This window comes from Halichoeres trimaculatus, unplaced genomic scaffold (genome assembly GCF_033239565.1).
Source record: "Halichoeres trimaculatus isolate MK-OKI-2021-1 unplaced genomic scaffold, fHalTri1.1 fHalTri1_scaffold_20, whole genome shotgun sequence".
In the NCBI taxonomy this organism is placed as follows: Eukaryota; Metazoa; Chordata; class Actinopteri; order Labriformes; family Labridae; genus Halichoeres; species Halichoeres trimaculatus.
The window spans coordinates 21,411,306-21,534,845 of NW_027437198.1; the positions used below are offsets into that span (position 1 = coordinate 21,411,306).

The 123,540-nt window shown below is 42.6% G+C and overlaps 15 protein-coding genes and 1 long non-coding RNA gene across 29 annotated transcripts; 9 read left to right on the forward strand and 7 right to left on the reverse strand.

Annotated features, from left to right (window-relative positions):
* The first annotated feature begins 2,239 nt into the window (after positions 1 to 2,239).
* On the forward strand, positions 2,240 to 3,644 carry rln3a (relaxin 3a). Of its 2 annotated transcripts, none has more exons than XM_074696484.1 (2): positions 2,240 to 2,490; positions 3,157 to 3,644. In XM_074696484.1, exons 1-2 carry the CDS (start codon positions 2,331 to 2,333, stop codon positions 3,441 to 3,443), a joined length of 447 nt encoding a protein of 148 aa, XP_074552585.1. In that variant the 5' UTR covers positions 2,240 to 2,330; the 3' UTR covers positions 3,444 to 3,644. The 2 variants fall into 2 exon arrangements, with proteins under 2 accessions (XP_074552585.1, XP_074552586.1); XM_074696485.1 differs by having other exon boundaries at positions 3,160 to 3,644.
* A 1,663-nt stretch (positions 3,645 to 5,307) lies between these two features.
* il12rb2l (interleukin 12 receptor, beta 2a, like) lies at positions 5,308 to 15,482 on the forward strand. Its single transcript, XM_074696856.1, has 15 exons — positions 5,308 to 5,853; positions 6,327 to 6,425; positions 8,109 to 8,253; positions 8,363 to 8,514; positions 9,161 to 9,303; positions 9,418 to 9,556; positions 11,004 to 11,074; positions 11,412 to 11,643; positions 11,770 to 11,970; positions 12,307 to 12,429; positions 12,648 to 12,782; positions 12,929 to 13,075; positions 13,585 to 13,654; positions 13,868 to 13,967; positions 14,753 to 15,482. Exons 2-15 carry the CDS (start codon positions 6,353 to 6,355, stop codon positions 15,119 to 15,121), a joined length of 2,100 nt encoding a protein of 699 aa, XP_074552957.1. The 5' UTR covers positions 5,308 to 5,853; positions 6,327 to 6,352; the 3' UTR covers positions 15,122 to 15,482.
* Positions 15,483 to 16,179: 697 nt separating this feature from the next.
* LOC141809835 (uncharacterized) lies at positions 16,180 to 18,734 on the reverse strand. 2 transcript variants are annotated; one of them, XR_012600016.1, is made up of 5 exons: positions 18,461 to 18,734; positions 17,123 to 17,334; positions 16,892 to 16,981; positions 16,705 to 16,813; positions 16,180 to 16,599 (listed from the first exon to the last, which is right to left on the reverse strand). It is a non-coding gene; the product is annotated as an uncharacterized LOC141809835 (long non-coding RNA). The 2 variants fall into 2 exon arrangements; XR_012600015.1 differs by having other exon boundaries at positions 16,705 to 16,810; positions 18,461 to 18,733.
* LOC141809831 (transportin-2-like) lies at positions 18,069 to 29,765 on the forward strand. 2 transcript variants are annotated; one of them, XM_074697031.1, is made up of 25 exons: positions 18,069 to 18,189; positions 20,036 to 20,135; positions 20,319 to 20,394; positions 20,664 to 20,813; positions 21,033 to 21,139; positions 21,461 to 21,594; positions 21,807 to 21,888; positions 21,971 to 22,093; positions 22,660 to 22,778; positions 22,874 to 22,934; positions 23,020 to 23,194; positions 23,280 to 23,432; positions 23,531 to 23,756; positions 23,944 to 24,115; positions 24,299 to 24,385; positions 24,475 to 24,582; positions 24,665 to 24,823; positions 24,916 to 25,003; positions 25,867 to 25,965; positions 26,259 to 26,354; positions 26,504 to 26,579; positions 26,684 to 26,783; positions 26,868 to 26,942; positions 27,391 to 27,534; positions 27,739 to 29,765. In XM_074697031.1, exons 2-24 carry the CDS (start codon positions 20,037 to 20,039, stop codon positions 27,496 to 27,498), a joined length of 2,673 nt encoding a protein of 890 aa, XP_074553132.1. In that variant the 5' UTR covers positions 18,069 to 18,189; position 20,036; the 3' UTR covers positions 27,499 to 27,534; positions 27,739 to 29,765. The 2 variants fall into 2 exon arrangements, with proteins under 2 accessions (XP_074553132.1, XP_074553133.1); XM_074697032.1 differs by lacking the exon at positions 18,069 to 18,189 and adding an exon at positions 18,749 to 19,165.
* Positions 29,766 to 31,008: 1,243 nt separating this feature from the next.
* Positions 31,009 to 36,052, forward strand: fbxw9 (F-box and WD repeat domain containing 9). The gene is made up of 8 exons (XM_074696558.1): positions 31,009 to 31,445; positions 31,665 to 31,750; positions 32,155 to 32,302; positions 32,567 to 33,296; positions 33,532 to 33,680; positions 33,865 to 34,068; positions 34,140 to 34,205; positions 34,358 to 36,052. Exons 2-8 carry the CDS (start codon positions 31,689 to 31,691, stop codon positions 34,430 to 34,432), a joined length of 1,434 nt encoding a protein of 477 aa, XP_074552659.1. The 5' UTR covers positions 31,009 to 31,445; positions 31,665 to 31,688; the 3' UTR covers positions 34,433 to 36,052.
* On the reverse strand, positions 34,969 to 35,367 carry LOC141809503 (guanine nucleotide-binding protein G(I)/G(S)/G(O) subunit gamma-7-like). The gene is made up of 2 exons (XM_074696560.1): positions 35,235 to 35,367; positions 34,969 to 35,107 (listed from the first exon to the last, which is right to left on the reverse strand). Exons 1-2 carry the CDS (start codon positions 35,337 to 35,339, stop codon positions 34,982 to 34,984), a joined length of 231 nt encoding a protein of 76 aa, XP_074552661.1. The 5' UTR covers positions 35,340 to 35,367; the 3' UTR covers positions 34,969 to 34,981.
* dhps (deoxyhypusine synthase) lies at positions 35,894 to 41,369 on the forward strand. The gene is made up of 10 exons (XM_074696559.1): positions 35,894 to 36,051; positions 37,047 to 37,246; positions 37,554 to 37,709; positions 37,798 to 37,919; positions 38,396 to 38,492; positions 38,611 to 38,697; positions 38,862 to 38,967; positions 39,040 to 39,143; positions 39,272 to 39,397; positions 40,566 to 41,369. Exons 2-10 carry the CDS (start codon positions 37,052 to 37,054, stop codon positions 40,659 to 40,661), a joined length of 1,089 nt encoding a protein of 362 aa, XP_074552660.1. The 5' UTR covers positions 35,894 to 36,051; positions 37,047 to 37,051; the 3' UTR covers positions 40,662 to 41,369.
* A 4,966-nt stretch (positions 41,370 to 46,335) lies between these two features.
* On the reverse strand, positions 46,336 to 49,351 carry LOC141809833 (heat shock 70 kDa protein 1-like). 3 transcript variants are annotated; one of them, XM_074697034.1, is made up of 4 exons: positions 49,297 to 49,351; positions 48,974 to 49,058; positions 48,708 to 48,849; positions 46,336 to 48,428 (listed from the first exon to the last, which is right to left on the reverse strand). In XM_074697034.1, exon 4 carries the CDS (start codon positions 48,407 to 48,409, stop codon positions 46,490 to 46,492), a length of 1,920 nt encoding a protein of 639 aa, XP_074553135.1. In that variant the 5' UTR covers positions 48,410 to 48,428; positions 48,708 to 48,849; positions 48,974 to 49,058; positions 49,297 to 49,351; the 3' UTR covers positions 46,336 to 46,489. The 3 variants fall into 3 exon arrangements, with proteins under 3 accessions (XP_074553135.1, XP_074553136.1, XP_074553134.1); XM_074697035.1 differs by lacking the exon at positions 48,974 to 49,058 and having other exon boundaries at positions 49,297 to 49,317; XM_074697033.1 differs by lacking the exon at positions 49,297 to 49,351 and having other exon boundaries at positions 48,708 to 49,274.
* A 298-nt stretch (positions 49,352 to 49,649) lies between these two features.
* On the forward strand, positions 49,650 to 51,971 carry LOC141809834 (heat shock 70 kDa protein 1-like). Its single transcript, XM_074697037.1, has 2 exons — positions 49,650 to 49,724; positions 49,994 to 51,971. Exon 2 carries the CDS (start codon positions 50,013 to 50,015, stop codon positions 51,930 to 51,932), a length of 1,920 nt encoding a protein of 639 aa, XP_074553138.1. The 5' UTR covers positions 49,650 to 49,724; positions 49,994 to 50,012; the 3' UTR covers positions 51,933 to 51,971.
* Positions 51,972 to 53,151: 1,180 nt separating this feature from the next.
* On the forward strand, positions 53,152 to 62,261 carry sh2b1 (SH2B adaptor protein 1). 3 transcript variants are annotated; one of them, XM_074696613.1, is made up of 10 exons: positions 53,156 to 53,416; positions 54,474 to 56,577; positions 56,657 to 56,758; positions 57,003 to 57,094; positions 57,196 to 57,278; positions 57,389 to 57,544; positions 58,517 to 58,728; positions 58,841 to 59,015; positions 59,437 to 59,527; positions 60,141 to 60,301. In XM_074696613.1, the coding sequence occupies exons 2-10, from the start codon at positions 54,874 to 54,876 to the stop codon at positions 60,160 to 60,162; spliced, it is 2,637 nt and encodes an 878-aa protein (XP_074552714.1). In that variant the 5' UTR covers positions 53,156 to 53,416; positions 54,474 to 54,873; the 3' UTR covers positions 60,163 to 60,301. The 3 variants fall into 3 exon arrangements, with proteins under 3 accessions (XP_074552713.1, XP_074552714.1, XP_074552712.1); XM_074696612.1 differs by lacking the exon at positions 59,437 to 59,527 and having other exon boundaries at positions 53,152 to 53,273; positions 60,141 to 62,261; XM_074696611.1 differs by lacking the exon at positions 59,437 to 59,527 and having other exon boundaries at positions 53,158 to 53,416; positions 60,141 to 62,261.
* A 1,925-nt stretch (positions 62,262 to 64,186) lies between these two features.
* Positions 64,187 to 73,146, forward strand: atxn2l (ataxin 2-like). Of its 4 annotated transcripts, XM_074697138.1 has the most exons (24): positions 64,187 to 64,288; positions 64,670 to 64,727; positions 65,551 to 65,607; positions 65,698 to 65,769; positions 65,982 to 66,183; positions 66,288 to 66,406; positions 66,503 to 66,594; positions 66,706 to 66,912; positions 67,196 to 67,283; positions 67,374 to 67,506; positions 67,712 to 67,795; positions 67,894 to 68,037; positions 68,149 to 68,226; positions 68,350 to 68,411; positions 69,256 to 69,578; positions 69,680 to 69,749; positions 69,874 to 70,035; positions 70,672 to 70,735; positions 71,280 to 71,446; positions 71,568 to 71,700; positions 71,962 to 72,074; positions 72,269 to 72,451; positions 72,536 to 72,686; positions 72,780 to 73,146. In XM_074697138.1, the coding sequence occupies exons 1-24, from the start codon at positions 64,272 to 64,274 to the stop codon at positions 72,836 to 72,838; spliced, it is 2,838 nt and encodes a 945-aa protein (XP_074553239.1). In that variant the 5' UTR covers positions 64,187 to 64,271; the 3' UTR covers positions 72,839 to 73,146. The 4 variants fall into 4 exon arrangements, with proteins under 4 accessions (XP_074553239.1, XP_074553235.1, XP_074553237.1 ...); XM_074697134.1 differs by having other exon boundaries at positions 67,196 to 67,506; XM_074697136.1 differs by having other exon boundaries at positions 64,670 to 64,715; positions 67,196 to 67,506.
* A 1,704-nt stretch (positions 73,147 to 74,850) lies between these two features.
* LOC141809969 (uncharacterized) lies at positions 74,851 to 82,670 on the reverse strand. Its single transcript, XM_074697254.1, has 12 exons — positions 82,325 to 82,670; positions 77,867 to 77,976; positions 77,630 to 77,669; positions 77,503 to 77,525; positions 76,631 to 76,676; positions 76,483 to 76,532; positions 76,353 to 76,385; positions 76,208 to 76,256; positions 76,064 to 76,128; positions 75,885 to 75,989; positions 75,687 to 75,787; positions 74,851 to 75,606 (listed from the first exon to the last, which is right to left on the reverse strand). The coding sequence occupies exons 2-12, from the start codon at positions 77,967 to 77,969 to the stop codon at positions 75,589 to 75,591; spliced, it is 633 nt and encodes a 210-aa protein (XP_074553355.1). The 5' UTR covers positions 77,970 to 77,976; positions 82,325 to 82,670; the 3' UTR covers positions 74,851 to 75,588.
* A 1,616-nt stretch (positions 82,671 to 84,286) lies between these two features.
* Positions 84,287 to 91,809, reverse strand: spns1 (SPNS lysolipid transporter 1, lysophospholipid). Of its 3 annotated transcripts, XM_074697517.1 has the most exons (14): positions 91,591 to 91,809; positions 89,032 to 89,256; positions 88,857 to 88,922; positions 88,562 to 88,698; positions 88,304 to 88,455; positions 88,147 to 88,213; positions 87,921 to 88,063; positions 86,910 to 87,062; positions 86,365 to 86,554; positions 86,188 to 86,253; positions 85,991 to 86,089; positions 85,732 to 85,900; positions 85,473 to 85,532; positions 84,287 to 85,123 (listed from the first exon to the last, which is right to left on the reverse strand). In XM_074697517.1, the coding sequence occupies exons 2-13, from the start codon at positions 89,246 to 89,248 to the stop codon at positions 85,495 to 85,497; spliced, it is 1,497 nt and encodes a 498-aa protein (XP_074553618.1). In that variant the 5' UTR covers positions 89,249 to 89,256; positions 91,591 to 91,809; the 3' UTR covers positions 84,287 to 85,123; positions 85,473 to 85,494. The 3 variants fall into 3 exon arrangements, with proteins under 3 accessions (XP_074553618.1, XP_074553616.1, XP_074553617.1); XM_074697515.1 differs by lacking the exon at positions 85,473 to 85,532; XM_074697516.1 differs by having other exon boundaries at positions 84,287 to 85,532.
* A 457-nt stretch (positions 91,810 to 92,266) lies between these two features.
* Positions 92,267 to 96,980, reverse strand: nfatc2ip (nuclear factor of activated T cells 2 interacting protein). The gene is made up of 9 exons (XM_074695882.1): positions 96,905 to 96,980; positions 95,139 to 95,237; positions 94,970 to 95,030; positions 94,769 to 94,889; positions 94,593 to 94,673; positions 94,159 to 94,414; positions 93,926 to 94,070; positions 93,285 to 93,403; positions 92,267 to 93,189 (listed from the first exon to the last, which is right to left on the reverse strand). The coding sequence occupies exons 1-9, from the start codon at positions 96,914 to 96,916 to the stop codon at positions 93,028 to 93,030; spliced, it is 1,056 nt and encodes a 351-aa protein (XP_074551983.1). The 5' UTR covers positions 96,917 to 96,980; the 3' UTR covers positions 92,267 to 93,027.
* Positions 96,981 to 97,216: 236 nt separating this feature from the next.
* sgf29 (SAGA complex associated factor 29) lies at positions 97,217 to 100,778 on the reverse strand. 2 transcript variants are annotated; one of them, XM_074695884.1, is made up of 10 exons: positions 100,650 to 100,778; positions 100,221 to 100,299; positions 100,049 to 100,124; positions 99,888 to 99,960; positions 99,625 to 99,689; positions 99,389 to 99,518; positions 99,030 to 99,176; positions 98,891 to 98,926; positions 98,456 to 98,618; positions 97,217 to 98,249 (listed from the first exon to the last, which is right to left on the reverse strand). In XM_074695884.1, exons 2-10 carry the CDS (start codon positions 100,284 to 100,286, stop codon positions 98,133 to 98,135), a joined length of 873 nt encoding a protein of 290 aa, XP_074551985.1. In that variant the 5' UTR covers positions 100,287 to 100,299; positions 100,650 to 100,778; the 3' UTR covers positions 97,217 to 98,132. The 2 variants fall into 2 exon arrangements, with proteins under 2 accessions (XP_074551985.1, XP_074551986.1); XM_074695885.1 differs by lacking the exon at positions 100,650 to 100,778 and adding an exon at positions 100,380 to 100,531.
* A 2,987-nt stretch (positions 100,779 to 103,765) lies between these two features.
* nupr1b (nuclear protein 1b) lies at positions 103,766 to 105,329 on the forward strand. The gene is made up of 3 exons (XM_074697011.1): positions 103,766 to 104,003; positions 104,084 to 104,219; positions 105,012 to 105,329. The coding sequence occupies exons 1-2, from the start codon at positions 103,907 to 103,909 to the stop codon at positions 104,209 to 104,211; spliced, it is 225 nt and encodes a 74-aa protein (XP_074553112.1). The 5' UTR covers positions 103,766 to 103,906; the 3' UTR covers positions 104,212 to 104,219; positions 105,012 to 105,329.
* Positions 105,330 to 123,540: the final 18,211 nt, after the last annotated feature.

The window sequence follows — 123,540 nt, forward strand, 5'->3', positions numbered from 1 at the left end:
TTTAGAAGTGTGGTATTATGAAACTGTGCATACTCTGCATGCACAGGTCCATAAACTAATCATATAAAATGGTATATTGATTGTGTATGCAAACATCTATTGCACTTGTATTCAGTAGTGATACCTCAGGTAAATCTATCTTTTTATTGCCTTTTTTTCCTATCTGTATTAATGCTAAAACATAATCTTAAATGAAATGTGTTATAAAAGTACCCCTTTAATAAGTGATATACTTCATTCAGCATTGTGTAGGTGTTACTCAGAAAGAAATTTTAAAAGTGCAGGATGTTATATTCCCATGTTGGCTCTCTGACCTCAGGAGGTGTGTTACTGGTGTATATGACACCCTCCTAAAATGCCGTTTTGTTTGCTTGTTATCTTCACATTCATTACATATTCATCATCCTCATTGTAGTTTATAAACGGGTGACCTTAGACAGAGCGGATACATAGATAAACCTGTTTTATTTTTGTCTGACTCATTAAAGGATTCCTTTGTTATCAGAAATTTGAAAATGTCACTGAAAGGGTTTCAGCTCTAAATTTGTAAAGGCATGACACAGAGTAAGTGATTTGAGATGTATGCTAGGATTTATGTGGATTACAAAAGGCGGATCTCTTAACCCTTTAAGCTCTGGCCTATTTTAGGGGTCTGGGCCAGAAAATGTCTTACCCAAATTGAAAATAGTAAATCTGCATCTACAGGATCTACTTGACTCAGAGTAATAACTCATATTTACTCAAACAAAATAAAACTATTGAAACTATCTCAAGTGATGAATGCTTTGTTTGTCCCCAAATAGGGGGACCATAGGATTAAAAGGGTTGAATATTCATGAGATAGTAGTCATTTTGATTCCAATATGTGTCAAAAGTACATCCAGAGTACCATTAAATGATATTTCTCCAAAGGTTGTTAGGTTTGTTTTTAGACAGATTAAGCTACCTGATAATGTAATAACTCTTACGTGATATGAGGGCTTCTATTATGAAAAAAAAAGCAAAAACTGGAGACATTTTAAAATGCTTCACATCAAAATATCATGTAGAATATAAAGAGATGTGGTACACTAAGACAAAAGAATACACAAGGAGACGCAAGAAGACACAGGGGTATGCATGGAGACACACAAAGAAATAGGGAGACACATGTAGACACACAAAAAAACAGTAAGACACATGAAACACAGAGACACACTAAGACACATAAAGACAAAGGGGACAAATGAAGACACATGAAAACACGCAACGACACAGGTAGACACATGAAAACACAGAGACACCAGGAGACACATAAAGACACACAGATACACACTGAGAAAAATACATACACAGGGGGACAAAGAAGACACATGAAGCCACACAAAGACATAGGGAGACAAATGAGACACACAAAGACACACTGAGATACATAAGGACACGTGACAGATGGAGACACATAAAGAAACACAAAGACACAAGGAGACAAATTGAGACACACAGAGACACATTGCGACACATAAAGACGGGGGGACACATTAAGGCACATGAACACACAAAGACACTGGGAGACACATGAAGGCACACAAAGACACAGAGACACAATGAGACACATTCAAACACAGGGCGACACATGAAGACACACAAAGACACAGAGACACAATGAGACACATTCAAACACAGGGAGACACATGAAGACACACAAAGACATATGAAGTCACTTGAAGACAGGAAAACACATGGAGACACATAAATTCCCATGAAGACATAAAAAAAGAGAATAGTGACACACTGAGGGACATATAGACATATGAAGACACACTGATAAATAGGAGGACAAATGGAGACATATCAAGACAGGTGGATCCACACAGAGACACACAGAGATATATGGAGACAATGAAGGATAGATGAGACATCTGTAGTTAATGGTGGTGTCCCTGACTGGTTTCAGGGGGTTTTCAGCTGCTCTGACGTCCAGCAGACTGTTATCTCTTGTATTTGTTTGTTTGCATGTTAAATTTTGATAGTGTTAATGGCGCCATGACGTTGGGGGACACTGAAAGTGTCAAAGTGCTTCTTATGCTGAAACACTTCGCTCTCATTGTGTGCTGACATATTGGTTAATTATTCCACCTTTGGACCTCTTTTTGTCTCCATAAAGGTCTCTGTCTCTATCTCCTGTTCTGATCTGCTGCTTTCTCACAGAAGACCTTCCTGCACACTGCTCCATACACCTTTATAAAGCTCACCTGGATCACTGGAGCCACAACTCTCACAGACAGAGTCACACAGACATCTCATCCTAATATTGAATCCACTTCAGTGTCACCTTCTTTTCCTCAGGTACCATGTGGAAAGCTGCAGTGCTGGCTGTGTGTGTGCTGGTGGCTGGAGTTCAGCCCATGGATGACCCTTCGTATGGAGTGAAGCTCTGCGGCCGTGAGTTTATCCGGGCTGTGATCTTCACCTGTGGGGGCTCGCGATGGAAACGATCTCTCAGGAGTGCAGGTGAGAGGCTAAAGGTGTATCTCATGTAGCTGTTGTATATGCACGCCTCCTCTCACTGTCTCCTCTTGTTATTTGATAGGCTTTTGAGGGATTATTATAATCTCTAGTATTATGTTTTTATTGATGGCAGCTTTTTGTCGGAAGCTTCGTTACATTAAATTAAGAAATTTATCATATCTGAAAATTATCTCCAAAATAAAAAGTTTACTTTATGAAGGATGTTTGAAGCGGGCACAACCTCTCTGATAATATTTACCTTAGAATAAATAGAGATTCTTGAGCTGCAGCTACATCTGTTTTTAATCCATTTCTGTACCATGGCACCATGGTAATGGTATTTCTGCTCTTACCTTCTTTTGGTAATCTGAGCAGATGGAAATCTTGCAAAAAATCCTGAAAAACCATACTTTAAAAATGCCTTTATTTTGTGTTAATTATATGCTTACAGCAGCAAAATTCTCATTTAATGACACTGGTTCAGTTTAACAATGATGTCTTTAATCCTTTAATACCAGAGGTCAGTCTTAATGGATTAATCCTATCAGTTCAAGTTAAATGTCCCTGTGACTGCTATCTTAAAACCAGAACCAAACAGGAACAAACTGATACTTTCTGTCAGAGTGTGAAAGAAAAAGTCCACTTAGTCTCCAACTTTTTAATTTTCAGCAGACCCTTTAGAGGACCCGCTCAGCTCCCACCAGGAGGACTCTTCAGAGGGCCTGAGTCCCAACTTCATGGTGGAAGGTCTCCTACAGGGGGTCAGAGATCTGAGCCTGACACCCAGAGACAACCAGGAGAGAGTGTTTCAGAGGCCGGTTCGCTCCTTCATTACTGAGGAGATCCTGGAGGCCCTCCGCAAGGCTGACCGCAAAGGTCGAGACGTGGTTGTGGGTCTGTCCAACGCCTGCTGCAAGTGGGGCTGCAGCAAGAGCGAGATCAGCTCCCTGTGTTGAGATGCCACTGACCCCCAAATATCTGAGCCAAGACACATTCAGACCAACACATGTCCGCATACCTGTTATTTAGCCTCTCTTGTGTGGTTTTCCATCCTGTCTTTCAGTATTTATGAACTGTTGGAGTTCTTGTTTACTTTTTATATGAGTGAAGTGTGTGAATGTGAATGAAGTGTGAAGAAAATGTTGCCATGTGTCCAAAATGTGTCTGTAGGTCTGCTATCATTAAAGATCATTTTGGTTTTGTAATTAGCATTAACTTGTTTTTGTCTTTTCTTTGTTCACTATGAGAACCCAAGAGAACCTGTTTCACGATATTTTTTTATGAATCAATTTTTAAAAAATGAATTATCAAAAAAACAACATGTGATGTATTTAACATGTTACGTCCAATGTTGCCAATTACCTTGAAAAAGTAATCTGATTATTGATTAATCCTTTAAAAAGTAGGTCAGTTACTTTACTGATTACTTGATTTTGAAAGCAAGATAGATAATAAGTTATTTTTTGAGTAACATTCAACAGCAGGTGACAACAACACCTCTGCAGCTTCATAGAGCTGCTCCACTTGGCAAAAATGTGTAATTGTGATAATAATGAATAATAACATGAGTCTACATGTTTTTTTATTATTATTATTATTATCATCATCATCATTATTATTATTATTATTATTATTATTATTATTATTATTATTATTATTATTATTATTATTATTATTATTATTAATAATAATAATAATAATAATAATAATAATATGGAACAAGCGATTTTAGTTGTGACATATTTACTTCCCAATTACAAAAACAAACAAAAATTTTTTTTTATACATTTAAAATTTTGAAACACAACTAAAGAAAGCTTGTACTGTTCTATTTTTGGTGCAATATACAGTACCGTTCAGTTAAATTTTAGCTTTCAGTTTTATATCTATTAACTAAACTCTGTGCTTTAGTAAAATTTGATTTTGTCAGTCTCTTTCTTTTTTTTTTTTTCATTTAAGCAGTAGCCTGTTGATCCTGTTATTTCGGTTATTGCAATACAAATAAGCAAAAAATAAATGATGTTGGAGTGTGGGATCACATAATCCCCAGTGCCTTAGTCGGGGCACCCAAGTCTAAAAAGTCTGGGCACGCCCCTGTTTGTCAGCCTGAGTCTCGTTGCAGGTAGCATGCACGTGATGTTGCTCTGCTCATCAACGGATGTATTTCTGCTGAACAGATGGTTCAGTTCGTGGAGCAAAGGAAGTTACAGTGAAAGAAAGGACTCAACTTTCCCCCAGGTAAAAGTCAAACAACTTTATGCATTTATGTCCAAATGTTTCACACGTGACTTGTCCTCATGCTGGAAACGTGACTTGTCCCATACATCTCCTGTCACTCCCCGAAATGCAAAAAGAAAGCAAATTTACCTTGTTACTGAGGGAAATGGTAAAAAAAAAAAAAAGAAAAGTAACGCACGGTGACTTGGATAAGTAAATTTTATCTGAGTATCCCTCTAGAAAAAGTAACGTACTGGATAACTCGTCACTGAAAAAGTGGTCGTATTACTCTTCCTCTATGTTAACAGCATCACTGTTACGTCTGTACATCACAGGCTGTATATGGAGTCAGACTGCCAGATATATAAAGTCAGTCATAGCTCATCATCCGCATAAAACATAGACAATAAAATATAGAGTCAGAAATGGAATTTTAACTGTGTTATAAAGATAGACATTGATTTTAGACTGTTGATATCTACATCCTGCCTGTGAGAATGTGTGAGACAGAACGTGCGCGTTCTACTCCCTGCCTACGTCATTGGGAATTCCTGAAATAGGCGGGGCTTGACGATCAAGCGAACGGTGTTGTGCCATGAAGTGACTGTCAGCAGAAACTCACTTAACGGCTGCGGGAGCGCGCGCAGCCTGACAAATATTGACCATTTTCGTTTGCCCAAAAGTAATCCAGGTACCTGTTGTCACTTATTGCCTTCTGAAGTAGTCTCATTTTGTTTGAGTGAGTAAAATTAGACAGATTATAGACCAATTGGTGCTTTCCAACCACCATGGTGGCTTTTAAGGTGGAAAAATGACACATATTGACCACATTTGCTTGCCTAGCTTGTCAAATACACGTACTTTATCTGTTAAAATTGACTACTAGCACGTCTATCAGCGTGTTTCATCGGTTTTGAGTCGAGAGGAACTGCTGCAGACCGGAGACACCGAACTTTGGCGATAACTTCCGCAAGCTGCGCGCGCTCCCGCGGTGGTTTAATCAGTTTCTTACAGACAGGCACTTATTGGCACAAGCCAATTCAGTCATTATAATACAGACTGGAGAGAGTGTGAGTGTGCGTTTGTGTGGTCTTTACCGTCTTTGGTGAGAGATCTCAGCAGACAGGGTGCCCCGAGTGTAATAATGAGGTACAAGAACCATTTCAGTACTTTTTGTTTCCGTGAAAGTTGGTGTGTTATTTTGGTTGTGAGTTTGTGCTTTAATTTGTGTGTAAGTTTGTATGGTAGCTTATGCGTAAGTGTTTGTGTTACTTAATGCGTAAGTTTCTAGTTTGTGTGCGTAAGTTTGTATGCAAAAGTGTGTTATCACTTTGTGTTTAAGTTTGTATTCTAGTTTATGTGTGTAAGGTTGCATGCAAGAGTGTTTTATTAGTTTTTATGTTAGAGAGTGTGTGTTAGTTTAGACAGGGCTAAATTTGATGGTAGTCACAGTATGTTTTTTGTGCTTCTTTCAGTTAGTAGTTGACCGGTACCACTTAAAGTAAGTGTGTGTGTGTGTGTGTGTGTGTGTGTGTGTGTGTGTGTGTGTGTGTGTGTGTGTGTGTGTGTGTGTGTGTGTGTGTGTGTGTGTGTGTGTGTGTGTGTGTGTGTGTTCTCCACAGAACCTGGAGTGCTATGTCCAGGTGTGATGTTGAGGATTAACCTCTGGTGTGTTCTGGAGGTCTGGGTGGTCATCTTGCCAGAGATTGTATCTTTTTCAGGTACACACGCAAAAACTGTCTTACCATCTGACTGTACTTCTCCCACTGTTTATGTCTGTATCTTAAATTTCATGTTAATTTTTGATTTAAACTTTTTTGGTAGTGTAATATACATACAGCTGTTACATGGTGTGATGAGATAGTGATAACATGCATACAGTGTGGGCTTTTTCTGTGAGAGCAGTCTGCATCAATCTGATGACAGGAAATGGTTTGACCACAGCAGACTGAGCTCAGTTCTCGTTTCCTGTTAGTATTGGTGAACTTCTCTGAAACGAGCTGCAGGAATAAAGGCATGTATGTCCGCACTGTTGAAGGTATTTCTGAAGAGTGATAAGTCACACGGCAAATAATGAGCTGGTTATTGAAGTGTTACTTATCTCACTAGAATTTGTGAGCTCAGTGCACACACACACATACACATGCATACACATGACATAGCACAAACCCATTTGAGCTTAAAACATACTCTTAACACAACACACACTATTTTAATCAGAGAATATATTATAGTCTGTCAACAAAGGGAAACAGCTCAGTCCACATTCAGTGAGTATTAGGTTAGCTTTTCATAGGGGCTGTGCCAAGGGGGCCAATGTGCATCATGGGAAAAAAATGGAATTTCAGTGAGGAAAGGTAAACTGAAGAATAAATACAGATAAAAATACCTTCAAAGAATAACAGCCACACATTCACATTTTTTAATGAAAGTTTAATCAATTTAATTCACCTAACAGTTCAAGTTTAGGATGACAAAATACTATGTACACACCACAAACCCACAAACAGAAATTACCTCCAGAAAGAGTCAGGACTCACTGGTCTCAGTGGACAAATCAAAGAGCATTTAATGCCTGGTGTCTTTCTGTTATGTTTTGCTTTTTGTTGTTTTGTCTCACGTCATTGTTTTTTATTGTGCAGTGCCGTTTGGTGTCGTACCGTATTGAGATCTGCCATTTGGTTTTATTCTGTGTGCTGTAGTGTCTTGTCATGGGTTGTTTGGTGTTGTTTTGTGTCATTTCTTGATAGCTAAAATATAAGGTTGCAAACAGTTAAAAACTACCGACAATTCAGTAAATCAAAAATAAGCACAAGTCCTCATTCCTTCTCGTTGTCAAACCACCAGATTTAGCAAAGTTGCTGTTGCATCATCTACACCTTGTTGCTGTTGATAAGTAAACAGAATAGAATAGAACAGAATAGAATAGAATATCCTTTATTGTCATTGCACTGTAAATGTACAACAAAATTAGGGTTCTCCCGTCATGCACCATGTGATGAATAAGAGGGTCATAAGACTGTTTCATTGACAAAAGGCTCTGCCTCATGATGCACTCAAATCCTTTTGTCACTAAGAAAGTAAGCACCTCTGGTTGGTTATCGTTCAGTGTTTGTTTCATGTATTGTTTTGGTTAATGTTTGCCTTTTAAGGATGTTTTGCAGGAAACAGATTTAGTGTGCTCACTCTGCAGCAAGTGAAACTGTGGGGTTCCTGTTTCAGCGGTAGAGGTAACCTGAGAAAAGAGGGGACAGATTCAGATATGTTGGTCAGGGAGTCTTTGAGCATGGCGTGTGGTATGGATTAACCTAACCAGCCATGTGGTGAACTGCAATCTGAAAAGGAAGTCTGATTCTTAAATAAGTTTTACTCAGGTTTATTCTTTGATAATTTTGTTATCCCAGGTTCCCCTGCTCCTCCCACTCGTCCTGACTGTTTCATTCCATGTGATGAAGACTGTCGAGGAGATATCCACTGCACCTGGGCACCAGGGCCAGACCCTCAGACTCCCCGTAACTACACCCTACACTGGGAGTCATCATATTCAGAGTAAACACCACCAACTCTTTGCCTTCCTCAATCTGATCAATCTTTAGTCTTATTTGAGGGCTTTTCTGAATAAGTGTCACACCTGTTCCTCATGTTACATGTCCTATAGGAATCAGCATGTGTTTTGTGGGCTCAGTTTGAATGGTTCAATCAAGCGTACCCACATTCCCAGCCATGATGATCTTCGTGTTTGGGTCCAGGCTAAAAACCACCACGGATCTGCCAAATCTCCAGTGCATAAATTTAACACAGAAGAAATCTGTGAGTAAATTAAATCTCTGTCTCCTGTCTGCTCACAACAGGTGAACTCCTTCCAATGAGGCGTTGTTGTCTGGTGTTAGCTCTGTTAGCCATGTCTGTGAATAGCATGATGCTACTCTGCCTTCTGGTATTCCCTCTGTTGCTGGGTTAGCATGGCTAGCTCATCCGTCTTATTCGAGATTTACATTCCCTATGACGATGCATGGAAGGACAGGTCCATGTCGTCACTTCTTAGCTCACACCTCAGTACCAGCACGTCGTCCTCACCTCCTTCTCCTAACTTTGTGGGGAAACATCAGGCCTTGCACCAGTTAGCAATGACATGCTACAGGCTGCTAACAGCTGATTTCACATGTAAACAATGCAGCCATGGTTGCATGTAGGATCTCCAGACAAACACAGGAGCAAAAATAGTAAAAATATCACTGAAGACAAAACCAGTTTGGTGTTTATGACAAACAAATAAACCACCAAGTGTAAAGATGACAAAAAAAAGATGAAAAATTACAAGGAACGGACAAGGAAGAGAAAGTTACCGCAACAGGGCGGCGCCTAGCAACAGTAATAATATGAATAACCTCTGCATCTCTTTTATTCTGAAGCAGTCTCGTTCCGTTTTAAGTTTACTGTGTTGTCTGTTTTTTAGTCAAGCCGCCTCCTCCTAAAGTCACATGGAGCGATCTGGAGCCATTAGGGATTTCCTGGACCTCTAGCTGTGATCAGCTGAAGCTCTCTTTGGGATTCTGTGACATCCGATACCGGACTGAGGCCAGTCAGGACTGGATCAAGGTGTTTTAGATGTTTTTCTGTGGTGTTGCTCTCCTTCATACAGTGTGATAAAAATTTTGAAGACATAAAAATAACTTGTCTGTTTATGATAACTCATTTTCTCTTTCTGTACAGGCAACATCTGACCATGGCAGCTTTACATTTCTGGATCCTGAGCCCTGCTCGGCCCATGAAGTCCAGGTCCGCTGTGCCTGTGACTTAAGCAGTAAGAGTGACTGGAGTGAATCCCTGAGGAAAACCAGCACCGGGACAGGTAAGTGCTGGTGTGTTGCTCCGTACCATTTTCTGTTCAGAGTGCCCCCTGTTTGTCAGATTCATTTACAACTATTGAATTTAAGATTCAGCTAACAAAGTTTAGTAGTGAGAAGAGATAAAACACAGATATCTGTATTTCTTTGCTGAAATCGATTCCTGTGACTAATTTTGTAGTGATGGTGGACACAGGAGCCTAACTGTCAGACAGAGAAAGGACAGAAAAGCAGGAGAAAAATAAATGGAAGAGTGTTAGAGCACAAGCTAAAGGCTAACACAGAGGCTAAACTGTTTGTGATAATGTCCATTCCAACCCACAGTCAGCAGTTATTCTGCAGTGGTCTGTTCAAACTTGAGAGTCTATCAATAAAATGAAGAGTGAGATTACGTTAGCTCTGATTGGTAGATGACTGACAGGACATAGCTAATTCACACACACACACACACACACACACACACACACACACACACACACACACACACACACACACACACACACACACAGTACGGACATGTCATAGAGCACCAGGCTGCCAGCTGTGCTAAATATAGGGGGCTACTAAACTACTTAGAAACTGACAGTGTTTACTTGTTGTTACATTAAGTACATACGTTGGAGCACTGGGCTGACGATGTTGCTACACATAGCCAGGTGCTACAATGTTTGCTTGGTGTCACATTTCTAACTATTACACTACGTAACTGTACTGATAAAAACCTTACCTCGACACATTGTATCTAGTAAAAGTTATCTTGAACAAAGAAGATTTGTTTTTATCCGTTCTTCATTTAATTCCAAAACAAACACACACCTCACTAAAAGTAATTTACAACAGTGTACCTGAGACTCCGGGCCACAAGGTGGCGAGGGAGTGCAACTAAAACAGATCCTCCTCATAGCATCTTTAAGGAACAGATTGTCATTTCTGGAAAATGTGTATCAATAATTCTGCCAGAGTTGGTCAGGATATTTCTACCTTTTTCAACTCAAAATGATGAGTGTGAACCTGGAGCCAGCTAGTGATTAGCTTAGCATTAGCCACAAAGAATCAGATACTCTGTCAGTGAGGAGTTAACAAATTAAGTGTCTTTTGAAGATGTAGATAGACTCATAAAACCCAACGTATGACCACCCCTCATCATTTCAGTAAGTTCCTTTGTTAAATGCAGTAGTTGACTAGCTGTTTGGGCTGTTTAAATTTTGTGTGCTAATTAGCTAATTAGACATAGCTTTGGCTATCCAGGCAAACAAGTTAGGCAACTAGACCTTTTGAAAGGAAACTAACAAAAACAAACACAAAGAGAGGGTCGTGTCATGCTTACCCAGCTGTCCTGTTTGCACTAAGCAATCTCAACTCAACAAAACCTAACCAAACTAAACCAACTACAAGTAAACTAAACTAGGCTAACCCCAGCACTCTTCAGTCTGTCCTCTCCTTGATTTTCAGCTGGAGAGATGGATGTGTGGAGGGACTGCGGGACACCTCCTCAGAGCTCTGACTGTGTGCTCACCTGGAAGGTAAGGATGAGTTAACGACAGGTCAACAGACCATTCATTGGTTTAAGGTCCTGTGTGGTCCTGCCATATTTTTCCACTTGCCCCTGTGCTCCCGATCTGTCCTTTTTCTCCTTAATTTGTCCATCTTTGCTCCATCTTCTGTCCGTTCTTTCAGCTTGTGTTCATTTTATCGTGTGCCACCTGGATTAGCTCTGTGTAGGGCAGCCTAATCTGACCTTGAACCCTCCTTTTAAAAAACTGAAGATGATAATTTAAAACTCTCGAGTGTTTCCGTCTGTTCACCCCATGTCTTTGTTGAAATGATTCGCCTACACACTGATTTCTCTCCTTATTCCAGAAGCTTACTCCCTCCCAGGCTTGTGGCCGCATCCTGGGGTATGAAATGAGACTGACTTACCTGAACGGCTCTGACGATAAAACCTCCATAGCTGAGGACAGCGGCCGGTTGGTGTGTGAGGAGATGAAATGCTACTTGAACTCCACTCTGAAGAATGTGTCATCAGTCAGTGTGTTGGCCTTTAACGCTCATGGAGCTGGTGTCCCTTCTTACCTGTCTATGCCTGTGCCAGGTACCAGTTACCCTGTTAAAGTTGTGCTCTGTCATAGACTGTGATCATAATTTCTTTCTGAAAATAGTCTATTTGCATGATTCAGTCCCCTGTTTCCTTCACCATTGGTTTCCTTCATTTCCCTAGGTTTTAAAGGTAAAGGTGAGGATAAGAAAGGGTTTGACTGGGAGATGACAGAGGACAATCTCACTGTGTCCTGGGACTTCTCTGCGTTTTCTGATACCCTGAAGGAGTATGTGGTGCAGTACAAACAATTTGGAAGACCCCTGGGCGAAGGACTGGACTGGGTCAGAGTTTCTAACAGACATACAACGACTTCTTTAAACGGTATGTCTGATTTAAACCAACAAATTTCGTAACAACCTTCAGAACAAATTTCAAATCAACAATCAGAACGATATTCATGAAGACAACCATAAAAGCAACAACACGTACAAACCAGGAATGACTAATCATCATGTCAAACACCTCTCAGGATCACTGAGAGTTAAATGAGTTAGGGTAAGTTTTTGTTAAGTTTGTTGACATGAGGTTACTTTGGGTCAGCTTAGTGACTAGACTAGTTCTGGTTAAGTCAGATTGGGTTGGGTTAGTTAGAACTAGGACAAGTCAGGGACTCGTGCAGTCTGTGTTCAGTACTCTGATCTGTGTCCCACTCTGTAGGTCACTTCAAGAGGTACACGCCTTACCAAGTTTCTCTTCTCACGGTGTCACACAGCAACCTGTCATCGAGTCCATCAAGTGTCCAGCACCTGTCATCTGTGACTGGATTTTCCCTCCAGGACAGTCAGTATCTACTTTGTGTTTATTGATTTAAGCTTCTCTAAACGTTCTCAGTCAAACTATGTTGCGTGAAGATAAAAATGAAGTCCGGATGGTCCTCATCTAGCAAACGTGGGTGTTGACTTATGTCCTCACATAGATCCAGATTTACTAATCTGGACATGGGCAGAACGTACAATCAAATCAAATGTGAACCAATGTCCTTTTTCTTCAATTTCTAGCCCCATCCAAAGTACCATCATTTTATAAGGTGTCCAGTAACACCAGCCATGCGACCGTGGCCTGGGAGCCTGTCCCCCTCCATCAGCAGAATGGGATCATCTTATACTACCAAATAGGAGTCAACGGCCAAAACGGTAATGTGTGTCATTTAATGGACAGTGTGCAGCTTTTAAAAGTATAGTTTTTATTATTTAAAGGTGCAGTGTGAAATACTTAAAAATGAATCAGTAAATATTAAAGTATTTGAAGAGCCATAAACTAAGTGACCCTTGTCTTCCAGTTTACAATGTGAGTTCCTCTGATACCACCAAACAGCTGAGCGTCCAACCAGGCCAGAAGCATGACTGTTGGATACGAGCTGTGACGAAAGCTGGGCCCGGAGAAAAGACCACATTGAACTTCACAATCAGTAGTCAGACTGAGATCGGTACTGCCCTCTCTCCCTCTGGGTTTAGTGTGAAAGCTGTGACCAGGACTAGTACACAGCTGTAAATTAGGAATTATTAGTCAGCAGTAACCATTGGCTAGCAGTTAGCAGTTGTTAGTTAGCGGTATTCAGTAGTTTGTATAATTGGGTGGTGAACAGTTCTACTGTTTCATTTAGTAGACGCTTTTGTCTAAAGCGACGTACAACACAAGCAAGAACTTAGACAGAAGGGAATATTATTCAGCACTAAATACTCACTAAGAACTGGGTCTGAGACCTTCTGACTCATTCTACCCCTGAGAACCAAGAGTAAGTCAGTGAGTTAGCAGTTATCAGTAGTTAGCTGTAATCAGTTTACACTTGGGTGGTAATCAGTAGCTGGTGGTTGTAGGATAGGGGGTTTTGGGATGACATCATATAAATTTGAGTATGACTGACATGATTCATCTTTACTTCTAACTCATCTCTTTCTCTGCCCACCCCACATCCCCCCTCACCGTCTCTTTCAGGTTACTCTGGGATGGTCCTGTCCCTGCTCCCTGTCACGTTTCTAGTTGTTGTTACTTTGGTTTTAGTCTGGTGAGTGAGCCTATTAAAACCTGTTATTAGAAAGAGGACCTTCTGATCAGCATGTGTTTGATTTCTGTGTTGGTACTTTGATGCTACTTTATTGTAACCATGCAACCATGCTTCCATCTTCACATCACGCAGTTAACACTTTGACACATCCAAATATTAAGAACCATGAGTTTAAAGGTTGTCTGATGTTTACAATTTGGATGTGTCCATTAGTGTGTGTCCGAAAGCCAAAACAGCATGTCCTCTGATGGCTCAGTGTTTCCAGAAAGTGCCGGATCCTCGAAACAGCCTCATCTTCAGACAGAAGATTCAGGTGAGACCGCTTCTCTTTGTCCTGGACATTTAAATGTGGATCAGGGTTTGAATGATTATTGATCCAGATTTATGCTGTTATCAGGGCTTGACATTAACTTTTTTGCTCACCAGCCACTGTGGCCATTGGTTTCCCAGAGTTACTAGCCACTCAGCATTTTCACTGGCCACAATTTTGTTGTTGGATAATTATGTTTAATATGATTAAAGCGGGTGATGACATGATTAAGTTTTCTTGAAATAGATTTACAACCTTTTTAAATGTAAATGACCCCTGTGCACACTCAAATGTAGACTGCATAAATCAGGTATTTAGCTGGTTGTGCTCCTCAAATATAAAGATATGCAGATTATTAAAACAAAGTAATAAAAGAAAGATTTTAATATTCCATTTAATGAAAGTTGGGAAGGTTAGAGATTAATTGAAAAGATAAAAACCTAACTGAAAAATCTAGATAGAAACACTGTCAGCTTAAATATTTATTTTTAGCAGTAATTTTTCAGTAATAAACTAAGCACCATTCTTTCTGGACTATAAGTCACTCTGGAGTATAGTAATACATTTTTTTGATGTATTTCAGATGCTGTTTCAGAAAACTACAATTAAATAATTCAACCTGCCAAAGTGGCTAGTAGGAGTGACAGTGCTACCTGCCACAGCCGAAATTCACCAGCATTTGGCGGGTTGGCGGTTGTCAATGTCAAGCCCTGGCTGTTATTCTAAAGAGAACTATTAAAGTATTACTTTGAGATGAATTAAAACCAGTATCTGTTTGCTCTCTGCAGGTTCATGAGCTTTCCGATTGGCTTCCTTTCTATGAGTCACATCCAGAGATCTCTCTGCTGGAGGTTGTGGACATCCAATCCTGGGCATTGAAGAAAACTCCCGACCCTGAAGAACCAACCAAGCCATCAGACAGACACAGATCCTCACAGATGGACTGCACAGATGAGGAACGGGAGGACACAGTCACAGGGGACAGTCAAAGGATAAACAATAAATACAGAACAGAGGCATACAGCAAAATCGTTGACTCAGAGGAGGAGGGGGAGGAGGCAGAGGACTGTTGGGGCTCCTCAGAAGAAGAACTGGTAGAGTCGGGTTATGAAAAACACTTCATGCCCACTGCTGAGGAAATACAGTGTGATGCGTAACACACGGCTCCTGGATCAGATGTTTTACTTTCCAGCACGCAGGAAGATGTTTTTTAGGGTGTGGATGACTTTAGATGACACCCTGTGGAGAGCTAGCTGTTTTCTCTCTGCAGGATTTCTTCTATCAGGTTTGGATATTTCCATCTCCACACTCAGGCCTCCACTGTTTACATGTGTTTGTTGTCATATTTGTCTTTTATGTTTGTCTATTTAGCTGTCAGGTGTTTATGTCTCTTTTCACCTGTTTTTCAGTTTTTGTGGCGATGCTCCAGATTTTCCTTGTTACAAACTTCCAAACCACAGAAACAAGATTCACTCCAGGAATCAAACTTGAACAAATTATTTTGATATGATCTGATTTTTTTTTAAGATGTACTAAGTCATGATTTTTTATAAAGATGATTAAAATATATTAACTGAAAATTTCTGAACTCCTCTATTTAGTTTCTTCAGCAGGCCTGTTCATTCTATTTCTCTGTTACGCGAGTTTTTTTTCCCCTAGGATGAAATCGGGAAATCCATGCCCCCAACCCATGTGACTGGTTCCTGCAAAGTCTCTCACTTCCACACGCTTCTACCTCGAATGCGCCCCTCCTGGTTTTTAAATTTTCCCTGCTATTACATCGCCGCTCTCACAACGCTGTGTTGAAAGTGTTTAGTTCTTTGACGCTTTTTTAGTTTCATGCTTTTACTTTTCATTCTTTTTAAAAATCAGCTTGGTTAGTCATTTCTTTTTTCTGTTAAACTCTGAAGCACTTTGAGCTGCACTAAATATGTACAGGTCATCATCATGATTATCACCACCATAACTACTAACCCAAATTGCATAACTAGATAATAACAATGCATAGATCTTCAGTTAATAGGATACTATATGGCTTCCTTGGAGTTGGACTACCCACATCAACCCACCACAAAATAAAATCCATAGTTACCTACATCACCATCATCACCACAATACCGTAAAAGGAAAGCATAACATTGCAGTTTTCACAATACAAAAATTTATTACAATTTTATTCATATATTTCATTTGGCTCCAACATAAACACCAGGGCCATTATGGTAGGACTGATGATGACCACCGAGGCATGTGCTGTCCTCTACACATTTAGCCAACAAATGAGGGGCACTTTTCTTGCTTTTTTCTTTGGAATAATGATGCTCCTTTCTGGAACTCTTTGGGGGATGTCCTGGTATCAAAGCACGTCTCCCCCCAAGTGCTGACTTTCTCCTGGCAGTTGCTGTTGGTTGTACACCAATCCTTTTTGAGGACTGCAGATATTTGGCTTTGACCTGCGATGCCTTCCTAAAACTATGCAGAGCTGAAATGATAGCACTAGCATTCATTTTACTGAAGGCTGCAAGAGAGGAGTGACACGGTGCTGTGAAGGTTTGGGGGTCATCTCTGAGCTTCTTTATCATTCTGCTGCAGAACAACTGCAAACTCGCCTCCAAGTCTTCTTCAGATGATGAGCCTTTAAGAAAAACCCAAACACCAATTAAATCTAATCAAATAATTTGGGTTATCGTTTTTCTTAAAGAAATCGTCAACGTTACATACTGGCGTATTTGTCACCAACCTGAGATGTTAGGTCTGCTCATTGAAGGGACCTTGTCCATGTCACCGCCCTGACAACCACCCTCCTGATCAGTGCCAAAACCTCGACATGCAGTATATTTGAATACCTACTATAGAATATAAGATTTATTATCTGCTCACATAGCAAATAAACTACTATGTGTCAAATACTCTTTAGAACCACTCACATGGGATTGGTGCAGAATCAGATGCAGTGTCATTTGATGATAAAGAGTCAAGTTCCAATGTCTGGAACCAGTCATCTTCAATATCCATCCCTGAAAATTCAGTGTCATTTGAATTCAAATCTTAACCAATAGCTGAAACAAACAACATCTTAACAATCGTTGCTCATGTCGGTCATTCTGCCTTGTTCTCATTAACGAGAATACAATAAAAGAAGAGAATAGAAGACTCACCAGTCTCCAATCTCATGGTAAAGCTTTCTCATCTGAGGTGTGGTGACATGTGGGACGCTCTCATGATCACTGAACTTGTTCCAAACTGCGCACTGATGTTTACATAGTCCACCCGTGACCCCAACTGGGCAGGTGCAGCATCCAATCTCCATGTTAACATTGTACTGCAGCTCTGCTGTTGTGCTGTGAACCACATAGTGGCTCTGGTCTACCTGTTAAGATTATAACAATAATTTTATTTTTCTATTTCATTATACTTCAAAACTGGCAATACTAACTTAACTAATCATTCATATCATGCTCTTCTCAGCATTAGTGCACAGTGCACACTTGACAAGAGTTAGAAGGTAGAAATAGACAAATCAGGGCAAAAAACGCAGTCAGGGTGTAAAAATAGGACCTGCAGAAATAAATTAATGAATAGATAGAGAATAGACAGAACTGGGTTGAATAGATAGGAATGGATAGCTTAAGAGCTGAAACAATTCCTCGAATGATTTGAGGTACTGGATTACAAAAAAATACTTGAGTAATTTTCTCCGCCTCGAGGAATCGTTCAATTTTTAAAAAGATCAAAGAGTGGTATTTCAGATAGAGCTGAGGCCATATTAAGAGAGTTTTCAGACCCCTCAAGCTACCTCTTATACAAAATAGCAACTAGCAACAAATCTAGCTTCTTTTCTGGAGTTTGGAAACTAATGGGTCATTCTACGAAACGGGTGCCATTTGGGCCCGCAACATCTGATGAGATGTACAAGGCACAAAAAATGTGTCAAAGTGTGTTTACAAATTTTGGAGCTACCAAAGCAAATGCTCTTATCTTAAAGTGAAACCAGGATTAGCCAGAGGGTGGCAGCAAAGTGCCACAAAGTTCCCCGCCTGCAGGAAATCTCACGAAAGAAGAAAATAAAGCGGGAGTCTCCTGTAGTCTCGCGTGGTTTGCGAAATGTGTACCGAACGGAAGCCTCCGAAGGACAATTCAAGTCAGCGTGCTCATCTGAACAAACCGCTACGAAGGCTGGGAGCGGAGCGGCCTACCACCAAGAACTCAACTTTAAGGTTTTATTGTACGTAAAGCTTTGATCCTTTAAATGAAACGTTTGAGATGTAATTCTTACTCATTGGTTAAATTGCTCTGATCAAGTAAAGATCAATATGAGTGTATTCTATTCTATTTTATGCAAAGCGAAGGTCCGTCTCTCAACATGAGCCAGGCTAGCAGCATTACTACTAAAGGCGCTGTGCTCGCAGGGCTTAGCGGCTAACATTAGCAAAACGTGCTCGTCGAGTCTGTGGTCATCGTTGGTAGTTTCTGTAGTCGTAACTGTTACCCTTTACCTGCATACAGGCGTTCCCCTTTTGTACCTTTGGTACCAGCGAGCGGCAATGCTACGTCTAGTGCTGGTGTACCGTCGTGATTTGCTTCTTTGCCGGAAATAGTACCGCAGCGCGATAAACTTTATCCATTCTTCTATCTTGTCTTCTAAAGTACAGTCTGTTGTATTCATCCCTCCTAGGAAAAAAGACATCTTACGTCGGAGGTGATATAAACAGGACGAGCATGATTGCACAGATTATACACTCAGGACTTGGCCTCTTATAACGGTTGGACTGTGGCTTTGCGCATGATCAAAGCCGCTTAGTATCACATCTTGATATGAAGCCGTATTCGTCAGAACACCTGGCACATTGAAACCACCCAGTCCCGTTCTCTAGGCCCGAACAAGGAGAGCAGTTAATTTAACATCAACTTTTACATTACATTCATCGGCTTTAGTTTAGACACCCGGACAGATAGGTTAGAGGTAACCCTTACCGAACAGTTTTAAGAGTAAATCGACCTGCGAGGCCCAACGTTAATGGTATACTCATCCGGGTTTATCGCTAGCATGGTCGGCCCTGGTAGCCTCATGGCTAATACAGTCTTTTTGAGTCATGCCGACATTACCTGAACACGAGCCTCTTATATATCACAGGTTTAAGTGGAATATAATTAAGGTTTGAAACTGACCGGGATGTTTTGGACACCACGCGATTTTGGAGGTAAGATGCGTTCACGTGGTTTCGGGAAAATGAATTTCGAGTTTTCGACACTCAAAGGCCGTTACGTTTGAACTATTACGAGAGTCGGGCCAATGGGTCTGAAGAGTTCCAGTGAGATTCTTACCGCCTGATGTTTCATGTCAGTTAAATGCCCTGAAAGGACTCTTTTTGGTCAAATTGTTCAACTGAATGGTGCTGCTCATATGAAGTTACAAAAACTACTAAAGAAAGGATTAAAATAGACCCTTTATGTGGCCTCCATGCTTTTCTCTACGTCTTAAAGCTTAAACCTACTGGTCCACGGAGGAAACGGCACTATCAGGGGAGCACGTGCACACAGCATCACGCTGTGGACCGGGTGGCGTGGGGGTGGGGAGGATTAACGTGAAGCGCTAAGCAGGGTCACAGAGATTTTAACTGGACATGTTGTCTAATGTTCCTGTTTTAAGACTGTCTGATTCTAAATCCAAGCAATTTCAGGTAAAGGTGTCTAAATCACAGGTAACAGTGTTTAAATTCCATGTGATTTGTAACTTGATCTCCTTAATGGCTCCTCAATTGTTAAAGGGTGTGCTGACAGGTCAATGGGTCAAAGATTTAAAACCCCTTGGAGTAATAACACAGTCTGAATTAAAAATAAAAATGTGGGGCAGACATCCTGCTGCTCTTCCAATTTTGCATCTGGCAGATCTATGGATAATCACACTTGTTGACTTTGGAGATGATGCAGTCAAAACATCTGACTCTTATGATGGTGTTTGTATTCATACTGTCTGATCCAAAGACCCCTGACCGTCTCCTTCATTGTTAGTCTGTGCTACTATTAAAATTATGTGTTTAATCATATATATATGTGTGTGTGTTCATTAGGATGGAGTGGCAGCCAGATGAGCAGGGACTCCAGCAGGTCCTCCAGCTGCTCAAAGATTCTCAGTCTCCAAACACAGTGACTCAGAGGGCCGTCCAACAAGTATCCTCTTTCAGTGAGAGCAGGGACATGTTTTGTGGATATTAATTTTTGTTTTTAGCTGTATCTGTGCACAAAGTTCTTTAAACTATAAATTGCCTTTGCCATGACATCTTTAGAAACCCTCTCCCAGACGCACTGAATCAAATCTACATTCTGTAAAATCATACTTAACCCTTGTGTCAGAAACTCGAACAACTGAACCAGTTCCCAGACTTCAACAACTATCTCATCTTTGTCCTCACACGGCTCAAAACTGAAGGTGAGAAGCAACAGGTGTCTGTAGTTTATGTTGTTGTTCTGAATGTTTTTAGTTGTTGATGGTGTTTCAAACATTCTATATTCAACGATGCTGTTAGACAGTTTGAGGAAAGGAAAGCTGAATATTTAGTGAAAGGAATCAGGTCAGGAGAAGGTGGTGATTGGTTTATTCCAGCCACTAAGACAAGTCTAAAACTCCAGCCTCTAGCTCAGTTATATGTGTGAGATTGATGCTGATTATGAAGACCACCTCTCTCATCCTGCTGATAGATGAGCCAACTCGGTCTCTAAGCGGCCTGATCCTGAAGAACAATGTGAAGGCTCACTACCAGAACTTTCCCTCCACTGTGGCTGACTTCATCAAGCAGGAGTGTCTCAACAACATCGGAGACCCCTCTCCACTCATCAGAGCCACTATTGGTGAGTTTGTGTGATGTGGGTCATTCGTCATCATTGGTTTGATGCTGTTTGTGTTCATGGACAACCTCCCCTGGAGATGATTATACCTGAAAACCACCTGAGTGTCTGTGAAGGTTTTTGTATTCATACTGTCTGATCCAGAGCTGCTGCTGCTGCAGGTCCTACTTATTAAAGTGATGATGATGATCACTACCTGAAGTTCTTATCGTGTTTCCCCAGGCATCCTGATCACGACCATCGCTTCAAAAGGAGAGCTGCAGACATGGCCCGAGCTGCTGCCTCAGCTCTGCAACCTGCTCAACTCAGAAGACTACAACACCTGCGAGGTCTGCACAAACCCTGACCTTTGTGTATAGGTTATAAAGATTAAAAACAGCGCAGACACACACACACAGTCTTGTTTCTTTTTGCTCTGTATCCAGTGAAAAACATGAGCAATGGTAACATCTTAAGACAAAGATGTGTTAAACCCCTTAACATTTAAATATGGATCTCTGATGAAGGTTCTGTCCTACATCTCTGTTTACAGACTAAGGCTCTGCTGTTCAGTTTTGAGAGCAGCTGTGTGTGTGTGTTTGTTGTTTCTGATGTGTCCCTCTATGTTTGCGTTTTGGATTTGACAGCCTTTCTGTGTGTCTGTGTCTCAGGGCTCCTTTGGAGCGCTGCAGAAGATCTGCGAGGACTCGTCGGAGCTGCTCGACAGCGACGCTCTCAACAGACCGCTCAACATCATGATACCTAAATTCCTTCAGTTTTTCAAGCACTGCAGCCCCAAGATCAGGTAGAGGAGAGGGCAGGGTGGCTGTGCCTATTTATAATTGGGTCTTCCTCATTTTGTACAATGATGAAGGCTCTCTGTGCTGCCTCTAAACCGCTTGCTGGGATCAGTCCATGCATGACTTTGGCAGAGGGTAAAAAGGCAGATTGATACTGTGTGTGTGAAATGTTGCTAACACATGAGCTAATGCTAGTTTGTTGGTTTCGTCCCTGTAGGTCTCATGCTATCGCCTGTGTGAACCAGTTCATCATCGGCAGAGCCCAGGCCCTGATGGACAACATCGACACCTTCATCGAGGTGAGCCGCGTGTTTCTGTCGCTCCCTTCGTCTGAATGTTTCGTTTTGTTGACACCACTCAGTGTTGTCTGCTCCCCTGCAGAGCCTGTTTGCGCTGGCAGCAGACGAGGACTCTGAGGTCAGGAAGAACGTGTGCCGGGCCCTGGTCATGTTGCTGGAGGTCCGCATCGACCGGCTCATCCCTCACATGCACAGCATCATCCAGGTAAGTGCTGGTCAAAGTCTGACATCCTAATGACCACAGAAAGTCTCTAAGGACCCTGCTGACTGAAACATGTTGACTTGATTGGAGGAACATTAAAATCCTGAATGTTAAGACTTTGGTACGTACTCGTTGGCGTCAGATTACTGCACCGTCTGTTCCCTTGAGGACCCGAGGAAGTGTCGCCTGTTCTGCTTCTTTGAGCGTGGAAAAGGACCTGATTTCTCTGCTTTCATGTCACGCTCTTATGCAGATCTTTCTGTATTGGTGGAGCCAAAGTAAGATGTGTCATCATAAAATGCAGGTTACTTTCTTTGACAATTTTCAGTGAAGAGGTCATTTATTCTGAACACAGCAGGTTTCTTGTTATCTAATCAGCTCAACATGTCAGGGTTCCTGAAAGACCAGATTTGACATGAGACTCTTCTGGATGTGATGAAAAACCCAGCTCATTGAAACACAATGATACCTAAAGTTCCTATATTTCTGATCCAGATGTCTCCAGCTATGTTATCCTCTCAGTACTTTATCACTCAGCTTCACTCAGGATCCTGTTTCCTCTCCTTCAGTACATGTTGCAGAGAACCCAGGACCCCGATGAGAACGTGGCTCTGGAGGCCTGCGAGTTCTGGCTCACTTTAGCAGAGCAGCCGATCTGTAAGGAGGTGCTGTCAGGACACCTGGTGCAGTGAGTATCTCACAGAAAGATTCTCTCATCAATCATCAAAGGTGAAAAAAGATGAGCTCTTCAGACTGAGCCCCCCTTTCTCTGCCCCCTCACAGACTGATCCCTATCCTGGTGAATGGGATGAAGTATTCAGAGATCGACATCATCCTACTAAAGGTGAGCTGCAGTAATAATCACACCTGCTCAGACTGGTGTGTCCTTGCAGACTGTAGAGCTAAGGTGAGGTTTGTTTGACGTTCAGGGCGACGTGGAGGAGGACGAGGCCGTACCAGACAGCGATCAGGACATCAAACCCCGTTTCCACAAGTCCCGCACTGTGACTCTACAGCACGAAGGAGGAGAGGGAGAGGAAGGCGAGGATATCGATGATGAGGATGATGACGACGACGATGACACGTTGTCTGACTGGAACCTCCGTGAGTGAAGTGAAATTCAGCAAAAGAAGTTTCCAGCAGATGAGCGTGTGTCTGTGTGGTTTTACCTGGTCTTTTTCTGGTTCAGGTAAATGTTCAGCTGCAGCGCTGGACGTGCTCGCCAACGTGTTCCGTGACGAGCTGCTGCCTCACCTCCTGCCACTTTTGAAGGGCCTGCTCTTCCACCCTGACTGGGTCATCAAGGAGTCCGGCATCTTGGTGTTAGGAGCTATAGCTGAAGGTAAGGTATCGGGGTCACAGCGGACAGGTGTTGTGGTTTCTGTGACTTCTGACCCCCCAGGTTAACCCTCCTCTCCTCTCTCCCCTTGTATATCTCAGGCTGCATGCAGGGCATGGTGCCCTACCTGCCAGAGCTCATCCCTCACCTCATCCAGTGTCTGTGTGACAAAAAGGCTTTGGTTCGCTCCATCGCCTGCTGGACTCTGAGTCGCTATGCACACTGGGTGGTCTCTCAGCCCCCCGACTCCTACCTCAAGCCCCTCATGACTGAGCTTCTCAAACGCATCCTGGATGGAAACAAGAGGGTGCAGGAGGCCGCCTGCAGGTAAGAAACACCACACTGGTGACACTTGTGCGACACTTGTTTGTGGATATGATGACAACCCCAGCTCATTGATTCACACTGATACACTTTGTTCCCATATTGATCTCTGATCCACTCCCGCTCCCACCGTTCAGCCTGTGACAACAGATCAGCTGCTGTTTAAAAATGGCCTCTGTCTTTCTTGCAGTGCGTTTGCCACTCTAGAGGAGGAGGCCTGCACTGAACTGGTGCCATACCTGAGTTTCATCCTGGACACGCTGGTCTTTGCATTTGGGAAGTACCAACACAAGAACCTGCTGATCCTGTACGATGCTATCGGGACTCTGGCAGACTCCGTGGGTCACCATCTAAACCAGCCGGTGAGTGCTCTCTGCTCTCTTCTGTTTGTCACAAAGCTTCAGCCAACAGATGATGTTCAGATCTTTGACAGGTGCTGTCAGTTTATCATCTTTCTGCCAAACCTGGTTTATTTCTAACCAGCTGAGCTTCTTCTCTTTGTGAAATTTAAAGTTTGTCTTCCCCTTTATCACGTCTGGTCTCAGGAGTACATTCAGAAGCTGATGCCTCCTCTCATTGCCAAGTGGAACGAGCTGAAGGATGAAGACAAAGACCTCTTCCCTCTGCTGGAGGTGAGTGTCTTAAATATTAATGTATTCTATTAATAACAGAAGGGAAATTCTCTTTATCACACTCATCTCACCTGTCCTTTGTTTCTTAGTGCCTGTCGTCTGTGGCCACTGCCCTGCAGAGCGGCTTTCTGCCGTACTGTGAGCCCGTCTATCAGCGCTGTGTCACACTCGTCCAGAAGACTTTGGCTCAGGCCATGGTGAGAACACGCACACACAAATTCATAACCACACACACATACTCACACAGAGTTCTCACTGTGAACCTGTGTATCCTCCCAGATGTACAACCAGCATCCAGACCAGTATGAGGCTCCTGATAAGGACTTCATGATTGTGGCCTTGGACCTGCTGAGCGGTCTGGCTGAAGGTCTTGGGGGTCACGTGGAGCAGCTGGTGGCTCGCTCCAACATCATGACTCTGCTTTTCCAGTGCATGCAGGTAGGAAACACAGCTCATGTGCAGGTGAAAAAGAGAGTTCAGATGGAGGTGTGTGTAGTCTTCAGATAAAATGTGTGTTGTGTGTGTTTTAGGACACCATGCCTGAGGTGAGGCAGAGCTCCTTCGCTTTGCTCGGTGACCTGACCAAAGCCTGTTTCCTGCATGTTAAGCCCTGCATAGGTGAGTCAGTCTGCCTCAGGTATGAACTTGGGATGTGACAACTGCACATGCACACATCACAGTGATGATGCTGAAATTATATATCATGCAGCCAATCCAGGTATAAGCGCTAAAAACTTGGTTCAGTTCAGGTGTTGGGGTGCCAGACTAAACTGATCCAGTCCCAGAAGGTAGAGCTACAACACTGCAGTCCATTGATTGGTCAAAAGAATCATCACTTCCTGTACAACAGCGGCTTCATTTCTTCTAGCAGTACACAGTCTTGGAAACAAAACTTTATTGCGTTTTACATCAAAGAGCCACATGGAAATCACAAAGAAGGCGAATTGATGTTTCCCCATTGCTGTTACGTTTTTCATCTTCGTTGGATTTATTAGCTGGGTTCACTGTCGTGCTGCTATAGCTATTATTAAACTGATGCAGCTATTATTAAACTGATGAAGCTATCAGCATCCAGCTTCCACAATGCCTACCACAAGGGGGCACTGTTGACTCTCTAAACGCAAACAGGACCAGGCTTGGCTAAGCTAACTCAAACCAAACCTTGATTCTGACAGGTCTAAACGAGCTACATGCTGCGCGCCTGCTGCAAGAAAGGGACGTCTGTTTAACAAACATAACTGGGTTTTAAAAATTATACAGTTTATTACTACAGCCGACACAAACACGTAATAGATACTAAGATTGTGTTCTTGTGTGATGATTCTGTTAAAGAATAATTAGCATCATTAATAAGAAAATATAACTACTTTGAAAGCGTCGAATGTTTTTCAGATGAATGATAACAAATTTCAGTCATTAAAAGAACGTTGCACTAACTGCTCGTCTTTTAACTCTGTGTCTGTTTCTGTGTGTTTGTGTAGCTGAGTTCATGCCCATCCTGGGGCTAAATCTCAACCCAGAGTTTATATCAGTGTGTAACAACGCCACCTGGGCCATCGGAGAGATCTCCATGCAGATGGGTGAGTGTCTCTCTGTAGTGAAGACTCCTTTTTGAACTGTTTTATATAAATTCGAGTGAAGGATTTGGTATCTGGACATGATGAAAAACCCAGCTCATTGAAACAAAGTGAAAAAATTTGTTCCTAAAGTTTCTGATCCAGAATCCTCCAGTACACCTGAGCTCACCTTACGCTTCTCTGGTGTGAGGTCAGACAGTTAAAGTCTGTTTTAACTTTGTTTCATCTCATCTGTGACCTCAGAGATTGTGTCACCTGATAGTCTAATGTTATTGCTGTGTGTGTTCTGTGTGTAGGTGCTGAGATGCAGCCATATGTGAGCATGGCTCTACCATCTCTGGTGGAGATTATCAATAGACCCAACACACCTAAAACTCTGCTGGAAAACACAGGTACACACACACACACACACACACACACACACACACACACACACACACACACACACACACACACACACACACACACTCTCTCTCACTCTCACTCTGGAGCAGCAGGACAGATTTGGTGACCTCAGGTGTTTTTGTCTCCTCGTGAGCAGCCATCACGATCGGCAGGCTGGGATACGTGTGTCCTCAGGAAGTGGCCCCACAGCTGCAGCAGTTCATCAGACCGTGGTGAGCTTCAAACTCTTGGTCACCTGATTGAGCTGAGAGGAATGTCTGATCAGCTCGGGAAAAGATGAACACCTGACATTAAGAATGAATACCTGTGTCCTCAGGTGCACGTCACTGAGGAACATCCGAGATAACGAGGAGAAAGACTCTGCCTTCAGGGGGATCTGTGTGATGATCGGGGTGAACCCTGCAGGTGTGGTGCAGGTGAGCTGAAGTGGTTTTTACCTGTTGCCGAGCTGTGCCTGCTCTGCCCTCGCTCAGTCTGCAGTAACTCGTCTCTCTGTGCAGGATTTTATTTTCTTCTGTGACGCCGTGGCCTCCTGGGTCAACCCCAAAGACGACCTGAGGGACATGTTTTATAAGGTGAGAGCTCTTTGGGTCACAGCGGCTCCCCCACACACTGTGATGATCTCTCATCAGACATTCGAAATCTGATCAGGATGAGGATGACTTTTGGTTCTGAGTCTGTGGGCGGAGCCTAATGTTTCTTCTTTTCTTCCTCTTCTTAAATTAGAAAAATTAGAAACAAATGGTAAACACTCTCAAATCTGTCTAACTCAACTCACATTCTTTACTTTTTATCCTCTAGTTACAAATCATTTTGTCACCGGGATAAAGTCATCATGTGATGATTGCGTCAATAGCCCAACTCCTGCTTTCAAAACAATTAAACTAATGTTCATCCAACCACTGAGAGACAATGCTGCAGTGATGATGAGGTGTTGACAGATGAAGTTTTAGATGGTTAGAGCTGAGTCTTGTATTAAATATTTGAGTGCTTTGGTTGACCTTGTGATTCTTTTTCCTTCAGATCCTTCACGGCTTTAAGGAGCAGGTCGGCGAGGAGAACTGGCAGCAGTTCTCAGAGCAGTTTCCTCCTCTTTTGAAGGAGCGTCTGTCAGCCTGCTACGGTGTCTAGGCCTAACCCCGTTCACACAGGACACAGACCTGTTAGGTACGACTGAACCGTCCCGGTGTGTGTGTGACCTGCTGCTCAGTTCTGGCGTGATGACACACCCAGCTCATTGATAAACAATGATACACTTTGTTCCCAAATTAATGTTCTGACCCAGAAACTTGAGAGGATTGTCTGGTTGATGTATCTTCAGGAGGTGGTTTTTAATTCTGTGTCTGTCTCTTCTGCTTGTTGTTCCCACAGGTTCTTATAGGGGGAGGGTTTCTGGGGAACTCTTTGCGCTGCCCAGATTGTGGGGAGAAACCAGAACTGGAGGGACATGGCTTAGATCCTCCCCCACAGCGGATGGCCCGCTTTCCCCCCGCACCCTTTGTGTCTCTGTGAGGGAGGGTGGGAGGAGGGTGGTGGGTGTGGGAGGGTTAACTGGGGATATAGAAATACCTCTGGGACTAAACACCTCACTGAATCCAACACGCTCAAAGTGACTTTGCTGACAGCAGCCCCGGGATCCTGAGACGGCGAGGACTAACCCCGGCGGGCTTCCACAGTCCCCACTCTGGACTAGATTATTCTGTTAAAACGGGGAACCTGGGAGTGGGAGGGCAGATAGGTCCATAATAAGGAACAATGATACTGTGCCAGGTCCCAAACCCCACAATGCACACAGCCTGGAGGGTGACTCACACTTCCAGTGTGTTACAGCAGGCTCATGGCTGAACAGCAATGTGCTTTTATTTTGAAACAATGCAGGAAATCAGTGACAGTTTTGCAGCTTTTTTGGCTAAATTGCATAAACGTTTGTCACACACATACATGGGTCTAATTCTCTTTCAGCTGATTCAACTCTGCCTCGTTAGTTTGATTCCTCTGGTCAGTTTTTCCTGCCTATGTTTAAGGCTTCGTGAGATTCAGTTTCACTTCCAGTTTCCTGTCTGTTATATTTCACCTCATTAGTGACACATGTTTGAGTGCTTCCTAGAACTGTGGACAGTTTGTGCAAGCTGTCGGCATTTAACCTCCAGCTGCTTGTGCTGTCCTCCTGCTCTTACACGATCTGATTATTGAAGTCTGATACAGGGTTAACATCTGCAGGTAGATTAAATCTGGAGTTGTGAGTGTTTGGAGAATCACTGAGTTAAATACTGTTGTCAGAAGAATCCTTTCTGCTGCTTCGTTTTTAGATAGAGAGTCGGGTGTGATCAGAGCGACCGTAAATCACCAAGGATCAATTCTTGGTTCCGAATGAAATGCACTTTTTTTGAGAAATTAGACTGTAAGACAGAGGAACGTGGGAATGTTGATACATGTCATTGGAAGTGATTTTAAAAAGGGTGGTGAGATATGAATAGAGGCTGCAGGTGTTTGATAACAAAGCTCCTGAGGTGGATGAACAAACAGAAAGTCTAAGAGCAGTATTTCTGTTTCCTGTCCCAGCTCCTGTAGATCACACCTGTCAGTGTTATTACCTGATTCCTTTCTGTGGCATAATGTCTGCTTTTTTTGGCTGTAGGGAACGATGCATGCTCCCTCTGTCATTTTCACATCTTTGATAACGTTTGGAAGCTTTGGCACTGCAGCTCAGCTCCACCAATCAGGCTGTAATTAGGTGATCCTCCAGTGACTTTCACTGGTGACTGGACACCCTAACCCCAACAGTCCACCCAGGGACACCCTGCCCCCTACAGTCTGCCTGGGTACATCCTGACCCTAGTTAACCTGGGGTAGGTCTCAATCCAGTTTAAGAGGACTAGTTCTCAGGGGATGGATATAATGGAGGTCTGTGTAGATGTGACTTTGTACCAGCCCTACGACAAGCTGACATTCAGGGTGAAGTTTTTTTGTTGAGTAAAACATTTTTCCTTTAATGAGAATTCATTAAAATTAATCTGGTAAAAAAAAGATGAAATGCTTCAGGTGTTACAGAACCAATGTGGCTGCCAGTTACTCTGATTCTAAAAGTCCTGATTTCATCTCCTGGAGTGACTGGCAGCTGAGCATGCAGATCAAAGATGGCCACTTGTGTGTTTGTGTGTGTGTGTGTGTGTGTGTGAGAGAGAGAGAAATAGAGTGTGAGTGTGTGGAGGATGCAGAGTATCGGTAAAATTAGTCTTTTTGTTCCCCCCTGAGAAACGATGTGGGAAAAAGAATTTAAAGTTTGTCCAGTTTTTATCTATTTCGATGCTCATGAAACAGTCCTTTTTATTTATTTTGTTTTGTTTTATTTGTGCTTTGTTGCACAAATTTTTTTTAACTTTAAAAGTTTTCTTTTTTTTATTCTTTTAATTTAAAAAGGTTTAGATTTTCGTTGTTTTATAGCGGACTGTTGGAGGAGTAGGTGCTCGGTGCAAACCTTTGGGTGGATGTGAGGATGTGGAGGTGAACATTGGAACATGACGGAGGTCCTTTTTGCTCGACAGCAGGATGTTTTCCCATGTTTCTCATTATTTAATTTTTGTTAGTCGGGGTAAATAAATGTTTTCTATTAAACTCTGAGTCACTGTCTCTGTTTGTGTGAGAATAACCTGTGCTTCAAATTTTATATTTGGAGACTGTTCACACGAGTTTAGCAAGCTCAAAGTTAATAAAAAAAGAAAACTGAACATGAAAAAACAAAAATATACACTGTCTTGAAAGCTATGCAAGAGCTAGGCAGTATTTTAGGAATGATGGAAATTTCAGCAGGTGACAGGAGTAAAGCAGGGTTCTGTTTCTTTTCTGACCTGGCTCTCTTAATTATCACCTGACTGTTGAATACAAATAAAGTGACTTTATGGACAACCTGTTTAGGAAACTAGTGAGGGATGTTAAAACAGACAAGCTGAGAGAAATTTCAGCCAAAAATGATGAAAATGCGCAGATGGAAAACAAACCGCAGCAAGCTTTAACAGTTTCAGGGCTGACTGAGGGAAAGTAAGTTCTAGACCAGTAGAGGAGCTTTTGTTATTGTCAGGCTTAATGCTGATAATAACACTTATGACTTAAAAATTTATTGAGATTTTAGTGGGCTCTGAGGAATACCATTGCCATGAAAGCACTTACATCTGTGGAAATATGACTATTTTTTCTTTAATTTAGAAACTGTAAAATTTTAGACCCACACTTACTCATGGCTGCAGTTGTGCAGGATGATGTTTTGTGAGTGGTTGTTCCTGTAAATTAGAATCCCACAAAGGGAAGCTCATGCAAAAAATTTTCCTTTATATAAATTTTCCGCTCTTTAAAGTTTCACTTAGTAAAGAAAACAAAGATTCATTTGTTGGCAGTTGGTTTAGTAAAAAAATAAATAAATAAATAAAATTTATGTTCAAAACTAAGGGCAGCTTCAAAACCTCATCATTTTAAGAAAAGAGCCACTAAATGAGAATTACGCATAGACTTTATAATTGTTAAATTATTAAAAAATATTCTATATCGTAAAATGTTATATTTATGATATATACTAAAAGTAAAAAAAATTTTTTTTTACAAGAACAAAGTTCTGCGCAGTTTGATTACGACATCATTTGACGTCATCTTGCTGCCCGGAATCAGCTGGCAGACGGCGGTTTGTAGTTCAGTTTGTAGTCCTGCATAGAGGTTTCCTCTCTGTTTTCTGACTTCTTTTACGTATTTAATTAATTTATTCATGTATGTGTAAGTGAGGAGAGCTTAAGTGTTTATGGAGTTCCTGACCGTTTACGGTTTACGGGCTGAGCTTCAGTAACGCCTCGATGCTTTTAAAGATGCTAGGAGCTAAACGGAACCAGGTTCACTGAAATATGAGTTTGAATATTAAATCCATTTAACTGACATCTGATGGGAGGACGGAGAATCTCTGTGAACCGAAAAGAAGCAGGGCCATATTTTACGGACTGCTTCAACCTGAGCTAACATCGGCTAATACTGGCTAACTTCGGCTATCACCGGCTAACTTCGGCTACAACCGTAAATTTGAACCCTGTAAATAGAGGGTATGAAAGTTTGATCTTTCTGTGTTTTTAACATTGGTGTAAATCGAAAAAAAAATCCCTTAATTATCTGATTTGTTTAAATTTATGTATTTAATAGATGCATGTATGTCTCTTTAAGCTAATGTTCACTCTGACTTTGATCTAATATTTTAGGTAAATTCCTATTAATGAAAGTAATAGATGGGTTGAGCTGATGTGGGTTTTCTTTCTGACTTTGAGGTCTTGTGCTGAGAGGAGGTGAAGATGGAACCGTGTGAGCCTGAGGCACACTTTGACCAGGGGAAACCCACACCTGACCTGCCCAGGTGAGATTGCTGCTTCCCAAGTTACCTGGCTGTTTGTGTGTTCACATGTGGTAGACTGTACATCATCACAGATATATAGTTAAGCCTGAAATGCTTCACATCAGATGCTGAGTGAAGTTTTTGGTTCTTGATTTAAAACGCCATTCAGTTCGTGTAAACCAAATGTTCCAAGAAATTGACCAGCCTCACTGTTAAGGAAGCTGCCATCTTTGTTGTTTCTAAGAAGGCAGATGCAGTGGGCACATATTCTGATGATGTCACAGTGGGTGGAGCTATGTTACTCTCACTTTCAGCTTTTAATCTGTGTCAGTGAGAGTCCTGATATCTGAGTGATCCTTCTGATTGGTGTGTTTGAAATGTTTATCCTGCTTTAGCATGTGTCTTTGTCATCCCCTGTCCTCCAGTCTGTGTACGCCTGGTCCCCCGCCTTCAGCACACCCGAGCCCCTCACCTGTTGAAGCTGCTGGTGGTTTGCTGTCTTTACCATGGGAGATGTTAACCAACATCGCCTCGCACCTCCCAGCTCAGTGTGTCCTTGATGTGCTGCCAAAGGTGAGGTCCAGAGGATTTTTAGCAGTCCTTATTTGAGGAGTGACAGGGTCTTTTCCTGCCGCTCTTTCTTCATCCTGTGAGTTCAGACTGTTACATGTGTGCCTCAGATTCAAACACTTTCAGGAAGTAAAAACGTAAATGTCATTTATCTCCTTCAACATTTACTGAGATATTTGGTCTCTGACTGACCGCTTCAGGCTGAGCTTAATAAACTGATAAAGTCCTGCAGGTGGAAGATCTCATACTATGTCCTGCTGTCTTTAGGTCTGCCATACTTTAGAAGATGTGGGTAAGGACAGCACAGCCTGGCAGCTGCGGGCAGGCAGACTCGTAGGATCCAGGGCTACCTTTCCTGTGGGGCCGAGGGAGGACTTTGACTGGCCGTCTGCCTGCGTGGAGATGGAGCAGCTCATTAGCTGCTGGACGGGCCAAGGGCACCTCAGAGCCAGACAGACCCAGCAGGACGAAGGGGAGAGGGAACAGATGAGGCCGCCTCAGGACGACGCTCCTGATCCACAGCAGGAGCCCGGGAATCAGGAAAACGGTGGACCGGTAGAGATGGATGAACACCTACCACCCAGAAGTTCCAGCCCGCCGCCAGCACTGGAGTGCATCCCTCTGCCTTCAGGTCACATTGCTCAGGTGAACTCTGTGCTCCTCATGGGAGGGGGAAGCGTTTTGGCCACAGGTTCCAGGGACTGGAATGTGAAGCTATGGGATCTGCAGGCTGGATGTGGAGCCACACTGCTGCACACATTAGGAGGACAAGGTGATTTTAGCACACATCGAGGCTGGGTCTGGTGTCTGGCGTGTCGGGATCATCAGCTTGCCTCAGGGGGCTTCGATAGCACAGTGAGGCTGTGGGACCTGCAGGCAGGCGGAGCAAAGAGGGGCCTAATCAGGGCGGGGGCAGCTGTCCTATGTCTGTCCTGTCAGAGCGATGTCCTGCTGGCCGGGACATTCGACAAGAGAGTCAACATGTACGACCCTAGAGGTGAGCAAGAACTAATTAACATACAGGGGGAAAGCTAGATTACTGGCATATAAACCAAATGATTTAATGTTTCAATACTTTATCTATAAAAAGGTTTATAATTTAACTGATTAATGAATAAACTGTTCCTCTGACTTTCATTTTTAGCTTTATTTTCTTCATCTTGATAGATTATAGATGCTGAACATAAACATAACAACTACTGTACTCATACAGTTTTGTGTTTTGTCCACAGCTGCTCAGCCTCTGGTGAAAAGCATCCGTATCCATGGTAACGCTGTCATGTGCCTCGCAGCAGACGATAAGTTCATCATCTCTGGTAGTAAAGACTGCACAGTGGCGGTGTATGACCGCAGGGCAGGCAAGGACTTAAAAAGGCTTCAGGTAGATGCATGAACACACACACACACACACACACACACACACACACACACACACACACACACACACACACACACACACACACACACACACACACACACACACACACATTTATCTCAGCCCTCTGTCTGTGTGCATATATCTTCTGCTGCACCTCTGCTGAAAGACTTTCGTCCTCATCTTGTAGCTGAGCTCGTACCTGCAGTCCATGAGCTACAGCGGCTGTGAAGTGTGGGCAGGAGACAACAGTGGGATGATCCACTGCTTCTCCATGCAGGCTGGGACTCTGAGACCTGTCTCCAGGTGTGATGTGGGACACGGAGCTATGATTACTGGCATCAGCAGGTCTGCTGGAAGCCTCTACACTTGTTCATCTGACCGCACTGTTAAGGTAAAGATGGAGAGATTCATACGAGTTACCTCTGACTGATGCAGAGATGTAATTAGATATTTGTTTTGTAGGTTCACATCCCCAGTTCACCTCCACGGACGTTATGCACACAGCATCATGAAGCTGGAGTCAACGGAGTGAGTGCTGGTCTCCTTTACTGCAATGATTTGATGTTTACCTGAAAATAGTATTTGAATACTTTACAACTTGATGTTTCACCTACACTGTTCTCACCTGTCTCTCTCCTCACCTGGCTTCATCCTCATCTATGTCTTTCCCCTCTTGTCAGCTGAGTGTGCAGGCAGGTGTCCTGGCTGTGGCCTCAGGGGACATGTGTGTGGAGGTGTGGAGGCCCAGAAAATGAAGAAAATGAAGAAAAACAATCACTTCCTGTGTTTGGACTTTGATACTTGGAGACGACCACCTCAAGAGGATGACTGACAATTTTGGTTCCAGTTATAGTTCTGCTTCTGGTTTTAGCACTCGGTAGCTTTTTTAACGTCTGGTGGCTTCAGCCACAGGGAAATTATTTGTGCAGAGGAGACGCTCCATCACCTCTTTGTGCAGCTCCGAAAACTCTAAGACCCGGAACACTGAACTGGATCAAAACAGAATCTATAATATTTCACAAGAAGACCGCTTCATATTATAAACATGTTTATTAACCTGGCATTATAAAAACAGTTTAAAGACATGAACAGTTTTCATCTGACATGATTACAAAGAGGTGTGTGTGTGTGTGTGTGTGTGAGTGAGTGCGTGCGTGTGTGTGTTTCCTGTGATATTAAAGCGTTTCAACACTGGACCCTCTTCTTGTGTCTTTGGCCAAACATCCTGTCCATGTTTGAAGCTTTTTCCCTGAGACACAGAGGACTGACGGTTGGTGGTGTGTTGGCCCCCTCACCCTCCAGTGTCAGAGCAGCGTGCAGGTCTTCTTGTCTTTGAACGGGTTGGAGGAGGCAGAGATGCCTGTGAGCAGAGGATCACTGCGTCTGTGCTCTTGACAATACCGAACCAGATCTGCTGCTGTCAGTGAGATCTGGGGACAGAGAAGGACTAGAAGTCAGACTCTGTGATACTTAAGAAAGTACTCTGTATGATGAAAAGAAAACAAGCCTGTTAGTTCATCAAGGTGTGTAAAGAAATAAGTAAGGGTTGTCACAGACCTTAATTCTCTCCATGCCCGCCTCCAGCTGCAGTTGATCCACCAGCTTCTGAGCCTGAACCACGCTCCCACTGCTGCTGCTACCGCTGCACATCTTTCCTGACATCAGCAAAACCTGCCAGAGACCCCTCAACACTCTGACAGTCAGGGAGCACCAGGAGGATGATGACTGGTTTCACCTGATCCAGTGGGTCTTCTCAAAGACTCTCCTGTCCTCTCTGAAGCTGTCGCTGCTTTTTATTCCCTGTCAGAGGTTCAAAGTGTCTGTGAAGTTAAAGGTCAACTGGACAGAGGTGATGGAAATGTCACAAACATCACTCAGCTCCTCTGATGAGAAGATTATGGACCTCTGTGCTTCATGTGTGCTCTCTGCCTGTTGAGATGGAAACATTGAAGAGTTGGGGCTTCAGATAGACTTGTGTCAACGTTCAACGTTTGTCAGATAAGGAGTTAACTCTTGTGCAGAGCGATTAAACCTTTCCTTATGATAATTTTTTTTATATACATTTGGAACATCTGATTACTTTAGAAAGGGACATGTATGTTCTGAATGTTCAATGAAAACGGATCACAACTTCTGGCGCACTGAATAAAAAAAAATTAATTAAAAACCACATCTTAAAGCTGTGTTCGTAGGAACACACTGTTGTCATGTTTGTCCTTCGGTTCTCTCCGTAGTAAGATCTCCCCTGCCGCAGGCGGTCTGTGCGGTGTTTACCCGTGTTCACCGGAATGTTGAGCTTTAGGAGTCTTATTATCTGTGTTTACTGACATTAACTGACGGAAAACCGGCAACAGCCTTCTCACTCTGAGCACAGGTATGTTTTAACCTCTGTCTCTAAAGATTATTCGGGATTAAAACCATGCAGCCACCTACACAGACCACAAGCTAACCAACATTAGCCTCCATGCTAACATGAACCATGTGTACACTCTCTTAAAGACGTGAAATGAAATGTTATGAATTATAATAAACACACGACATGTTTGTAGTCTGATTATAACAGTGTACGAGCACAGTAATACAGTTTTATTTTGAAAAGTTAAGGCTGGGTTGTGCTAGTTAGCCGCAGTTAGTCGCAAAGTTACATAACAGTGAGGTAACCTGAAGGAGGTAACCAGCCAGCTGACAGGTAAGCACAGTCAAACCAGCTCCAAAGTTTTAAACCAGTGTAAGCTGGGGCTGTGGTTTCAGATAAAGAGATCCTTAAAGACCGAGTTCTGGCAGAACCAGTTGATGAAGTGATGTAAAAATAAAAAAATACAATTTTCATTTTTAAAGTCAGCCAGTGTTGAAGTCACAAACTACATGAGACACAGTTGGTGATTGTTTCTTTAGCTTTTAAAGAGCCAGGGGAAGGCTCTGAACACCTCTGTTATTTTATTTGGTTATTTAATTTTGAGAAGTTTAATCTCTAAAGTCTGTAATTTCATCTGCGTGAAAATATGAGTGTAAAATTAAAGATACATATTTAAAAGTTAAGTCTGAACTTGTTTTCTTAAGCAGCAGTTTAAACCTGCAGTAACCACACACACAGTTTCCTTCCAGCTTAAATTAAAATAGATAAACAGACTCAGACAGGTCAGACAGGTGTGTAACACACCTAGAATTGGGCGACGAATCGAAAAATAATCGAAACGACGACAAGAGCTTTCAGGTGAAGTAAATCTGCCATGTTGATTATTTCAGTTATTTCCCCTTTATTTTCTCTCTAAATTTGATTTCTTTACCTACAAAACATTTCCATTCTTGCTGATGTGTATTGCTTCAATAAATAACTCTCAAATTTTCATGCTGCTTTCTGTCTTTCAGGAAAAATGGCAGACAAAGCACCACCTGTGGCCACGGAGGCAGTTCTGAAGCGTAGCTGCAAACTCCCCGACGACACCCCGGTGATCAAAGGCTACGACTTCAACCAAGGTGTTGACCTCAAGGCTCTCCTGAAGACCTACCTGACTACAGGTTTCCAAGCTAGCAGGCTGGGTTTAGCCATCCAGGAGATCAACAACATGGTGAGGGGACGGGCTCTGTACGGTCAGACGACCTATAAGACACACCTGGTTCACCTTCATCCTCTCATCTCTGTAGCACAGTTTTTATTTATTCACAGCCTGAATGAAAATAGCCAGATGTGAACCATGGGTGTGTGTCAAAGGTGCTCTCAGGTACTTAAACCTACCTTAACTGCTGTTATAGCAGTGGATTTCTATATCCTGTGGTTGACCTGTCAAAAACCCCAATTGTACAGTAATATGATCGTCTTGCTTAGACCATATCTGTTTGTGATCATTTGTCTTCGTTGAAAATGTCCGCCCACAGATCGAGAAGCGTCTGGAGCCACAGGTAGCAGGGGATGAGGATTACATCGACGGGGTGGAGACAAAGCTGGGCTGCACCATTTTCCTGGGATACACCTCCAACCTCATCAGCTCGGGGGTCAGAGAGAGCATCTGCTACCTGGCACAGCACAAAATGGTACATGCATGACCTCATCACAGTGACAGGGGTTACAGTTAGGGGGCGGGGCCTGGTGTTAGTGACCGTCTCTGCTCTTCTGTGTCAGGTGGACGTGCTAGTGACCACTGCAGGTGGCATCGAGGAAGACATTATCAAGTGTCTTGCGAGTGCGTACCTGGGAGACTTTAACATGCCGGGTAAAGAGCTTCGTCAGAGAGGCATCAACAGGTGAGTGTCTCTGATCCTCAGAGGGAATCTGAGAGATGGAAAAATCTATACCACTGCTGCATCATCTATTACCCTATGATTAGCATTAGCCTTTAAGGACTACACTCCGTTTGCTTTGACCACAGGTGGCGCTAACACCCACAAATGGAGGGATCTCTTAGGCTGATAAGACTAAAAAGATAAATGTTTGATGAGTGGAGGAAGGATTAGAATGGCCCTAAGCTTGTTCATTCAGAGATTTTAATCAGTTAGTGTGTGTATCACCCAGCATGAACCAGGATCAGGATCGTCCAGATAACTGGATCAAATATGTCTGAACCCTTCTAAAAAGATTAAACACAAACTGGGAGACTACCTGATCTAATCTGATGTATTTTATCTGGACAGATTACAGCTTTTCTATCTGTGTGTGTGTGTTTGAGTGTGTGAGAGAGAGAAACCCCCTGACCTGTCTTTTTTGTCTCTTGTTAATGCAGAATTGGAAATATTTTGGTACCAAATGATAACTACTGTAAATTCGAGGACTGGTTGATGCCGATCCTGGACCAGATGGTTTTGGAGCAGAACACAGAGGTGTGTGTGTGCGTGCGTGCGTGCGTGCAGAGTACAGCCTGTGTTATGCTGATTAATTTGTATTGTGTCATTGGTGTGACATTTGGTTAAATGATTCTTTGAACTTCACTGACTTCAGGGTGTGCGTTGGACTCCATCTAAAATGATTCATCGTCTGGGGAAGGAGATCAACAACCCTGAATCAGTGTATTACTGGGCCTACAAGGTGAGACAGGCTGTGTGTGAAATCACACCATCGTATGAACAGTTGGGTAAACACAGTTGTACAGGTAGAATTACTGTTGCATGCTCAGATAAAGTGATAAAAATGATCATGAACTCTCAGTGAAAGATCCTTTGCCTGTCCTTTAACGTTCGTCTGTGTTTCAGAACGATATCCCCGTGTTCAGCCCGGCTCTTACTGACGGCTCGATTGGAGACATGATCTACTTCCACTCGTACAGGAACCCCGGCCTGGTGCTGGACATCGTGGAAGGTAACTGAAGCGTGATCACAGAGCCGTTATTGTTAGTGGCTGTTACAGAGAGTGAGGATGTTCTTCTGTCAGACATTCGCAGGATTAACGGTCTTGCTGTGTTTGCCAAGAGGACAGGGATGATCATCCTGGGGGGAGGAGTGGTGAAACATCACATCTGCAATGCCAACCTGATGGTAACTTATGTTGATTTTTAATTATAATGACTTTTTATTTGTGATCATATGAGAGCTAATAAGGTTTAAACAGAAACTACCAACACTTCCACGCTGTCTCAAGTCATGCAATTTTCTATCTCTTGTAGAGAAACGGCGCAGACTATGCAGTGTTCGTGAACACAGGGAACGAGTTTGATGGCTCAGACTCTGGAGCAAGACCTGACGAGGCTGTGTCCTGGGGAAAAATCAAACCAGACGCTACACCTGTAAAGGTAAGAATTAGCCTGAAATCAAGAGACAGCCTCAGCATCCGGTGCTTTCTCACAAATGACCTCTACAAATCCTGGGTCAGCTTTTATGCTGGACTCTTTGCCAAGTTCCTATCTGCTGTGATTCCTGGTGACATGGGATCAGTTTGTCCCTGGAGTTACTGTTAACAAAAGTTGATAATGGTCGTCAGGGAGTTTTGAATTGAATAAATACTATAGAAAAAGAAGTCATTTAAGCCTCTGCAGATGATCCACGTCTGGTCTTTAACCAGCCCAAAACAGCACACGTCACCCTGCTGTTAATCTCCATTCACTTACTTCCAGTAGCAGCTCGAATCAAATACAAAGCTCTTCTTCTGCCTTACGAAGCATTGTCAAGAACGGCTCCTGTCTACCTGGGGTCCCTTATCCAGGTCTAAACTCCTTCTCGCCCACTACACTCTGCTTGTGAAAGACGCCTGGTGCTCCCAGCCCAGCGTGGCTCCAAATCTCTAGCCAGACTCTTCTCCTCTGTTGTTCCCAAACAGTGGAATGAATTACCTAACTCTATACGATCAACAGAGTCCCTTTCTACTTTAAGAGATGTCTGAACACTCATCTGTTCAGGGAACACTTAAGCACTTAATATGACCCTTCTCCTCTTTGTCCTCAGGGGCTGATTACTGAATGTTGTTGAAGTATATTGTTGTAGCAGTTGATTAGTTGGTTAGATTATTCTACATTATTAAAAAAAAGTCCTGCACTTAATGGCAGCACCTGCAGCCAAATGACTCATAGCACTTTTGTCACACTAACTTGGTTTTCCTTCTGTCTAATTTCTTGCTTGAGTTGTACGTCGCTTTGGATAAAAGCGTCTGCTAAGAACCAGTTGTGAAATGATGAACAAGAAATGGAGAGAAACTTTTGAAGTGAAAGTGAAGAAGAAGAAAAAATTTAATGTTTTTTTTAGATGTTTGTAACTTCAGAGTTGAGTTCTGTGTTTGTGGTGTGTTAGACGAGCTGTACTTCTTGTTATGGCCTCCAGGGGGCAGTGTCTGCACAGTGTTTCTGGTTGCAGTGAGGCCTTAAAGCAGCTGAAACTAACAACAGGAGTTTAGTGGTGTGTTGGTGTTTGCACGCATGTGTGTGTGTGGCTTCACAGGTCAGTGATTTCCTCTTTCCTGTGTTCCAGGTGTACGCAGATGCCTCCTTGGTGTTTCCTCTGATCGTCGCAGAGACGTTTGCTCGTCAAACTGACAAGCTGAGCGCCATAAAGAAGAAGGATTAGAGGTTCCAGCCTCGATGCAAGAATGGCGAGGAGCTTCTTCCAGCGGCGGCGGCATCTTTCCGAGGATGACTTTGGGTTGATGTTGGTGATGATGACTCTTTCTTTAACAGGCAGCAACACGCCAAAGCTGCTTCTGAAAACCTGATGAACTTTTTAAGTGGTGACAGTTTCTTCACACTTCTTCAAACATGCCATCGTACACACACTGCATACACACCACTGCCCTTGAATGAGGCCCCGCCCCCTCACCAACCTGTCAGCCCACACCTCACTTGTGAGACGGCACGCTGAACCCTGCAGACAGGCTGTACCTGTGTCAGCTGTGTTCGTGCACATGTGTGTGTGTGCTATCCTGCAACATTTTTTATCTCAGCAGGGTTTCGCTCTGCTCAGCTGTGTGTGTGGTGTTACCTGTTACAGGTGAGGAATGTGAGGAGATGGAATGTTTACTGGACAGACAAATGTGAGGCTGCAGTTGAATGAGGTTTGAGTTGTCTGTGATGAAAAGAGGGGACTTGGGTTTTAAGATTTTTATTTATTTTTTTTTATTTCCCATGAATGTAAATCTCTTCACCTTCCTGGAGAGATGAACAGACTTTTTTCTAAAACTCTGGAGTGTGTTTTGTCCGCTGCTGTTCTCTGAACCTGGATGCTCTCCTGCTCAGTGCTCCTTAAACATCAGACGTAATAAAAGTCTAATAAACTTAACTTTAAGCCTACATTCAGCTTGTCCAGATGATCCCAGTCAAACATGATGCACAGTTCACTTCCTGCTTCTGTTAGGCTTTAAAGAGACAGGCCTGGTCCTGTAACGTGTCACCCTTCCTTCATGAATAAAGTCAAATTTCTGCTCGGAGTCATCATTGTGTCTTCTGTGTAATGGGGCTGCTTCTCTGGCCTCAAAATCTAACACACCCCAATCACTGCTGCCCATTCTGTATGCACATTCCCTGTAACATTCACTGACCGTGGGAACTTTGTGCTTTAGATACATCCATCCTGAACTTCTGCCCCTCAGAGAGTTTAAAGAGTCAGACTCTCCATCCATGGATGTGACCTCTTCTTTTTAAAAGCATGGACACACACACAGGAGTAAGCTGGGTGCAAACTATCATTCAGTTTATCATTTCCTGTTGACTGAGCTACAATGTGTGTGTGTACCCTGTGTGTGTAAACACTGATCCTGTTACGTTTTACCTGCTCTTTATCTACAGCGCTGTTTAACTGTTATGTTGCCATGGGAACTCCCTCATAAGTTCCTATTGGCCCGCCTGGAGAGGAAGCAGCAGGTGAGGTGAGCGTGTGGGAGTGAAAACAGCCGTTGAGAGAGAGAAGGGCGGTAGAGACAAAAACAAACATTGAGGTATAAAGATAAAAACAATAAATCCTCAGACACATCAAGTGACTCCTCTTCATCAGAGCTAAAGACAGCATGAGAAAACCTGAGTATACACTAAAACTACACTAAAACTACACTAAAACTTACCCATAGTACGACAGAAATAGTGTGACACGGTGTAATACAGTAGCTGTGTGATGCAGTGAAAGTGTGACACAGTGAAACTGACACTGTGACAGTGTTATGCAGTCGTACTGTGAAACAATGACAGTGATACATTAACATTGTTATTACCAAACAGTAACAGTGTGACACAGTAACATTGTGAATGTATTTTGAATAAACTTGAAATGCTGTTTGTTGTGTGACTACATCAAATGAGACCAGTCCCCTGTTCCTGCTGAACTGAGCCAGCGGATTTCACACACTGAATATCAGCACAGCAGGCACAGGAGGCAGACCCAGTGTTTGTGTGAGTATGAATCTGTGTGTGTCAGTTGTGTCTCAGGTGTGTATCCGTTGTTGTCTCATCTTCAGTCTGCAGGTTGTGACCTCATGGCAGCAGAACTTAACCACTGTGAACATGGCCGACTCTCTGTTCACATGGGCTGAGTCCTGCTGCCCTATGGCCAGGTGGGAGTAGTGCGTGTGTGTGTATGTGTGTTAGGATGTAGCTTTTCTTCATGTCAGCCATTGGAAATCCCTGGCAATGTGATTCAGTTCTATAGTTTTAAAAATCACTCCACCAGGAATTCCCCTGGTCAACAGAGAGAGACGGATCACCTGCTGGCCATCATCATCATCGTTGTCATCACTGTCATCATTAGTAAGAATTCAGTCTAGCCTAGCTCTGGCTAACATCCGTTTTGTCTGAGTCTTTCAAGCACTCTGGAAGGGGACAGACAGAGACAGAGGGACAGACAGGGCCCGGCCACCTGCTGCAGAGCTGCTGGTTCTCTTCTTCTATGGTGGTCCAGATTCAGGGCCTGAACGATGACAGGATTGTTTAGGCCTGACTTTAACACCTCTGGTACTTTCTGAAACCGTGAACCAGTTCAGCCTACATCTGACTGCAACTCAAAGAGACTGACAGAAGGACACACAGGGGGACAGACAGATGGACACATGATGAGAGCTACACATGAACACATGAAGCAAGAGGTCTGTCTGCTTACAGACTACAGAGACAGAAGCAGGAAGACACTCAGACAGGAGAGACGATCCCAAATCAAACACACCCACAGTCAGCACGTCCCATTCTTAGGAACTTACACATCTCACCTTTGAGCCAGTCCACAGACCAGACCAGGACTAATCCCAGTGTTACAGCCCACAGCAAGAAGCAGACCTGAAACCGGACCAGGACTTATTCCAGTGTTAAAGTCCATAACAGGCAGCAGCCCTGAGACCAGACCAGGACTTATTCCAGTGTTACAGTCCACAGCAAGCAGCAGGTCTTCACTACAGTCTGCCCCCCCAGTCCCTCCTGCCTGTCTGTCCCCGTGCAGGCAGTGCAGTGAGTGTGCCTGGGAGTGAGACAGGGTGAGGAGTAGACAGAGTGGGCGGAGAAAGGAGAGCAGGGGATTCCTTCATGACGCTGTGAGAGAGAGGAGCCCTCTGGGACTTCAGGTAACACCTGGTATGAGTCAGCGCCGTACAAACGAGGATTCATTGACTAATTTTAATGATTCAACTTCACATTAAAACAAACAAACAAACAAAAAGGAAATGAACCTTTTTGTTATCTTCAGGTGCATGCAGAAACTTCATTCCCTCTGACCCTCTTCCACACCTGTCCAGGTTATCACCTGTCCTCTATCTATCCGTTAAACATTATCACATGCATAAAAACACACAGACATGGTTAAAAATGTGTGTGTGTTGCTAAGGACGCTGGGCCGAGTGACCTCAGCTGGTGAGTCAGCCGACTGTAATCTAAACCGCTGACACAAAAAAAACCTTTGGTTGTCATGGTAATCCAGTTACACAACCCGTTAAGGTCACATACTGTGAAGAAAATCTCATGCATCCCATAATCTCTGAATGGCTGAGCTATGGTCCTGTTTAAACAGACTGTTCATCCTCTTGATAGCTGATTTTACACCTGCTCCAGCCTGACCCAGACTGCTCAGCTGAAGCATCCAACAACAATTCTCATCTGCCTCCAGAAACTTGTGTTGACACAGCTTCTGATGATGAGGGCTTTCTGATGTTCTTCATCCTTCCTCAAGATAATGAATGAAGTGTCACCCTCTTAAGTCTACCACCCTGCTGAGTAAGGGTGAGGGTTTACAGTCCAGTTAACTACATCCTGTCAGTCATGCCTGTAACTCTGAGTCTGAACAGTAAATCTCACACAAAGACTCCTCTCTGCCTTCCTTCAGTGGTATGAAGCTGAAACCCAAACTGGTTTTCCTGTGATTTTCCTCTGATTAATGGTTTCCTTATGTAACAGCTGACACGACAGAAAGATCTCAGATTAACAACCATGGGAGCCGGGCTGTCAGTGCACTGGGTCGTGTTCCTCCTGCTGCTGCTCTCCATACAAACTGTTTCCCTACATGATTGCTCGATTCTACTCGGACTACAGACAGAAATCATCTTCATCAGACCATCATGATTAACAGACGAAATATCAGATCTGTTTCAAATGTTGTCCCTGACCCTAAAAGCCAGAATCAGGTCAAGCAGACCCGTTAGATACCAATCATCTAGAGTCAGACCAGAACCATTTTGAGCTCCCCTCTCTTGCTTTCTCTCTTTCACTCTCTCTTTCTCTCGCTCCCTCCTCCCTGTGGTTTTTACATGTTGTCAGTTGCCATGGAGACATAATACACAAACAATGTGGTGGCAGACAGGAAGTGCTGCTGAACCACGATGGCGTCACTGAGGCTGCCCCTCCTCCCCCCATCTTCACATGCTGTTACCGTCAGCTCCTCTACAGAGACCACAGAGCTCACTCTCTGTTCTCTCACTATTAGCGTGGCTTTTTCTGGTCTGTGTGTGTGAGAGTGTGTGTAGACGAGTGAGTATGTGTGTGTGTGTAGCTTATTTTGCTGAAAAAGCTGTTTGATTTCTTAAGTTGAAAAAGTTTGACTTGTGCAGGGCGTTCACTTTCCAGAAGCTGCTCCTCTGTTTGATAACTGGGTCAAGAATGTTTGTGTGTGTGTTTGTGTGTGTAAGAGAAAGATAGAGATATAAGAGAATGTGTGTGGTCCTCTTGCAGACTCGGATTTCAGGCATCTCCACCCCACACTCCTCCTACATGTCTCCTACTTTTTCCTACCTGTCTTCTACCTGTCTCTCACCTCTCTTTTTCTCTTTTTTTCTGAGCAGAACTCTCATCCAGCTTTCTCTTACTTCCTCTCAGTGTTACTGTCCTTATTTGGCTCTCCTTTGGCTGTGTGTTGGCCTATGTGTGTGTATGTGTGTGTCTGTCTGTCTGCTTCCTCCTGACTGTGAGTCACTGCTCGTCTGACTCACGAGCAGTAACACAAACACTGGGTTGTCATGGGTACGTTCCTGCTGGCAGGCAGGCAGGGACCGGTGTGCAGGACACTGCTGAAGAGGGAAACTGAAAGAAACTGATAAGGAGAGCGGGCAGAGAGACCGAGAGGAAGAGAGAAGTCACTTCTTTTCTTGTAGAGTTGAGGAAAGCCTCTTTGCCATTGCTGAGCAGAGCCTCTGAGAAGTCTGATGGTTTAACTCTCTTCCCAGCCCTGCACTTAGCGATGCTAACTTTTGACTACTTTTGGTCTCCCAAGTTATTCCATCTTTCCAAACTAGGTGACATGAAAAAATGAAAAATATCAAAGTTCATCATGTCTCCTGGAGCAGCCTACTTTATTCACATGGTCTTCAGTTATTGTGAATTGAAATGATATCTGCAGAACTTTTTCAACTAACTTTCATAGTTTTCTTCCCCAACATTCCTGGTATGTTACACCAAACCAAAACAACAGAGCTAGCCTTACCTTCAAACCATCAGGTACACATCAGTCTTCAGCTGCAATAAGCAATGATCAAATGACCATCCATGCATTTAATGCACTGTCAGGATTAGAAAAAAGACTGCTGACATCAGTGAAGTTTAGTAGTGACATCTAGTGACCAATCTATGTACTGCAATCTATTGTTGCAAAGCTTTTGTTGTCACTTGCACTTCCACTTTTTGGTACTCTGGTTTCTCACATTTTGTTCATATGATTGAGTTGAACTATGTCTAGTGACTCATTGTGCTGCTTGTACATAACTAACTCATGACTTAAGGAATAAATGCAAGTTGAATCACAAGGAGGCAGTAATGTTTATTTACAAACCATTTTTATTGCACCTTTCAGCAATGCAGTTATTATATAAACAAACACCAAGGGAACAAATTCTTAAATTTACTCATCTTTCATATTTACAACATTTTAATAGGAAAAACTTTAAATAAAATTTGTATAGAATTATCAGGTTAGATATCAGAGTCTTTTCAGAGTCCACTTTAGTCCACCTCCTCAATGGTGGGCCCCTGAGAGCCTGCTCTGGACTCCTCCCTGCAGCTATTTGTAGGCGCTCCACCCTGATACAGCTTGCTGATGATGGGGTTACACACTATCTCCAGCTCTTTCTGATGGTGTTGGTACTCCTCTTTCTCAGCCAGCTGGTTGTTCTCCAGCCAGGTGATGGTCTCATCACACTTCTGGATCACCTTCTTCTGGTCCTCCTCGTTAATCTTGCCCTTCAGGTTCTCATCCTGCACGCTGCTCTTTACGTTGAAGCAGTAGGACTCCAGGGAGTTCTTGGCAGAGATTCTCTCCCTCTGCAGGTCATCCTCAGCTTTGTATTTTTCTGCATCCTGCACCATCCTCTCAATGTCTTCTTTGCTCAGGCGCCCCTTATCGTTGGTGATGGTGATCTTGTTCTCTTTGCCCGTGCTTTTGTCCACTGCGGATACGTTCAAAATGCCGTTGGCATCCACATCAAATGTGACCTCAATCTGTGGGACCCCGCGGGGAGCCGGTGGGATTCCTGTCAGATCAAACTTGCCCAGCAGATTGTTGTCCTTGGTCATGGCTCTTTCTCCTTCAAAGACCTGGATGAGGACTCCAGGCTGATTGTCGGCAAAGGTGCTGAACACTTGGGTTTGTTTTGTGGGGATGGTGGTGTTGCGTTTGATCAGGGCTGTCATGACTCCTCCAGCTGTCTCAATACCCAGGGACAGAGGAGCCACGTCCAGCAGCAGCAGGTCCTGAACGTTCCCGGAGGTTTCACCTGAGAGGATGGCGGCCTGGACGGCAGCACCGTAAGCCACCGCCTCATCTGGGTTGATACTTTTGTTCAGCTCCCTGCCGTTGAAGAAATCCTGCAACAGTTTCTGGATCTTGGGGATTCGTGTGGAGCCTCCCACCAGAACGATGTCTTGGATCTGGGCCTTGTCCATTTTGGCATCTCTCAGCGCTTTCTCCACTGGCTCCAAGGTTCCCCTGAACAGGTCAGAGCACAGCTCTTCAAAGCGAGCCCTGGTGATGGAGGTGTAGAAGTCGATGCCCTCAAAAAGAGAATCGATCTCGATGCTGGCCTGGGAGCTGGATGACAGGGTTCTCTTGGCCCTCTCACAAGCTGTGCGCAGCCTCCTCAAAGCTCTCTTGTTCTGACTGATGTCCTTCTTGTGTTTCCTCTTGAACTCCTCCACAAAGTGGTTGACCATGCGGTTGTCAAAGTCCTCTCCACCCAGGTGAGTGTCTCCAGCGGTGGATTTTACCTCAAAGATACCGTCTTCAATGGTCAGGATGGAAACATCGAAGGTGCCTCCACCCAGGTCAAAGATCAGGACGTTACGTTCTCCTGACTTGCCTTTGTCCAGACCGTAGGCGATGGCGGCTGCCGTGGGCTCGTTGATGATCCTCAGGACATTCAGTCCTGCGATGACGCCTGCGTCTTTGGTGGCCTGCCTCTGGGAGTCGTTGAAGTACGCGGGGACTGTGATGACTGCGTTGGACACATTTTGACCCAGGTAGGCCTCAGCAATCTCCTTCATCTTCACCAGGACCATGGAGGAAATCTCCTCAGGGTAGAAGGCTTTGTTCTCCCCTTTGTATTCCACCTGAATTTTGGGCTTCCCTCCATCTCCAATCACCTTGAAGGGCCAGTGCTTCATGTCAGTCTGCACCACTGGATCATCCATCTTCCTTCCAATCAGTCTCTTGGCATCAAACACTGTGTTACTGGGGTTCAGAGCCACCTGGTTCTTGGCCGCGTCCCCAATGAGCCTCTCAGAGTCTGTGAACGCCACATAGCTGGGGGTGGTCCTGTTGCCCTGGTCGTTGGCGATGATTTCTACTTTTCCATGTTGGAAAACCCCCACACAGGAGTAGGTGGTGCCCAGGTCGATGCCGATTGCTACACCTTTAGCTGAAGACATTTTCTCTTTTAATTGTCACCTGTAAATAAAAAGTTGAGTCACCGTTTAAGGAGGTAAACAGAGGTACAAACTGTCATAGCACAAATACTACAGCTACGTTTTCTATAATTAGTCTGAGTAGAAGCTGGAAGTACATTTGGGCAAATATACACCAAGTCATTGAAGATGTGCTCCACTTTAGCATCAATAGAAATAATTCCAGTTAAATGATTCCCAAGTAAAAGTTTGACATGTTTTAACAAATATTACAGTATTTACTTTAAAAGTAAGCTAGACTTCAGATGAAAAGTGTACTTACAGTTGAGAGCTGAATGTTGAGATGAGGATTGGTGTCCTTCGTCCTCTCTGGATCTCACGATGTGGTCTGATGTGTTTCTGGATCTGCCTCTGCTCTCCGACCTGCCGCTTTATATCTGTGGAAGCTGACAGTCTGGCAACTTCTGGACTTTTCACACAGCGAAAAGTCCAGTTAGCATTCGTTTTATGAAGTACATCCTGTTATGGATTTCAAAATAAAACAAATCTCGAAGAACGTATATGGTGGTCAAACAGGAATAAACATACATTCATTTTATTTTGAAAGGCAAAGACGACACAATCAGCAACATTTGATGCAGCTTTCAACGAACTCTTTCAAAACAAATGGAAGCTACTGGAAAGGAGGAGAATATCCCAGGGTGGTCGCCACTTAACCTGTCTGTCCGTTAAAACAACTTTATGTGTGTCTGCTTATGTGTTTATTTAGTAACTCTGATAAAGTATAAATGAGAGCAGTACTTTATTACGGTATTTTACCTGTTTCACGGACAATTCGGTCGCCTCATTAGAAGGTTTAGTTTAGTTTAGTTTAGTTATTTTGTTTAGAGGGATTCGTTCTCGAGACTCACCGGGACATCCTGACAACCGACTGACAGGACGAGCGGCGACCACCCTGGGGTCTTCTCCACCTTTCCAGCAGCTTCCATTTGATTGGAGAGAGTTCGTTGAAAGATAAACCAAGTGTCGTGGTTGTGTCATCTTTAACTTTCAAAATAAAACAAATGTATGTTTATTCCTGTTCGACCACCATACACGTTCCTCGAGATTTGTTTTATTTTGAAATCCACAACAGGATGTACTTCATGAGACGGTTGCTAACTGGACTTTTCGCTGTGTTAAACGTCCAGAAGTTGCCAGACTGTGAGTTTCCACAGATATAAAGCGGCAGGTCGGAGAGCAGAGGCAGATTCAGAAACACGTCAGACCACATCGTGAGATCCAGAGAGGACGAAGAACACCAATCCTCATCACAACACACAACATTAAACTCTAAACTGTAAGTATATTTTTTATCCGAAATCTAGTTCACTTTTAAAGTAAATTCTGTAACATTCATGAAAACATTCCAAACTTTTATTTGGGAATCATTTAACGGAAGTTATTTCAATTGATGCCAAAGTGGAGCACATCGTCAATGATTTAGTGTAATTTTTCCCAAATGTACTTACAGCTACTAATGATAGAAAACGTAGCTGTAGTTTTTGTGTAATGACAGTTTGTGCCTCTGTTTACCTCTTTAAACGGTGACTTTACTTCTTTTTACAGGTGACAATTGAAAGAGAAAATGTCTTCAGCTAAAGGTGTAGCAATCGGCATCGACCTGGGCACCACCTACTCCTGTGTGGGGGTTTTCCAACATGGAAAAGTAGAAATCATCGCCAACGACCAGGGCAACAGGACCACCCCCAGCTATGTGGCGTTCACAGACTCTGAGAGGCTCATTGGGGACGCGGCCAAGAACCAGGTGGCTCTGAACCCCAGTAACACAGTGTTTGATGCCAAGAGACTGATTGGAAGGAAGATGGATGATCCAGTGGTGCAGACTGACATGAAGCACTGGCCCTTCAAGGTGATTGGAGATGGAGGGAAGCCCAAAATTCAGGTGGAATACAAAGGGGAGAACAAAGCCTTCTACCCTGAGGAGATTTCCTCCATGGTCCTGGTGAAGATGAAGGAGATTGCTGAGGCCTACCTGGGTCAAAATGTGTCCAACGCAGTCATCACAGTCCCCGCCTACTTCAACGACTCCCAGAGGCAGGCCACCAAAGACGCAGGCGTCATCGCAGGACTGAATGTCCTGAGGATCATCAACGAGCCCACGGCAGCCGCCATCGCCTACGGTCTGGACAAAGGCAAGTCAGGAGAACGTAACGTCCTGATCTTTGACCTGGGTGGAGGCACCTTCGATGTTTCCATCCTGACCATTGAAGACGGTATCTTTGAGGTGAAATCCACCGCTGGAGACACTCACCTGGGTGGAGAGGACTTTGACAACCGCATGGTCAACCACTTTGTGGAAGAGTTCAAGAGGAAACACAAGAAGGACATCAGTCAGAACAAGAGAGCCTTGAGGAGGCTGCGCACAGCTTGTGAGAGGGCCAAGAGAACCCTGTCATCCAGCTCCCAGGCCAGCATCGAGATCGATTCTCTTTTTGAGGGCATGGACTTCTACACCTCCATCACCAGGGCTCGCTTTGAAGAGCTGTGCTCTGACCTGTTCAGGGGAACCTTGGAGCCAGTGGAGAAAGCTCTGAGAGATGCCAAAATGGACAAGGCCCAGATCCAAGACATCGTTCTGGTGGGAGGCTCCACACGAATCCCCAAGATCCAGAAACTGCTGCAGGATTTCTTCAACGGCAGGGAGCTGAACAAGAGTATCAACCCAGATGAGGCGGTGGCTTACGGTGCTGCCGTCCAGGCCGCCATCCTCTCAGGTGAAACCTCCGGGAACGTTCAGGACCTGCTGCTGCTGGACGTGGCTCCTCTGTCCCTGGGTATTGAGACAGCTGGAGGGGTCATGACAACCCTGATCAAACGCAACACCACCATCCCCACAAAACAAACCCAGGTGTTCAGCACCTTCGCCGACAATCAGCCTGGAGTCCTCATCCAGGTCTTTGAAGGAGAAAGAGCCATGACCAAGGACAACAATCTGCTGGGCAAGTTTGATCTGACAGGAATCCCACCGGCTCCCCGCGGGGTCCCACAGATTGAGGTCACCTTCGATGTGGATGCCAACGGCATTTTGAACGTATCTGCAGTGGACAAAAGCACAGGCAAAGAGAACAAGATCACCATCACCAACGATAAGGGGCGCCTGAGCAAAGAAGACATTGAGAGGATGGTGCAGGACGCAGAAAAATACAAAGCTGAGGATGATCTGCAGAGGGAGAGAATCTCTGCCAAGAACTCCCTGGAGTCCTACTGCTTCAACGTAAAGAGCAGCGTGCAGGATGAGAACCTGAAGGGCAAGATCAGTGAGGAGGACCAGAAGAAGGTGATTCAGAAGTGTGATGAGACCATCACCTGGCTGGAGAACAACCAGCTGGCTGAGAAAGAGGAGTACCAGCACCATCAGAAAGAGCTGGAGAAAGTGTGTAACCCCATCATCAGCAAGCTGTATCAGGGTGGAGCGCCTACAAATAGCTGCAGGGAAGAGTCCAGAGCAGGCTCTCAGGGGCCCACTATTGAGGAGGTGGACTAAAGTGGACTCTTATAAAGACTCTGATATCTAACCTGATAATTCTATACAAATGTTATTTAAAGTTTTTCCTATTTAAATGTTGTTAATTTGAAAGATGAATAATTTTGAGAATTGTTTCCTTGGTGTTTGTTTCTATAAAAACGGCATTGCTGGAAGGTGCAATAAAAATGTTTTGTAAACAAACCTTAATGCCTCTCTACGTTTCAACTTGCATTTAATCCTTAAGTCACGAGTTAGTTATGTACAAGCAGCACAATGAGTCATTAGGCATAGTTCAACTCAATCATATGAACAAATTGTGAGAAACCAGAGTACCAAAAAGTGAAAGTCACCTGACAACAAAATCTTATAAGAAAAGGAGGAGGTGGATGGAAGTGGACTTTGATAAAGACTGTGATATCTAAAATCTGATAAATCTTTTAACACGTTATTTGAGGTTTTGCCCCGTTTTAATGTTGTTAATATGAAAGATGTGTAACTTTTGAGAACTAGTTTCCTTGGTGTTTGTTTATATAACTGCATTGCTTTAAGGTGCAATAAAAGTAGTTTTTAAATAAACCCTTTATGCCTCTTTCTGTCTCTCTTTCTTGGTGCTCTAGAGCATCAACACCACTGCCTAAAAATTCACTTTACTTTACAGGTCCTGGTGCCTGAAAAAGGCACAAAACACCCTCAGAAAAACATCACATCCAGGACACGACATGTTTGAATCGCCTGTGGAAGAAGATTCAGAACAATGAAAGCAAGCAAGAAAAAAAAACAGAGATAAAAAAAGTTTTTACCTTAAAGTATTACCACAACAAATGCAACATAATGTTTAATTTTAATTCTGAGGTGCAAAAAGTATGAACTGCAGAACAGTTTAAATGCAGTATGTGCGTGCTACTTTTTACTTGATTGTATTTGTATTTTGCATTTTTTTTCTCCACTAGCCTTGAAAAGGGTTTTTTTTTTTCATTATAATTTCGTTTTAATTTGTACAATGACAATAAAGTTATACTCTCTTCTCGTCTGTCATGCAACTGTCGGGTTGATGACAGAGGATGTGCAAGACAGTGCATTTATTCAGTGATCATGGACCTCTTTTGGATGGAGCGATGTCCCCGGGTAAAAGTTTGTTTGTTTGTTGTGGAGGGGTGGGCAAGAAGTCTAGAAGGAAGCTGTAGGTCCGCTTTCCCTTCCCCTCCGTTTCCTCCTCGTTTTTTTCGTCTTATACCGTGGGATCAAGTCATAATTTAACGAAAATCCAACGGTTTGTAACAGCAGCTGTCAGGACCAGGGCTCGACGCTGAGCAACCAACTATCGCGAGAAGGAGGGCAGAGCGAGAAGAACGGGTCCAGGCAAGGCATAGCAATATTCATATTTAGCAACAACAACAACCTTAACGAGAATGATATCTCCGTTATATTTACTGAAACATGATTACATTTTTTGCCAATTCCAATAATAGACACGGATGAAAACGCTGGACTGTGATGTACAGGTAGAGAAAATAGAGTACATTGTGGTGGGGCAATATTGATAGCTAGCTAGCAGGTTTATTAATAGCTAGCTAAGTGGCTAACGGATAGCTTAGCTCGAGAAGAATCTTTAGTTATAGCGGCTACTGGATGATTCATCATGTGGTCATCTCAGCGACCGGTCACAGCTGTAATAACGAAAACATGAATATAGCATCAGCATTGCCATATAAAGATGCTCATTAATGCCAGGTCCGAAAGCATGTTGACGTTAGGGGGCTATTGTTAGCTATAGCGAACGTTACACGTCTTTAAAGAAAGCTGAATAAGCTAGACTTACACATTGCTTCTTTCTAGTTCACGCTACAGAGCTTTCATTTGAGGACAGTTGGCAAAACAGCTATCTAACCTAATGTAGCTCTATTCTACATTACTTAAGGTTCATCTCTTGTGCTACCTGTCTCTTTGACTCGTTATTTGGCTTCCAAGACAGCTAACAACAGGGTGTGCTAGCCTCTCACATGCCTCATTTCTTTTAATATCAAGCAGATACTTTGGATTATTAAAACTTAGCGGGGTTAGACAAAGTAAGGGCAACATTATGTCAATTGTAAAGCTCGGGTAGTTATTTCTCCTTAAAATTCTCCATTAAGACTGATTCCTAACGTGAAATGACAATCTTTATTTATATAGCCCCAAATCACAACAAACGTTATCTCAAGACGCTTTCCCAGAACATTATAAGGTCTAAGGTTGTATTATTAACAGATACGCAACAACAAGACAAGATAAGACGTCTGATCTAATCTTAACCACCACTAGCACAGGAATGTTAGTTTGCAGAATTGCAGAATTTTATTTACAGTGGCAAGGAACAACTTCCCCTTTCGCAGACTGATGTTAGAGAGAAAAATAGAGAGTTCAAAAATGTTGAATGTTGTAAGTAATTGATACATTACTGCATATTATAGTTGGTTGAGTCTATCAAAATTCTTATCTGTGTGTTTCTGTGACCATTTGTGTTTGTTATTGTATGATAGAACTGAACTTTAATTTGCACTTTGTCTTTGTTTTTTGCAGGATGTGGCTTAACTTCTCTGCATGCATGACAGATGGTGATGAAGGGGCAGATTTTGTGAATCCCACACATCTAACCTCCTCTACCCTCTTTTCTCCTGGCTGTCTAAATCTGATATTTTCTTCTTAAAAATACAAAGGATAACTAAATAATGTAGCAAAAAAGCTCAATCTTGGAGATATTTGACCTCTTTTAATCCCATCTTGAATGGGTCTGGTGCATTTTAACTTTCATTTTAGATGGGGCTGAGCACAACACTTCAGTTCACACTCATTTGTAAATTACTAGACCAATGTGCCGTGTTTGCCCCCGGTCAGCTGTGCAATCACTTCAGCTTTCTGTTTCTGTTTGAAGTGATTTGATAGACCATCAAGTCAATCAGTGTCTCAGCCTTTCAGGAGCATGAATGGCTCTCTTTTAACCCCGCCTAGCCCGCGGGCGGCGAACACCTCTCCTTTACCTCCTTCCCCCTCTCCATCTCCTTCCCCTCCTTCTCCTTCTCTGTTACCCCTGTCTCCCCGGCCTCCCCCTCTGCCACCTCTGGTGAGCCCTCCGCCCCAGGCCCACCCATCCTCCCTGTCAGACACACCCACACCATCCCCTTCTCCTTGCCTGAGCTGGACCGAATTCTGTGAGCTTCATGCCCGTGTTGCAGCCGGTGACTTTGCACGCCACTTTCGGGCATTCCTTCTGGAAAACCCACACTACTCCCCAGACTCAGCGGCAGCCTTCTGCCGACGCTTCACAGACCGTTTTGTCCGCCACTTCCAGAGTGAGCTTGAGGGAGCACTTCCTCCAAGCTGTGCCTCTGGAAGGGAAGATATGGTGAGCTGGGCTCCTCAATCAGATGCTACTTCCCTGGAAGAGGAGGCGGTCTCCCCACTGTCAGCATCAGGAGGAGCTGTCCTCCCATGTCCCCCAGCTAACGCTACACGGGCTTTATCCAAGCCTGCACCGACACGACTTGTATTGGAGAACCGCAGCGGGGACAGGTTTCAGGATTCTTATGCCCATGGCCAAGTCCTGCCTCCATCTTCATCATCGTCATGTTGCTCCTCATTGGGAGGGAACAACGGTAGGCGTGAAGAACGGGGGGCCATGGTGGCCCCTGGGAATGGGGAAGCACCCGTTGAAGAGGAGGAGGACAGCTGGTTAGGGGTAGCGTCTGTAGGGGAGGATGTTGAGCCAGAGGAGCGGGATGCAGAGTCTACAGAGGTGGATGGTGCAGACCCCTCCCACACCCCTCAGATTCCACCTTCCTCTTCCTCGGTCACTCCTCCGCCTGGCTCCAAAGGTAACAGTACACCCAACTCCAAAAACAGACTGAAGAAGCGCTTTTCCCTGCGGAGTGTGGGTCGTAGTGTGCGGGGGAGTGTCCGGGGCATCCTGCACTGGCGAAGCTCCTCCAGTGACTCTGCCCAGAGCCAGCTGCCCTCCAGCTATAGCTACACTATGGGTGTGCAGGATGCTACCTTGGTCTCAGCCTCAAAGAGGAACTCTGGTACACAACCTCCCACACCCACCTCTTCCATGCCTGTGTCTTTATCCATGCCTCTTTCCCTTCCCCACTCCTCCTCCTCTTCGCTACCCCCCTCATCCTCGAGCAGCGCCACCTCTCTGTCTCTGTCAGAGGCTGCCCGGGATCGGCGGCGGAGCAACGGCGAAGGAGGTGAAAAGGAGAAATGGAGCCATCGTCTTGAAAAACTCAGACTGTCACGATCCCCTCCTCCTGCCCTCACCCAAAGCTCCTCCTCCACTCTGCCTCCGAGCAGTGCCGCTGCTGCCATCGGACCTCCGAGGAAGGTGGGCAGGCTGGTTAGGGAGGGCGGGGTGAGTGTGAGTTCATCCAGCGACGAGTTAAGTGCCAGCCATGGCTTCTCTGGCTTCTCATTTGGTCTGCTGCACCATGTTACGGACAACAACAATGCTGCCTCAGCTTCATCGGCTTCGGCTCAGGCGGTTCCTGTGCAGCCTCTGGCCAGTGGAGGGAACGTGCCCTGGAGAGGAGGACGCTGGCATAAATGTCGCCTGGTCCTCAGAGAGCGGGACAGAGAAGGAGGAGAGCGAGGAGAGGAGTACTACTTGGAATTCTTCATTCCCCCCAAAGTAAGGGTTCACTTCTTTGAAATCAAAAGGATTGTTAGAGACTTTTTCACCACTGATAGTTGATCGTCTGTCTCTGCAGTCCTCAAAGCCGCGGCTGACTGTCCCTTGCTGCTCAATCGTGGATGTGAGAAGCACCACGGCGCTGGAGGTTCCTGACAAAGAAAACACATTTCTCCTTCAGGTAATCACTACTCCACCAGAGTTCCTCCATCCAACTCTTATTCACTGGTCTGTCTCTCAGGGGAAATCCCTTTAAGCAGCTCTCAAATGACCTAAAATACTGTTGAAAGAAGAATCTGATGAAAGTGCATCCTGTAGTTGTTCTTATGATAAACATGAACAGATGCAGATCACATCTGCACATTTTGTCCACTGTCCAACTGAAGCTCAGCCACATTTGTCTATCTTCTCTTATCTGTCTTCAGCTGGAAGGCCTGGCACAGTATGTCATTGAAACTCGTGATGCTGTGCAGATGAGAGCGTGGCTGAGTGACATAAGGAATGGAATCTGTATGAGGTAATAAATGAACTGATGAACAATTGAGGGTGGCTTTTGAAAGTACAGAATATTTGTATTTGTGTATGACTGAACAGGAGTTACTGTGTCTCCTCCTACAGCGAACAGGAAGACGCTGAAGGTGTGTGTGGGGGGCCGTTGGACATCAGTGGAACACCTGAGATTGTTGACCGCCTGTCTCAAGGTCTGTCTTTCATTCTGTGAGGTGCTGCAGCACAGAAACACTGCAGAGTCTAAAGCGTAATGCTCAGTCTAGTGTGTGATGTGTACCTCTGGTTCATCTTTGTTCGACAGTGTGTTATGGAGGTATTGGAGGCTCCTCACCTCTCATGGACCCGCTTCCCCCGGAGCTGCCGCCTCGTGCTCCTCTCGATGAACCAGACAGCAGGATCCTTGGGGGAGGCGGAGCAAGTCTCGGCACACCTTTTGCTGAGACTCCAGATGCAACAGGTGAGTGTGATAAAAGGACTAACTTTCAGTTCCTCTTTTACTTTATCATATTAAAGGGGACAAATCATGCTTCTTTCTCCTTTTCACTATGCCAGACTAGGATGCCTGTAAAGCATTTCTGCCCTCAGTACAAGTCATTTAGTTCCTTCATTGTCCCACAATAGCGTTCTCAATATCCTCAGTTTAGGCCATTCTGAAGATCTGGTTGAAACGCTCCGTATGGAGAATGACCTCCAGTAACCTCGCAACGTCACAGCCCTTTGTGCTCTGATTGGTCAGTTCTATCAGAGGGGCGGAGGGGGTAGAGCCAGGGGGCGGTTTTTGCAGCATGGCAGTATTTACAAAATCGCCACATTGAATGGAGCAGACCGAGCGAGTTTGCTGTTTGCCAAAACTTCACCGTAAGGCATTGATAGCACTAATAAAATGGCCGAGTGTAGGATACGTCCTTTTGTATTGGACCCCGAGTCAGACCTGGACGGTTCTGCAGCTCAGGAGGAAGAAAATCCACCTGGAGATAGATCATCTGAGGACGCTTCAGTGTGGTGAGTCAAACCGGTACTATAACATGTATAGTTTATATGTTTATACTCGGCTCTTGGTGGGTGTATCCTTCGGTGGCGGTTGTGTGACTAACTGACATCACAGAGGAGGAGCTGCTTTATCAGATTACTCCAATAAAAAGAAAGGATCCTCGTGTCGTCACGATGGTCGAAATCTCGAGGCCAACTGGCAATAACCTATTTTCAGAGACATCAAATCTTGTTCTAGGATATCAGGAAAAATACAATATCTAATTTTTTGAAAATTCAGGGGGTGAAAGGTCTTGTTTTCAAATTTATTATATTATATGTAAGTATTTAACCAGGGATCAGCATGATATGTCCCCTTTAAGGATGTTTGGATCAAAATTCCAGAAACTTTGTTTCAAAATGTAGCACCAAAGTTTAATTTACACCATCCACCCTTTAGGTTCCTTCCTGTTCTCTGAGACGACTGCTGCAGAGGCAGTGGAGCATCCTCTCAGTGAGTGTCAGTGGTTCCACGGTACGCTGTCCCGTCTCAAAGCTGCTCAGCTGGTCTTGGCTGGAGGCCCCGCAAGCCATGGTGTTTTCTTGGTTCGCCAAAGTGAGACTCGGCGTGGAGAATATGTCCTCACCTTTAACTTCCAGGGCAAGGCCAAGGTGAGGCTGAAACTTCTGACTAAGAGAGTGGTCCTCCATGTTTAGGCATTCTGTTAAACTGACTTTGACCTCAGATCCTCTTCCCTGACTTTGTGCTCCCCTGTTCTTTTAGCACCTCCGTCTTTCCTTGAATGAGGACGGTCAATGCCGAGTGCAGCACCTCTGGTTCCAGTCCATCTTTGACATGTTGGAGCATTTCCGGGTGCATCCGATCCCCCTGGAGTCTGGCGGCGCCTCAGATGTGACGCTTATTAGCTTTGTGGGTGCCACCGCTGTTCGCCAGCCAGGTATGAGTGAGACAAAGGACAGAAAAATGAAACAGATATTGTTTGTGCTGATAATCTCTGAATTAATCCACCATGAACCTTTTGTAGCCGTGTAAATTAACAACCCCCAGGTTTTACATTTATACTGTAGGAAATTCTAAAAACAAAATCTGCCACGCCTTCTTTCATTTCGTGACTCCTTGACTCCATCTCTCATTGCATCTCCTCCTCACAAGCAGAAAATCAGATTCCCAAACATTTCTCTCACCTTTCCACTAAAGGTGAAAAGTCAGAGTACAGTCTTGTGCGTTTCAGCTCGTCGTGTGTTGAGGTTGAGTAGTTTGGCTGAGAGTTCGCTCACCTGAAGCCTCCCACCACCTGCCCAGTCACTGCTGACATCTTTGTTGTTGTCTGTTGTATCCGTTGGCTCATCCCTTTGCAGGCCGCGACAGGGCAGGCAGTCGGCCTACAGTCTGTGATGTCATCACCACGCGCCATCCTGACTCTCCATCAACCCCCATCTCTGACTGTGTGTAAGTGAGACCGGACCGGCTGAGACAGAGTGTTTGGGAATGAGAGCTTGAATGATTGATGATGTTTGAAGTGATTATTGAAATCTGACATGTGACTCAGTCGTCTCCTGCTGCAGTGTAGAAAAACGACAAGCAGCCAAGAGGAGACCGCTCCTTAAACGTCTGACTCTCAAACTTATTTTATTTACTCATTGATTATTTGACAGGGACAAATGTATGAAACATGGCCTCATAAAGCTTCACACACAAAGGAGGTGCCCTGCATACAGGCCTGAACAAAATAGCCACAGAGTGTTGAGTGTGTGTGAGTGTGTGTAAGTGTGTGTGTTCCTGGAGTTGGACTTTCTCCATGACTCTCATGGACTCCATGACCGCTGACTCCTCCCACCTAACCAGCCACTCACTGTCATTTTCTCTTTTGTCTCCCGCCTTTCACCCTCCTCTCCTCCGACTATGCTGTCACTTCACTCCTTACGCTTTTGGCCTTTTTACTTCCTCTCCTCCTTTTCCTTCTCCTCCCCCTCCACCTCCCTTTATTTACACTTTTCTCTCATTACCTCCCTCTCTTTTTTCTGTCCTTTCTCCTTCTCTCGTCTGTGTCTTCTCCATGCAGACTTGACCAGCAGACCCCGTAGCCCACCTCAGCCTCCTCCCCTGCCGCCAGGCCGACCACCACCCCCAACTCCTCCCCAAGAGAGAGAAAATGAGACAGAGGTGGTGGCAAGTGGAGGAGGAGGAGGAGGTGGAAGTGGAAGTGGAGGAAATGGCGCAGGAGCAGGAGGCGGGGGAGCACCTGTGGTGACGACAACAGGAGCAGGAGGAAGTGGAGGCAGCGGAGGTGGCAGTGGAGGAGGAGTGGAGGACTGGGAGGAGAGGGACAGGGACACTCCTCTTCGCCAACTAGAAGCCGTGGAGGGCGAGGAGAGGGACGGTACGAGGGCGCCCCGAGCCATTGATAACCAGTACTCCTTCTTCTGATGAAGGGAAAGCCAGGAGGAGAAAGGAGAGGAGGAAGAAGAGGAGTGTGTATGTGTGTGTTAGTGCCAGAGCGTGTGTGTGTGAGTGAACGTGAGATTGGATGAGGCGGCGTACATCATAGCCATTCATAACCAGTATTTTTATTTTGTTAGCAAGGTGGAGGAGAGGAGGAGGAGGAGGTGTAAAAGTACTAACACTAAACAGGAGAGAGGGAGAAAAGAGTACGCAGATGAAGAGACGGGTGAGAGCAGCTTTACACCACTAACTAGCGGTACATTTCTTTTGTTGTATTTTAGTCCAATAAGCTTTGTTTTGCCGGTACGCCTCACAGCAGCCAAGCCCTGTGAAGCCAGCAGTCCCAATACCTCACAGTGGTCCTGCCGAGACAGCACAGGCCAGCCAGAGGCCAAACACACTCTACACACACCTGTACTGTGGCAGTTAGACCTGGTACTTCACACTTTCACAAGTGCAGAGACGACGTAAAAGTCTGCTTCATTTTCAAAAAAATGAGTGCTTACTACAGTAAATTGCGGTACTTTCGATTGTGTTTTTGTGATTTTGTTATTCCAGTTAGATCTTTTTGACTTAGAGCATCCTCAATCTACAAAACCTCTCCTTTACTCCTGCAGGAGACGAGGGTTGCTGTTGTACCGCTGCTCACTCAACCTGCCTGTTTGTGTTATTGTATGACTTTGGTGCTTTTAATGGTTGGTTCAAATCCAACACAGTATTTGTCTAACATATAATAACACAAATTATCTGATACACCAAGGCAGCAGTAGACCAGCAACTCCCGTGCTCTTTAAGGTTTTTTATGAAGTCCACAAATGTAATCATTCAGCTGAAGCAGGTTGTGGGGAAGTAAAAAGCATCCTGAGCTGACAGAACACAGCAGATTCCTTAATGGAGTTTGGTTCGACGTCGTCTCCACACAAATGAAGGTGTAGAGTCTCAGGTCTGTGTTGCACATGAACTAGAGCAGACAGGAAACATTTACCTCAGACACACTCAGCAGCATCACGAGGTCTATGTCTCTATCTTTTCTCTCTCCCTCTTTTTCTTTCTGACACTCAAAAGTAATGAAAAGCTAAACTGACAGACGTTTTTCCTCTCAGAGAGAAATTATTGATGATACCAATAACAATAATATTAATGGAAATAATAATAACGACGGTCATAATAATAGTGTTAATTTTATTTGTTTTTATTTTGTATGCATACTCCATGTAACATGTTCCAACTCCATCTTGTAATTCAAATGTGTTTGTGCCTTTTTTATTTTTTGGAAAAAGAAAAAAGATTTTACTAAGATGCCTAATTTTCAAGGCTTTCCAGTATCCTCACTCTCTTTCATGCTGTCTTCTCCTCCTCAACCTCATCCTCCATTCATCAAAAAATGATATATACAGTTAGCAGAAAATGTCAATGAGAATACCTACTTTTCTACTTGTGCCTTTCTGTGTCTGCATTTGTGTCGCTCTGTCTCCATTCATCTCTCAGTTTAGAGCTTGCCTGTTTCTTTATACACCATGTATCGTCCCCAGTCATTTCTACCATCTTTCTTTGCTCATGTATTTGTCTATATGCAGCCCCGAAAACCCCAAACCTCCAATCATCATGTTCTATGTCCTTTTCTCAGTTTAAAAACTCTTTGTGCCTTTCTCTGTCTCTTTTCTCTCTTTGCTGGGACCGTGTGTTGAGGGCGGGCAGTGTTGTCTGTCCACCCGTGTGGTTAGTTTCAGGTACTACATTGAATTTAATGATATAATATAAATATAGTGAAACATGATTGTTTGTGTCCTGTGGTTTTTTTTCCTCTCTCCATGCTTCAAATTGTGGGTTTATCAGAGCTGAATTCTCTCACGGTGAATAAATCTGATGTTTGGTCCATGTATGCTGATATATAAAGAAAACTTACAATCAGATCAGTATTTCTATACCAGGGTGTCTGCGGGGTCTTAAAAAGTATTAAAAGTTGATAAATCAACTTTGGGAACATTAATGGCCTTAAAAAGTATTAAAAGGTCTTAATTCTGGTTTTATGAGGTATTATGTTTCATAGGTATTCAAGCTTTGACCCAAAAAATATCCATGAATATTTATTTTCCTCCTTGCAACTGTCCCCTGATTGGGACGTTAAACATTCAGCTGATAACGTTCTAAAATAGATCAGAATAGAATAGAATAGAATAGAGTTACTTTGTTGATCCCAAACTGGAAAATTGTTGTGTTAACAGCAGAAATCGATGGAGTCAGTAGAAAAATACAAAAATAAAAAAGAATAAAATACAAAAAGACTCTAGTTACAATAAAATACAACAATAAGGATTGTGAGCGGTATAAACACCAGCTATAAATTAACTTCATTTCTAGTTTCATAAAGAGAAATTAGATACAACATTAAAGCAAATCACACAATCTCTGGCACATGTCCTAAATTTTAAAAATGATTAAATAATTTCTAATTTTCTTCAGCGAGTTGGCCTTGAATAACTCCTGTTTCTTGTTGTGGGAGTGTTGATAAACCTGCCTTTAGTTTCTTTGTTCTTTCAAGCTTTATTCCTCCTCAGCTCAGATCATTTCTGTAAAAATGTTAACTACAACTGTTAAAAAGTGGATGCCAATAACAACTGAAAGTTGCGATAAAGTCTTAAAACTTTTTTAAAAGGTTTTTGAAAAAATATTAAAAAGGTGTTGAAATCAACCTCAGGATTTTAGCATATACCTTTGTATACAAAGTAAACTTAGATAGATAGATAGATAGATAGATAGATAGATAGATAGATAGATAGATAGATAGATAGATAGATAGATAGGCTTCATTTCAGACTCAGGGTCCATATATAAAAAGGGAAAAGAAAAACAAAAAGAATAAAATACACAAAGACAACATAGTTATAGTTAAGCTTTACTCCCAATATAATTTGACTTACTTAGGGGTTGAATAAAGTGAGTTAAAAAATAGAGGGTGTACTTTTACCATACATGTCAATGATTGGCTGAAACACCTGTCAGGTAAGAAAGAACAACTGCGACAATGGTATTAACAAAGAAACACTCTATGTGAGATGTGCAGTACAATGAGTAAATCGATTGGTCATATGCAATCTGATTAGTGTTAGGGAAAGCTTTGATTATAATTTACATAGTTTGAAACTATTTAAAGCTATTATAACATAGAGCAGTTGAGCTGATGCTGCTCACCTCATGGAAATTAAACCTAATGAGATATATATATAAATTCTTGACTACGCCCCTGTTTCTGCAGTTTCCTTAGATGACCTTTATCAGAACCGCCTTTCAGAATCAGCCCCAGAGGTAAAAGAGCGACGAGACTTCTAGCCAATGAGGGAAGAGTCTAAAAATTATTGACTCGAGGCTTATCCAATCATTGGTCCTATTAAACGAGTGGGCGGGGATTATAAGGAGTGCGCTTGTTACTTATCATCTGTAGAGCCCGGCGGATTTTGTTAAAACGCAAAGACGTCCACACAGCGGAGTTTTACACTTAAAATCATTTTCTAAAAAGCAGAATAACTGCTTACAGTTTAAAAATAATTCTGTTATAAATAAGTTTTGATGAAATGATATTGAAACAACCTAAGTTAATACAACCGAGTCGGATCACAAGCACAGCAGTCGCCGGGTTTCAGCAAATCGAACGCCCCCATTGCCGTGTTTTGTTGTTTTTCAGCGGTGTATCGTGTTTGGCCTGTCAAACCGTGTGACTTTTGACTGGAGCGACGAGACGGGAATAACAGGGATGCACATGACTAAAAAGTAATATTTAGACACAGAGACATCTTCACCTGTCAGTGTCTAATGTGAATCTAACTTCAATTCTAGCCATCGGTTCGTGTCTATCGCTAAATTTCGACGTCTCCGCGCAGCTAGCTACGTTAGCCGACCTAGCTAACTGAATTTAACATTCTATTTTTTAACAACATATTGCTTTTCTGACTCTGTCTAGAAATTAGAGATTTTAAACCGTGATCCTTTGTTTATCAGTCGCTGAATTATGCGCTGTCAACCTTTAGCTGACTGTTGTCAGGAGGGGAGGCTGCTGTGTAGCCTGTTTGAGGCTTGTGGTTATTGTTCTCACTGAGGGGGCAGCTGATACCTTTAGCTGTTAGCTGACGGTATTTTTTTCAACCTTTACAGGACCAGGAGCACAATGAAACCACCATCACAGACTCCATCATGTCCTGTAAGCACCTTAGTAAGTAGTGACAACTACCTGTTAGTATTAAGAGTGTTGTAAAGAGCTTATAAATTATTTATGACAGCGAGGTGTGCCAATGTTTACCTTGATCTGTGAAACGAATGGAGGTTTGTTTTGCTCTGGATGACTAGCAAGCGTTGTAGCATTTGTTTTAAATTATGTAATATTTCCCCTTCATATAATCAATATTTACATTTTGTTGGAGTAAAATTATTTTCAACCCCCCCAAAAATCAATTTAAACATCTGAGTTATTAACAAGCACTGATGCAGTAATAAGCCTTAAACCCATGGTTCAGATGTAAACAAAGGACAAACAGATATAATGCATCCAAATGAACTTCAAGATTTTAAAGTACTGTAATGTGTCAATGTATTTAATACATTTGTTGACAATCTAGGTTTGAAAATACTGCAGCGTATCATGTTTTTTTTTCAATTATCTTTTTATTTATGTTTTTCCACATTTTTGCAAGAACAAAACCAAAATGAACAGAATCAAATATCAAAAAGGAGAATAAGACAGGACGAAACAGGACAAAAAATATACAACAAGACAGTTAAAAAGTAAAATGATTTGAAGAGAAAGACAAAAACAACTACAAAAAAAGCAATTAATACATTAAATAATAAACCATGGTCACAGTGCTTTTTCCTCCTTTACTCTGAGAGTCAGTGCATGAGCTGTCGAGCGACATAAATGTCAGAGGTCCATAAGCAGTTTACATGTTTTTAGGAAAAGATCCAGTGTATCATGTTTGAAGAAAAAAATAATCTGTTTCTGCTCCAGTTTGTTCTTATGTTATTATATGTGTTTGCAGTTATTTGAAGGCGTCTACAACAATGCTAGAATGCTTCATTTCCTTACTGCTGTTGTGGTGAGTCCTGGACGGTTCAAACTTAGATTTATTTACATATTAATTTTTATTATAAGATAGACCCTGCTCAACATTTGTTAAATGTTTCAGGGCTCCACCTGTGATGTGAGAGTGAAAAACGGCACAGTGTACGAAGGAATCTTCAAGACTTTGAGTTCACAGGTAAAAGAGCCAACACTGTTTTTTAATGTAAGGCACTATGAAGTTATAAAGGCTAGCTATTAACTTGATAAAAAAAATATCAGGTGATTCAGGTGTTTATAAAATTTGAAAGCTTTAGTATTGTTGCACATTGTTACATTTCAATGATTGTGCTTGAGCTTCTCCAACTGAGTGTGACTGAACTGTGCGTGTACGTTTTGGTCCATCACTAGTGTGAGCTGGCAGTGGATGCTGTTCATCAGCGCAGTGAAGGAGATGGAGGAGGAGGAGGAGGAGGTGGCGAGGAAGGAGGTGGAGAAGTAAGCCAGTCATCTCCACCTAAGATTGAAGACATCACTGACACGATGATCTTCAGCCCCGCCGACCTGGTGACCATGACGTGCAAGGATGTTGACCTGAGCTTCGCTGTCAGAGGTAAAGACACAGAGAGATTAAGCTTCACACTGAAGCATCTCTTTCCCTTGATCCTAAATAAGTTATGATTAAACCTTTGTGTTTGCTTATTTGTGTCTGTTTAGATGTATTCACTGACTCAGCCATCAGTGCATCCCGGGTGAATGGGGAACACCGGGAGAAGGTTCTGCAGAGGTGGGATGGGAACGGAAACGGTGAAAACTTTGAGCTGGAGTCAGACACAGTAAGGTCTCACTCACACACACAAGAAAAAACCTTATAACTGCTTCTAAGAGTTACATAAATTGCTGTTGTTTTTGCTTCTCTTTTTCACCTTTAGTCAAACGGGTGGGACGCCAATGAGATGTTTAAGTTTAACGAGGAGGCATACGGTGTCAAATCAACGTATGACTCCAGCCTCTCCATGTACACGTAAGTTTGTCAAAAGAGCAACTCAGAGTCAACCCTAGATCCAGTGATCTGAAAATACTCTCAATCCTTTGTTTACGTCATCATATACGTTTCCTTTGTCTCGTTTCCCAGCATGCCTTTAGAGAAAGGGAACTCTGAGGTCTACAGACAGCGGGAAGCACGAGCAGCTCGGTTAGCCAGCGAGATTGAGGGCAGCCTGCAGTACCGCCGGCGGGTTTCTCTGGAGAATGACGAGGGAAGGAGCGAAGAGGACAAATACAGCTCTGTGGTCCGAGAGCGGGAAGACCGGTCCAGCCCCGGATTCACCTCTAGCAGCAGGTGAGTGTTACTTCACACTGATATGGTACAAGGCAGACTTCGAAGTTATAATGATTATACAAATTTAGAATGGTTACACAAACAAAAACAAACAACATCTGAAATGTTTAAAGGGAAAGACTGGAGGCTGCCTTCCACACTTGTTTTAAAACCACATGTAGACGTGTAACTCATCTGCTCTGCACAGCCACAGACATTCCTCTCTGATTAAAAACAGAACTTTAACTTTATGCTTTCCCAGAGCTCCTCTCATGACTTCTCTTTCTTTATTTTGCTTTTCCAGAGAAGGTAAATACATTCCTCTCCCCCAGCGGGCGCGAGAGATCGGCCTGTCTGGCAGCAGCGTGAGAACCGGAGGCTCCGGTCGCACTGCCACACCGACCTCCACCAGGCTCCCGCCACCCAGCTCGTCTTCCCCCAAACCTTCATCTGAAGCGAACAGCCCGCTGTCCGTCAGAACCGCCTACTCTCCTCACCAATCACAGAGCAGCCCTCCTGCAGCCAGCAGCCCTCCATGCACCAATCACATTCTGCCGCATTCGCTTTCCCATCCTCAGGCACTGGCTGAGACGACGCGCTCATCCGTTAACGGAGGTACATGAATGCACCAGAAAGAGAATAACAGCTGAGACTTTACAGCCTGGGTCTGAAATAGAAAAAAATAACGCTGGAGAGACAAATTATTACACAACACAGCAACAAGCATCCTTAAACACTTGGTTTCACATCCACAGGGATGAAAACTGGAGCTCTCACAGTGTGCAGGCTCTTACTGCTTGTCTTTTTCCCTCTTTTTCAGTTTCCTCCAGAACATCACCCAAATCTCAGCGACTGCAGAACTCCAGAGCCCTTCGAACCCCAAACTCTCAGTCCTCACCTGCAGGTCTGTGCACACACTCACACTGCCAAAGAAACAGACTGCAAAAAAAAAAAAAAAGAACTGTTTCCTTACACTCATCCATCCATCTCTCCTCCCTCCAGCCTCTCGTGCTCCAAAACCAGACGCCCCTCCCCAAGACCTCCACCTGGTAGGCTCTGCCTTTTTGGACTCCTCCCCTTCCACTGTGACCACGGCATCCACCAACACCAAACCCTCTGGCCCCACCCCACTGTTCCCTGTTGATGGTGAGACTCTGATGTTTGGGTTTTGGTTCTAAAGAGCTTCATAAACACAGCTGGCTTAGTATGTGTTTGAATTGGTTTGTTGATTAGTTCTTGTCTCTCTGTCCTGATCAGTCAACGAAATCCTCAGCGCTGCAGCTAAAGAACGAACTGAAAGTCTTTCCAGCTCACAGGAAGGCACAAGCAACAAAGGTAAAACACCTCAGGAGCTTTACGCTGATCCATGTAACGCCAAATGTGAATAAATATCAGCTTCAAGAGATAATATTCACAGCAGCATCCCCAATTCCCTTCAATCTTCCTTTCTCGTTACAGCTCCCTCATTCCAGCAGAGATCTCAGCTGGATGAGCTGCGCAAGTTCGGCAAAGAGTTCAGGGTAAGAATCACGTGAGGTGAAGAGACGACATGAAGGAGTCGCCTGTCCTTAAAGTGATACTCCGGGATGGAACAAGTTGGGTCCTATCACAAGGTTTAGGGCAGAAATTACCCCTACAGCAGTGTTTTTGTGCAGCAGAAGCCCAGAGCGCTTGCACCAAACACCCCCTCCCTGCCCTTCTGCCAGTTTCCTCTGCACTCAGACAGGGACATTTTTTACTCTACCAAAAACACAAATAAACGGACTCCCACCGGAAAAATCTGATATCGGTCTGCATTCACGCTTTATTTAGAGAATTTTCAGCACGTTACGTTCACACAAAAACACAGCTGAATAAGGCTCTAGTTCTCATCGTGGCGTAAACGGCCGCTGCAGAGCCACAGCTGGCTACGAGGCGCTCACCGCTTAGTGTATCAGTCCGCGCGCAGCGTGCCAGATATAAACAAACGCAGGTAGTCTGCCAGGACGAAGAGACACGATGAGAACTAGAGCCTTATTTAGCGGTGTTTTTGTGTGAAAGTAACGCGCTGAAAATTCTCTAAATAAAGCGTGAATGCAGACCGATATCGGAGTTTTTCGGTGGGAGTCTGTTTATTTGTGTTTTTGGTCAAGTAAAATATGGCCCCGTCTGAGTGCAGAGGAAACCTGCAGAGGAGCAGGGAGGGGGTGTTTGGTGCGAGCGCCCTGGGCTTCTGCTGCACAAAAACACTGCTGTAGGGGTAATTTCTGCCCTAAACCTTGTGATAGGACCCAACTTGTTCCATCCCAGAGTATCACTTTAAGGTGAAAGATGATGTTTTCTTTTCCACCACCATGTCCGACTGTCTGCTTGTTCATCCCTCAGCTGCAGCCCAGCTCCTCACCTTCAGCGAGCCCGGCCTCTGCAGATCCTCCACAGCAAGGCTCCTCCTCACCTGCTGACTCCTCCTCCTCTTCACCTGCACCACCGAAACCTCTCATCCCTCTCACCTCCTCTGCTCAAGATCTGCAGCAAAAAACGAGTAGTTCTCCTCCCACCTCTGCCCCCATGGCTCCAGCCAGTTCCCAGTCCTCAGGGCCAGAGGGTCTGGACCAGGGGATGACTCAGTTAGCTCTGGCCCCAAACAGAGAGGAGGCGGCGTCTCCGGCGAGCAGCGAGCGATCTGAGGCGGAGTCTGTGGCTGCTGCGTAAGTGATGACTTCAATCTTTAAACCAGTGTCTGCTCTCTGAGGTGTTCACCTGATCATCTTACATGGAAAGAGAGTGACCTGTGATTTCTTTCTTTCAGGCAAGTGAAAAACTCCACTCTGAATCCAAATGCAAAAGAGTTTCTTCCCATCAAAGGGAACTCAACTCTGGTGAGTGTTTCCAGGCGATCTCACAGAAACAAACATGCCTTTTATTAATTTCATCAAAGAATATTATAAGTTGCTGTTAACCGACACAAACACTGACAGGATCTTTCTCTGCATGTTGTTACAGAAGCCCGTGTTGAATCCCACCCCTCCTCGACCGACTCCCCCCAGCCCCTCCTTGGTTCTTCAACCTCCGGGGCAGCCAGGAGGTGGCGCCATCTACAGCAGCCCGCCTGGACACTACCTGTCTTATGTCTCCCCTCTACACATCCAAGGACACTCCATCCAGGTTTGATTTCCTTCTATAGCTGTGTCCAGATTCATGGTCTGCAGCCCATGAAGGCTGCAGCCTACGTAGCCTGCGTAGACCGCAAAGGCTGAACTGAATTGAGACAAAGTGGTATACGGAGCATTTCCTGTTTGTCACTCTCACTGTCACACAGCGCCACCCTAACCTGTCAGGTTTACATTAGCAATGTCACATAAATTCAGTATAGCAAGCTTTTCAGACACATGTAAACCAAAAGCTTACATTTAAAACAGGATAGATTTGTACTATTACTATTTTTACTAATTTACTTTTTTTTTTTATTGATCGAGTATAGAACCACAATCACGTCATAAAACAGTAAAGCTATAAAGTTAAGTAATTTTCAATATTTGGACAAGTGCCAGGGGGTTTGTTTGATCAGTTTGAGGCTAAGAAGGACTCACTGAATTCGTCCTTCGCGGCACTGCAGATTTGTCGGCCGTATTTTGAAGGAGCCTTTGACATGAGATGGCCTTGGATGCACCGCTGTGATGTAACCGATCTTCAAATTCAGCCTTCGTAGGCTGCAGCCCCTGAATTGGGACATAGCTTGTTTGTTTCTACAGGGATTCATCCAAATCTTTTCTCTGCTGACTCTCTTTGTGCTCTCCTCAGAGTCCTCAGATGTATCAGTACACCATGTCCACTGTCAACCAGGGAAAGTACCCCAGACCTAAAGGTGTGTGTTTTGTGCACAGAGAAGTAAAAAGAGAATAATGCACACTGCAAAAACTGAAATATTATCAAGTGTTTTTGTCTTATTTTCAGTAGAAAATTCCTTTTTAGACTCAATATGAGCCAAATTCACATGACCAATCCAGAAAAATGTCTTGTTTAAAGTTATTTAAGGACAAAAATGAGGTCTGAATTGCTCGTAACCAGTAAAAAATCTGCCAATGGAACAAGAGAAAACTTACTTGTATTAAGACATTATTCTAGTCTCAAGGAAATTTTCAAGCAATTTTTCTTGTTACATTGGCAGATTATTTTTACTGGTCACAAGCAATTCAAACCTCATTTTTGTAGTCTGATAACTTGAAACAAGACATTTTTCTGGATTGATAAGTTGAAAGTGGCTCATATCGAGTATAATAAGACAATTTTTACTTTAAAAAAAGACAAAAACACTTGATAAGATTTCAGTTTTTTGCAGTGAATGGCGCCCAGAAATTCCATCTACATTCATCCCGGATCAAACAGTGACCTCTGTCCTGCTGTTTTAGGTCCTGTTGTGGGACAACGTCCAGAGCATCACGCCACCCAGAACTCACCCATGATATCAGCAGCAGCCTCTGCAGCTGGTCCCCCGCTGGTGGCTTCACCTTACCCTCAGTCTTACCTTCAGTATGGCCAGGTGATCCAGGCCATGCCTCCACACTACCACGGACAGGTACGAAGGAGAAAAACCTTTAGATGAAGAAAAAACAGTTTGTGCTTTTATAGAATGAAGATCTCCGTAAGAAAGCTCCGCTTGCATTTGTTAAACCGATGATAACTTTGTCTTTCTCCAGCCCGTTTACTCGATGCTGCAAGGAGGTGCAAGGATGCTGACGTCGGGAGCCCCTCCTCAGGCCATGGGTCCCCCTGGTCCCCAGTACCCGGGCCAGGCAGAGGGACAGCCGAGGCCACAGCAGCCCATATATGGTGAGTGGAATTAGGATCTAAAGACACAACATCAGAAGACTCTAAAGCTCATAAATCATGACTTTCTACGTATGATTTAGTTTGTGCAGAGGACAACATCAGCTCATTTTCTGAGTTTTGTCTACATCAAGTATTTATCAGGCTTTGCGGATAATCAAATAAACATGTCAGCCAAACAGGAAGTGCCGCTGCTTCACTCTGTGGTGCATCATATCAACACAGCACAAACATTGTGATGTTTATGTGCTCTTTCTCTCTCAGCTCAGTCATTCTCTCACCACTCGGGCTCCATCCATCATCCTCAGCCCTCCACCACCCCCACTGGGAATCAACCCCAACCCCAGCACACAGCGCCCAGCCCAGGACACTCTCAGGTGAGGGGAACATGTCTGTAGAGTTAGAGCCCAGTGTTCTGAAGCAGTAACTGTTGGTATGAGGATCTTGATAAGAATTACTTTTTTGTACTGAGTTTCTTAAAAACAGGAAGAGAAAAAGATAGGAGGATGATTTGAAGTTAAAAGTTAAATTTGATGAACAGAGCCTGAAAAAGACTAATGTCTCTCCTCAGTCTAATCAGGGAGGTCCTCAGCCTCAGTCCATGTTCCACTCTGGGGGTCTGTCTGCACCCACTCCTCCCAACCTGCCACCAGGACACAGCTCCCCTCAGGCCTCGTACACCATGCAGGGATACAGCCTCCCTACCCATCAGGCACTGCAGCATGGCTTCCCCTCAATCAGCCAGCTCACACAGGTAGATTTTATCCTCAGGATGAATCTAATTAATCTAATTACAGTCAAATCTTAGTTTAAACCTTCTTACACCGTTTTTCTGCAGGCTCATGTCCAGGGAGGGATGTCAGGACCCCACCACTCTGCAGGTCACGGGCTGCCACCTGTCATGCTGCACTACGTCCCCCCTCAGCAGGGCAACAGCTCCAACCCCCAGCAGGGAGCACCACAGCACTTCTACATCGGACACCCTCAAGGTAAATGTTCCAAAACAGCTCACTCCCAGATGACTCTCACAGCGTCAAATTTTCCCTGTAACGTTGGAGTGTTTGGATTTTTTTGTCTCTCAGCTGTCCAGGTTCAGGCTCACCCCTCCCAGCAGCTTTCCTTTCACCCGTCTGCAAACTGAAACCTCCTCGTCACAGCTGGATCCAGGAGCGAGGAAGATGAGCGTTACTGTGTGGCAAAAACCCTGGAAAAAAAAAAAAAGCAGAGAAGCAACCCGAACATCTCGTAACATTCCCACCTCCTGACACATGACACTAACACGTCCTCCTTAACACTTTAACTTTCACACAGGAACATTTTAAAATGTAAATACTGACTGTTTTCACTCACACACAGAAAGACTGATTGAAGACCATAACTGACGACTGTGAGAACAGTTTTATCCCCTGTCCCCCTCCGTCCTTTTTCAAACCAGCTCATTTATAATAATAAAACCATTGAAAAAAACAGAGTGGATTATATTATTCTATTTGTATGAAAGAGGAGCTCAGTGTTCCCAGCATAAATACAGGAATGCTCACAAGATGAAGTCATATGGAGGGTCGGCAGGATTTTCCCTAAAAGATAAAAAGTCAACTTTTCCAGGAGTAATCCAGCTCAATCGTCTACCACAGGCCTCTGTACATGTGTGTTTACTCTCTGCCTCATCCCTCCCTTCTGCCTGTATTTTGATGTTTTGGTTCTGTCATTAAGTTTTTTTCAGCCAATCACAGAGCGCCCAGTGCGCAAGTGACTTTGCATGTTGCTTTGCCAGTAGAAGCTTATCAGAGCAGCTAAGATAGTGAACGACGTAGCATAGAGAAAAACAGACACAACCAAACTGAAATGAAACTCCGGGCATATAAAACTGTCTTTCCCAAACGGAGGTGGGGTTGGCTCAATTTTCATTTGCTTTCGGGCACCTGGAGAGCAGCACGGGATGAAGAGCGACAGGAGTTGGTAAGTGTCAAATATCCGCGATTAGCTTGTGCTAACGTGCTAACATGCCAAGCCTGGTGCACGGCTCACGAGCTCGAGCGTCTCCCGCGTAGAACCATAAACTGTATAATCACAGGATGTAGTCTCCCCGGCATCACCACAGACTGTTCAAGACCCGGACGTGCCCCCCCCAAAGCCACTGGTCTGTTTCAGCCACGGAAAATTAAACAAATTGGGAATCGCGGCCGTGCTGGAAGCGGTTAGGGCTTCGCGTGCAGCTATAGGGCGCCTGTCAGTCACATGACTTGAGCTGTGCCTCTGATTGGACGAGCTCGCGATCCTAATATCCTCTGAACGGCCTGGTGAGAAAAAAAAAAAACTCCCGCACAGTGTATGCTGATAGTGAAATAAGCGATTCAGACAGGAGACGTTTTTTGAACCAAGCCGTAAATAGGTTAATTTCTGCTGCATAAACTGCTTTTATTTTTATTTTTTGGCTTGATGTTTATTTGGCTTATGGTACCCCTGGAGCCAGCCTCAGGCGGACACTTGAGATACACCAGATTTTAACATTTCCTCATTGTCTTATTTTCTGAGACCGGATGTTACAGCTTGATAGTTTGAATGTTGTGTTTACTAACAAGTAACAACTATTCCTGCAGACCCTACCTCTAAACTAGGGGTCCCCAAACTTTTTTCCGTCGGGGCTAAACAACTTTTCCCTTCTCTGAAAGGGGGCCAGGGTCATTTTGTAAAAAAAAAAAAAAGTGTGACGAACGCAGAGGTGCCCAAACAGAAATATTTATTGTTTCCCAGACAGCCACACATATTAATATATTTTAACCAAATATTGATAAGCCTTTCTGGGATCTTCTATCTATTAACATCTATTAATGAAATATATAACACTGTTTATGGAATAAATAACTAAATAACCCATTTCAGGTGTTTCACAGAAAAAACAAGACCATGAAATATTAACTTTCTTGTAGACACCACTGTTTGCAGCTATCTCTCATCAACTTCATCAACTTTGAAAACGAGAACGCAAGCAGGCTAAGAGACCGAACTGAGTGATACAACACCTACCAGCACAATACATTTCACTACCAGTATGGTTGTATAACAGGATTTTTTTTTTTTTTTTAATGGAGGGGTTTCAGATAGGGCACAAACTGCAGAAGAGTGGAATAGAAAGTTACATTCTATGCATGTGTAAGTTTGGATCACGTGGCCAGACTGAAAAAAAAAAAGGGCGGGCAAAATGTGGAGGAGGGCCATATCCGGCCCCCGGGCCATAGTTTGGGGACCATTGCTATAAACACTGATCTAAATCATAAGAGAAAAGGTGGAAAAAAACTCAGAGAGTATCAAACTGTGTCAGGGTTTAATCAAATTGTAGTAACACTTTCCAGCCACACAGGCAGACGACAGAGACAACAGTCACCATAACAACAACACAGAAATACACGAAAAAAGTCACTGTAGACATTCTCAGGAGTTGTCAGTAAAGCATCAAACATTTTAAAAGAAAGTAAGAAATCCAGTAGAAATAATACAAAAGTTGAATTAATCTTGTTAATTCTTGAATTTTTAAAATTATTTTTAAGGTGGTCATGAAAACACTGAACTTCTCAAAACACCTTCTTTCAAAGGTCAGTAAAATTATAGAGAATAATGAGAAAGACTCCCTTTCTCTGAAAATCTGAGTCATGGCTCAGGAGTAATACAGCTGTTAGAAACAGTGTGTGCATATTTCTGCCACTATGCAATGCTCCTCACAGAAACCTGTCAGACTCTGAAGACCTGTACGACTCATTTAGAGACTAAAGAAAGAGTTTCTGCTGCATGGAGAGAGAAACCATCATCTTCAGTCTGCGGGGGAAGATGATGAAGAAGACAAATGTGGGTGGCAGTCAAAAAGCTCACTGTGGTCGGTGAGTCTGTATCCCATCATGCACTGTGAAGCATCTGAAGAAGAAATTAACCGAATGAGTGCTTTCTTGTAAAATAACAGTCTGAAGCATCCCTGAGCTTGGTTTTACACTCACTGGTGGCTGATTGACGTAGTTTCCCTCACTGTCGCTGCTGCTGCTGCTACTGCTGCTGCTCCTGCTGCTCCTGCTCTGAGCCGACAGGTCCGGGGTTGATCCTGGAGGATGAAGCAGATCATAAAGTTTGTACTCACAGATTCACAGAAGTTAGCATCACATGACCTGAGAGTCATCAACACTGAAAATGCAACTCACGCTGAAAATCCGGCAGCTCCACATTCAGATAGTCTCTGTCCTCACACTCTAAACCCTCCTCACCTTTGGGACTCTTGGGGAAATTCACGTAATCATTTTGAACATCTGACGGGGAACAAACAGATGATCGTGAGTATCATTTTATGCACACAGTGAAACAAAAAAGGCTTACACTGTACCTGAACTGGGCGTTGAAGCTCGGCTCTGATTGTTCACAGGAGCCTCACCGTCAGGCAACACAATTCTGCAGAGAAACCAAGGAAGAAATTATGTGATAACCATCAGGACTTTTACCACTTACAGATCCTGAAACAGACACCTACATGTATCCTGCTTCCTCCTGGTCACTCTCAGTGTTTATGTAATCAGGTCCTGCAAGAAACAGAGAAACAGTTCAACACACTCTCATAGGTCAACACACTGCTACACTCCCCGATCATCCTTATGTTAACGCTAACTAATTCTTACCTTCTACTGGGTTCTCATAACTTGGATTACTTTCTGTGTGACAAAAAAGAGAAGTTCAGATAAACTGATGAAAATGAAACACGATATGTTAAAAAAATGTCGACCAACTGGAAAGAAAAAGTATTTTTACCAGTTTCTGTTGCGATGAATGACGGTTGTCTTCTTCCAGGGTTCACTGAGCTAAACATGAATTAAGAGAAACCTGATGTGTTACATTTCTGAGCTCAGGAAAATAAACCTTGTGTGTTTGTGTGTGTGCAAATAAAAAAGTAACTTACTGTGGAGATAGCGTGGAAGAATGAGGGGTTACAATGCTGGGCTGGACTGTAATACAACAAAAATGCATTTAAACACCATTGTTTCCATATTATGTAGCATTCAAAGAGTTTGGGCTTGGTTTGTCGACAGGTTAGCTTTAATCTCACAGTGTAAAACTTTTCTTTTTTAGAAAGATGATATTGATTACAAAACAAATACTTTCTAGTAGGGATGGATCGATTATCGGCCGGACTGATTATTGGGGTCGATATTTGGCATTTTGGAGCATATCCACATCTGCCTTTTTTTAATCCGCCGGCCGATATGAAACCCATTCAAAATTGTGTTATTTTGACTCTGATGCTTCTCTGCTCAGAATTTCTCTCTGTCTAAACTATGGAAGCCCTAGATGGTCATTTTAAATCAGTCATGCAAAACCAAACAGAAAATTAATTCAACTGCATTACGTGCCTGTAAAAGGCAGCGCAAACTCTATTTTGTCCAGTTTTATTGCAGTTACATAGAAAATTTGGAAAACTTTATTAACTGTAGAAAACTTTAGCTATTTATTTTTTTAAGTTTTCAGTTAACTTTATAAAACATGCTGCTAAGCCCGTAAGCTGTTTAATAAACATATGCTTGAAGGCATTTGATTGCAGATAAGTGCTGGAGTTTGTACTGTTCAAAAAATTTTATGGCAATATTTTCACTTTGACTGCAAATGAATATCGGCTTCAAATATCGGTTATTGGCCTCCTTGCCTACTAATAATCGGTATCGGCCCCAAAAAATCCATATCTGTCCATCTCTACTTTCTATACCCATGACTAAGAGAATCACAATCTGCAGAAATAAAAAGTTCATCTTAAACATTTCAGGGTTTCATACTCACATGAGTGGATGACTCTAAAGGACCTGATTAAGGGAAAAACAGAATGTTAGAGAAATACACAATATTTACATCCAACCTGCAGTATTGCAGGGTGTGAATGATACTAACACAAACAATAAAAACTTACGACATGTCATAGTCTGAAGTGGCTGCTTGGCTGATGGAGGCTGAAGAAAAGAAAGAAAATGTTAAAGTTTGATTGAGGAACACCAAACAAATCACATCATCTATGAAAGCAGAAGTGTCAGACCAATGATCGTAAGTTTGACACATGGGCCTGAGGTTCATCAGAAACCAAAGTGACAGGTCATCTGTTAACCACATAAAAAGCTGCTGCAGCGAACTGAAAGAGACATCAACACACCCGGAGGATGTTTAATCCTGCAGTCCAGACAGACGATGGCCAGCAGGACCATGGAGATGAAAATGGCGGCCACCATCACCAGGACGAGCCAGGAGCTGCCCATGCTTCATCTGAGGAGGACAGAGAGGGAAGGATCAGATAGATGAGAATGAGATTTTACACTGATGCTCATGTTCCTCAGAAGCTGATTTCTATCTCATCTTCTCATTTCCTCATGAGTGCTTCAATGAAGCAAACATTTCTGGGTTTGAGTCAAATATCTTCAAACTTTAAAATTCTATCATGAGGTTCACATGAATGTTCTTGTTCCCTATGGAATGAACTCTAAGTCACACGAGGTGTACAGACTTTTTGTCATGAAGCCGATTTTTGACGTACTTGTATAAAATACTTCAGTATTTACATTATATTATATAAATTATTATATTATATATTATATTTATATATATCATATATCAATATTTATATTGTTGCTAGGCGCCGCCCTGTTGGCTATGGCTGCCTTTTGCAGAAGCTCTCTCTTCTTTGTCCGTTTCTTGTAATTTTTTCGTCTCTTTTTCGTCATCTTTGTATTTTGAGAGGATCATTGCTTTGTTTGGCTCATTTGTTGGTGATGGACACCAAACTTTTTGTGTCTTCAGTGATATTTTTACTACTTTTTACTCCTGTGTTTGTCTGGAGATCCTACATGTAACCATGGCTGCATTGTTTACATGTGAATTCAGCTGTTAGCAGCCTGTAGCATGTCAATGCTAACTGGTGCAAGGCCTGATGTCTTCCCACAAGGTGGAGAGAAGGAGGTGAGGAGAAGGAGGTGAAGACGACGTGCTGGTTCTCAGGTGTGAGCCAAGAAGTGACGACATTGACCTGTCCTTCCATCCATCGTTTTTGGGAACATAAGATCTATCTCCAATAAGATGAACAAGCTAGCCGTGCTAACCCAGCAACAGATGTAACACCAGAAGGCAGAGTAGCATCATGCTATTCACAGACATGGCTAACGGAGCTAACACCAGACACCAACGCTACATTGGAAGAGCTTCACCTGCTGTGAGCAGACAGGATCCAGGAGACAGAGACTGAACAGACTGCTGAAGAAGCTCAGTCCTGGACCCTGTGGAGGTGGAGACTGGCTGACTGGAGAATGATGGACAAGCTGTCAGCATCTATTTTCTTATAGACATTTTTGCACTTTCTATACACTTTCTTACTTTTGTTTTGATTGCTGCTGTGACTTCAATTGTATTGTACTTTTTACAATGAAAATAAAGTTCTATTCTATCCCATCAAAAACAGATGCTAACTTTTGCTTAGATGCTCAGGGTCCCAAGAGGAGAAACCCCTCTTTATTTTGAGATCCTCTGACTTGAAGGATTTTCATAAACCTGTTCTGACTTCAATGAGCTGTTTTGATGCTCTAACTTTCTTTTACATGCTACAACAAGCCTTACATTTCTACAGATATTCATGCTTCCCATACGATCAATCTAACTCTTGACGTGCAGTTTTCTTCTGATGCCACAGGAAACAAGTTCTTCTTCACCAAAACATGCCAGTATGTTGAAGAGAAAAACTGATTTAAATGTTGATTTGACAGTCCAGGTCCCAAGAGGTAGATCCTTACTACTAATCTGTGACTGACTTCTGATCTGAAACAACCAAAAAAGTTGATTTTTTAAAACCCTTCAATGACATGTAGGAGTGTTTCAAGGCTGATCAACAGATTTGAATCACTTTTTTGCGTGTGAAACTAACGATCATGAATTGATCGACTCAAACTCAATATTTTCTACCATTCTCTGACAGATGTGTGAAGAGCATATTGTGGAATTAAAACATTAAGGTTTAAAAAATTGTATTTTTCAAGCACAGAATCTGAGTTGTTTTCCAATTCTTTTGCTCCAACAAATTGAGTCGGAAGACTTCTTTATCTTAGAAATATCAGTTCTGAAACACCCAACAGTTTCCTCTCTGACAACCTCAAAGAGATGACGAGCCTGCAGGAAGTCACTGATCTCAGCAGAAAGAGTCCTGCCAAGAACTCCCCCGCCCCAGCAAAGGAACTCAAGCTTTTTTACCAGATAATCAGAGAGATATGGGGAGGCTAGGCCAGGCAACCTGTTTCCTTTTTGTTTTCAGTCTTGATTTTAATCTTTAGGAACCAAAGTTATGGTGAATACAGCCCGAGAGGAGAGATTTTTTTTGTGACCCAGTGGTGTAGTTTTTCAGTGTTGTATGTTTTGAAGTTCAATATATCTTTAATGAGCTGTTAAAATTTAAAACATAGTACTAATCTTCTTGCTAGCCCCACCCTCAAAAGGACCTCCTTGTTCTCTTCATCAAGATGCTGCAGAATTACCTAAAGGTGCATTCTTTGTAATGTCCAGTCATGGGTGACAGCCAGTCAGGGTACAGAGCTCACATAAAGAAATCCTGGGGGTTAAAAAGTCCTAATTTTTCACTTTTTACATACTTTTCAATATTCTAAAAATGTTTTGAAAAACCCAGGGCTAACCCTTGAGGTTTTTTTTTTTTTTTCATAATTTTGACCCAAATTAAGTGCTGGAAAAACCACTAGGGATACCTAGAGCCTTTTTAAAGACACCCTATTGGTTTAATTTCTCATGGTACACCTTCAAATGGTTATCAACATTCAGAAAATTTGACCAAAATAAAAAGTTGAAAACACTCAAAGAGCAAACCCCAAGGACCTATACAAAGTTATTCTTGGGGTAAATAACCCATCATTGTACATCTTTGAGTGTTTTTTGGGATATTTGAAATTTTGGAAAAACAAAACAAAACATAGCCAACCCCTTGCACTTTTCCAGAAGTATGACCAAAAATAAATTGCAAAAAAAGAAGAGGAAAAAAACTATAGATACTATTAGGAGTCTAAAAAAAAAATATAGAAACCCTGTGGGCTTATAAGTTCAGGGGTACATCTTCAGGTGCTTTTCAACATTTGGAAAAAAAAAAAAAAATTATAAAAAATAAAAAGAATTTTGACCAAAAATGAAATTCTAAAAAACGCCCTAGAAGGGTCTCCAGTTTTTTTTTTTTCAGCATTTTATTTTTGGTCGAAATTCTAAAAATAACATTCAACCTTTTGAAAATCAAAAAAAAAAAAAAACCCAGCAAGGTGAACTCCATTTTTTTTTTCCAGAATTTTGACCAAAAATAAAATGCTGAAAAACCACACAAATGGCACTTCAAGGGCTCTTAAAGAGACACCCTAGGGGTTTGTGAACCTATGGAAAACACCTTTAAGTGTTTTACAGCAATGGGAACATTTTGAAAAAAACAAAACAAAACAAAACAAAAACAAGACCATTTACAGACCAAGATAAACTGGGGACACTCTTTGGTTTTTTGACACGAGCAGCCATCTTGTGAGGCGTAGCAGAGACAACCGAGCAGCACATCATGTGTCAGAGCAGATTTGATGCTTCAAACTTCTTTCTGTGTGTAGCAGCAGTCAAAGTTCTCAAAGCTGATGACAAAATACATTGATGCCTAAAAAAACCTTTTTTGTTTGTTTCAAATACAAAGGTATACCTAATAAAATATCATGGCTTCTAATAACAAGTGCTGAAGAGCAGCTAAGAGGAGCAGTTAGCAGTTAGCATAGAGCGTATAGTCAATAAATAATGACGCAAGTTTTTCTTTTTTTTCAGTTAAGTAGTCTTTTACTTGTAAAACAGGGATGGTTTAGAGCTAAATTCAGAGTTTTTGACCCTTTTGGATTCAAAAGGGCGCTAGGGTGGGGAACAGCCTGAGCTGGTGCTAATATTAGCTTAGCTTGATTCAAGCTGCTTAGCCTGTTTTTGGCAAAAGATTCTGAGTTCAACCATAATAATGATCTGTTTCACTTTCAGACCAGGTTAGTAATGTGTAGTATACCTTAAGTAGTACATAATATTACATAGGCTTTAATATCAACATTAACAAAAGGTGCTTGGCTAATTTTAAACTATGGATGCTAAATTCTGTTTTGAGAATAAGACAAATGAGCTCAGAAAAGTTGAACCTCTCTTTTTGGTGCGTTTGCCATGTTTGGATTCAACAGAAGATAATTTAGATTAATTTATATTATTCATTTTTCTCTGAAACCTCCCCTTCATGACTTTAACCTCGGGACACCAGCATCTCACTGGGTCTACATGGAGCTGCCAAGGTCTGTGTATTTTTATAAAGTCCTGTTTGACAGAAATACTTAAGAGCAAGGACCAAATATTTTGGTGCCATTGTTGTAGACTTCCATGTCTTGAGCACACTAGGCTTTCACAGTGAGCACGGCCTCACCCACATTGTACTCGACGGTTTCTAAGCTTTGATGTGAGATCTACAGTGGTGCCCGGCTTCATCAGATCCACATGTATGCTGATAAAGGAACTGGACTGTGATCTCTCTGCTGAGAAAAGTCCAGCTTAGGGTGAAAAATGACGGCAGACTCACCAAAACCCCAAAAACCTGCGACCAGAGTGACGACGGTCCTTGAACGGACTGGAGAAAGATGAAATGTAGGGGCCTGCGGCTGGTCAGTATCTGGTCCACATGAGGTGACTACTCTACTGAAGCATTGCCCATCTCTAAAGACTTCCTCCCTCACTTCTACTTTCTTCTCCTCACTGATGATCTGATCTGGTGTCGCATCTGCACCTTCAGCGACCTACTTGCTTGTTTCCTCCCTCTTTGTGTCACTGACTCTGCTTCCCCGTCACCGCTGCACCCAATCACCTTCTCAGTCGAGGTTTCGATTCACCACCTGCCGCAGAGCCTTTTCTGTAGACCTTCAGTGTCTTTTAAAACATATAGAGGAACCTGGATGTAAGATTGAACCCCTGAAGATTCGTAGCACATATGGAAGTATTAGACAGTAAAGTGTATATGTTTAGGTGAAGGAGTGGGAGTACGTGACGAGCTCCTGCAGAGGCTGACTCACCAGCCAACCTGTGAAGTTTACTCCTCGCTTGGAGTGTGTGGGTTGTTCAAACTGTCCTCTTTCAACTGCAAAACCAAAACTGCTGGTGGAAATTGTAAAAGAGGCCTGCAGCTCTGAACAGCAAAATGTCAGAGTTTCACACCAACACCTCGAGCCAATCATGGGATGTGACAGTGACAGCTCAGAGCTGCAGCGTGTGTGAACGCGGCTACAACCGTCTCAACATCCTCCCACCTACAAACAGGAAACCACACTGAGGGAAGGAAGCAGAGTCCTCTTCTCCTCTTCAGTCGTCCCCCCATCGCTCTGCTTCAGTCTCTTTTTGTGAGGAGAGGGACAGAGAGCAGGGAAAGAGGCGGAGAGCAAGGTTATAATAGTTAACTAAAACAAAACTAAAAACGAAAAATTAAAATTTAAAATACATTGCAGTTAACTTTAACTAATAAAAACGACAAAAGAAAACAAAAACGATAAGTAAACAACAACTGTATCTTGTGTTCACAAAACTAATTGAAACTAACTAAAATTATGTAGAAAATGCCCATAGTTATAGTTCTTGACAATATTAATAGCCTTAAGGATTTAAATTAATCTGACACATTTTCCCAACCAATTTTATGACAGTTTTCGGCAGTTGTCAGCGCCGTACTGCACCATCATAGCGACGTACTGGGACGAGCTTGTTTACTGCACTGACTGTCTGTGCGCTGTGCTGCAACCAAACGTGGTGGAGCAATGAATTAGAGCATCTGTAATAGTTTAATTGCATGTGAGTCTGACTTCAATTGTATTAAAGTCTGTCTTTCTTGTTAGAGTCCAAGTTTCTAAATATTTAAGCTCATATATTGTTTTATGTAGTTTTAGTTTATATTTATTTTATGTAATTTAGGTTTACTGTATTTTTTTTATAATTTATGTTTTTATCTTTTATTTTATTTAATTTTTTTTTGTGTTGAAGGCAGCAGCCAACATTTCAGTATCAGCATTGACTGAGCAGTGAGCACTATGTTGGACTTGAAAATAAACAGTATTACAAAATATTTACTCTGACCTTTTTCAATCCTGCACCTGGTTAATAAGGTATAAAAAAACTAAAACTAAACTAAAACTAAACTGAAACTAAACTAAAACTAAACTAAAACTAAACTAAAACTAAACTGAAACTAAGCCTTGTTGCAAAAATCAAAACTAAATAAAAACTAGAATGCCTGCTCTAAAACTAATTAAAACTAAACTGTAATGGAAAAAAAAAAATCAAAACTAACTAAAACTAAAATATAATGACAAATCCAAAACTATTATAACCTTGGTGGAGAGTGGAGCAGAAAACCTCCCATGAAGGCGTGAGGAGAAGAGAGACTCCAACTGGGGTCTAAAAATGCAGGAAATACTTCTCCAGTTTGGGCCGTCACTACTTTTTACTCCTGACACACAGGAAGTTTTTAATAAAACATACAGACAAACATGAAGACAAGTTAATGCTCCTTTAATATTTCACAAAAAAGAATAGCTAAAACAATATGAGGTTAACAACATGGATTAATAACATTCATTTAAAACTGTTTTTTTTCTTCATGAACCATCCTGATGTGTCCAACCAGCTGGAAAAGCCTTCAGTTGACTGAAAGGAGGAAACAAAGACAGACCTGCATCCAACACAGAGACTTTAGAGACAGAGGGATGAAAACTGTGAAAACAAACTGATCCGACATGTTCCCGCTTTCTTCAAGTGATACTGCAACTTTCCCAACTGTAAGGTTAGTGTTTCAAACATTTACACACACACACACACACACACTGGTGTGAAAATGGATCTGTAAAGCTGGTCCTGTTTGCACAAACAGGAGGTTCAGGAGCCTTGTTTTGGTCGAAGGTCGACTGAGGACTTGGATCATTTCTGAATCTCTGGCTGATCCCAGATGATCCTCTCCTTCCATAAAAAAATGTAATAAAAATATTCATCAGGGTTGCAGTGGTCAGGTCTTCTCCTCAGAGTCTCTCCTGCTCGTTTTAATGTCCATCTTTATAATATTTCCCAGTTATGTCAAAAAAATTAGACAAGGAGACAAAAATGTCTCCAGCAATGGCGTCATGTTCCAAGGGCTTGTTAAAAGTATAAAAATAGAGTCCAAAATGTAAAAATAAAAGCCTCCTAAAACCTCTCTGCATGGCAGATAATCCCATTGCTGTCCTAAAAAGTTAAATTAAAATAACCACAGGAGAAAAGCTGGACCAGGAGCTTCAGATCAACACGCTGGAGACCGGGACCCGAGTGGAGCGTCCACTTTTAGGGACAACGATGGGCTCGTCGTCTGTCAGCAGAAACACACACATGAGGAGAAGAATCAGTCAGGTTTGTTTTTAAACATGACATTAAAACAGACTGAAGCAGAGCAGAGCACAGGAATTATGAGCTGATCACGTTTTTGTTGATCCATCTTTGATTCTTATCACATCACATGGGATTAAGCTGCTGTTTGAAGATGGAGATGATGACGGAGAAAGCAGATGATTGAACATGAGCTCATCTTAAACACATTATGAACCTTGTGTTCTTTGTTTGAAGTAAAGTTAAACGGATTAAACACTGAACGCTGCGGTTTGAAACAGTGGACACAGGACGTTGGGAAGAGCTCCCAGCCGAGCCGCGGCTAGCTTTACCTCAGTCTCATTTCATCAGCTTTCAACTGGGAGACGAATTTTCCTCAGAGATCTTCTCCTCTTTGAAATGAAAGTGATTAAAAAGAATAAAAACACAGAATAAATACAGTCCTGGCTTCCCACCCTGACCCAGCCTGCTCCTCACTGCAGGTTTCAAACTGAAACATGTGGAAACTGCGGTGGGGACAGACGGGAATTAAGGGTTGGATGCATCTGATTCACTGACCATCACATCACGGTTCATTCTGCAGGCTCTCACCTGAGGGGACGTAGTTCTCAGCACGGTTGCGGTCTTGTTCAATGAAGAGGGCGGTGGCGAGGAAGAAAGCCCCGCCCACCACGGCTACAAATGAGCAGAGCAGCAGGGAGAGCTGCAGAGATCTGAACTCCCACAGGAACGAGTCCGTCTTCCTCAGAGAGTCCGAAACCTGAGACACAGATAGACCGGTATTAAAGCAGTAAGACCTGATCTGTGTTTGGTGCTGCTTTTTATGATAGGTGTGTTTTCAGTGACTTACGACTCCAATGAGGTATGGACTTCCTGCGTCTCCCAGCAGATGTGAGACTACGATCTGCAGAGCCTCGGCAGTAGATCGACGAGTTGGAACGACAACATACTGACAGAGAGATTAAGTGTTTTATTTCAAACACAAGGGACACACACCACGAGATTTTCTTCTTTAAGAGTCAAACAAAAGTTCTGACGGGTTCTCACCAGCAGGATGTCCGCCACAATGGCCCAGTTCATGGACAGGAACGTCTCCCCGAAGAAAATAAACACCTGAAGAAAAAACGTCTTAATGATCCTGCTTCTTGAACTTTTCCTAAAGTGTTTGTGTTTATTTTACACAGTTTCCTTCAAGATCTTTGACTGATCCTTAAGAAGACTCACGTAAGTCGCCACGGTGCTGTTCTGGGCAAAGACGATGGCCAGGTAGAGAAAGGGTGCAGAGAGGAGCAGGCCAGCAGCACAGACCAGCGGGTCGGCTCTTGGCGTCCTTGTCCTCAGCTGCCGACTCAGCTGCACGCCGCTGGCTACGCCCAGCACTCCTGTGATGCAGGTGATGGCCCCAAATATCAGACTGCCGGAGGAGAAACAGAGTCAGACGGCTGCTCTGAAGAGGTCTCTGTAAGATCCTCCTGAGGTTTAGGTCCCGTTTACGCGACAACATTTCATCTGAAAAAGCTAAAACGCTGTGAAACCGCGCGAGGCAGAGTGTGACGTCAGCGTTTCCACTGAAAACGCCGGCTTACATGGCAACAGTGTCGGGAGTGTTTCAGAAAAATCCCACTCTGTAGGCTGTTTTCAAAAGTTTGCGTTTTAGGTCGGCTAAAACGCCGTTTCCGTGTAAACGCGAGGCTGAAATGCAACAAAACTTTTGCGTTTCAGCCTAAAACCATTGTCGAGTAAACGGGCCCTTAGGGTGAATTGTGTACCTGTCTGTGGAGGCGCAGTTTCCCTCCACACACGGCCCTTTCTCCCCGTTGAACACGGCGGCCCTGAAGAGGAACGTTGGAGCCCAAAGAGCCAGAGAGCCGGTGACGAACGCCACGGCGGTGAAGCCGAAAGTTGACAGCACGAAGCTGTAGCTGTAGAAGAAGCAGAAACAAAGATCAGCTGACACCATAACACAACACACACTGTTCTCACTCATTCTACTGTGCTTTATTAAAGGGGGATTTCCAGTGTTTTTTAAATCTGGGCCTTGTTAGAACATCTCCTGGGGTCTAAATGCAAATATCTGGGGGCACAACAGGAATAACCCCTGGACAAAACTTCATGTTAAAATGTAAAAGAGGTGCTGTCATAAACGGTAAACAACCACATCATACATCTCTCTAAAACAACCAAACCTCATTGATTAAAAGAGTGAATCTACCCACACGACACAGAGGTTTCTTGTCCACTTCAGGCTGCTCTGAGTTACAGTGTAATTACATCATGTGGCTTAAAATAAACAGAAGTAGAGCCAGACGAAAACCTCTACAGTCTTCACAGTGATGGGCTACAACAAACAGAGAAAAGCCCTGCTGAGACTTTGTTCTTGGTATAAGTTTCATGACGTTTACAGGAATATTTCCACATGTGAATAAAACCTCTCTGCTGTTGTATGTTCTGCTTGTGATGACATTTTGTCGGTAAACTAAAGCGTTCAGTGATGTGACGGTTCCACAGTGACTCAGACTCTGTGGTAACACAAAGAGCCACAACAGTCAGGCAATGTTTGACACCTGTTGTCTGCTTCATAGAAGATATCTGCACACCTCTGCAGGCTGCAAACAACAGGAGAGTCACACTTTACCAAGCTGAAAACTGTTTGTGTGAACCATTTGAGAAAGAGCTCAAACTGCCGATCTGACGCGAAACTTGTCAGAATTATCAAGGAAAACGTCAGTTTGTGGAAACAGGCTGCCAGTAGCTGCAGATCATACAGTACAAGAGCTTACTTCTTGCTTAGAGCCTGCAGATCCTTCAGCCAGCTGGTCTGGTGCAGGTGGTGTTCTGGTCGAGCTTCGATGGCTCCTCGTTTCGGCTCCTTCACCACAAACAGAAGCAGCAGCACTGCGATCAGGCCCAGACCCGGAGTCACCTGAAGAAATATTAAAGACAGTCAGTTTGAAATGGTTTCACCTCCATCCTTGTGTTTCTAGTGCAGGAAAAAGTCTGACGTACCCGCAGAGCCCAGTGCCAGTCCTGTGCAAGGCTGCTGACTTGTGAGCCGACGATGTATCCAAGACCGCTGAAACGGAAAAGACAGGAGGAGAATTTTTTTTACAAAAGAAAAAGATTCAAGGTGTTCACATGCTCTGTGAAAATCGTATTCACTCACCTGCCGACGGGGATGGCAAAGTAAAAAATGGAGAGCATATTCGTCCGCTTTCCTTTCACGTAGAGATCAGCGATGATGGTCGGAGCAATGGTGGAGTAACTGGCCTCCCCAACCCCGACTAAGCCTCGAGTTAACAGCAGAGCCCAGAAATGCTGCAGGAAACAGGCAGAGATTCATGTTTCAGATCTTCACCTTTCTCAAATTTTTTTTTTTCCAAAGTAAAGAGTGGGTTGTTTAGGAAAGAGACACGTGACTCACTTCCTTAGGGGTGTAGGAGCTGGCAAGTGTCACCAAAGACCAGAAGCTGATGCCAAAACTCATGATTATCTTCCTGTTGTACCTGTCGCCCAGGTAGCCAAACACAGGAGCCAGGAACATGTAGCTGCAGATAAAAACTGAGAGGGAACAAGGAAACAAACACTGTAAAACCAAATCCGAAGAATGAGTCATGAACAAAAAAGTCACATTTAGGAACCGCAAGAGTTCGAGTGATGTCAGGGATTTCATAGCCAGGTGTGTGCTGTAGGATGTAGAGCTGCTCAGATTTTCATACCTGTTTGGAGTAAACCAGACTTTTCGTCATCGATCCCAAAATAATGCTCGATATCAGGGAGAACACCTGGAGGAGTCACAGGAAGGTATGTGTGTCAAAGACGTGATCATCTTCACATGAATGTGTTATGAGAGGATGTACAATCAATCATATCTCATAACGAAGTAATCATTACCTGCCACGGTGAACCTGTCCATGTAGTTCAGCAGGTTAATGTAGCACAGGATCAAAACCGTCAGCAGAGCCCGAATTCGGGTCACCCCACTCGCTGACTCCTCTTGCGTCCCCTGACCTCCGCCGCTGCTGCCAGCGCCTCGCTCATCCTGACCCTCCGCCTCACTGTCATCAGAGAAGAAGGGCGCCGATTCGGACGCGGGATTGCCCAGAGACATGGCTGATGCTGGGGAGAGGGATGCAGAGAGATGGTTTCCCCTCAGAGATTCTAACTTTTGTTGCACAGAAATTCATCCAAGAGTACAATCCTCTTAAAAATGGAAAATAAAATGTAAGATTGTTGCAGAGTTTTTTTAATTCCTGGTAATCTTCAGTGTTCATAAAGACAAACAGGTGGTGCTGCTCACACAGGGTGACGGCTGTTTATAGAGGCAGCAGCTTAACTGGAAAATCCTGTTTGATCTCCTGCAGGTGTAAAGTCTGAACTCCAAATATCCAGTTTTAAAATGCGTCAGTCAGAAAACTTTATGAACACTTGATTGTCAACAGATATTTGTAGTTTAAGTAGTTGGTGGTTACTTGAACAGATAGTCAACTGAGCTATAGTCTGGTTTCAATTTCTTTTTCTAAAAAGTGTAAAACCTCTAGGCACTGCGCATTAATCACGTGATTGAAATATCTGGTATTTTCTTCCTACTCATGATGTTTTCTGCCTTCAGCAGCAAGAAGTGCTGATTAGAGAGATGAGGAGGAGAACCTGAAGTGAAGAAGAGGAAGAGGCAGACAGGACTCAGTCACTGAGGACATTTACTTCCCTCTGCGTTCCCTCAGAGTATAACACTGTAGTGTTAAAGTTTTACTCAGTGAAGGATGTGAGGACTTCCTGAGGAGGAAGAAGGCCTCATGACAAAGACATGCTGATGCGGTGAACCATGTTTGCGGTCTTGTGCTAGAAACTTAATTAACCTAGAAGGAAGAAAACATGTATCACTTCCTCCACAGAGCTGTCACATGAAAAACCTTTCCTGAAGTAATTCTGGTGAATTTGCATCTAATTTCCCTCTCAGGTGCTGCTCACAAAACAGCAGCAACTACCCCTGAATGACCTCTCCCTGATTAACCTTAATAAGATTTTTATAGTGTGATTAATTTCCTAGCTTCTAAATCTACTTGATTTGTTGTTAATATGGAATGACCCCCTTATCTTTCATAAATTAGCAAGTCAGCCGAGAGGTGAACGAAACTAGACACTTCCTTGTCTTGAACTTTGGCCCCTCAAACAAAAACACAGGAATCAGAAAACAATCAATGAATGATCCATTGATCCTGAGCTCTTAACTGTTGAGAAATTCACACCTTGTGGGGGAAAAGTCAGTGGAAAACATGCAGTTTACAGGATGAGAACAGTAATGTTTCAGCACTTTTTAACACCCTCTAAGACCTTTAGCTTTACAACACACCGTGTGCATGAGATGAATTCAGAACACCTGAAAAACTACACCATAACGGTGCTGGAGTGTTCAATAAGAGAGGAGATGGGTTTTATAATGCATCGAAATCAAATAAAGGACCTGTGCTAGTTCACTGAAATGGACTTTGAGGTTGGATTAGTCAAAATCTTTATGGTTTAAGTATTTTACAATATTCAGACATGTTGGACCTGAAAGTCCCAAGTCCATCAGGAGCTCTGACCTCAGCCAGGAGAGGAGTCTGATTGGATAACAGAGATGCAAATAATGGCTGACCTGATCACAGAGGTCAATGTGAAATGCAAAGGGATGCATTAAAGAAAGAAAACATTAGAAAAAAGGTAAATAAACTTATTATTTAAGTAAGAAGTGCAGAACAAAGAAATCACAGCTGTTCCCATTGAGCTTGCACACTTGTGCATTATAAACAAGAGACACACACATGGATATTTAGTGCACAGTGCTGTTTTAAAGAAAAACCATGATAAAGCACTAAGTCAGGAGTTTAATAGTTGACAGACAGGGTGAAGTATTGATCTTCATTTGTTTGTGCACAGGTAATTCACCCCCACCCCTTACATGGCACAGTGGTTGACCCCAGAAAAGTCTGGACAGAGCTCTAAACATGTTCAGAGGACCTCCTGATGAATAAAGCATTTAAAATAAGTCGGATTCCTACGTTGGCTAGTTGCGTCATGCGTAAAATCCCCGGTCTCTTTGCTGAACTCTGTTATTTGTAACGATCCAGGTTAAAGTAAAAATAGACTTTAAGCACTATTGTGACACTGCAATGTGTTGGAAAGCTCAGATCAATTCAACTCAGACGTGTTAACTAGTTATTCCAATGAAGGGTGTATTAAGTAAACAGAGACCAATACAAACGATTTACATGTCGCTCGTTTGTTTTGAACATTTTTACTGTGTGATAGTAAAGGATAAAAAGGGCGCGTAGTTCAGACGTTACGAGCAATTGTTAGAAAAATCAAAACAATGCGCTATCATTGTTCGGATAATGTCACGGGTTAATGGCTGTAGAGGTGTGATTATCCGCGTTGAGCCTCATCATTAGCATGTTGTTGCATGTTGTTTACCTCGGAAGAGGATGAGTCAGGGCGGACGCTTCTTTCTTCTCCCGGGCTGAAAATAGTCCTCGTCAAAAACAGTGAATGCTACTTAAAACCCATATTTAAAATCAACATAAAAATCCTCAGGGTGCAGGGTCGGCTGGGTTTGCACTCAGCAAACAGTTTACCTCAGGAGTGTTCAGGATGACACTTCGCTACACCCGCCATGACACACCTGACCCAACTTCCGCTCCGCAGCTCACGTGACCATTCCAACGGCAAGTCACGGGACCACGTTTAATGATACGCGTTTTCCTAAATTAACTCAGACACGTGGACTACTTTTGTTTTTAATATCATTTGGCCTCACTTTAGACTGAAAACAAGTCAAAACAATCCTTACAGAAGATTATAACAAAAACTGAACCGTCATGAATCTTAAAACAGCATAAATGTGTTAAATTATACCAGCGTACGACACAAAATGATAATGATTATAAAGAAAATAACTTAATTTCTTAATAGCAGTAATAATTACTTTGTCAACCATTTACTAATATGGTACTACTTTTTATTTTAAACAAAACAGCCATACACTGACGCTCATATTTAAAATATAAAAATGTATGTCACTGATAAAAGCTCCAAACCTTGTCCTGTCAATTTTGATATTCTTTTATTTTTATTTATTTATCTGTACACAAATAAAATTGCATAGAATCTGAAAATTAAAAGAGACAAGAGGCATGTTAGAAATTAACTATACAGCCAGTGATCACAAGAGGTCAAGAAGCCATTGGGCTTATATGTAAGTGTCTTAATACGCACAACTCAAAACACACATGAGCAACAATGAACACATAACCTGAGGTAATCAAATAACTGAGCTTAAAATTGATATATTACAAAGACAACAAGAAATAATATCATTATGGTTTATTTTTGTTAGCTAGTATTGATGTTTGTGAGTTAACACCAAGAAATGTCTGTTTAAAGCCTTAACAAGATCCTCTGTAGCAAATAAATGAATATCTTTGACTTGTGTTGTAACGATCCGTTTATTTGAAATTAGCTGTATATTAATCTTCACCTCTGAAATTATTCATTCTGTCTTTCATAAACATAAAAAATCAACATTTTAACATGGACTCATCTGAGAGGATGCATAAGAAACATGGAAATGATTCTTGTAAACAGAGTTAAGTTTAAATACAAACAAAACAAAGTCATTATCTTAAAAAACGGAACAAAACACATTCAACTGAGATATAATGATGTGGAGGAGTGAACAAAATAAGAGACAGAAACCAGAGTACTGAGCATCAGAAAGTGAGAAAAACTAAAAGGTTTAAAACACAATATTTGTATCCAAAATGTTAATCCAAGCATTTTTATTTACAAACCCAACTTAAATGAGTTAACATTCTATTTACAGAACACCTGATATGAAATCACCCGAAAGGGTTAAGTCCAAACTTCGATGATGTCCCCATCCTCCATATCCAGCTGAGCCGGCGTCTGCCTGTCTGTCACTTTGGAGCCGTCGAAGTGGAAGCGAACTTTTCTCCTGTCAATAGCTGACATGTTGGACATGTACTGGGAGAAGACGGAGCCGAGTGGTGTGTCCTGAAACACACACACACACACACAAACACGAGTCATACACTACTGTTTGATCTCCTGCTAACACAAACATGATAGATAAGAGAGGAGATACAGACTCTGTGCAGAGAGAACTCCTGTGAAGAGGCTCTGTCTTTGCTTTGCAGCCTCACTGTGATGTTGCCGCTGCTGCTGCTCTGTGTTTCACTTAGCTCCTCTGCTGCCATGACGTCACACTCTGCAACAACAGACAAAAAGTTATTTATGCACAACAGAGAAGTTACACATGGATATGATATGACTGTGAGGCTTGCTGTATTGTGTGATGTTTATCTCTTTATTTCCCAACAGTAGCTTCACACCTACACCTTAATAATGTTAATGAGAGGTTTCATTAAAGGAAGTCATTTCATGCCATCAAGTGGTGAAATAAAAAAGTGCATCACTTCTTGTTTTTGTCCCAGAGAACATACAAACAAAACTGAGATTTTCATACATGCACAAAGATTAGTTTGATTTAATCCCATGAAACAGATAAAAAAATAAGATCCACAGCTTCTTTATTTTCTTTTCTTCAGATCTCTCCAGGAGACGATGAGATTTGGCTGAAAGCTTTTACATCTAAAGTTTGAGAAACTCTGAGAAACAAATTCTGACGACTGCTTCTCACAGCGCATCAGTTTGTGACTTCATTTCCTTTTTAGAACAATTTGCTAATAATTCTAAAATAAAAGATGACTATTCTTGTCAGGTGACCCACCGATAATATCTGCGATGCTGAGGCCAAGCTCGCTGACAGTGGAGTCAGTTGGAAGCTCCATCTCTTCCCTCATCAGCAAGAGGCGAGGAGGAGGGACATTCAGGATGACGGACAGCTTCTCCACAACGTCACTTAAAGGTGTTGACTGAAACACAAAGGGAGAAAGTGTCCCAGTGATGAAGCTGTACACTACATGTGTATGTATTTCCGTCTTCTTTCTATCAGAGACCTACCGACAGCACTGGAATCTTGTGGATATCTGTTCGACAGCGTATCTTTAGGGGGATCTCTCTAACCGAGGAGCCATAGGGGGAACCCTGAACCTCAGGGTTGTTACTCAAGACAACAACATCATCATCGTTAGAGTTTATTAAGATGACATCATCATCATCATCTGGGGGTGGTGGACCCCTGCGTTGCCTGGACCTCGTTGTTCGAAAAGTGGGGGACCGGAGAGAGTTTACTGCCATGAGGTTTTTGTCAATCTCCCTAAAGGATGAAAACAAATACCAGAAGTCAACTGTCTGAGCTTCAGATCATTTTTAAACCTAATAAAAGAAGTGTTGTATGAGATCCAAAATTGGACTTGTTAAATTTATTAACATCGGATGTCAACCTTATTTGACACAAAGCTGTAAACAATCAAGGTGCAAAAAATCTGACTCACTCAATTTTCTTCAAAAACTGCTTGGAGTGTTTATTGACTGGACTGTCTGGTGGGGATGGAGAATGGCAGCAAGGTGCATCTCTGGAATAAAGGAGGAAATAAGTTGTGACACAGTTAGATTTATGTTTTTACCACAAACACATCCAAACTGCTTAGAGATTTCTTTAAATCCTTACAGCTTTGCTCTTTTCTCAGCTGGTTCTGTTTCTTCTCCATCAGAGTCACTGAGGGTAACGACAGCCGCTGACGTCTCTTTAGATGAAAACCCTGACCACAGACTCTCATCTACTCCATCGTCTGTAAAGAGACAAAAACAATCAGCCTGCCAAGACATGAATCAGATTCTTTTATTGCCTGGTGTTGACAAAAAAACATACCTGTGTATTTTTCCTGGGTCAATGCAGCTGCTGTTGGCTTCAGCTGCAGACTGCTGCTAACCTGAACACACAAACCATTCATGTTTCATTTAAAATAATCATGACCTCTTCAAGCAGCTCCAACGGTGAAATGTGCAAAGACTGAACAGGCTGCTGTCTGTTTGTTCACCTTGCTAGAGTAGATGGGCACTGGGACGATCAATGAAGGGTCGAGGATTGGTCTGCGTTTAGGTCGTGGCTTCAAAGCCTGAACGTCGCTGTCAGGCACCTGGAAAATAAAGGCACATGTGAGGACAAACTGCAGTCTTTAAATGATAAGTACAAATGAATAATCTGCATTTCGTTTTTGTTAACTGTTGTCAGGGGCGTAGCTACAATTAGGCAAACACAGGCAGTTGCCTGGGGCCCCAAGATTCCCAGGGGCCCCCAAAGCATCCCTTAAAAACTAATTTATGACGTTCTCTTCAATTGAAAGAATTTCTTTTTTCTAAATCTTACTTCACATGCTTCAAAATACATCAGAAGGCTTAATCTTTAATGATCGTTTTGGGTACTCCCCCTCCCTTCTTATTCAATGGGCTATTCCATGTTACAACACATCTGAAAATTTGATTCAGGAAGAAAGTGGTAAAAAAACACTTTTTTCCCCATTTTTTCTTATTTTCAACCAAGTCAGAGATACAAAAAACAATGTTTCTCTGAGATCTAAGATAAACATATACGACTTTTAGGATTTTAAGGACTTTATCTAGCCCAGGAAACAGGATAATTCCCTCAAAATCAAACTTTTTGAGTTGGTGATAAACATTATTGTACAAAGTCTCTTTTTTGGATACATAACTCACTGGACAGGGGGTCAAATAAAAATACATTAACTTAAAAATAATAGTACCAAAAAGTATGGTAACTGTAAATATCACCTCTTTCAGTAGATTTATTTTTCAGTTTTATGTTGTGCTTGATATTTACATATTTTTTCTTTACTAAATTATTCTTTTCAATATTTACCGATTGTAATGTTTTTCACTTCATACTCTCTTGTTTGTTACTGTTACTCTGTAAATTCCCCACTGTGGGACAAATAAGCTGTCAAGTGACCATAAAAGATTTCAAATCCAGGACAAAGTGGACTAAATTATGTATTCACTTTTTTCAAAATCAAACTAAAGTACAGAACTTGAGGAAATGCATTTAGTTGCGTTAAGTTACCATGTACAAGATTAGCACTGTCTCAGCACTGACCCAGGAAAGGCCAGTCTAGCTCTGAGGAAGATGAGTTACAAGGACATGGAGGGCACCATTGACTGGGTTTGCCTTGGGCCCCCAAACCACTGAATACGCCCCTGACTGTTGTAAACGAGTTTCTGTAAATCTTAGTTATGCCAAATTTAACTCTGTCAGAGTTATGTGCTACAGAATTAAGCAATATTCCAAACTATGACAGCGTATACACTGAGAAACCTTAGCATTATTCAAAAATGGATACCAGTTATACTGGCCTGTATTGTTTTGATGAAACACAACTCTAGGTAAACTTTCGCGCCAGACAACAACATTTAATCTCAATTCAAGATGTCATTGAAACTGTCTATGGTCGGTACTGTCTTCCTCGATAGTGAAAGTGAAAGCAAAAAAGCAGCTGGACAGAATGACTCACATGGGACTCGGTCGTATTAACGTCACGCTCTCATTTTGAATAGCTACAACAAAACGTTATCGACGAAGCTAAAGCTAACGTCCTACACTCTTTGCTAACGCCGTTAAGTCTCAACTAAGAGCAGTTTTAAAGGCTTCCTGAGCTTCCCAATCAAATTCTTCATGTTTACCATCGAGAAATGTTACTTATAGGATCTCTTTGCCTCTTGTTTTGATCACCCGCCACCACTGAAGAGGGTTTTACACAATACAACAGCACCAGTTCTGTCAAACACTCACCGCTTCAGCCATGGTTACTCTTCTTTCCGCGCGCTCCTGCCGCCTTCAGGGACCGTCGGATAAAGCGGTTAACCGCTGTTGCTTTCACGTAAAACAGGAATTCGAAAACACTGCGAGCTTAAAACAGTTACTTACTTTCATTCCTGAACGGAAACATTAGTTTTACTTGGGTTCATATTATTTTTCATGGACTCCTGACTTCTTAGTGTGCTTGCTCAAATTTGGGAAGAAAAACACATTTTTTGGAAACTCCTCACACCCTTTTTAAATGGTGAAAAGAAAATCTCTAAGAATAAACAAAGAGTCAAAGTTAAAGCACTTTATGATGCTGGGTGGTTTTCTTTTTTGAATTACATGAGGTCTAATAGATTTGTTAAGCACTGCATACGGTTAAAAGAACAAAACTCAAATGAGTTCATTAATTTCAGGACCTCAGCACACCACTGTAAAGGTTTCAACTGATCAGGATTTCCAAACTCACTTTAAATGTGCAATAAGATACCCAAAACAGAAACACAAAATAGTCCTTAAATGTGTTTTTCAGGTTTTGCTCAAAATCATTATTACCTTTACTTGCAGAAAACACAGTTCAGGTTCAACAACCAATAAGCTGCCATCAAGGTCTTAATGTTGTTCTAATACAGGTTTACAGAGAACTACATATGAGATAACTTACACCAACATACAGGGAATGACATTATTTATATCTACATATAAAAGTGTTTCCAGTGGTTTAATATCTGTCAGAGCTATTTGGTAAAATTATAAAATAACTCTTTTTCAGGTTTAAGCCATGGACTCACAGGAGTTTCACAAATGCATCAACAATAAAAAAAAAACTTTACCTGATTGACTACTAAGCCTCATAGAAAAGTAAAGAGACAGGGGTTAGTAATTGTAAAAAAATAAACATTATCTTTGCCCTCTATGTCCACATTTATTTTTTTCTTAAACTGAAGGATTGATTGAGTCCATCAAACTGTCATGAATTTGTCTCATTCATTTCATCTCATTTCAATTTCAATGAAGTTTTGATTGAGAACATGGTTCATATTCTTCATTAGATGTTGAAATCTGCTGTTTATTTGCCTCCCACGTGCAATTTTCTGTTCTACTGTTCATGGTGTTACAGAGGAGCTTATAGCAGAATGGAAATCAGAGCCGTTCAAACATCTTCTGAGAATCCAAAGCAGGTTCTCTCTGTGTGTCCTTGTCATACAGCTGTCTGTTACTTCTTCTTGTTCTCTTTGCAGGCGACCACGTACCGTTGAGCCACGTTAAGAGGAGGAGAGTAACCATCAGCGTATGATGTGTCCTCAAACAGCACAGAGTAGTCGTCCTGAGGCTGCAAACAAACACATGACAGGTTTAGTATAAAGGCTGCTGTTCAGAAACAATCAGGTCAGAGAGATGACCTGACAGAGAGGCTGAAGCGACAGTCCTTACTGATCTACACTGGTGCCATTCAAACTTCTTGTATCTATCAGTGTATTCTGCTGTGCATTGACAAACTTGCATGCAAGTCTTTCTGTGTTGAGTGCAGAGTCTCACCCTGTGTGGGGGTGTGTGGATGAGCGCCCGGTAGAAGCAGGTGGTCTGAGGGTAGAGGGCCAGTACCAGCTGGTCCTTGCTGAACAAGGCCTCTGGGTCAGTCTCTGGGTTGGCCTTCCACTGAGGCAAAGGGATGATCCGCCGTCTGCTCAGAGTGTGTCTCCTGATCACACACACACATTTATAATTCTACATTTTAGAAAAAAAATAACTCTAACATGACAGGGGAATACATTTCTTCTTACAGTCACTTTTCTTTTTTCTTCTTTTTTAATCTAGATTTGAAAATAGTAAAAAAACTCTTCACTCTGTAGCAACCCTGAAGGCAGCTGGGGGGCAGCATCGCATTTTTCTATGTTGTGAAGAATTTCAATTCTCAGAAAGTATTGCCTGACTGTGCTTCTTTTTGACAAAAACAGAGCAATATGAACTCACTCTTTGCCTTCTTCATCAATATCATCAACTTCATACCTAAGAGAGGAAAAGAAGAGAAGGGAAGTCAGATCAGCTGAGATTTGCCATCCTTACATTCAGAACACTATATAAATATTCTGCTTGTGTGTGGTATTCTCACTTGTTGGTAGAGTGGTTGTAGCTGACCACTTCGGCAAGGATCCACTGCTCGTCTCCATCCACTGCCTTCACCCTGGCTGCCACCTTGTCGCCCTGTTTGGCCACATAGTCACTGCTGGCTGGAGTTGCACCGCACAGAGGAGGTGGACTGTTACAGACAGCAATGGGGGAGAAAAAGGGGCAGTTTATCACTTTGTACTGCCATCATACAGGCACGTCAGCTGTTGTTATAACTTTTCAGAAGTTCTAAACACATTTTGAATTCACGAGCTTGGCTTTTTGGGGCAGATCGCTGTGGCTAGGGGGGCGAGAAATCAGATGGATCAGATAAGATGAAAGAGAAAATTCTTGAGCAGTCACCTCTCCCCTGGTTTGCCAATCCACAGAGGGAGTGTCATGGCGGACTGCTGAAGAAGTGTCATCAGGACGCCTCGCCTCATCGTCCTTTTGGGGAGGTCGCTGTCACTGTAAACTCCTGCCATCTTAGCAGCTGCAAAACAATGAAAAAAAAAAAAAAAAAACACACTTTATGAAACATTTATGTCTTCAGATTAGCATATTTTTACAATTTGCACAATAAATCGTCTCACACATACCTATTCGCCTTTCCTCCAACAAAGACTTAATCTCTGCAATTTTATCCAGGGCATGGCGCAGGATGCTGGAAAAGATAAGAACAAAAAGAGAATCAATGTCATCTGGAAGTTTAAGCAGAAAGGAAGTAGATTCAAGTATCAGAGAATGGATCGTTCAGAGCTTTTGTCTGTGTATTCTTCCAGCTGAGTTTGTTTATCAATCTTCCCCTAAGACATTCTGAATTTCCATTTGGTTTTCGAGTAAAGCGAGTGCAGCTCCTCACCTGCATTCTGCTTCAGCATCTGCTTTTGCAGTGGTGTACAGACCTCTTAGCTTAGTCCGGTAATATGGAGAGGCTGAAGAGGATAGAGAGACAAAACAAATTAAGACAGAAAAAGAAATAATATTTATTGACAAAAAAAAAACGCTGATGATGTGACTAACTTTTGTTTTCTGTCTGCATCCTCTCGTGTGTTTTCTGAATGTTGAGAAGGTTGTGTTCACTTCGAGACCTCTCCTCCTGAAAATTAAGAGACAGTGATTATTTAGATTCCTCTTGCACAAGTCTGGTCTAGATGATGTGTAAAAATCTCTGAACAGGTAAGAACCAAATTACCTGTGTTTGTTTGATGAGCTGATGGAGCTCTGTGAGTAGCTCAGCAATCTTGGTGTCAGCTGACATGTTCTCAAATTGTCTTCAGAGATATTACAGGAGAAAGAGTTTCATGAAAACTGTATAAAAACGAGTTAACTCATGCTTTACACACGCACACACCTTTAAAGCAATGAGCTCTGCTGAGAGAAATATAACAGAAAACAGAAAGCTGAACCAGAAGAAACGATACCATGGGTTTGACACAGTATTAAGATGATAAACTGATAACAGTGCTGTTGGGGTTAGCCTCACAGGAGGTGGCTAACTGGGTTAGCAAGTGGTTTGTCTAGCTAATGTAAACTAAGCTAACAGATAGCAATTTATGGTCACGCGGACAACATTTGTTGTAATGTAGTTGCACCGACGTCACAAACGGTCGTTGTAACCTACCTCTGAACAGTACAGCAGGTAACACCTTCAACAAGGTAAGTTTTTCAGATTGTTTATCTTAAACTTGCTAACGACGGAGATTAGCTTCCTCTTCTTCGGTGGTGTTGAACTGTAAATCGGCAGATCCACGTCCTCGGCGCTCCACCTGCTGGACAAAGTGCAACACTGCAGACAGACTGCTGCCTCAGTTTGTTGTTGAATGATAAGACAGCATGTGGAAAGTAGGTTACCACATTGACTCCAGTAACTCACTTAGATTTATAGATACAGGTGTGAATTAAAGTATTTGGTCTTATTTTATCTCCTTTATTTAATCCTTAGTTATTTTTTAAACCAGAGGTGTCACCAGCTGAAGCTTCAACCAGTCCTCAAGGTACAAAGATTATCCACTATTAGTTAACTCGACCTTGGAGGAATAAAAAGGCCAAAATACTTACCAACTTATTTTCAGGCTGAAGATTTGAGCACATGAACTGCAGAAGATATCATATTAGTACTTTGACCTGTCCCAAATGTCATGTACAAAACTGCTATCATTAGACTTTGTCGGTAGATAAACATTCCTCGAGCTAATGATTGTTATCTATTGCCTGCTTATATGGTCATGCTTATTGATCCAATTTAGGAAGTCATATACTTTTGCTGTAAACTCTTTTTGCTCCCAGTATGCATACAGAAAATTGTGACTAATTTTACGACAACTCAAGGGTAAGGAGATCAAATCATCACACTTTTTACATAAAAGAACACCAAATAGGAAGTTTACTATATGTTTTCACTGGTTAGGCTTGAAGACCTGGTTGAATATAAGCAATAAAAAGACAAACACCAGGTACGAACAGTGTGTAGTTTTCATTCATGCTGCTGTAGTGACCCATTTAAAATGAGGTGATACTGTCTTTCCTGTTAATATTCACTGCTGTGAATCAGACCATAAAATTGACTTACTGAGGGATTATATCTTATCTCTAACCTGGTTAACAACTCTGTTTGTGCACTGGGTGTGTTACGCGCCAAGTTCAGACAGGTTGGCTCATAGTCCTGCAAATATTTACTCTGCTCAGTCTCACTGCTGCTGGACGAGAAGGAAAAGTCCAAAACAAGACTTAAAAAGTGCAGAGTGACAGGGGTAAAACAGCACCAGCTTTGAGGAAATGAACTGAAATCAGAATGAAGGAGACGACTGGAGTGTTTCATAAAACATCCGAGTGGTTGCAAACGCCTCCTCTCTGGGACTGAAGGCTGTGATTATGAAGCCTGCAGCCTCACATTTTTCCCTCTCTCAGCAGAATGTTCTCCTCTGTGTCTGCCTGTAAACAGTCACGTTCACTGCACAGGGAGGAGCCTTTGCAGGAGGAAGGTGATACTCTATGAGTTTGGAACACACTGTGATTCATTCAGAGGAAATAAAAAGTCATGAGACGAGGAATATGTTTAAGAACAGTGAGACACATGACTGTCATGACTATGATATGCAAACAGTACTCTTATAAACTATATTTGTTCTGCTCTTATCATAACAACCCTGGGCTTTTACTTTGCTAAATCAACCACGTGAAGTTTAAAATGCTGCAGAAACTTTTACGTACTAATTAATTTTGACCCTAGACTTTAACACTTGAACATCTAAACACGCAGCGTCACTCACTTCAAGACTTCTCCAGCATGACGCTCAAACAACTACTGGACCATACAGCAGTCTGAGTTTTTGTGACCCTGTGTGACCTTCTTCTTCTCTTTTGTGTTTTTTATTGTTCTCTTAATGATTTCCAGCTCTGCAGAAAAATGCAGCGACTGAAAGCCGAGCTCTTGTGACTCACTGTAACATCTGAAGTTTGTCTGGCTGTCAGAGGATTGTGGATGTGTATAATCACAGAGCGATGAGGAGTTCGACAGTGTGAGCCGACTTTTCCTCTCTGCTGTGACTGACTGTGTTTGTGTTTGAAGCTGCACCAGGCAACGTTTACGTCCTCATGCTTAAAATACAGACACAAATCCAGATTGTCACAACACTGAACAGCCCTCTTTTTCTTTTAAAAACAGATAGATTCACACAATTGTACAGTGATGGAAAGTAAAACAAAACTTTAATAAATACTAGAAAGAGAACAGGAGAAACTCTGAGCTATCTTTGGACGCTCTGACTTTATCCAAACTTTATCCTACCCTGAAACATCACGAGGTGTTTGAACAGAGAGATAAGCACACACCCAAACACTGCGCTGTGTTTTTTTTACTGAGGTCATGTGCACAAACAGGGACAGTGAATCAGGTCAGGGCTGCCTGTGAGAGCAGAGCAGCTGCAGATAAAGACATATGACAATGTCGCTCTGATCTGCTGCAGAAATAAAGGTCAGGCCCTCAACTAGGTCCATGTTCTGATGAGATGATAAAAAAAACACTTCGTTTATTCTTTATCAGAAGAAAAATGACAAGTGAAGCTCTTGAAGGATGCTGGTGCTTCAGGGAAAGAGTTAAGAGGTTAAGAGTTAAAATGTTAACATTATAGGGACTTATACTAATGCAATTAATTTTTGCTCAATTATTTATAGAACTTACCATCTTGGATATAAACTGTCATCAGACTCATTTTCTGTGTGCATAAGTCTGTGAAATCTCTGAAGCTGTCATGTCCTGATGTAAAGAGGAATTCAAATAAAAGTGTAAATACTTTAAAAGTCAAATTATTGTGTCAAAGTAAGTTTACCTCACCACTGGATCCAGAGATTGACCTGGTGCACTTTGTGCTCCACTAATCTGAAAAATTCTGCTTATTTCAAGGTTCAAAGTTTTCTTTATCATCCCTGTAGGGCAATTTTCCAACAGACACTCCACTCTTTGCAAACAGCTTCAACCTGCTGCTCAAATGTTTATCAGTTCATCATCATTTACTAAGTGCAGAGAGATGTGTTGTCCACTTCTTGATCATCAATAAAAACAGAAAGAAGCATTAGGGGAACTTCATCAGCGAGAAGCTCTTTTTACCTTGATGTGAAGTTTTTGTTTGCATGATGCAATATTTCTGCAGCAGAAAGTGGAAACCTGTGGAAGGAGGAGCAGGAGGAGGAGGAGGAGGAGCTGTGTGTCTCTGTTATAAAAGCCCACAGAGGTTACAGTGGAAAAATAACTTTGTTTTTCTCCACAGAGAGGGAACAGACGAAGAAGGATCTGCTGCAGAGTGAGCTGCTTTTCTCAGATTTTGCCTTTTTTTGCAAAAAGTTGTTGTTTGGTTTTTTGGAGCAAACAGAGAAACAAAAATGAGCCACGTCGACGTGAAAAATATGAAACCCACCAGCTTTGAAGACGAGTACTACGACCAGTATGAATATTACAACTTAACCGATAAATACGCAGGTGAGACTGCTCTTCCTGGAGAACCAAACACTTCTTTATTGTTTGCCAAAATTGACACTAATGTTGTGTTTCCTTTGCAGAGGGGTCAGCTCGTAAAGGTAGGACAAAGAAGGAGGCCAGTGAAAACACGAACAGACATAACCCTGGAGGACATGAGCGTAAAATAGTGGAGAAGCTCCAAAACAGCGAGAAGAAAGCCAAGGAGTGAATACTGAGGTCAGCAGAAGAAAGAGACAACACTTCCTTTAATTCTTCTTCTTTTTTGGTAGAAAAGTTCCTGAATCATTTGAAAGTTCTTGGTTCTAAATGAAAATAGTTTGTTCTTATATAGTTCAAAGAGCTGCAGCCTTCTCTTTTGAGAGTCTGTCCCTAATCTGTTCTTCACCCACAGCCATCACAAGCTGTTTCTCTTCACAATGATGGCTTGTTTTTATGTTCCTGTGCCAAGATTCAAACTGACTGATTTAGAAACCATGCCTTGCACCAAACTTGGCAGATAAAAAACGCTCAGAGGATTGGCCAAACTTCCTCACCATCACTCCTTAAAGAGGCTTTCACTCCCATGCTCCTTTGCTGCTGACCTGCCCTGGAAAAAGGGTGGTGTGTTTATTTCTTCGGCTAGGAGCCACGTTTTGATCTGGCACTTGTTCTCTTTTCTGTGAAGTTTTTTGGTATTTTAGTAAACACTTGAAACTATGTAAATCTGTAATCTGATTTTCAGCATGCACTGCTGTCTCCAGTTGTTAGAGTTTGTGTCCAGATGTTTAACAGACTCCAGTTTGGATGTGATGGATGTTTTCCTGGGCCTGTCCTGTGTGTGGGCTGTCAGCGCTCCCTGCCTAATTTTGACTCAGAGCTGACTTTGAGTGCTCTGTCTTTAATTTAGCCCTTTTTGGACCACAACATTCAAGTCATGTCTGCAAGGAACACTGACTCCCCCTTTTGGTGATGTTGATGATGACAACTGTTTTGCTTTATTGAACTGATATTCAAATCTCTCAACTCCAGGGCGACTCGGACGGCTTAACCTGGAAACCGACCACGGCCTCTTGGCGACAGAATGAGACGTAAACTGGCAGGAGCGCTCTAAGCTCCAAAGGGCGAGGTGAAACCTGGGCGTGAGGACGAGCCTGCAGATCCAGATGCTCCAGATGAGGTCTTCTTCATGGCAGCAGACTGTGGCTCCAGCGCCTGAAGGCATTGCCTGGCACCCACCAGTGTTTGGGTGCACCGGGGTCCCTGTTCAGGCCACACTGGTGCACATGTGATTGTGGTGGTGGTGACAGGAGGCGATTTGGATGCTTGTTGATGTGTCTTGAAAATATTCTTGGTATTAAATCCACTCTGTTTGAAATTGCTTGTGGTGTTGTGCTTCTTTTTCATAAAGATATTTCAAAAAATAAAGGAAAGAAGACATATTCAAACTCTTACTCTTGTTTTGTGCAGTGTAAATTCAGTGGAATGGGATTCATTAAGTAATTATCCCTGGTTTGGATCAAACCTTGACTCATCTATTAAAGTCTTTCCAGTGCTCTGAAGTATTAACAACCACAAAACTTAGGATGTAGTCTTTCAGCTTAATGAGAGATTAATGGTGTTGTCACACTAAGACCGAGAATGAGGGTAATATGTCAAAAGGCTGACTAAAAAAAAAGGTTTAGTTTAACCCTGAATTGATAAAAGGGGTAGCAAGACAAATCCGTTTGTTTAAAAAAAAAAAAAAAGTGTTTTTACTCCTCTTCACTGAAAATCCAGGGAATTTAAAGCAAAAAAAGCAGAGGTCTTCATAGCACTACAGCCCTTCTGACTGCTTGAGGAGTGCAGATCCCTTCCATTTAAAGGCTAAGCTCCTCCCAAACCATCTTTAAATGGAATCAATTAAGTAATCTATTCAACCAAAAAGGCTGTTTCTCAAATCTGTAACCATTATCAAATGTATTTACAATTATAAACCTCATATTTTGGTAGTCATCAAAGCATTTACAAACTACCCAAGCTAGGAATGAAACTATAACTCATGATATGCAAAGTTTAAACAATAAAGAAGTAGCACAAAACCAAATTAATGTGTTTGTTTGTGTTTCTGTAAGACTTTGAAGAAAAAAGCACAAGAAACGAATTCAGATGTTGAATGTAGTTCAGTGTGTGCACCCTCCATACTGTCAGTAGCATGCTATCCGGCTAACATGTGGCATGTGTAATGAGTAATGGTGTGGTGTGCTGGTGTGGCATGTCACCAGTGGAAGGAAAAACTGCCACTGTAGTCCTAAGCTCTGCACTTTGAAAAAGAAAAAGGCTGCCTGAGCTGGATGCAAACATCATGTTTGTTTCCTGAGTTTTACATCCAAAATGTTGACTGATTCATTCAGTAAGACTGATGTGGATCCATGTCAAATTGATCACAATCATTGTAGTTGTGTTTATAGTAAGAGTAGCTAACATTAGTAAATCATATTTTGAAGGTAGTTTGCAGGATTTTTCCACTTAAAAAATAAATAAATCAACTTTTAATGAAAAAATCCCACTCAATCGTCTCTTATGGGCCTCTGTACATGTGTGTTTACTGCCCCTCTGCCTGTATGTTCATGTTTTGGTTGTATTGGGGTGTTTCTGGGCGGAGAGTGGGCGTGGTTACACCAGCCAATCACAGAGCGCCCAGTGCGCAAGTGACTTTGCGAGTTGATGGTCGCGAGGAGAATCTAATCACAGCACCTACAACATAGCGGGCAATGTTTCATGGAGGAAGAAAGATACAACCGAACAAAACAAATAGATAAAACAGAACGCCAAATAGATAAAACTTTTTCCTAGACGAGGGTGAAGCTTGGCTCGACTTTCACTTGCTTTCGGGAACTTGGAGAGCAGCACGGGATGAAGGGCGATGAGAGTTAGCATTCTGCTAACCAGGTATGTTTAAAATACCCGTGATTAGCTTGTGCTAATATGTCATGTCAGGTGCACGGCTCTCGAGTCCCACAGAGAAACGCGATGCTACAGGTGGTTGTTGGGCGAGTGGGTGTGCAGCTGTGCAGCAGGCACTGATCCAAGGAGGAGGAGCCCCGTTAAACTGTTGTGTTCACTAAAAAGTAACGAAAATTCATGCAGACACTACCTTTTACTTCTTAGAATGAGATCCATAGACAGCTGAGACTGTTAGTTGATTCATTTGAACATTAATTGGCAGAAATCAGCTGAAACTACGTTCTGGGAGCATCCACACAGCGTGTAGCCTGTACTTTCCACTTGTAGCTTTCCCCACTCTCTTTCATCTACAGGGTGTAAAGTGTGAATCCTCCAGCAGGGGGCAGCGACACCCAAACTTTTACATGTCAAAGATCAGCGTGTCTCATTTCTGCAGATTGCCTAAAACACAATTAAAGCAGCATGAACACATTAGTGCTTTGTGTTTCCAGAGTAGCTGATAACATTAAAGATGAGACTCCATGAGTCATAAACAGTCTATTTAGAGGATGAAACCAAACTGACAGCATGTCAGGAAGTTTGTGTTTTGCTCTGCCCTTTAACACTTTTTTTGCTCTGCCCTTTTCTTCCCTTTAAAAAGAATTTGCTGTAGTGCAGAGTTACATAACAAGAAGAGACTGCAGAGCTGAGACTGAACTTCAGGATGCAGCGAAGATTTCACACTCAGGTAAAATTAGATCCGTTTATTTATGTGTCACTTTACACACACACTCTTACCCACAGCTGGTCCAAAGAGTTCAGCAAGAAAACAAAAAGCAAATCAGAGATACAGACTTGAAAGTAATAGTACTACTCCATCTCTTTATGAATGATCCTAACAGCAGCCACTATCATCATCATTATCGTCATAATCATCATTAGTTGCACTACTCCCATTATCACCATCATAAAAGAGCTCAGGGAAAACACCAAAGCTGTTTGGGGGCTGTTGAAAGCTGGAGGATCAGATGGTGGGGGTGAGAGTAGATGAAAAGGCCAAATAACCTTTGACCTCGACCTCAGGATTGACAGGAAGTGTTACAGGCAAAGATGACAGCTATGGGTCTGACCCATCTGTTTCTCACAAGGCGATTTCCAGAAATGAAAGTTTGATGAATTGTATGATTTTCATGAACCGTCCCTTATTTTGTCGTTTGGGAAAACAAAATTACTCATAGGTTCTTCATCTTTGAATTTTTCTCTACATGCAAACTCACAAAGAGCAACAAACTGTATCTCACACAGCGGTGGATCTTTTTCCTCGTTCTGACAGTGAAAGTGCTGAATATTCTTCACAGATATCTTCCGATCTGTTCTGTAGTGTTTCCTGCAGCAAACAGATGCTGAATTTCAATGAGCTACAGTATAAACCTGAAGTGTTTTTTTTTTTTTTTTTAATGAAACCTATGAGACGCTGGCTGGATCTGACTCAGGAGCTTTAAAGGTCCAGACAGATTTAATGAGATCTGATGGAGAAACATTTTACTCGCCTTAGAGGGAAAAGTGCTACGCTTTGATATGTATCACCAACAAATCCCCATTTAGGTCCTAAACCAGCACAAAGTCCACTGTGCTTAAAGGGATATTACAATGTTTTAAGGGAAGGTTGTGGCTTGGTATGGTTTTGGTGAAGGTAGGGTGTTGGTTAGAGTAGCGGTTTCATAAGAGTAGGGTTGTGGTTGAGGTAGGTGGTTGGTTAAGTTTGGGTTTTAGTAAGGGTATGGTTTTGGTTAAAGGGGACATATCATGCTTGTTTCTCCTTTTCACTATGCCAGACTAGGATGCCTGTAAAGCATTTCTGCCCTCAGTACAAGTCATTTAGTTCCTTCATTGTCCCACAATAGCATTCTCAATATCATCATTTTAGGCCATTCTGAAGATCTCGTTTCGAGAATGACCTCCAGTAACCTCGTAACGTCACAGCCCTTTGTGCTCTGATTGGTCAGTTCTATCAGAGGGGCGGAGGGGGTAGAGCAAGGGGGCAGTTTTTGCAGCATGGCAGTATTTACAAAATCGCCACATCGAATGGAGCAGACCGAGCGAGTTTGCTCTTTGCCAAAACTTCACCGTAAGGCATTGATAGCACTAATAAAATGGCAGAGTGTAGGATACGTCCTTTTGTATTGGACCCCGAGTCAGACCCGGACGGTTCTGCAGCTCAGGAGGAAGAAAATCCACCTGGACACAGATCATCTCAGGACGCTTCAGTGTGGTGAGTCAAACCCGTACTGTAACATGTATAGTTTACGTTTATAATCGGCTCTTGGTGGGTGTATCCTTCGGTGGTGGTTGTGTGACTAACTGACATCACAGAGGAGGAGCTGCTTTATCAGATTACTCCAATAAAAAGAAAGGATCCTCTTGTCGTCACGACGGTCAAAATCTCGCGGCCAACTGGCAATGACCTATTTTCAGAGGCATCAAATCTCGCTCTAGGATATCAGAAAAACACAATATCTCATTTTTTGAAAATTCAGGGCGTGAAAGGTCTTGTTTTCAAATTTATTATATTATATGTAAGTATTAAATCAGGAATCAGCATGATAGGTCCCCTTTAAGGTAAGGGGTTGGTTAAACTTAGGTTTTGGTTAGGATAGGGTTTTGGTTAGAGTGGAGTTTTGGTAAGAGTAGGGTTTGGGTTTAAGTATTTTTGGTTGGGATAGGGTTTTGGTTACTGTAGAGTTTGGATGTTAGTTATGTTGAAAGGCTCTGTATTTGCTGGAGGTGAGATGTTTGTTCAGAGTTATAAAACCAACAGAGAAATGAAGCTCTTACATCATCCGCGCAGAGCCTAAGGGTTTATTTTTGTTTATTTCTGACTTAATGTTCAGTCTGCCATGTTTTGTAAACTGTTGGGCTGATACTTTCAGTAAATCTGTTGTTTCCTTTGGCAAACAAAAGGCAGTAGGCAGCACAGTTTGAATCCCTCGTAAACCTGCAGCCGGAGGGATTTCAGCTCTTCACCACAAATCTGGGATTGGGAATATTTATAGACACTGTAGCTTCAGACTGAGTTGTTGTGTAATCACCTTCACGGTACAGACTCAATACAATGGCTAATTCAGTGTTTCTGTATCCGTATCACACACACACACAATCACACACACCTCTCGCCCTCACTCGCCCTCTGCAGAGGAGAGACCGGCTTTGAGAAACCCCCTGGTTGCCTGGCAACTAGTCCTCAGGATTGTCTAAGAAGAGCACAGATCATCTCTGTTTTTTTTATAAATCACAAAAAGATCTGCTGCAGGAGCTGTGTGGGCGGTTTGTAGTCCTCTGATGTCCGTCTTGTGCGGACGGTGTCTCGCAGCAGACACACATCCTTGAGTTTGGAGCTTCTGCAGGTTTTACAGAGTGGACTTTATAAAGCAGAAGTTTTATTCAACTCATCTCTCTGTGTGCTTCAGTGATGGTTAAACAAGCTTTGAATCTTACTGTTAGAAGTTTGTGGGTCGAATTCATGAAGCTCACAGAAGGAAACTTAGCTTGAAGCTTGTGCCTGATGATTCATGTATGCAAGACATAAAAACAGAAAACTTAAAAACAAGCATCCTTCACACAGCTAGAGCTCAGGTCTTATTATGTGAACATGTAAATTTGTCACTCACATTTATAATCTTTTATTTCCCACGGCGCTCCTGACAAGACAGATGAATTATCGTTGCATGTTTTAAGAAAGCTCACGCAGAGTTTTTGCTACTCACTCTATATTGATTCCAGCTTCTGATTTCTGGGCTTCTTCTTCATCTTTGCTGTCAGCTGAGAGGAGCTCAGCGTCTTGGTGTGAGGCACAAAGATCAGAGCGGGCAGGTTAACAATTGAAATCAATAACTTTGATCTTGTACCATACAGCTGGACGGGAACCAGAGATTTATTCACACAACATGACAACGTGAGCTCTGTGGAGTCGGTCCACAGACGATAACCTGCACAGAGAGAGCGATCAAATCTTTGATATTACAGAATAAAAAATGTCAGCTGGATCAAACCTGCTGCAGCCCCCCACAGCTGATATGTGACACCGCCTGTTTTTATTAAATGGAACATGATCCTGTGTGTGTGGGTGTCAGACTGACCCATAGATATTGTTTATAAGTGACCTACAGGACGTGACTGGAAAACAAAAAGAAACAGCGGCCTGCAAAGGTTACATGAAAACTAACAGATCCAAAAACATCTCATCAGCAGAGACTTGATGAAACAACACCAGTGTGAAGAAGAAGGACAAGAAGAAGGAAATGTTCATAAAAAACACAGTAGAGTTGGCTCATTTCGGCCTCGGCACGCTTTAACTCACTGCTAACTGAATCACGCTGCCCTCATTTACATACCGTCATAAATCTGTCCCTGAACACACCACGGAGACATGGAGAAGGATTAAAGGGAGATTTATGAGAAGGGAAATCAAATCAGAGTGTAACTGCTGGTTTATACTGGTGTTTGACTGGGATTTGTTGGCCTATTTGGACAGGCAATTATGAACATAAATCTGGAAACCAGTGAGGCCGGCAAGACGTCTTTGTCACTGCTCACAGAGTTACACCAAGGACCAAACTGCTTTGGTTTCATCTAGGGCTGCAACGATGAATCAACACAATCAATAAAATTGATCAGTAAAAGCGTCAACAACATTTTTCCATAATTGATGCACTGTGCTGCGCCATCACTGTATCAGTTTGTCTTCAGTTTATTTGTCGTCTTCCTTTGGTTGGATTATTTAGCAGTTGGCAACTAGCCAGTGCATTACCGCCACCTACTGGACTGGAGTGTAGATTACCTGGGCTGCAGGGCTGTTTGTGTCACATGTGAACAGATCAGCATGGCGGAGTAGAAGCCGAGCCGGTAGGCGAGGTAAACAAGTAAAGACGCAAACAATGGCGGAGCTGGAGAAGCGTGTTTGGGAGTATTTCGGTTGAGTAAAAGCACACAGTGTGTTAATTGTGACATTTGCAAAAATGATCTTGCATGGCACAGCAGTACAACTGAAATGCATTGTATGTCTTTCAGGACTCGTGAAGTCTTTTCCCATTTGAAAACCAAGAGGAGTTCATTAAACTAACGTTAGCATTAGCGTTAGCTGCTACAGAAAGTGTTAAGCAGAGGGGGTGTACTGTTTGACCTGCAGGTGAAAAGATTGAGGACACATTTTTATTTATTTGCCTTTTTGGCCCACTAAGTTCTTAATCTGATGACACAACAATGTATTTCTATTATTTTGGCCATACTGTTGATTTTTTAAGTGAGGCTAAGCAAACAAAAGTCATCAACTTAAATGACACCACGTTTGGTTTTGCGAAGTTTACTACTATGCATTTCATCCCTTTTTTCCCCGATTCTTTGATTAATCGTAAATATAAATGTCAGAGTAATCGATGATTAAAATAATCGTTAGTTGCAGCCCCAGGTTTATCAATCGAATGCCTGACTCAGTCAAACCTTCAAGGTCCCATATTATGCAAAAATTACTGTATTAAGTCTTTTAGTGAAATTTGTGGGTCTTTGGCTTTCCTCCCAGCCCACAAAATGTGATATTTAATGACAAAACCTGTACTTAGTAGTGCTTGTGAATCATGACTTAAAATGAGCTGATTAGATTTTGGGGATTTGCTGACATCAGCGATTCCCTTTTGGACCAATCAGGCACAAGTCTGACCTGACTGGTCTGCCAGAGCAGTTACCCCTGAACCCCCTCCCTGCCCACTCCCCTCTCCGCTCCAGCAGAGAGGTGAATGCTGAAGTTGAAGAGCCATCACTGCTCTGTTTTTGGCTGTAAACAGCCACATAGTTCCATGCACAAGCTTCCCACCTCGGAAGAAGACAAGACTAAGAAGCTAGAGTTTATTTATCAAGGAAATGTGCCAGCTACACTCAGTAAAACTGTTCATGTGTGTGCTAGTCACTTCACGGCTGACTGCTTTTCCAACTTTGGACAGTACAACAGAGGGCTAGCAAATAGACTGGTCCCTGGAAATGTGAGTATTTTAAATGCTGTGTGCTGTGGAGCAGATGTAAGAGCTTTTCCTCAGTGTCCTCTCTGTCTCTGTGTTAGCTTCAGGATGCTAACTTTAGCTGCAGTTAGCCTGTTGTTTTAGCCTGTAATGTTATGGTAAACTACCTTCACTGTTTTCTAAACATTGTGCACTTGTAGCTCGTGGCGCCGCTCTAAGTGGCGTGGGAGAGCAGGGCGGTATCAGCGGTGGCTCATTTACATATGAAGGTCACGCCCTCTAAATCAGAGCGTTCTGAACAGAGGGGCTATGAGAGCCTGGAAACAATGCTGCTGTGCTTGATTTATTGGCTTTTTGGACCAAAACATGTTACTACCATTTCATGAAGACATCAATGATCCATATTAAACTGTAGAAAAGGAGCATAATATGGGACCTTTAAAAGAACCCTTCTTTCTCATCCTACATCACCTTTATCAGAGAAGGACACAGGTGTGGAGACAGTCTGGAGCCATAACAGGACAGAAATGAGGCTGATATGTGCCGGGCTCTGTGTGGAGTGGTGTACGCTGAAGATGGCATCGTGTCTGGACTTCTAAGCACTTTGGGGGAGCAGCTGCCCCCCTCCCTCAGATAATAATCCATCACTTTTTGGTGTAAACTGAAGTGTGTCAGCATGAGAGCACGGCTCCTGCAGCACTCAGACACCTCCATAATGTCCCAGTGAAACAATGTGGCTCAAACTGTGCAAAGGGCATCAGATCAACAGGTGATAGAGGAGGATGCACGTCAGAGCGCCGTGTGAGGCCCCGGCTCAGAAGCTGTTTCTGTAAAGGTTTAACTCACAGCTCGATGTCCATCCATCATTTATTCCTCTGCAGTCACCCTGACATTATCCTCTGTATGAACATAAGAATATAAAGGTCTGACACGTATTCTAATATCCTCAGTGGATCCCTCGTCCCAAAAACATGACTGCAGCTGCTTTAAAAAGTGAAGCTTTAAATTCAAAGCGTCAGACTGCGATAAAACGTCCTCTCTTTTCTTTGAACAGCTGTAAAAGCACTAACACCCAGCCACTCTGCCTGTCTCCTTAATTAATGACTTTGGACAGGAAGTTGACATGAAGGTAGTTTTCCTTTCTTTAGAATTAAATCAGATCTTTTACCCATGGCTGCTACAGAAAATCTCAGCGGTACAATTATGAGTTTTTTCAAAGAGCTGAGAAGCCACGGTGACAGGGGGAAGAGAGGAAATAAAGAATAATGAGGCTCGGAGGGAGCGATCGCAAACAACAAAGAGGACTAAGAGGACCTGACCCCACAGAGACCCTGGAATGGGGTTCAGAATTATCCTCTCCACCTTTACACGTCACTTCAGAGCTCATCTTTCAAAAGAAACACCAACACATTTAACCCACACAGGAGAAATGAATGAACAGGTACAGAGTGATAATAAGGCTTTTGTTAGTAGAGGAGGGTGTCCACCTCTTTCTGGTGAAGACATGGACCAGCTCCAGCACCAGCTGTGCTGTTGTGAAGTACGTCAGAGTGAGCTGTCATGGTGTGTTTTATAAACTGACTGCACAGCTGGAAACAGGGTAAGGTTTAATAAAGTGTCAAAGCCTTAAAAAAAAAAGAGTAATGTGTAGCAACATGTTTAAAGCTTTTAACGAAACAGAATTAAGTGTAATGAATCACTAAGGGTTTAAAAGAAGCGAAGTAAAGTGTAATAACATGTTTTTGGACACGTTAAAATTCTCAAAAATGGAAATTAAGTGTAAAAGCTTTAAAAAGAATAGAGTAAAATATAATGGGGTTAAAAGCTTAAGAACTAAAGAAGTTAAGACTTGTAATTACATATTTTTAACATATTTTTAAGAAACAGGGAAGTGCAATAACATGTTTTGAAACTTTAAAGAGAATGCACTTGAGTGTAATGAAATTTTAAGGCTTCAAAGGAAACAGTAAAATGTAATACAATGTTTAAAAGCTTAAAAAAAACAGAGTCAAGTGAAATAACATATTTAAAAGCTTTTAAATACATGGAGCAAAGTTAAATAACATGTATTAAAGCTTTAAAAAGAATAGACTTAAGTGTAATGAAATGTTTAGGCTTTAAAAACACAGGGTGAAATGTAATAACATTTTTTGGATACTTGTTAAAGTTTTCAAAGAAACAGAGTAAACAGTAATAACACGTTATTGGCCACGTGTTAAATATTTAAAAATCATAATGGTTAAAAAGTGTTAAAAAGGTTTAAAAAGTAATAAAGCTCTAAAAGAAACTGAGTAATACGTTATATCATGTTAAAAGGAATGGGCTTAAGTGTAATCAAGTGTTAAAGCTTTAAATAAAACTGAATAAAGTGTGGTGACATGTTTCAAAGCTTTAAAAGAATCCAAGTTAAGTATTATAATGTTTAAAGGTTTAAGAGGATCATAGTGAAGTGTAAAGTGTTAAAAGCTTAAAAGAATGAGATTGAAGTGTAATAACATGTCTTAAAGCTCAGAATGAATTAAAGTAAAGTGTAATATGCTTTCAAGCTTAAAAAGAACCAAAATTAAGTATAATAATGTGATTAAGAGCTTAAAAAAAATCAGAGTTAAGTATAATTATGTGTTTTAAAGCTTTGAAAGAATTAGAGTGAAGTAATAACATGTTTTAAAGCTTTAAAAAAATTAGAGTGAAGTGTAATAATGTGTTTTAGAGCTTAAAAAGGATCAGAGTGAAGTGTAGTTACACGTTTCACAAAGCTTAAACAGAATAAAACATTAGTGAAATATCACGTTTTAAAGCTTAAAAAGAATTAGAGTAAAGTGTTATATGTTTTTAATTTTTTAAAAGATCAAAATTAAGTGTTATGTGTTTTAAAGCTTAAAAGATTCAGTTTGAAGTGTAGTAATGTGTTTCAAAGCTTTAAAAAAATTAGAGTGAAGTTTAATAACGTTTTAAAGCGATAAAAGAATCAGAGGGAAGTGTAATTACATGTTTTAAACCTGAAAAGATTTAAAGTAAAGGGTAATAATGTTTTATTAAGTTTTAAAAGGATCCCTGTGAAGTGTTTTGTGTTTTAAAGATTTAAAAGAATCAGATTGAAGTCTAGTTATGTGTTTCAAAGCTTTTAAAGCATTAGAGTGAAGTGTAATTATATGTTTTAAAGCTTCAAAAGGATCAAAGCAAAGTGTATTAAATGTTTTAAAGCTTGAAAAGAATTCGAGAAAATTTTAATATATTGTTTTCGGACACATGTCAAAGCAGAGGAGGAGGAAACACACATGAGCTCTGGAGCCAAAACCATCAAGAAGTGTCTGACTGTCCCAGAAATACAGACGCTGTATGCTTCTTAAATTACATGTCTCCCAGCTGTTTCTCTCTGGTTGCGTCAGCTGCTATTCTGTCAATCGTGTCACAGTTTTATGTAAAATGTGCCGTTTATTTCGTCATCTGTTGTTCTTTACAGTGAGCTGTAGAAATAAAGGCACGATGCATCCTGAGGAGCCAAAACAAACTACCCTTATTTACACAGAAACCATCTCAAGAGTGAATCACTTCACAACTCTTGGACACGGTAAACGCTAAATCTCAAACATGGGACACGAGTTTAGTTAATGCCTTTTTAATTATTTTCCCCTCGGCTCAGGAGGAAACAGGCTGATCGAGTCTCTGAAGGAAATTAATTTAAACCCACAAGACTGAGGAACATCATCCAGGATTAATGCTGCACAAATATGGGCTTAACATGAAAGTGAGCTCAAAATTTCTACTGTGATTATCCCTGAAACATGCCACCGACTGTCGGAAGAAAAACTGAAAAAACAACTTTAAAATTCAGTTTGTTTCTGTTCAGAGGTTATTTCAGCCCTCTGGACTCATTTAAACTGAGACCATGGAAGTTATACTCACTGCAGCCCTTCTTCTTCTCCTAGAGTCTGTTTTTAAAGCTTTGTGTGCCTCATGTTTCATTGATCCAATGTCATTTTACAAATTTATTGAAATTTATTAAAATCCTGACATAGCAGCTGTGGCAGCTCTCATCTCAGAAACTGTGCTTTAAAAACAGTGTGGTTACTTTCTCCTCTGTGCAGACCTGAGAAAGATGATGCCAGTAACCCCGCCTCTTCTTGACTCTGATTGGTTAGTGATTGAGATGGAACACTGTAAAGGATGGTGGTGTTTAAACAGGTGCTGCTGGAGGAAAGACAGCGTCATGTGACACACCCATTAATTCTGTTGGGGTTTATCTGTATGAAGCCTGTGGAGAGGTGTTTAACGACAAAGCTTCATCTGAAAATGCAGTAAAAAAAAAAAATCTACGTTTACACGAAACGCTGAGGGGCTGAAAACACTGCAGTAAGCATGCCAGGCCTGTTGGTGGCACTACAACTGTTTTGTCCAGCCGCTTCTGGTAGATCTTCACCAAAGTACAGTTAGTACGGCCCCTACGTTAAGGGTTAGTTACAGGAAGACCGTTAAGCACATACACAACAAGTCAAAAATGAGCAATATATACCATCATGCATTTCGGTTCAAACAGAAGAAATGGCTGATGACATGTTTAATGATTACTAATACCATGAAACAACATTAAAAACTGTCAGAGAATAACACTTAGCTCCCTGTTTAACTTTCGGACGAGCCGGTCTCACAACTTTGAGCTGAGAAGCAAACACGGACGTTAGCTGTTAAAACGTTCCACGCGGGGGATGCATTCACTGGACCTTGTAATTCTTAAACACAGCATAAGTTCCGCACAAATATATGGTTTATTTATTTAAAAATAACGTGTAATAAATGTTTCTATTATATTTGGCTGTTGCAGAAAATAAGCTAAATATAGTATTAGGTATCACTAAAATAAATACTGTTTTGCAGTTTTTAAGAAAAGATATAACTGTAAATCCCCAGCCGTCCGTGAGCGATGTGAGAGTGAATATGTCACTGTCAGCGGCTGGCGAATGAGTGAGTAGAGTCCGAAATGTTGTTTTAATTCAGCTGATTGAGTGGACTATATAGTCAACTACATCTACTTCACTATATAGTGAGTAGTGAGTAGGGAATGAGTGAGTGATTCTGGACACAACCCACGTCCTTTAATTAAAACAGGTTTTATCATGGATGCGTTTCCAACCACTGGTTCCTCAGATCCATCAGCTGTTCATCCTTTTTGGAAAGGTGATGTGGGTCGATTGGCTTCATCAAACTTGGACCTCCAGGAAAGCACTAAAGCCATGTCCACATTTAGCTGGGTATGTGGGAAACCACATATATTTTTATACCTTTACACCTGTCATCCACACAAAACCACTGAAAACAATGTTTTCTGAAAACTACAGCCAAAGTGAAGATTTTGGGAAACCCCGGTTTTATGGTTTCACACAGATGTTAGTAAACAGAGTTTTCAGTTCTCAAACGTCACAGCTGAATGACAGGGGCTCATTCTGATTGGCTGGCACATGTCTTATGTCTGGATGGGTTGGGCATGCCTCGAGCCGCACTTATTGGCAGATTTGCCTGCTGCATGTGGTCGAAAGTATTTTTAAAAACGAATGAGGGGGGATATTCGGTTTTGAAAATTCACGGCTTCGTGCGTTCCATTTGTACTCGGAGCTGGGAAGTCGGGAATGGGAGTGAGGTCTTCTCAGAGTTCAGTGTTTCAGTTGCCAAGTCGGAAAAACTTGCCTTAACAGCAGTTGTTGTGACTTATTTGGTTAGGACATAAATTTACTGTTACATGATTATTAATTGTTATTCTAAGGTTTAGACATTTACTGTTTACATGATTGATTATTTATTGAGAAAACACGATTATACAGGTTAAAATGGATTCTAAAAAGAGGTACAGTGAAAAATATTTGCATGATTTTATTTTGGTAAAAGGGAAGTGCTTTATTGTGAAGGTGCCTAACCGGAACTATGTTGATATCGCCATTTTAATTTTCTCTGATGAAACGGCAAGTTCAAGCTGCTCTTGTTCAAATAAAATTGAACAAGTAACTGTTCAAGAAAGATAACCGAGCCTCTGTCATGATCTGGGAAGCTTACAATCCGTCATAGCAGTATTTATGTATAAGCATCCAATAATACTATATATACGGCTGATTTATTGCGAGGAACGCTAGTCGGAAATTCTAAAATAAAAAGAATATAACAGGAGATTAATTACTGTTTACCCCAAACTCGGAATTTCCTACTGGGAACTTTGGGGTGGTGTGGGTGCTCCGACTTACAAGTAAAAAATTCTGACCTCGGAACTCGGAAATTTCGCCTTCCAAGTACAAATGGAAAGCAGCATAAATCTCCTCCTCAGGTGGGTTAGGGTTGGAGCTCCCACCTGGAGTGATGGAGTTCTTGACCTCCTGGGAGTAAAGCGGAGTTGTGTGGTTGACAAATGAGTGGGTGCAGCATCAGCGGTGACGCAGGCTTTCCACACATCTGTCACAGTGAAGACGGAGCTGAACCGGCACATCTGCACTTAAACCCTCTCTGGAATAAGATCCCAGACACAAATGGCCAAATTAAACCTCCTCAGTGATTTAGGTGTCTCATTAGGATACCACCTCCTGGGGAAGTGCCTGGGAGGAGACCTTGAGGTAGAACCAGGTCACTAGAGGGGTAACACATCTCTCTGAGGCTGACTAAGCTGAGATAAATAGATGACTGGATGGAGTGTTAGCTCTGTGTGAGTAGAATGTGAAGGTTTTGCAGACTGAGCAGCAGAGACAAACCTCTTGAGAGACTTCCTGTTATGTTCAATGAGGTAACAGCCGTGTCCACAGTTTGTAAGATGTGATAAAAACAAAGCTGTTGGTGAAAAGAGAACAGGGAGCATCATCAGCGACTTAAAGTCACTCCTAGTTTAAGCTTTCTTCCCTGATCGTCCCCTCAGGTGTCAGCGTTTCAGTGACTCTGGCTGATAAAGAGGAACAGGACGAGCTGGGAGACTTATGGCGCCGTGTCTTGATGAAACAAACATGGCTGATTTACTCGCTAAGGAAATGTTGTGGATGGTTTGAGGTTTGTTTGGTCAGATTCTGTCAGCAGTGTGTGCTGGGATGTGTTTTAACTTCACCTTGTTTATTGCTATTGTCACTCAAAGTGTGGAGGGGTGTAGTGCGTGCAGTTCAGTGGACTGTGGAGAAAAACATCTCCACGATCGACTCAGCGAGGAGAACCATATTGATTTTTTCACTTTGAGACCTGGTTCATAGCAATCCTGTCAAACAAAACTAATGATGCGTTCACTGCACGTCCTCCGCAGCATTCAACGTACAGAAAGATCGAATAAACTCCGAAAGACTTAAAGAAAAGGAGGACGTTCATGTGATGCTACAACAAGTGGTAAAAGCAGCTCCACTTCCTCTCTTCTGCACATGCTCCGTCCTCTCCTGGTGCCACTTCTACACAGTGTGTGTCCGTGCTGGCACAAGGCGAGGCGACACTGCACAGCTGAACAACGGATTCACCCAGCATGCACGCTGAATCATTCATCATCACGGCCTCACTGTGCTGCGCTCTGATGGACGGAAGTTTAATCAAAGTCCCAGAGAGAAGGTGAGACGGTAAATTAGAAGAACACCTTTTTTTACCTTTCCCTCACTCCCTCAGGCGGTTCTTCATGGCCAACATAACACACAGCTTCCTGTTAATTATTCATAATAAGACCCAGATCATTGAAAGTATCAAGCGGCCTCCTCCATCCTCTGCTTCATGGGTATGCGCTGCCAATGAAACGGTCATGTATTATGCAGACTGAGAGTCATTAACCCTAATGGCCCATCAGAAATGAGACAATAACCATTCAGGTCTAATTTCATTTGCATTCCCCTCCTCTCTGTTAACCCCACCTTCACTTCTTTATCCTCCACTGATGGAGTCACCGGCGACCCTTCACCGACTGATTCATATCTCCCTAATTCAACAGGAAATTTAATGTAAATGGGAAACTCTTCTAGGAAGCAAAACAGAATGGATTCCTGTTTTTCTCACAGGACACAGGAAAGGATAAGCATCGTTTATGTTTTTGCGTGCAGAGATGAGATCAACAGATATTCCTGCAGGCTCCTGTGTTCCTCCTCCAGATGATAATCAGCATCAGCCCATTTACCTGACAGGGTTCAGAGCTATCAGCGAGGAAGAGGAGCGATTCAGTAACCTGTTATTTTCTTTTTTTCATTCTGCGCTGGATTCCTGCTGCTCTCTGCAACACTTCATAACCGCTCACTGCAACTTCAGCCCCACTCTCCACTGAGGCAGTAAGAGCTGCTAATTAACACACACTTCTACACAGCCAGTCCCAGGCTTAATGTACAGTTACCCAGCCAGGATTGTCTTTGTTTCCAGTGTGGCACTTTATTCCCTTTCCCTGCAAATTCAGAACTGCTTCAAAGTGAAAAATGCATGAAAAAGTCCAAAAAAGCAAGGATAGAAACATGCATATTAAAAAGCATGATGCATTAGCATGGAAGGCAAACACACAGCTCCTTGGGCCGTCCTTGTTTTAAGGATAAAGATCCTCTGAGGACTCACAGAGTGCACTTCATGTCAGTGTGTCAGCTTCCACTGGATTTGCTTTGTTACATTTCAGCAGTTTAGAGCCCTCCACAGTGACACGTAATTTGATGCATCAAGCAGCACGGAGCAGTACGAGCAGGACAGGAAGTCCTAACAGAAATGATATTAAAATTTCTGATTGGTTTTCAGAATAAGAGTCTGATGAAGAGCAGAAAACATCACTTCAGAATAAAACGCTCCAAGTTGACCGCATATATGTCCTTTAACAGCAGACTGTTGAAGTTTGGCCTGCAGGTTTGAGGCCTGTTGAGGACATCAAATGAGGCAGGGGGCGTGTTACATACTCTGTCTTGTGACTCCAGCTGTCTAACGTCCTGACGCCGCAGCTGGTGGGTGTTGAGCAGAGGGAGGATCGATGGATTTGGTTTAAGCCCATCGTCAGGAACTTGATCAAGGACTTGTAACAACTCAGCGCTAGTCTTGTGTGGGAACATTTTAAAGGTTGAGACTCACAGACCTGAGTGTCCCGCTAGGAGAATAGCAGCTCAGACAGATACTCAGGTACCTGACCCTAAACTCTGAAAGTTAATGCGAGCACTTTAAACTGGATCCTGTAGCTTATCGGAAGCCAGTGTAGGGATGCAAGGACAGGGGACAATATAAGAGTGTTTAGATGTTTTAGTTAGGAGCCTAGCATTGGCATTCTGTACAAGTTGGAGCTGAAAGGCATGAAAAATCATTTCTAATTCTTAATGAGATACAGTAGAACTCAGTTTTGAGATGTTCCTTAGGTGGAAAAAGCAAGTGCAGGTCAAGGTCTGGACTTGTTTAACTAAGTGCATGGCCTGGTCAAGATACCTCTTCTCAGGCTAGGGCGAACATTTGATTTTAATGACCCAATAGAGTTAGCAACATTACAGATAGTGCCTTCAGGAATGACTATCAGGACTTCAGTCTTAAAGGGATAGTTCAGTTTTTTTGAAGTGGGGTTGTATGAGCTCTATGTGACCACTAAGGACATTAGATACAGTAGAAAGTTGTCTCCTCTCCCTCAGTAAGACACAAACTTTAATCGATGGTGACGAGGAAATAGGTGCTAACAGGGAGAGACCGCACCAAATTCAAAGGCTATTTTCTCTGCCTACAAGAACTAAAATCAAAAAGTAATACCACAGTTTAAGAGTACACTACATAAAATAATTTTTAAGTGCATTAAGTCTTCGGAAATATAAACATTTATCCGGACCTAACTAACTGGTCATGTATCCTTCTGCGCAGCGCTAGTGCGCTCCGTCCCCCCCCCCCCCCCCCCCCCCCCCCCCTCCTTTCAGCTGTAGGGAATGTAAACAAGCTATGCTTGGGGCGCCGTTGCAGCCTCGTGTAAGTTTGATCAAGTATCATAATTCTTTTGTTTGTACTGTAAGGATTGTGAGGCAGCGTAGGAAATTCAAAATGAGTGACTATGACAGCGACGATGAAGTTCCATTCACTTTGGAACCAAAAGGATACCTGTATGAACCGGAGTACACAGAAGAGGAGCTGCTACAGATGGCGACTGAGAGGAATACAGAGGAAACATCCACGGACACTGGACATCCAATCAACCTAAAAGAATCACAATTGAATCAAATCATGAGAATCCTACCCAATATGTAGCTCTAGTGAGACACTGAGACGAAATAACAATGGCAGAACTTTTGCGATGTATTTAACTGTCTCGCTGACCACCGCCTCCTACAACGCTGCCTTCGTTTTTGTTCTGTTTTTTAATACAAGAGCTGCATCAGCAATACCTCCTCCACAGTCGCCATGTTTGTTAATGAGGTTTTGTTGATGTCACAAACTTCTGGGTCTGGGCTGCTCCCCCTGGTGGATGTATTGGTTAACAGCAATGCCAGAGTAAAGGACGAATTAAAGTATGTGAGCAAAGAGAAAGGAAGGAGAAATGGACCTCAAGTAGCATAGATAGATAGATAGATAGATAGATAGATAGATAGATAGATAGATAGATAGATAGATAGATAGATAGATAGATAGATAGATGTGTTTCCCCTGTCATGTCATAAAAGAATCACTGACGGTCTGTTTACTGAAAGGTGCTCTGAGGTGTCACT

Excerpts from the sequence above, each read along its gene's own strand:
- fbxw9 (XM_074696558.1), top strand. The coding sequence starts at position 31,689 with ATGGAACCGTGTGAGCCTGAGGCACACTTTGACCAGGGGAAACCCACA. Across the intron at positions 32,303-32,566 it reads TCCTTGATGTGCTGCCAAAG|GTCTGCCATACTTTAGAAGA; the intron begins GTGAGGTCCAGA and ends TGCTGTCTTTAG. Across the intron at positions 33,297-33,531 it reads CAACATGTACGACCCTAGAG|CTGCTCAGCCTCTGGTGAAA; the intron begins GTGAGCAAGAAC and ends TTTTGTCCACAG.
- nupr1b (XM_074697011.1), top strand. The coding sequence starts at position 103,907 with ATGAGCCACGTCGACGTGAAAAATATGAAACCCACCAGCTTTGAAGAC. Across the intron at positions 104,004-104,083 it reads CTTAACCGATAAATACGCAG|AGGGGTCAGCTCGTAAAGGT; the intron begins GTGAGACTGCTC and ends TTTCCTTTGCAG.
- spns1 (XM_074697515.1), bottom strand. The coding sequence starts at position 89,248 with ATGTCTCTGGGCAATCCCGCGTCCGAATCGGCGCCCTTCTTCTCTGAT. Across the intron at positions 88,064-88,146 it reads ACTGGCACTGGGCTCTGCGG|GTGACTCCGGGTCTGGGCCT; the intron begins GTACGTCAGACT and ends ATATTTCTTCAG. Across the intron at positions 86,090-86,187 it reads TTGTGGCGGACATCCTGCTG|TATGTTGTCGTTCCAACTCG; the intron begins GTGAGAACCCGT and ends TCTCTCTGTCAG.
- LOC141809831 (XM_074697031.1), top strand. The coding sequence starts at position 20,037 with ATGGAGTGGCAGCCAGATGAGCAGGGACTCCAGCAGGTCCTCCAGCTG. Across the intron at positions 24,386-24,474 it reads ACCTCTTCCCTCTGCTGGAG|TGCCTGTCGTCTGTGGCCAC; the intron begins GTGAGTGTCTTA and ends TTTGTTTCTTAG. Across the intron at positions 25,004-25,866 it reads GCATGTTAAGCCCTGCATAG|CTGAGTTCATGCCCATCCTG; the intron begins GTGAGTCAGTCT and ends GTGTTTGTGTAG.
- LOC141809833 (XM_074697034.1), bottom strand. The coding sequence starts at position 48,409 with ATGTCTTCAGCTAAAGGTGTAGCAATCGGCATCGACCTGGGCACCACC.
- LOC141809834 (XM_074697037.1), top strand. The coding sequence starts at position 50,013 with ATGTCTTCAGCTAAAGGTGTAGCAATCGGCATCGACCTGGGCACCACC.
- sgf29 (XM_074695884.1), bottom strand. The coding sequence starts at position 100,286 with ATGTCAGCTGACACCAAGATTGCTGAGCTACTCACAGAGCTCCATCAG. Across the intron at positions 99,961-100,048 it reads GATGCAGACAGAAAACAAAA|CCTCTCCATATTACCGGACT; the intron begins GTTAGTCACATC and ends TATCCTCTTCAG. Across the intron at positions 99,519-99,624 it reads GTTGGAGGAAAGGCGAATAG|CTGCTAAGATGGCAGGAGTT; the intron begins GTATGTGTGAGA and ends ATTGTTTTGCAG.
- LOC141809969 (XM_074697254.1), bottom strand. The coding sequence starts at position 77,969 with ATGGGCAGCTCCTGGCTCGTCCTGGTGATGGTGGCCGCCATTTTCATC. Across the intron at positions 77,526-77,629 it reads ACTTCAGACTATGACATGTC|GTCCTTTAGAGTCATCCACT; the intron begins GTAAGTTTTTAT and ends TCCCTTAATCAG. Across the intron at positions 75,788-75,884 it reads GGAGCTGCCGGATTTTCAGC|GATCAACCCCGGACCTGTCG; the intron begins GTGAGTTGCATT and ends TTCATCCTCCAG.
- dhps (XM_074696559.1), top strand. The coding sequence starts at position 37,052 with ATGGCAGACAAAGCACCACCTGTGGCCACGGAGGCAGTTCTGAAGCGT. Across the intron at positions 37,247-37,553 it reads TCCAGGAGATCAACAACATG|ATCGAGAAGCGTCTGGAGCC; the intron begins GTGAGGGGACGG and ends GTCCGCCCACAG. Across the intron at positions 37,710-37,797 it reads ACCTGGCACAGCACAAAATG|GTGGACGTGCTAGTGACCAC; the intron begins GTACATGCATGA and ends CTTCTGTGTCAG.
- LOC141809503 (XM_074696560.1), bottom strand. The coding sequence starts at position 35,339 with ATGTCAGGAAAGATGTGCAGCGGTAGCAGCAGCAGTGGGAGCGTGGTT. Across the intron at positions 35,108-35,234 it reads CGGGCATGGAGAGAATTAAG|ATCTCACTGACAGCAGCAGA; the intron begins GTCTGTGACAAC and ends CTCTGTCCCCAG.
- rln3a (XM_074696484.1), top strand. The coding sequence starts at position 2,331 with ATGTGGAAAGCTGCAGTGCTGGCTGTGTGTGTGCTGGTGGCTGGAGTT. Across the intron at positions 2,491-3,156 it reads ACGATCTCTCAGGAGTGCAG|CAGACCCTTTAGAGGACCCG; the intron begins GTGAGAGGCTAA and ends TTTAATTTTCAG.
- il12rb2l (XM_074696856.1), top strand. The coding sequence starts at position 6,353 with ATGTTGAGGATTAACCTCTGGTGTGTTCTGGAGGTCTGGGTGGTCATC. Across the intron at positions 6,426-8,108 it reads AGAGATTGTATCTTTTTCAG|GTTCCCCTGCTCCTCCCACT; the intron begins GTACACACGCAA and ends TTGTTATCCCAG. Across the intron at positions 8,254-8,362 it reads TGGGAGTCATCATATTCAGA|GAATCAGCATGTGTTTTGTG; the intron begins GTAAACACCACC and ends CATGTCCTATAG.
- atxn2l (XM_074697134.1), top strand. Across the intron at positions 68,038-68,148 it reads CCCACTGTTCCCTGTTGATG|TCAACGAAATCCTCAGCGCT; the intron begins GTGAGACTCTGA and ends TGTCCTGATCAG. Across the intron at positions 68,412-69,255 it reads AGTTCGGCAAAGAGTTCAGG|CTGCAGCCCAGCTCCTCACC; the intron begins GTAAGAATCACG and ends TTCATCCCTCAG.
- sh2b1 (XM_074696612.1), top strand. The coding sequence starts at position 54,874 with ATGAATGGCTCTCTTTTAACCCCGCCTAGCCCGCGGGCGGCGAACACC. Across the intron at positions 56,759-57,002 it reads AAAACACATTTCTCCTTCAG|CTGGAAGGCCTGGCACAGTA; the intron begins GTAATCACTACT and ends ATCTGTCTTCAG. Across the intron at positions 57,545-58,516 it reads TGAGACTCCAGATGCAACAG|GTTCCTTCCTGTTCTCTGAG; the intron begins GTGAGTGTGATA and ends TCCACCCTTTAG.
- nfatc2ip (XM_074695882.1), bottom strand. Across the intron at positions 94,071-94,158 it reads ACAAGATTCCAGTGCTGTCG|TCAACACCTTTAAGTGACGT; the intron begins GTAGGTCTCTGA and ends TTTGTGTTTCAG. Across the intron at positions 93,190-93,284 it reads AGGAGTTCTCTCTGCACAGA|GACACACCACTCGGCTCCGT; the intron begins GTCTGTATCTCC and ends TGTGTGTTTCAG.